At 38.0% G+C, this 122,067-nt stretch overlaps 6 protein-coding genes and 1 long non-coding RNA gene across 8 annotated transcripts; 5 read left to right on the top strand and 2 right to left on the bottom strand.

Moving 5' to 3' along the window:
- Nucleotides 1-8,732: 8,732 nt before the first annotated feature.
- LOC114350620 (uncharacterized) lies at nt 8,733-10,551 on the top strand. The gene is made up of 2 exons (XR_003655711.1): nt 8,733-8,979; nt 9,158-10,551. It is a non-coding gene; the product is annotated as an uncharacterized LOC114350620 (long non-coding RNA).
- Nucleotides 10,552-12,696: 2,145 nt separating this feature from the next.
- Nucleotides 12,697-15,153, top strand: LOC114350619 (probable splicing factor, arginine/serine-rich 7). 2 transcript variants are annotated; one of them, XM_028301485.1, is made up of 2 exons: nt 12,697-12,895; nt 14,828-15,153. In XM_028301485.1, the coding sequence occupies exons 1-2, from the start codon at nt 12,706-12,708 to the stop codon at nt 14,899-14,901; spliced, it is 264 nt and encodes an 87-aa protein (XP_028157286.1). In that variant the 5' UTR covers nt 12,697-12,705; the 3' UTR covers nt 14,902-15,153. The 2 variants fall into 2 exon arrangements, 1 of the variants encoding a protein (XP_028157286.1); XR_003655710.1 differs by lacking the exon at nt 12,697-12,895 and adding an exon at nt 13,120-13,214.
- A 305-nt stretch (nt 15,154-15,458) lies between these two features.
- Spec2 (CDC42 small effector protein Spec2) lies at nt 15,459-57,566 on the bottom strand. Its single transcript, XM_028301481.1, has 4 exons — nt 57,349-57,566; nt 29,814-30,335; nt 18,582-18,676; nt 15,459-18,165 (listed from the first exon to the last, which is right to left on the bottom strand). The coding sequence occupies exons 2-4, from the start codon at nt 29,953-29,955 to the stop codon at nt 18,157-18,159; spliced, it is 246 nt and encodes an 81-aa protein (XP_028157282.1). The 5' UTR covers nt 29,956-30,335; nt 57,349-57,566; the 3' UTR covers nt 15,459-18,156.
- Nucleotides 57,567-66,811: 9,245 nt separating this feature from the next.
- On the top strand, nt 66,812-79,071 carry LOC114350613 (uncharacterized). The gene is made up of 12 exons (XM_028301480.1): nt 66,812-66,916; nt 68,584-68,919; nt 70,011-70,367; nt 70,809-71,075; nt 72,578-72,835; nt 73,330-73,510; nt 74,691-74,863; nt 75,506-75,643; nt 76,856-77,026; nt 77,399-77,512; nt 77,942-78,166; nt 78,717-79,071. Exons 1-12 carry the CDS (start codon nt 66,871-66,873, stop codon nt 78,905-78,907), a joined length of 2,457 nt encoding a protein of 818 aa, XP_028157281.1. The 5' UTR covers nt 66,812-66,870; the 3' UTR covers nt 78,908-79,071.
- Nucleotides 79,072-82,061: 2,990 nt separating this feature from the next.
- Nucleotides 82,062-88,175, top strand: LOC114350616 (trypsin, alkaline B). Its single transcript, XM_028301483.1, has 6 exons — nt 82,062-82,173; nt 82,566-82,737; nt 84,028-84,174; nt 85,580-85,691; nt 86,178-86,333; nt 87,979-88,175. Exons 1-6 carry the CDS (start codon nt 82,125-82,127, stop codon nt 88,126-88,128), a joined length of 786 nt encoding a protein of 261 aa, XP_028157284.1. The 5' UTR covers nt 82,062-82,124; the 3' UTR covers nt 88,129-88,175.
- A 303-nt stretch (nt 88,176-88,478) lies between these two features.
- Nucleotides 88,479-93,219, top strand: LOC114350615 (uncharacterized). The gene is made up of 3 exons (XM_028301482.1): nt 88,479-89,073; nt 91,955-92,395; nt 92,831-93,219. The coding sequence occupies exons 1-3, from the start codon at nt 88,989-88,991 to the stop codon at nt 93,130-93,132; spliced, it is 828 nt and encodes a 275-aa protein (XP_028157283.1). The 5' UTR covers nt 88,479-88,988; the 3' UTR covers nt 93,133-93,219.
- A 1,849-nt stretch (nt 93,220-95,068) lies between these two features.
- Atu (Another transcription unit) lies at nt 95,069-104,457 on the bottom strand. The gene is made up of 11 exons (XM_028301484.1): nt 104,286-104,457; nt 103,831-103,927; nt 102,993-103,574; nt 102,805-102,884; nt 102,392-102,577; nt 101,914-102,083; nt 99,947-100,161; nt 99,447-99,609; nt 98,793-99,008; nt 96,637-96,808; nt 95,069-95,405 (listed from the first exon to the last, which is right to left on the bottom strand). Exons 1-11 carry the CDS (start codon nt 104,314-104,316, stop codon nt 95,206-95,208), a joined length of 2,112 nt encoding a protein of 703 aa, XP_028157285.1. The 5' UTR covers nt 104,317-104,457; the 3' UTR covers nt 95,069-95,205.
- Between the last annotated feature and the right edge of the window lie 17,610 nt (nt 104,458-122,067).

The raw sequence follows: 122,067 nt of genomic DNA, 5'->3' as shown, positions 1-122,067 counted from the left end.
TGCCTGCGACATATACATCCCAAATGTGGATCGAAATAATGGAAAAAAAAACTAAATAAGACTGCATTTAAGTCTTTTTGACAAAGTGGCGGTTACGCCGTTTGAGTCCCGAAGTAAAGGTATAAGCCCCGTAAGTAACTATAAACTAAACTGTATCACTAATTCTGTCAGAATCTATTTACAGCTCGAAAATTCTCATAACAATCAAGTACCATAGCAGTAAAGCTCTGTTAGGCCAGCTTACAGTCGTTTAAGCTTTTAATGTTTACAGGCGTTTAAACCGAGCTTAGTTAGCTTGGTTTCGTTGCCAGGTCATCTATGATTGTGCTCGCTTTGCTTTGATAGATACAACTACTGTTTGCCAATGTAACGAGATTTTGTGATACCTTATCACAAACCATCGTATAATATTACCTATTGTAGTAAAAGTCTAGATTGATTATGTATGGTAAAATTTATTCATTTATCAATCTATGAAACTTGACAATATTTGGTCTATTTATTAGTAGACCTTAAATATTTTTAGTACTCAAAAAGTATACCTCTAAGCTTTTAGGATTTTTTCTGTCTGAAACCAATAAGCAGATTTAGGCTGTGATGCACCACCTTTATTTTATTTGTGCCTATAATCTATAACCTAATCCAGTATTTATCTATGAAGATTGACAAAATTTTGACTGATGAATTTTGGCTTACTAGTCGTTTGACTGAAATGTGAATAATACTTCCAGCAACAAAACGCAAGACAGAGTAAGCTGAATTGCTGACGTACAGAACTAGCTACCGTGCCAGCTTTGTACGCGCGAAACTAGCCGTCTCAGCAACTCCACACGTGTGAATAATTATTAAACGCAGACGTTAACCAATTCAAAATATTTAACTCCAACCGAACCCATATCTTTTAGATTACATTCTTGTATTGAAACCAAAAAACAACGCGTAAAAAGACAGTGTTTACACAAACGCTTCTCGTCATTTGTTAATGTTACGATCAGTTAAGCTCGCATCCCTATGCTCCCGGAGGAGCCGTATGTTATCCCGGATGAAGCTGTAGGCACACTTAATTCCGAATCCTTGAGATGTCGAGTAAAGGAGTGTAAGTTTAAAGAAAAGAAAGACTCCCTTGTCAAACTTCGTAGAAATTTTAGGAATGACGTTGTTTTTGCCGCCCTCGGGCTATGTCCATTGGCTAGAGTTAAAGGTTCTTATAACACTTTGATTTAGCTCAACAAAACCCTTCATTACGAAGTCACAACATAAGTTACTTTATGAGTTGTCTAAACTGTCATCCATAACATCATGATCGTTCGTTTCAGCCAAATTAATGACGTCTACTGCTAGACAAAAGCCCCCAAGGATTTCCCCAACGACTGGTCCTGCGCTGCCCGCATCTAGGTACTTGCTGCCACCTTCACCAGATCGTCGGTCCAGCTAATTTAGTATAACAACCAATGACAATGGTGTCATGAGATGAATCTAACAGACTGATGTCATATCGTACCATGAGTACGGAATGGTATTTAGTTTGGGTCAATTTGGCAAATCAACAACCAAAAAAAAAACAATAAAATACGTAAAAATTAACCGTCAATTTTATGCTACTACCTACCTCTAGAATTAATTGAAGCTGATATCATTAGCTCTATTCATAATTATTTAGCTATTAATAAAGTATGTCGTTTAAGCTAACGCGCCAAACCCACTTGGCAGGCGTACCCGAAGTAGCAGTGGGATGCAAATGATATTGCTTCTCTGACACGTAATGGGATGAGGAATGGCTTAAAAACAAACTACACCATAATGAAGCAATAATAAGCTTTTGCGTTTAGATTTCAAGACAAAAGTTTTAATTTATTCAAATTTTCGAGAGAAATGGACACATTTTCAGAACACTAAAGACGACCCAAAAAATTTTGACGGAAAAATATTTATCGACTATCGGAAAGTTTCGTTAATTGCTTATCCATGAACAAATAAATAAAACCTAAAAGTGACATGATTTCAAGGTTGCTTTGAATGTGATGACTAACCTAAGTACATTATAATGGAACAAACAATCATTTTCTTTTTTCACTAGCTTCTGCCCGCGTCTGTGCTCATTGAATTCCGATAAAGAATGGGTTTCCAAAATGATAGAAAATTCGATCATGAAAGCTATTACCTTCTAAGAGATTTTGTAAATTTTCGAATTGGTTTACAAGAAATAATGGGTCCATACAAAGATTCATTATCTATTACAAAATGAGTAGGTACCTTCTTTTGCATCAGGATGAAGCTCTTAAGTTTCTCCTAACCATCAAAATGTATTGAACGGTTCTGATGTGAAACATTAAAAAGAAATTTGTACAGACAGATTAATAGAGTTACTTTGAATAATTTTATATTTAAACAAACTGGTAATGTTAACGTCGTAACAAATAAATCATAACTTACATAACAGTGGATTTTAAAGCACAGCGAAGTTGCTGAAGCCAAATGTTGGTGACGAAGCGCTGGTAGGTCAAAAAGATTATAAGACATGGGAAGGCTCATTAAAAGCAAAATTTTAAAGTTTTTTTTCTTTTATTATTTTAGAATAGAATAGAAAACTTTTTATTTGCAAGAAAGGTATACAAGCAGGTAAGACATAGATTAAAACAGTGAGAAATAAACAAGTGGACAATTAACTGCTTGTGCCCCTCTGACAAAAAGGCACCCGCTCATTTAATGTAAGCACTATTTTTAATATGCAAATAAAGTGATTTTAACTTTGTTTAGAAGAGGAGCATTGCAGAGGCGAGAGTAGATGTGTGAGATTCCGATATTAAAATTTGAGGTCGAAATAAATTTATATAAAAATTTTTTTTTTCACCTTTTATTGAGGGAGGCCTTTAAAACGCTCACTAAGGCCCAGAACACACGGTGAAACGCCACTGCAACGAAACTGCAACTTCTAGTTAGTTACTTTTGAGTTGCATCTAAGTTTCTACTTTCTGCCATAGATTCCGTTGAGAGACCACACATGACGCGACCAGTTTGAAACCGGTTTGAAACGCGTTGCAATGTGTGGTCTCTCAACGAACGTTATGGCAGAAACTTAGATGCAACTCAAAAGTAACTAGAAGTTGCAGTTTCGTTGCAGTTGCGTTTCACCGTGTGTTCTGGCACAGAATAAGTAATAGTACAGGTACAGAAGGATTACTCCGCAAGACGATTTAAATAAATGCGAGTCGTGCTACGACGCGATACAGTGGAATTCAGCTCGCACAGCACTACGTACTTACAATTTTATTCACCTACAAGTTTTGTCTCTTTCTATCGCGTGCCTCTGAACTCTTCTTACGCTGTTAGGGTTGCTGTCTAGTAGTGTCTAGTAAAAAAATAATTAATCTACTTATTTTTAATGAGGTACGATAGTAGGTAAAGTACGCATTCATTATGGAAAACCTTGGGAGAGGCCTTTGTCCAGCAGTGGACGTCATTTGGCTGAAACGAACGAACGCATTCTGAGCAGTAGTCATGGTAGGTTAGGTTCCTATACTATCCTAAGAATTATTGATTACCTACATGGCCAACATACCTTTCAGCATCTTTGGGAAGCGAAAAAAAAGATAAATCCGGTAGATTTCTTTTCGAATTTAAACACCCGAATGCCGCACAATAATATTTCTTTCTCTTTATGTCCATTTTTAAATAATACCACAGAATAATAATAAGTACTACGTACAGAAGTTTTACTTCGCGAAAGTATTTAAAAAATGTATGCTCAATGTCATTAACAATATGGTGTAATTTAGCCTGTCTCAAGAGTCAAGCACCATTTTGTTGACAAACGTCAGTGATCGGCACTGCGCCGAAGCTATAGGGCTGACTTCGGTAAAACGATGTGACGTGAGGTGCCAAACTGCGTAAAATGGCGGAGGAAATACATGATTTAGCATGAATTATCATGAATAATATTAACTACTTATTTACCTCTCAGTGTCTTGAGGCAACTTAAAAAAGTACATTCTGTGTTTTTATTATTATTTAGGCAGTTAAATACTGCACAATACACCATTTTCTTTATTTTTTCCATCATACACAATAATACGAGTGCGTGAGTCAATGTTCGCTCGTATATGAGGTCTTGTCGAATAGTATCCTGTAGGTGGGCCATCGTGCGTGTTTTGTTTTCGATGTAAACTCGCGGAGATGAATAGGCCTGATAATACTTCGATCATAAAATTAGGTACTACAACGCACGCCAGCGTCCTGACGGGCGCGCGCGTGACACTCGACTGTAATACCCGCCGGGGGCGCTTCGCTGTAGGTAATTATCGCATGGATCAATAACGGGTTCGTAGAAACTGTCCAGGCGGCTGGGCTTAAATTCTTTAGACCTCGTCGTAAAGACAAGCCGCAAAAGCTCACCGNGTGTAACGTCAACAAAAGCCGAGGTTCTGGGTGAGATCGAGAGGTTTTATGGACAGCTATATACCTCGGTCACCAAACCCGTTGATAGCTCAACTTCAGATCCAAGAGCTAAGCTAACTCGACACTATTCCGAAGATATCCCGGACATCAGCCTATACGAGATTAGGATGGCTCTCAAACAGCTAAAGAACAACAAGGCACCGGGTGATGACGGAATAACATCGGAGCTTCTGAATGCGGGTGGAACACCGATACTGAAAGTCCTTCAGAGACTCTTTAACTCCGTCCTACTCCAGGGAACTACGCCAGAGGCATGGAACAGAAGCGTGGTGGTGCTCTTCTTCAAGAAAGGTGATAAGACCTTGCTGAAGAATTACAGACCCATCTCGCTTCTGAGTCATGTCTACAAACTGTTTTCAACTAATTTTCTAGCCAAACTATCAGTTTTAGAGAAAAACTTGTTATGACATTTATTCATCAGAATAAAGTAAGCTATCGATAGGTAATTTTTAAAAATAGAAATTGTGAAAAATATCGCAAAAAATCCATACGCTCATACGATTCAATGGAACGCGGAGACGCGATTGGGGTCTCCGCGGTACCACCGCGATTTATTCATAATAAAGTGTTCATAAGTGTTGTTAGAGTCATATCTTCTTCCAAGTCGGTGAGTTAGGACACCATGGCCTCTCATGCCAAATGAGCGCTGGTCGAGTCTCCCGACACGCCTGCATCAATGACGTCATCCGCAGAGCTCTTGTCGCCGTCAATGTGCCAGCAGTTTTAGAGCCTAACGGCATATTCCGTGACGACGGCAAGAGACCTGACGGCATGACGCTGATTCCCTGGAAGCAGGGACGTCCTCTTGTGTGGGATGCAACATGAGCGGATACGCTTGCTCCGTCTCATAATTACAGGAGGTACCTCCCTTGCCGCAGGCGCGGCGGCGGCCACGGCTGAGTGCTCCAAGCGGCGCAAATATGCAGCTCTCAATGAGAGTTATATATTTGTGCCGTTTGGGGTTGAGACTATGGGACCATGGGGTCCAAGCGCTCGTTCTTTTTATAAGGAACTGGCAAAGAGGCTCACCGAGGTGACCGATGATCAAAAGGCTGGCAACTATTTCGGTCAGAGAATTAGCCTGGCCATTCAACGTGGCAATGCTGCCAGCCTACGTTTTATCGAAAGTCGTTTCATCGAAGCCGTTTCATCGATTGGTCATAATCTCGAACGTACGAAATATCGAATGCCGTATCATCGAATGGTCGAATCATCGAATGTCTTAGTGTCGAAAGGTTGTTTAATAAGTAAGTATCAAATATGGCAACATGGGAGGTGACGTTAGGCTGAGTTGCACCATGGTTGCACCATCTTACTTTAACTTTGACAAACGTCAAAAATCTGTCAAACTCTAGGTATACAATGTCCCACCAAACTCATTGACAGAGGGGCGCCACCATCGTTCAACTANTATTATTATTTAGGCAGTTAAATACTGCACAATACACCATTTTCTTTATTTTTTCCATCATACACAATAATACGAGTGCGTGAGTCAATGTTCGCTCGTATATGAGGTCTTGTCGAATAGTATCCTGTAGGTGGGCCATCGTGCGTGTTTTGTTTTCGATGTAAACTCGCGGAGATGAATAGGCCTGATAATACTTCGATCATAAAATTAGGTACTACAACGCACGCCAGCGTCCTGACGGGCGCGCGCGTGACACTCGACTGTAATACCCGCCGGGGGCGCTTCGCTGTAGGTAATTATCGCATGGATCAATAACGGGTTCGTAGAAACTGTCCAGGCGGCTGGGCTTAAATTCTTTAGACCTCGTCGTAAAGACAAGCCGCAAAAGCTCACCGACCACACCCTCAACCTCATGGCAGAACGACGTGCAATGACGCTGCAGTCCTCCGTTGACGCTACGGCATATAGGCAGCTCAATAGACAGATAAGGAAGTCCTTGCGACATGATATTCGCAACTTTAATACTAACAGTATTAAAGAGGCGATAGAGCGGAACCAAGGCTCCAAAGTGTTCGCAAGAGACAACTCTATTGGGCAAAGCCAGCTGACGAAGCTAACGACGGCGGACGGTAGTGTAACGTCAACAACAGCCGAGGTTCTGGGTGAGATCGAGAGGTTTTATGGACAGCTATATACCTCGGTCACCAAACCCGTTGATAGCTCAACTTCAGATCCAAGAGCTAAGCTAACTCGACACTATACCGAAGATATCCCGGACATCAGCCTATACGAGATTAGGATGGCTCTCAAACAGCTAAAGAACAACAAGGCACCGGGTGATGACGGAATAACATCGGAGCTTCTGAATGCGGGTGGAACACCGATACTGAAAGTCCTTCAGAGACTCTTTAACTCCGTCCTACTCCAGGGAACTACGCCAGAGGCATGGAACAGAAGCGTGGTGGTGCTCTTCTTCAAGAAAGGTGATAAGACCTTGCTGAAGAATTACAGACCCATCTCGCTTCTGAGTCATGTCTACAAACTGTTTTCGAGAGTCATCACGAACCGTCTCGCGCGTAGGTTCGATGACTTCCAGCCTCCCGAACAAGCCGGATTCCGAAAAGGTTAATAAATGTAAAAATGCGTAGTTTTGCCAATACGTTTTGTTTCATAAAGCTAAGTCAGGTACCTACTTTTGAAGATTTTTCTAAACGACAAAATTCAATGTGGTAAAAAACGTTGGAAGTAAAATGAAACACAAAAGATTTTTCTTCATAATTATATTATTATTGCACATAAGTGCAATGAATAGTATTGTGCTATAAGACAAGCCCTATAAAATAATCAAAACAAATCAAAAGGTTTGATTAAAATTGTTCTTCCGCCGTCATTTATAAAAAAGGTAATTGCAAAATTATAGAACTTCCTTAGGCAGATGCCTCTACTCTGTCTATTTCAAAAAGTCTGGCACTAGGGGTTTCCCGGGGGCCCGATACAAAACCAAAAACATCTTTATTTTTCTTTTTAAATAAATTAATTCTTACAAATCGTCAAATCTCATTATTTTTTTCACCCTACCAGCGATTCAATACAATAACTTGTCTGGTGTATGAATACACGGATCTGTGTGTGTCATAATGTTATGAGTAAGTACGGTTCCTTGCGATCGGTATGAGTGCACCACATACATTACTCATAATAGTACATCGCAGGATATGTATTAAAAACAATCCTACTTTATACTTCTTCTGCTGCTACTTTATTCTAATTAATTATTTGTTACTTGTGCTGTTAATTCAATCCGTAAATAATTTCTTCCTTCTACCGTGTTCCTACTACTGTCCTCGTAAAATCATCGTAACTGATTGTTGTAATCGGATCACATGAACATCACTCGACCATGTATGTCCATTTGGACATATCGGAATGGCACGCTTTGATGAGCAACTTGCTGCATCTACTCTAATCCATATCTGTGGGACAGTCCAGAGCCCCGATTACGGTAATTTTTAACGTCAACAATCCAGACACGTTTCTCGATTCGGCGATACGATTGGTCGTTCAACAGCGTACGTCAGCGGTTTTGACCAATCGTATCGCAGAATCAGAAACGCGTCTGGATTGTAGACGTTATAAAAGTTACTGTAATCGGGGCTCTGTATTTTGGAACTATAGTAGATCAACTGACAGACTAAAAATTCGTCAATGTCAGTTGGCCTGTGCTGTGGCCGGGTTCCCTACGTTTTATCGAAAGTCGTTTCATCGAAGGTCGTTTCATCGAAGCCGTTTCATTGATTGGTCATAATCTCGAACCTACGAAATATCGAATGCCGTATCATCGAATGGTCACATTATCGAATAGTCGAATCATCGAATATCTTAGCGTCAAAAGGTTATGTATGTATTAAAGAGTTACCTACTTACTAATAAAAGTTAGTAACTCGCTGAACACTTGTTTAGACTTTAGAGTGACGTTTAATATGGAAATGTCACTTTAAACTACTATTCAACGAGTGCGTAACTTTTTAATAGTAAGGGAGTTAGTCATGACATCGATATAAAAAATGTGTTTATAAAGTGAAAATAGCTATTAACTATAACACAAAAGCGTTCGGCCACCAGACCTGGATGTATGATGCACTCACGCCTTGTGACGTTTAGTATGGAAATGTCATTTTAAAACAGTGTTCAATAACTGTGTAACTACTCTAAGACATTCGATGATTCGACCATTCGATAATGTGACTTTTCGATGATACGGCACTCGATATTTCGTACGTTCGAGATTATGACCAATCGATGAAACGGCTTCGATGAAACGACCTTCGATGAAACGACTTTCGATAAAACGTAGGGAACCCGCTGTGGCCATATTTGACATTTGTTTACATTTAGGGAAATTTCTGAAGAACAGGTACCTATATAATATAATACATTATAATATCATTAATTAATCGCATTAGTCCGCTAACAAAAATGAGTCACAGTAGTTGTTGTGTTGTAAACTGCAAGAATACTGGCAGAAATAGTAAATGCAAGTTTTACCGATTCCCAAGAGCTACTTGGAAACTTGAACAATGCAAGAAATGGATAGCTGCCGTCAAGAGAATTGAGTAAGTAACATCATAAATAAGTAACATCTAAATAAGTAGTATTCTATGTACTGTAACTGTACCTATTAATAAATAAATAAAATAAATAAATNAAGTAACAAAATAACCACATTTAAATCCTGTATTTGATATTAATCAAAGAATCCATTTCACATATTTAAATTCAACTTTGTTTCAGTGCTGATGGATTGCCATGGTACCCAAGACCAAATGATTTAATATGCAGTGCTCATTTTATTGGTGGCAAGAAATCAGACGAGTCAGCCAGTCCCAGTTATATACCGACGATATTTCCTTCAATCTATCGTTCAAAAATACCAAATGAATCAGCAGCTATATCCCGGTACCAACGTTTAATGAAAAAGAGAAAGAAGAATGAATTATTTAACACCATACCAACCAACCAAAAATTTATTCACTCATCTGAAACATTTCATCAAGTAGACATGACTTTAAAATGTGATCAGGAATGTCAAGTTGATATATTTTCGAAATTTAACAATGCAGGAAATACATTTACATGTAATAGATATATTTATAACCAAGTATGTGATGCTGAAATACAAACAGAAATAGACAACTCTACTATTTATATTAAAAATTACAAAAAAGTGAAGGACAACGAATGTAATACCCCTCAAAAAACATATATAGATATGACAACTTCAACCGAAAAATCAGATTTTACTGGGTTTTCATCGATCTGTAATGATCTCGCAACTTATGGATCTCGCAGGAGTGACATTCAACAACTTTCGATTATTATTAAAAACATTAATAACAATCAGTCACAAATACAGTATTTCCAAAGAAGATAGACTCTTTGTTCTTTTAATAAAAGTTAAAACTGACATGACATTTTCGGCTCTAAGCGTCTTGTTTGGTGTTCACAGAACAACAATCTCAAGGATTTTCTAGACAACTTTAGAAAATGTAGCTAAATCAACAGCTAATTTTGTTTTTTGGCTAAATAAAGATACTGTTCAAGCCACAATGCCAGACTGTTTCCGTCCAAAATACAGTAATACAAGAGTGATAGATTTGCACTGAGTTCAGGATAGAAGTTCCGGCTTCAGTAGATAATCGTGTATATTGTTATTCACATTACAAGAAGGGATTTACTGCTAAGTTGCTCATAGGTATTACTCCTGGAGGCTTCATTTCTTTTAAGTCTAAAGTGGCTGGTGGAAGAAAAAGTGATTCGCAAATGACGATAGAATCCGGATTGATTGATTATTTGGATGATGGCGACATTGTTTTAGCCGCTTGGTTTTATTAATCTATAAAAAAAAACAGTTATAGATGGAAGTGGAAAAGAGGTGAAGATTGTTATGCCTCCCTTTCTCAAAAATAAGAAGGAATTTTCTACAGAAGAGACTCAAGAAACATATAATATTGCCAGTGTAAGAACTCGTGTCGAAAGGATAATGCAAAGATTAAGAGCATACCAAATTTTGAACAAAATTCCTGAAAATTTATTTTACTGCATTAATGACATTGTACATAATATCTGCTGTGTATTGGTAAATTTACAGCCCCCGATATTTAAAAAAAAGAATGTGTCTCTGTGAATATTATTTTATTAATTTTTTCCAACAAAATAATGTTCTGTTTATTCATATTATTATGCATAACAATTAAAAAATAATTAAATGATACTTATCCTTAATATCAGTCAAACTTAAATCACAACAATAAATAAATAATAAAATAACTTGTAATGACTTAGGTATTTACTTTTTTATCGAACCTACATCACATTGATTATATTTTTTCCAGTAAAATTACGTTTTGGTAACTATAAAACTGAACAAGTTTTATTATTATTACTATCATTTTTACAAATACTTTCTAAATATAATGATTTTAAATAATGTTCAAAGTAAAATCTTTCACTAACCAAAATTACATGTTTAATGAATGCTTCATCACGGTGTACCCGCACTGTGCAGCTACCATGTTTTACAGGCGAGTACACGAAAAGATCACAACGGTCATTCCAGTTACATACATCTGTACCTGAATTTGAGTATAATACGGTTTTTGTGTTTTTAACTCTAATCAGGGCCGGATTAACCATCTCGGGGCCCCTAGGCACAGCTCGTTTTGGGCCCCCCTTTTTTTGTCGCGGAGGAAATGCTTTGCGCACCGTCACCACTGCCGGGGGACAGGGTGGTGTGTGGGACTCCCGGCGCCCTAAAAAGGGAAAAGGACTGGGTATACCCACTAAAACCTCCGCGGCGTTCCGTCGTAGCCCGAGTGGGGGTGTCGCGAGTATCCGGCCGTAGCCTTAGACTTCTGCGACACCACGCTACAGCGACAGTTCGCCTACACGGCGGACCCTACACGCCCCCCTTGTGGGGGTCCGACGGGAATGCCCGAAACGCCAAGCCGTTCCCGTCAGACGAAGGTGACAAGGGTGCCCCCGCACCCCCGGCCTGCTGGCCGCCACATGGGGGCAGAGTAGAACGGTCGTATAACCGCCCTCTCCGGCCCCTTCTCCGCCTGCGGAGCGATGAGGCGAGAGGATCGTTCTCCCGCTCGCGCTCCGCTGCCTCCTTCTGAAGGATGACCTCTTCGCAAAAGGAGGCGACCACCTTCCAGCATCCTTCACTTCCCAGCAACGCGATGACCAGGCTCGGAAGCGAAAGATCCCGGCCAACGACCACAGTGAGGACACGGCGCTGCTCCTCCCAGCCTGTTCAGACCGCGAGGGTGTGCTGCACCGTGTCATCCGCCGCGCCACATTTGTGGCACACGGGGATTCCTCTCGCCCGATTCTATGCAGGTACGAACCGAAGCAGCCATGCCCGGTCAGCACCTACGCCAGACGGAACGTGAGGAACCCGTGCGGTCGTTCCAACCATTGGTCCAGAACAGGACCAATGGCGGCCAAACTGCGCGCGAGTCATATCTTCGTGATGGCGCCGCACCGCTTCGGGGCCGGGCGCTTTCCACGCGCCTTCTGGTCTGCCATCCAATAATAGATGACAGACAAGACCCCAGCTTCTAGCTCCCAAGGAGGAATACCAGCGAGGACGCACGCCGCAACGTGCCCTACCGTGCGGTAGGTCCTTGCGACCCTCTGCGCTATGGCCCGCTGGGGTCTGCGCAGAAGGGCAGCATTCTCCCTCTTGTTGAGTGCGTCCGCCCAGACTGGGGCGCTATACAGCGCCATGCTCCTCAGAACGCCGGCATAAAGTAGACGACACCTCGTTTGTGGCCCTCCCAAATTCAGGAGGAGCCAACTCAGTGCGCTGGCTGCCTTGAGGAGGCGTGGCGCTAGCCCGTTGAAGTGCGGGCTAAAATGCATAGCTGGGCATTAACTCGTTAATCCGTTAATCGTTAATTAACGAAGTTAACATTTCTGTTAACGGATTAACTTTTAAGTTAACTTTAAAAAATGTTAACGGACTCGTTAACTTCCGTTAAATTATCCTAAGTCCGTTAATCGTTAATCCAGTACCTACTATTTACCAAAAAGATACAGCAGGCACGCTGAAAAACTCTAGTAAAACGCGTTCTGANTAACAAACATAGAAAAAAAAAAAAAAAAACATACGGGTCGAATTGAGAACCTCCTCCTTTTTTTGAAGTCGGTTGAAAAGAAATAAGTTTCTCAGTAGGTCAGTAGCTACGTGCGTCGTGCACAGTGAAGTGAGGTGGTGACTCTAGCCTTGCGAATCGAACATAAATTTTATTATTTTCTCCCAGATGCCGGGGGGCATGCCCCACCTACCCGCAGGATACCCCGGCGGGGGCTCCCCGTTACGTCCCCGCGCGTCTGCCCCCCCGGCCTGGTGGTGGTGCGGCGAGGGCGCGCGAGACACCCCGCGACGCCGCTCCTCGCCTGACTCGCGGGGTTCCAGAGACCGCGACCGTGACCGCGACCGCCGTCATCGGCATAAGGATAGAGGTCAGTGATATTGCATATTTTATCTATAGACTTCTAGGAAACTAGGTAGGCTGTGCGGCACAAAGAAATTGCTGAGAAAATTGCGGCCTTCACATCTTATTTAGTCAATCAGGAGAAGAGCATACCGCGAAAGTTTTGTCGACAAACTAGGCATAGCACTGTGCAGGTCTTTGCGGTAATAGAGCGTCTAGCCACTCTGCTTGGTGGTGGTGCGGTGTGGGCGCACGAGACACCCCGCGACGCCGCTCCTCGCCTGACTCGCGTGGATCCAGAGATCGCGACCGTGACCGCGACCGCCGTCATCGGCATAAGGATAGAGGTCAGTGACATTGCATATTTCATCTGTAGACTTCTAGGAAACTAGGCAGGCTGTGCGGCACAAAGAAATTGCTGAGAAAATTGCGGCCCTCACATCTTATTTAGTCAATCAGGAGAGGCGCAGACCGTGAACGTTTTGTCGACAAACTAGGCATAGAACTGAGTAGGTCTTTGCGGTAATAGAGCGTCTACCGCCGCTGCCTAGTGGTGGTGCGGCGAGGGTGCACGAGACACTCCGCGACGCCGCTCCTCGCCTGACTCGCGTGGATCCAGAGACCGCGACCGCGACCGCGACCGCCGCCACCGGCATAAGGATAGAGGGTAGTGACATTGCATATTTCATCTATAGACTTCTAGGAAACTAGGCAGGCTGTGCGGCACTAAGAAATTGCTGAGAAAATTGCGGCCTTCACATCTTATTATTTTAGTCAATCAGGAGAAGAGCAGACCGCGAAAGTTTTGTCGACAAACTAGGCATAGTACTGAGTAGGTCTTTACGGCAATAGAGCGTCTAAAGCCTGGTCCGTGAGCACGTAGAATTTTGTCCAATGAACCCAAGCTACCCATCCTTATCGCTCGCGCGTAATTATATTGCTGTCGCGACTGTGCGACGGGCGCCCGCAGTGAGTGTGCGAGCACGACAGCAACAGAATTACGAGCGAGCGATAAGGATGGGTAGCTTGGGTTCATTGGACAAAATTCTACGTGCTCACGGACCAGGCTTTAGCCACTCTGCCTGGTGGTGGTGCGGCGAGGGTGCACGAGACACCCCGCGACGCCGCTCCTCGCCCGACTCGCGTGGATCCAGAGACCGCGACCGTGACCGCGACCGCCGCCATCGGCATAAGGATAGAGGTCAGTGACATTGCATATTTCATTTGGAGACTTCCATGTGCTAGCTAGGATACTAGGCAGACTGCAGCACAAAGAAATTACTGAGAAAATTGCGGTCAATTCTTCACATCTTATTTAGTTAATCACGAGCGAAGGGGAGGAGCAGACCGCAAAGGTGTTGTCGACAAACTAGGCATAGCACTGAGCAGGTCTTTGCGGTAATAGAGCGTCTGCCCCGCCTGCCTGGTGGTGGTGCGGCGAGGGTGCACGAGACACCCCGCGACGCCGCTCCTCGCCTGACTCGCGTGGATCCAGGGACCGTGACCGTGACCGCGGCCGCCGTCATCGGCATAAGGATAGAGGTCAGTGACATTGCATATTTCATCTATAGACTTCTAGGAAACTAGGCAGGCTGTGTGGCACAAAGAAATTGCTGAGAAAATTGCGGTCAATTCTTCACATCTTTAGTTAATCACGAGCGAAGGAGAGCAGCAGACCGCAAAGGTGTTGTCGACAAACTAGGCATAGTGATTCTGAGTAGCATCTTGCAGGAGTAGAGTGCCTCGGATATTTTCTTCGAGAGCAGTCATTTTTAAACATAGTTTAGAAACGGTTGCACTCATTGCAGTTCTTGTATCTTTTTCGTGTTTTTTACAAATGCGATGCTCTTTTAGAAGGTTATTGATATACCTACATATTTCTATCAGAAATTGTTTGTCATCAGACCCCTGAAAGTCGGCCATAAAACTTAATTTTAATTCTGGATTATCCTTGTTGTAGACGACTCGAGGTACAAAGAGAAATCTTCGAAACCCAGCGCCGCTCGTTCTGAACATAGGCACAGAAAAAGATGAAACCTACACAAGAAAACCAAACTATTGTAATTTACAACAACTAAATCATAAAATTTTGTAACGAAACAAGTAAAACACGCGAAATTCGGAAAGCATTTCGATGAAAATGAAATTTTAGTTAACACTTCGAAATGAACTTGAATGGCAAAATGGAAGCGTGCATTACTTGAAAAACATAAGCAAATAGTTTTTGTAACGAAAAACTAAATTATAAGGTTTGTAAGTAAGTTTGTTTACAAGTGTTTTTGTAAATTTTGTTTTGTAAGTTACAGAAATAAACGTCTTGAAAATTCAAATATATTTTTAATTTAGCGGTAACTCTACATTTAGGTACCACCTATAAATTAAATACAACTGTAAATTAAATAGGGTATAACGGTAAAGTAGGAGTAGATGTGTGCGAATGTAGGTTCTAAATAAAAGAAATAAGTAATTTTAAATAAAACCAGCAGATAGTTTCAATGTTTTTATACAGGGCAAAATTTGTCCATTACACCATAAATATAAATATCTAATAAATTGGAACAGTTTTAACGATAACTTTGTCGTTTTGCTCAGAAAAGGACAAAATTATGTTTTTCGAGACACATGTTCATTAAGTGCCATATATCTACATTTAACAGACTGTCATTCTTACATAGGTTGCATAATTAATATTATAAGTAAGTCCAGTTTTACATTAGGGAATAATAGGAACACTGGCCTGATGTATTTATTACCTATCTATGGCATAAAAGTAGGATACTAAAATTTAAAGAAATAAAAAGAAAGGGCATTAAAATATCCAAAGTTTTGCAAAAGTTAGAGCTATTAGGTATGTTCTGAAACCTCGTCAAAAAGAGTTAATGAGCACAGTATACGGTACTACGGTATGGTACTGTTTTACTATTACATATTATTTACCAGTGTACATAAAACATGTTTAAATCTCTACTAAATGAGACACGCTAACAAAAATTGCATTCAGAAACTATCATTGTAGAAAGTATTGCCTAACAAATATTGCATTTTGTTTATTGAATCAAACCAACTAAGCTCACGATCGTCAGAATAACAGTCTTTACACATAGTATAGTTTGTTTTACATTATAAAATACTATTTAATTTCAATCATGTAGTATTTTATAACGTAATTTTTAGCATAAATATTCCGACTTCAGTCTCTGTAGTATTTTAAGTCAATCAGTGCCCAAAACGGATCGGGCAAGAAGACCATTTTCATAAGTATTTATTATATTATACAATAGAATAATCCATACAAAAAATTCGCAAACAACAACTACTTAGGACATAATCATATGAATTTAAAAAAGATTAGAAAAAGTCGATTCATTGAAAATTGTAATAAGAATAACTATAGTTTATGCTTTATTAATCTAAGAGTTTATGAGAATAACTTATTTCAGACTAAATGTTTAAAAAATGACACCAACGGTCAACTATGTATTGAGCAGAACTGGCGAATACACTATATTCTGATATATTCATAATAAATAGTCGAAGAAATAATAATGTAAGCAAGTATAATAATATTAATATTCACGTTTATTGCTAAATATAATAAAACTATTTTATAAGTCATAAGAACATCGGTGAAAAGGTAAATAGTAATTTAGAAACATAAATAAATAGTATTTAGGCAAGGTACCTAAGGAAGACCTAAGTAAGTTCAGAGAGACACAAAAAACGGTACATACACATTTAATATTATCTAACAATTATATAAAAATACATTTAAAAAGGCAGTATCGACGGAATTCGTGCAAGGTAGAGTTGACATTATTACGAGTATATTGATATTATAAAGAAATATGTTAATTGAAGATGTATTGTGGATACATATTTCCCATACTGAAACTGTCAATGTGCCAAATTAATTCTTCAGATAAGTTAACCAACGATTGAAAAATTAGCTATTTATTTACCTAAACTTCTCGTTAAAAGTTTAGATTGTAAAATGGATCATTTATCAGCTAACATTATGTACATTCGTAAACAAGAATTTCCCTTCACTTTCAGTAACTAACAATAAATTCTAATATTCATTTAGGAAAAGGAAAGGCTAGTCTGTTGGTTCGCGGTTTATTTTATTCTTAATTCTATAAGATTACATTAAAATTACATTGGAGATAGAAACTATACTAGAACACACTTTTTACATAAGACTGTTGTCACGTTTATAAGGAGACACAGGACTAAAGTACATAAAATTGTGGTTGTGTATAAATTAAACCTTTGTCATAATAATTCGAGTATTGAAATATTCTACCCTCTTACAAATAAACGCAAATGACACAGTGTTTTGACTTCTTTTTTTACCCGACTGCGCGACGTCAAAGAGTGGTAATGTGTTTATTGCCATTTGTAAAGTGTCTCTAGAAACAAGCAAACAAAACATTATATCCTCCTTTTATAATAAGTTTATTCGTAACAGGATAAAACTTTAAATTGTCTACATCGAGTTATGGCTGTTAATAAAGTAAAAATGCACCGAAAAATCCTGAAACTTACAGGCTTTTATATGTATTTCAATAGTTTCAATAAGTACATTTATGTGCTAGAATGCGCAAGTAGGTATTCTAATTTTGCTAAATATTTCCATTACATTAAACAAAGATCATAAACAGAAACATAGTTCCTTCGTAAATCAAATAGGTAACTTGCATTAATTTCATTTGATTGTGCTTCGATCACTATAGTAAAATGTTACATCGGCCACAAAATCGCTGAAAATATTTTTTTCAGGATTGCAAGTTTGCAACGATTGCGTTCTCAGTAATAATTGCATTAAATAATTTGCAGTTTTAGCTTTTCTGTGGATAGAAAGGACTGTAGGACAGTTTTAAAATTAATTAAATAACCGACTTGTAAGAGTTAAACACAATTTGTTATTGACTCTATTATCTAGTAACTACTAGTTCTCTTAATTTTACTCTTTTTATTAAGAGTTTAATTTTAAACCAATTTTAATACCAAACCACTGGGTCAATCCGACGTAATAAATGTAACTCTACAATTTCGTTGAAAAATAAAAAACATTCCAAAGGGCTACAAGGGATCTATCACTCACTGTGGTTAACCGCATTTTGTATCTAGCAACTGATTGTTTAAAGTAGATTTTAAACTATAAGTGACCGAAGCTAACTTAACGTTTCTATGTACACTCAGCCTGCGGGCCTGCCTAGGACAATACAGTGACCACAATAAACATCACTCTGTTTTGCCACAAGCGTCCATACCGGCGCCGCTTTTCGATCAATAAACCTGGAAATAAAAGAAAACGCATTGTTAATAACTTAGAAATTTAATTTTAATAAAAAAGAAATAAATAAAAAACCACAGGCTCTACATTATTCATAAAGCGTGCGTGAAAAATTACTAAAACCATTTTTCATGATCTACTAATAACTCAATTAATTTCTATTATATTAATAGAAATTAATTGAGAACAAGACAAGCTGAATCAACTATTCGTAGCTAGAGCCAAGATAGTCAATAGAAAAGTTTCATCATCATCATCATTTCAGCCATAGGCCTCCCCCAATGATTTCCACATCGCCCGGTTCTGCCATGCACCCAGTGCCTTCCTGCTACTTTATAAGGTCGTCAGAAAAGTATATCTAACAGTATTTAGCTTGATGTGCTAGCCTCTGTAATTTAAAAGTAAGTAATGCGCTCACCTTAACACCATACGCCATCTCGTAGCCGCCTTTGCTCTGCATCTGGTTCTGGATGGAGTGGAGCAGCGATGACGGCATGTCCACGTCTGTCGACCCTGGAACGCAATGATAATACATTTTAATTTGATAGTCACTCATAAATTTTGACCTAAACTTGTACACGTATAAAAAAAAAACATGTTTTTTTACATCTTTGATGAAAAAAATATGGTTCAAAAGCTGAATTATTGGTAAAATTACAAATAGATTTAAAACACGGCTCTATCTACTAAATACTTAGATTAGAGATGTTAATCGAGTTTTGATGTGGACTAATGAACTGTAGATAAAATGTGAGTCTGTCTGGAACTATCCGGAAGTAATTGTGTCTAGTTTAGCCATAAATGAATTAGAATTAAATAAATTAGAATTAGAATTTCCTTACGCTAAAAAGGAAAAGATCTCATTTAGGCACATGTTTTAATCGGCAGCAGACATCATTAGATTAGGTTCCGATAAATCGATTAGAATATTATTATGATATTCAAATCTGCTGGTTAACAGGGCTTAGAAAACGACAAACCAAGATTAGCAGTGAAATCTGATAAATTACGGAACACGTCCATAAATTACTTCAATCGGCGAGCAGAATTGATTATAAATTGACCTGGAGACGATTAAACTTTCCATAATCGAGGCCAATCGTTGTTATCAAATTACAATCGCTTATAAATCAAATCGTTTCGTTAATGTTTACTACACGTCCAAGATATTTTATGCGAAAACGATAGAAAATATTGGTTTTAGTTGCTACTAAAACTTAATTTCTCATCGGTGTGTAAAAAAGGAGCTTATTAAAAGTAGTTTACTGTATTAATTGTGTAAAATATCCTGAAAATCATTCCAGCAATTTCAAAATTTCCGCAGAAAAGACACGTTTTGTAGCAATTTTCTTGCAATATTTTTGCACATGTAGCGTATTATTGTGTCCAAAAAGTGCGGCGTTTTCCCCTGGTTTTCCACCGAATAATAAAATTAGTGGATAGTAATTTTCTTTAAATTGCATATCAATTTTATAAAGTATCGAGTCCCATTAAGGTCGTAGTGCGGAGATAGCGATCGACGTTAATGGTCATTCAGACAATGGCTCATTAGCGATCGGAAGGGAAAGGCAGGTGACTGGTAGAGGTCGCGGATATAGGCCGATTTGAGCCACGGACTAGATGCGACGATAAAGAAGTAGGACCAGATCTCTTATTTTTTATTTTATTTATTTGGTTCACCAACAGTTAATTACACCAATACAATTGTATAAATCTTAAGAAGAATAGGTACATGTTCAATGTATTAACTTATTACAGGCAAACACAGCATGCATTTAACGTGAAGACTAATATTATACATTATATTATAATGATAGGTATAAATCAATCCAACAGACATGTGCTAAGTTTTAACAGAAACAAAGTTGTACAGATTTTTTACATTAATTAAGCAAGCTCTTTGGATTGTTCCTTTAGTACTATTACAGGAAAAATCATTGGAAAGAGAACTTTTACATTTCGTAGTTTCTTTTTGCATTTGTGATGCTCATTTTCAAAATGGGGAAACTATTTTTAAACTCTAAGAATTTTCTCTGAATTTTTTAATGAAGAGTAGCGTACTTTCTCGAATTAATCGTTCGTTAAATCGTTAAACCGTTTCAAACAAGCAACAACTATCAGAAAACCAATGGACATTTAATAACTGTACTTCATCAATTTGATTAAACTGTAATTTGCTAACTAACTAGCTAGTTCGTTCGTTCGTTTCAGCCAAATGACGTCCACTGCTGGACAAATGCCTCCCCCAAGGTTTTCCACAATGAACGGTCCCGCGCTGCCCGCATCCAGGCTCTTCCCGCGACCTTTACCAGATCGTCGGTCCACCTAGTAGGAGGCCTGCCCACGCTACGTTTTCCAGCCCGTGGTCGCCACTCGAGAACTTTCCTGCCCCAACTAACTGCTGCACTAACTAGCTAGACTGCGTTTATTTTTACGTCGTAAAACGACTAGCTAAAATATTTTTGCGCAGTTTTATGCCTACGTAGAAATTACGTCTGTAGATATCTTATCACGATCGATATCAATTCGCTGCAGATTCGCGTTTTTTCGCAATTTACGCAACAATTCGTGACGAGGAATATGTTTGTAATGCTCGGCTCGCGGACTTCCGCAGCCAAAGCCTTGAAGGAGGCTGCGCGAATATGCGCTTGCGCACTTCAAAGTCAACCACCAAAATAATAGAGGAAGCTTAAGGATCTTCAAAATCTCATTATTGTGGTTTATGGGTCTTACAAAAATTATCACTTTGTTGCTTAATCGAATTTTTAATTTGGAAAAAAACATCATAAAACACCTCCAAAAGACATTAATTAGGTAAAGAAAACGAGAAATAAAAATCACCATTTAACATAATATACAGAAAGTTAAAGCAAATGAGCAACCTCAATCAATGAAATAGAGAACTAAAACTTAATTTTAATTCAGAAACGTGCATTTAATTTTTAATACATTCATAACTTCATTAACACATAAATCTCATCTAACCCATTCACATTGGTTTAGTGACCTCAACACGGATTAATGTATTCTTCTGACCTTTCAAATAACCAAACAGTCTTATTTGTGCAGACAAACATAAAGGCTTTAGTCTATTACAAAGGCATCGGGGCCTATTACCATTATTACGTATTTGAGAGGCCTTGATTACTGGTCGTGCTGCGACACAAGTAGCGTGACTGTACTTGGGGATCTTCAATTTATTTAGGGTTGTCAATCAGCAATTTCTTCCAATAAACGAATGAAATGTACAAAATTTTTTTTTCCGAAAAAGAACATTTTGAATTGCTCTACCTGCATCTCTTCTCTAGCATTTTAATTATATTTTTTATTTTACCACATTTTTTACTAAGGTACGACGAGACGACCATGCTCACAATGAAAACTTATAAAACATTATTATAAAAGACTACTCGTATGATGGATGATATTACTATCACGCGCTTTATGGCCTATTTATTATTTCAATTTTAGTTGCAACAATTATCTACGATTTCTAATGGTGATTATATTAAGCGGCTCCTAAACTAATACCTAGTATTTTTTGAAACTACTGAGTTTTGGGATGCGGTGTCAAGTAAAATAACGAGGACTAAAGTAATTTTTAATTCACATGGTCATTGTAATAATTTGAACTCAATCTTTATGCTAATTTAAAAACAGAAGACTTAAAATACCAACTTGAATGTGGCAGCCCTAGAGGCAAGGTCACCACATTATATTTTTACAAAAAATACCGAAATCGCTTCGACCTTAACCTTTGTCGCTCAGCGGTCGTGTCGTGTCTCGTATGGCCGGTGACTGTGCAGAAGACACGGTTTTACATAGATATCATTATATTTATGTACAATTATTTTAATTGACATCCATGGAAGCGTAGGTACGAGTATACTTGTCTGTTCAATTTTTTGTCGCATGGTAAGTGCGGTATATTTGTGAACATCACTTCTTACTTAGATTACTTGATTAGATCACTCATGACCTTCAATCGTGGATGTTTTTATAACTGTCAGACTTTAGCAGCCATCAATACGACTGTTGAAGTGTTGATAGGACCAACGAATGACCAGCCAGCGATGATCAGAAGGACCAACGACATAACATGTTCTCTGAATCACGGAATCATATTTAACTTTTCGATTAATAAAATGATAGTCGTAAAACGTAAGCATACAAGACGATTTTTCGACTTTCTGTTCCACCTAAGAAGTCAAACCAGGAACAATAAAATTAGTGTTCAGCTCTTGAGGCACTGCAGGCGATAATAAATTAGTTGAGCTTGCTTTTTATAATTAAACGATATAAAGACGCTAGCTGCTAGCTGCTAGTGGTAAATTATTTAAAAATAACTACTGGTTTGTCCAGGTACCTTTGCTGATTTACAACGAAGGGCACTGGAGTTATTAATTCACTTAAACAAGGTGCAATCAACTAATCGGGTAGTCATGACTCGGTGACTGACATTTCTCGACCAGGCAGGCTATTATGAAGATTAATATCCTAAAACAATTAACTTTAATTAAATGGCATGCTTAACTATGACTAATTGTTTATACCATGATATTTCACTTTAAAACTGCACTGGTTTAGGAAGGACTGGAATCTACTAACTTTTGCTTGTCGTCCGATTCCTCTGACCTATTGGTCAGCTACTTACCTAAACCTGTCAAAGAGTGTATTTGTCAAGATCTATAGGCTAGTAGTAATAATACTAACAGTTTGAAAATAGGTAGGCAGAAGAATAGGTAATCAAAGAGATTTGAAATGAATTCTATAAAATGCAAGAATAGAAAACTTCTAGACCAGAATGTTGAATTCGAATAATATGTAGGTAACTTGAATTCTTTATTACTTACTAAACTTACGGGCTAGTGTAAATATCATGCATCCTAATAATTTCGTTACTAAGTGTTTATAGCTTAGAACTTTGAACTCTGTTTCCAAATAAGGATATTCGTTCCCATAATTCAAGTTCTATGTATGTATGTTACCAAATAAGGATATTTGTTCCCATAATTCAATTTATGACGAACCAAAGTTCCATGAACCACCAACGATAACTATAGCGGTTGTTAAGTATTATGAACAGAGATGACACAATGTTTGTAATTACTAAAACATCGCCAGAATTAGCAGCTGCCTTCATAGCCGCATGCGAGTTATGCAACGACCACATGTTAATAGTACTAATCTAAATTTTTCTGTTACACGACATGAATGGGTCATACTCATATCAAAGGGTTTGCAAATTATTACTGTGATTCTTTGATTTGGACTGTAACATTGTACTGACTGACTGTGCTTGATCATACGAGTAGAGTCTAATGCAATCTAGTGTATTTTGCGAAACTAAGCTCAAGAAAGCTAAGACAACATAAGGACGAAGTGTTATATTAAAAACATGCTATGTATTTATGTATATGTATAGGAATCTCAGTAAAAAATAAAGGGGCACGTAAAAATTACAATTCACAAAGACTTCCTATTCCTAGTATCATTGTAGAGTCGGCCATTTTCAAACGTCCTTGTCTAAGCCAATAAGTATAAAAGCTGCAGGACAATAATGATTATTGTATCCACTCTATTCAATTTCAAGCATTAGATGGCTACTCAGGCTTGTAATGTCCACAGACAGACAGCGAGTTAGTGTGCGTTGTGTTTACTTGTGCGCAAGCGCTGAGTACACAGCACATAAACAAATGGAACTTGACACTTGGGGTAGTCACAGACAAAAGTGAACAACTTTTTGAATACAGTTTCAAATCTTCTTCAAACTGGTTACTTTTGAATTTAAACTATCTTTACTTATGAGCTAAATTTCAGCAACTATGTATGTCATTTGCAAATTTCTTTACTGCCAAATCTTTAGTAGATGTAGAGGCATTGCTACTTATAGATTCCTCTCTCACTTTGTTCTGCATTTTCATTGCAAGATATCTTCATTTAGATTGTGAAAAGAGAGACAAGTCGTCATAGTTTCTTACATTTCCGCAATACTTAGCCTTTAACTCTACCGGGAAATATGTAGATGAGCACAGACGCAAGTATTAACCTCAATTTTGAAGCAAGCCTAAACTCAATTAAGTTTTAGTTTCCGCCTCTGTACGCGAATGTACTCGCCTGTTTAGAATGGAGATGAGTCATGCGTACACGTCGCTTTGCGGGCGCATAGTAGTTTATTTTCGTCGCAAACGGAACGCGTTAGCAACTGCGATGCGATGCGACTAGACGCACAGCGATTTATTTCATCTTATTCGGATCTGCTTATTAAAGCATTCATGATAAATGAAAGGCAAAGGTACCGCCTGATGTAGCAAACATTCGCTATAGAAAATACGAGTGGCGGTTCAGGAGCAAAGCAAAACTAACAAGACTGTGCATTCTTCAATGACAAGAGAGAAGTCTGACTAAGTAATGTTGTGTTATTTTATTAGGCTAGCTGAGGACGGGTTGAGAGAGTAAATAAATACATAGATTTAGTAGAAGAGCCACAGAATACAATGTAGAGCTAACATTAAAGCACTTTTCGACGATCCTACGTTGCGAGTAATGCAAACGGTTAAGTTTAAAAAGATAGATGACCTAATATCTATTAAAGCCCTGTGCGTGCATGCCCTTTGTACAGAAGATAGCACATAAGACTATACATTTTTGTTGCAAATTCGTCCCTATTACCACTACATAAGAAACTTCAGTGTTTAGCTTAATATGCAATAATCGGGCGGTCCAAAATTACGCACAGACATTCCTCGGTGCGCGCGCGCCGCTTCCGCGCCGGCACTTGATCTGTGTTAGTGTTATACCGCGAATCGCTTCAGGCAATGCTGGTTTTATTCGGCAAAATGTTAACTATAGTTTTTGGCAGTAGAATGAAGCAATTTTCTAGTTTTATTAATACGATGAAAATCTTCCGTAAGGTACATGGACGTTTCTTAGAGACGTAGGTAATCTGCTGCCATTTAGTTAGATGACACTGTGACAATAAAAGTCAGTTTTATTTATTTGCAAGACTGTAAACAGTACTCGTAATATTCTAAAGAAAGCTAAAACGTACAGGTAATTATCTACAATAATTACTAGGCCCGTAATTTCCTAGACACACCAATACGTGAGTGGCAACCACGGACATAGTAAGGAAACAAACAATAAATCAAAATAATAAGTAGATTAAACATTATTGTTTTTGATAAGCATAAGCCATAGACAAAGGGTAGCTTTGCGCCTACTCCGTTAACTGGTACGCTTAATAAATCACGTATAGATAAAATAATCGATAGGCCCATTATCGATTGATCCAGTAATCATATCGATTTACTGCCTGATCTGATTATAATTAATGCACGAAAGACCTAAAAATAAAACAGGACTATGACGAAGGAGACCTTTACAATTCTTGCTATTTTATAACTTAACACAAAATTAAAACAATAAGCGTCGTTTAAAAAGTGACTTGTTTTTATTTGATAGTCGGACTTTTATAATATCCCAATAATTAGTTAATTTATAAGTTGTAAACTCAGTTGTCCACTGCTGAACATAGGCCTCCCCCAAAGTTGTAAACTTTGATTTATTATGGCTTCTGAATTCAGCTATAGAACTTGTAACGGTGGGAAAAATTGATATTTTTAAATGCACAAGTTAACGCCAGAAGATTTTAATAAGTACATATGGGATATTCCTTCAACTGTATTTTTTGTTTTCTACCCTGATAGTAAACACAATGTTGCATTTAAGGTATTCATAATCTACACTTAAGGGCTTGTCTATTAGAGAGGAATGTAGATCTCCCATAACTTTTATCGCTAACTGGTATGAAGCTTCGAGACTAGAAAAACTTAGTAGACTAGTGTTCTCGTAATTGCTTTCGATAGAAATCGGTCTCTCTGTCCGAATAAAAAAACGAATCAAACGCTGCTGCGCAAAGACTAATACAGTATGTGCCACAAATGGGGCACAGGGTGGCGACACATAACGAATAGTTAGGAATTGACCCTAAATGAAATGGTAAAAGGCACAGCAGAAGAAGAAGAATCTTGTCATAAGAAACATGCATGATTAAATAGATTTTAATACTATTGAAATTTTGTTTCTGGGAACAATGACTGTGCGATTTGTGATGTTAAAACATTGTGATATCAGAAAGAGGTTCGACTGGTACGCAGTTTCTATCGTTGTTGATATAGAAATACATCAATCATAGTTATTTTATCTCATAATAGTTAAAACAGAGATGCCGGTGGCCATAAGTTAGGGTCTAGATAATGGGGAGCACAAAATACTTCGTTAAAAAACGTATGTTGTATTTTAATGACAAATTCGAATTGTATAAAGCAAAGCAGTTCTGTAAGAATCTAGGTAAATATTTCTTGAGGTACCAAATTAAAAGATAAATCGTGCTGTTGTAACTTGTTTCAGTGGGTAGAGCGACTAGTGGAGAAGGCACATTATTTTAAATTATGGTTCATAATACAAACGGCACAAACCATAACTTGGATCTCTTACGCTCAAAAGTAATCTTGTGTCATTTATTTATTTTGTAAAAAAAAATCTGGGAATCTATCAGACTTGTGGCCACAGCAGTTATACGACAGCCGAGCTGCGCGGGCGCCGGATTCGGAGTGCGTGTTGCTGCTCGCATACTAATGTTGCCAGCAGTTTTTATGTAACTATACGTTCCGTCGCCGACTCCCTTGCAGACTTTGAACTGCTTTTAGACCTTTATGAAGCTTTAGTTAAGTTTTTAATATCTCTACATTAATGCGGGCAACATGATTATTGTGTCGTTCTTACTCTTTGTGGGCTGTAAGACATAGCGTGGGCAGGCCTCCTACTAGGTGGACCGACGATCTAGTAAAGGTCGCGGGAAGAACCTGTATGCGGGCATCGCAGGACTGTTCATTGTGGTAAACCTTGGGGGAGGCCTTTGTCCAGCAGTGGACGTCTTTTGGCTGAAACGAACGAACTTTTTGTACCTAATCTATCTTACAAACATTTAAGAATTCAATAACCGATGATTTTGTTTTAGATTCATGCTCGTATTAAAATAAGTCTTACCTATTTCATTCATTCTTATCATCATGATTGCCTTGAAATTGGAAATCTATTTTATCGAAAATAAGTTGATTTATTACTTGACAAAAAATTTATTCGGTTGGAGACTATTTATCGCCTGGATTTTCATTTGTTTTTACTTTGATTTATTTATTAATGAATTATGAAATTTTGTAGAACTGATTTATATTTTTAAAATACAGCTATTTCTAATGAAAATAATTGTCAGTGTCAGTCCAGTTCACACATGAAATGATTCTAAAATATTTGTCTTTTCGTTAAAGCTCATTTCTGTCGCTCTAAACTATAAATGAAAATTAATGCCTTGTGTTAAGATCCAAAATTATGTAAAGTTTGGCAATGTAAAAGTTTTTCTTTTATTGATGACGATTACTTGTTTTTTCGTTACCGTGGGCATACCTACTAATGTAGAGTTTTGGGGGTTTCTAGATTGACGTCAAAGGCTCTATCTGTATGGATTATGAATATCAAATTAATGTCTACGCTAATCCTAAACGTGCTCGTGAATCCGTAGAAATGCCTGACATGAAAGCGATCGAAACAATGCTATCTGAATATCGAGTGGTGGCACTTGACAGTTCGGCGATAAGAGCTGTCAGTCAGGCCCTATCGAGATAACCTTCCAGCAATCCAAGGTGAACGACCTATCGCATACTTTTTCCATCTCCTATGGCTTGGATGACCATAGCCATGCATGAAATTTACTTTCGTTGGTGGTGTCCATGGCAGTTTTGCGAACGACTCCCTATCATCCTACAGATCCTACTATGCAAACGAGTGAGACTGATATAAGTGTTGAAACGTTTCTTTTGTTTTTTTCTAGACCTTGGTAATCGACTTTAGCAGTTTTGTAAACCTTGAACACTCAAGATGTATTTTAGTGACCGATATTTTTTTGCGCTCATCTGCAATCAGACCCAAACATAAGCAGATTTGTTCCATGCAATACCGATTTTTTATGATGGCCATTTCAGCCGAAGGATCTCTATAATTTATTCGAATGTCGTATTTATTGATTTCAGTATCTTTTAGGTCTTATAAGACAATTAGAGTGAGTATGTATTCGTAGAATTATGATGGCACTTGCAGATTAATATTTACGATAAATGCAATTGTATTAACATGAGATGCGCATTAATATTCTCGATAAATTAAATTGTATCAACATGAGATGACCACATTTTACACACGTGAACATGAAATATGTTACAGAAAGCCTCTCATCTGTTCATCTCTTTTCTTATCTCTTATCACTATCGGCATCAGCGCCGTGGATCTTATCAGAAACTGATGCACTATCAATTTCGGAGACACGAACTTCGCGTGTAACAACTTCGTGATTGTTTCGTGTTTATTTTATTAAAAAAGATAGTCCTTCTGGCGCAGTCGGGTAAAAAAACAGGCACAAGTGAGGGCACAAGTGACTTGAACATAATGTTACAAAAGCGCAATTTGCTTAATAAAGCTCTACTGCTATTTTATGTGCTAACTTTACAATTATTTTTTAAGTAACGGGGGTAACATAAGGCAAGGGGGTAACATAAGGCAAACCCACCTCACTCATTACAATACAAGTATAGTCAGATACAGATTTTCCACGTTTTTTATTTTTGTATTGTTGTAGTTTTTTTTCGTGAAACCTCTTTTTTTTACCGCTCTTAAGTTCCTCTCAAGTAATTATCTTTCCAATGTTTAGAAACAATTATTTAAGAAATCCATATCTTTCCAAAATTTACAGATCGTCGCATAAAACTTTTAAGCTTAAGTGTTATGTCGCTTGACTCTTCATTTACTTACATTTTTAAATACGCGGAAACAGTCTTATTGATGTCTTTTTAAAACTTAACATAATTTCAGTTTACATTGTGACCAAGGAAGTGTCTGAACATACTCGTCGGCCTTACGCAGATCTTGGGCATTGTCCCATGACCTTAATTTTTGACGGAACCATTAAGTTAACATAGACAATAATAAGCTGAGTAATTTGCTTGCTTGCTTGAAATCCTCTTCCTTGAAGTTACATTGTGGTGTTCTGAATACTGAATAGTATCCACTTGTTGTAGGTTATGTGTTAATAAAATAATTCAAAGTTAACAAAATAATCTGGTAGTAGGACTATGGATTAGTTTAAATTATCAGATTTTAATATGGTAGATATAAAAAGGTTATGGGATCGCAAAAAGTTAAACACCCGTTGAACATTGTTTTAAATTGTCATTTAATTTTGTCATTTAGTATAGAAATGTAATTTTAAACCAATGTTCAACGTGTGTTTAACTTTTTTTTGAATAAGGACCGTGTTTATAGACTTTACTTTTCTTTACACAGTCAAAAGAATTTCGACTTGTGAAAGGAAATATTTAACAAATAAACTGATATTTTAATTTTCAGATTACTTTCAACTTTCTTTTCCTTAACTACTAAGTATTTAGTTCGTTCACGCGATTATATCATCAAGTTTAAACCTCAACTGCTTATAATTATTACAATTTTTTAACTGTATTTGCCTTGTGTTAAGATCCAAAAACAATGATATTGGAGCTTTTTTCTCCGATTATGGGTTGACAGAAAAACGTCTTACCTATGTGTCCTGTGTGCTGGAAGTTCGTAGGCGCGCCGATCATAGACCTGTCTATTCTCCGGCGCGTGCGCTGCGCCTGCGCCGCCGGCTGGTAGCAGCACGCGAACCACTGCAGCCAGATCTCACCACCAGTGCTGGCCATCTTAGTGTCTTTCACAAATTTAGTCCACACCACACACTCACTGTACGATTACACACGCGCTGTGTAAACGAACCTTTTTGTTTTCTTCTGTTGGCACTATGTTCCTTTTTCAAATTTTAAATTTTGAATTCGGGTTTTGTTTTTTTTATAAGGCGTAGGCGTAGGTACACGAGTGTTAAGTTTCGTGTCTCGATTTATTCTTTTTTCAAAATTGAATTTTCCGAACGCAGCCAGGCGCTCGCGTCGTCTATGGTCGGAATGGCACGGAGGTGCTCGGAGATGATCCTCCGTGAGGGATGGTATCTCGAATTCAAATGGCGTCGTGTCTCTCCGCTGATCTCCGCCGTGATAGCGATGATGGCATGATTCCCCGATAAGATCTGTAAAAAATGAGACAATTTAGTAATAGCTTCGTGGAATCGGCTGTTTGTTTTACATTTGTCTCGGTCATCAAATAATGGATGTAAGCATTGGAACCTCATTAAGGAATGTAAACACAATCGCTGTGTATGCTCACACACTGTGTTGTCTTATTTAGTGGTAATTAATGCTATTTTGCAACTAAAATGTAGAGTTTGATGTGGTGTCAACTGAATAGGTAATGTTTTGTGACATAAGGATCAATTAACTAATGCTAATATTTGCTAAAAATTAGTTAAAACAAAATAAATGTTTGCTTTGTGATCATTTAAGACAGATAATGAGATTTCTTAATGATTAGATATTTCTAGAAAGATGTGTTTTTTCACTAGGAATTCGGAAACTTAAGTTAATTTTATGTGTTGGCATTATTGGCTAGTTGGCTATGTAACCGTCAATCATTTTGGATGACAACGTGTTCGCTCATAATTCATTCGCACTTTTTTAGACTTGTTCCTCATTGCTACCTCGCGATTATGTAGAATGAAGCACCGTTATATGTATTCATTTTTACTTTCGTAGGGGCTCTTCATTTCACGCACAGAATTCGATGTTTTTGCCTTCAATCATTGAATCTACCTGTGAATAACTAGGGCGATTTTCCTCTATGAAAAGTTTTCTTAAGGTTTTATAGGAGTAAATTTTCTTTCGATTTGTGCACCACCGTCTTACTAAGCGATCAATATCTGAACTTTTACATAATTAGAAATAAAAGGATGTCCAAGGAGTAACAAATGTATCGAGGCATTCATCTTCACAAACTTTCCCGTTTATTGCATTTATTGTAGATTTATTCCTACTCGTTTGTACTGCCATTTTGATTTTTATGATGAGCTATAAAATACATAGCATTGTAGTAATAAACGGCGTGCTAAAGTTGCTTCTTTATGAAAGCGTGCAGTGTTAATTAAAACGCGAAAATAATTTATTACATGATTCACTCGTAAGTCGGGTAGCTTGGTCGTTCAGTATTTTTTGATTTGGTTGATTTCTTTGACAGATTTCAGACTCGTGTAAAAGAGGTTTTTATCGTCAGACGAATGCGATGTGAAGAAATATTTCGATTACAGCAGCTCTACGTACCTACTCAATTTTCGGCTTCATCTTTTCATGTACTTACTGGTACGAGTAGTCTGATATGTGAAAAGAAGGTAGAGCTATAGAAAACGCTTTTCAGAGTGGCTTTAATATAGCTATTAATTTAAATATTTAAAAACATGGTCACATAAGAATAAAAAATAATGTGTAAAAAGCTTAACATGCTATAACAAAGACGTTTTTAACGTTATTGGGTGTGCTATAGGCTACCAAGGCATCTATGGTAAACGGTTTTGCCATAGGATTCAAGAGGTTGCTAGTTTGATTCCTGACAACTGCTAAGCTATTGTGGCATTTGTGATAAACCCTCTTTTAACACAAAACCAAGTTCTATAACAAACGTTTCGAATATTAACTGGATGGGGTTAACGGAATGTATTATCCAGTAATTTGTATATTATATCACAAATAACAAATTGGTCTTGTTTAACGCAAAAGACTGTGAAAGTGTTAACGGATCATTGCGTGCGCGGTCACTGCAGCGAAAGTTTGGCTGCTGTCACTCTAACCACACTCGTCAATTATATCAATCAGTGTATTGACTACCTACTACATTTTTAATCGCCATTTCTCCTTTAGCACCCTTGAAGGAACGTGAAATTCATGAAAACAAACCTTATCCCTATTTAGATTGCTTTTTAAAGGCGAGAAACGTCTCTGTTTAACTTGAAAATCAGGTACAATATCAAGGCAAGAGTAGGCACCACTACAATTATTTTGAAAAAGCACCTAGAAGCATTTTAATTTGTATAGTGTTCAAAGTTGTCTTTTATCATTAGGTAAATTAACCTTTCCGTACCTAAAAACCAACACAAAAACAGGAAAACTACTTCAATTAACTCTTAAGTTAATTTAGGTATTTGTCGTCATTGTGAAACCTATATTTCATGATACTAGTAATATATTACAAATAGCTTTATTTCGTCTCACTTCCGTTCTTATTACACTTCAAAAGAATTACTTGATAAAAAATAAATATAAATAACATTGATGGAAATAGAATATTAAAGATTTCTCGTAAAACCATGTTCCAGTTTTCTTATAATAACTAGTTTATAACTTATGGTATAACTATTGCTATTATGGGCGATTTCGATGTCAGATGAAATGGTAATTTCAGTTTGAATATTAATGTGTATTAAAATACACTGTTACCCTTGCATTTATGGCTCCGCCATATTGGTGCAATTTCACTGGGAAATAAGCATAAAGTTTACTGATAAGGTATATTATCTTATGAGGCACATGTTTATTTATAAATTATAGAAACGTACATAATGGTCGATTTTATTTCCTTTCCTAGTCATATAATTTCCTGTAAAGGCACTCCCTTAACTGGTATTTGCATGTAGGAAAATGTAAGTAAGGTTTGATGTAGAGTCTACATCTAGGTTATAATCTACCTTCATTGTAGAGTAAGGGTGTATGTTTTCAAATTGAATATTATTCCACGTTTTGTTATAAGTACATATAAATCAGTGTTTTAAGAATACGAGTGTGTCAAAACTTAACTATGAACCGATTAAATAACCTCCTTATAAACTCTTGAGGAGTGAGGAATCTTACTTAACCTGGATGTAAAATAAATAGACAACAATAACTTATATTGACACGCTTAAAACCAATTAAAAACCCATATCTATTCACGACCACGTATATGGCATGTTACGAACAGTAATATAGTTTAATTGCTTTGATATTTTGGCAACGATGTGCAAACATTTATCGTTTTCGGCGCGTTTGAAACGGAAAGTTTAGCAATTAAGTTCTTTTAAATCATTTCGTCAACCCTATTGCGATTCGGTGTCGTTTTCATAACCGAGTGTCGCGAGGAAATCGATTTCATTGACTACTAATCGGTTCGTTGTCACGAGCCATTGGTTCGATTAGTTGCGTTTCGCGGTAGAGATGCCCTTGGAAATGTGACTTTGTCGATCGACGTGTTACATTGGTTGATAAAACTCGTATTTTAAAGTCAAAAAAAATTCTAGATGCGTGCAATAGAATACAATAGAATAGAGTCCATCATATTCGATTTTAAACTTTCGCGTTCCATTTTAACTAAATAAAACCACGGCTGCAGCATAGCAGCCGAAACGTCAAGCCGTGAGTACATAATGTTACTCATTAATAAACGTCGCGTTAAGACCCGTGTCTTAATATTTTAGAATCCATATTTTTTTGTTAAAAGCGGTTAGCAGGTATCATTATCGAATTATGTATATTGAGTAATAGCTGCCACGGAAATTGACACGTTATCTTGACTATAATGCTTGTAAGTAAACTTAACAATCACTGTCAAATATTGGCCTTTAATAATTAATAATATTATAAGTTAATGTAATTTTATTACGCGATTAACTAGGTATACAGGTCTATCGATATATCTGAAACAAAAGATGGACTGTTATCACTATTTTTGTTTGCCTTGCGTGGCATTGCGCATGGCGAGGCCGTCGGCACAGTTCGCGGACTTCACGATGCGCTTGCGCTGGTATTTCTGTCGGGAATTCATACATAAATGCATTTATAAGATAATTGTTGCGCACTTCCGACGCCGTCCGCCGTGGGCGCAGAAATACCGTTGTTCATAAGGTTAAAAAGCCCAAAGTTTAAGAAAACATAGTGACCTATATTTTATGAGAAATCGATTACCTAGTCTGTGTAAAAAAATTAAATTACCATAAACAACATTATCTTAAGGCCTGTCAGACGTCGGCAACCTTTTAAGATGGAAGAGCAAGGAGTAACAATTTCCAAAATTTTACAGTCTTTTAAAAAGCAACTTTTTTATTTACTGACTTCCGTGATGAAGGCTGCACAGCACACAAGGTTGTCATGGTGTTGCCAGCTTTGAAGATTTTATTTTTGACTGAAGTAACTGAAGACAGCTCTACATTGATAAAGTCTGAAATAATTTGTGAATAAACAAGAATTAGCCTAAAAGTAGTCTGATCTTAGGTTACAAGAGAATGATTTTATTAAGACATATTTGAAAATAATTTAATCACACGCACAGGTGCCTAGTAACTGCGGATATGGATCCGCTACTCATTCACATAAGGTCGACAGCCTAGTGGGAAACAAGCCGTACTCGCGTCCGACGTTCGATCCCCGACGTATAATATAAATATGAATTCCAATAAAAATATTTTCTAATAGTACCTACTGGTTAGAAAAAAGTAGCTATAAAAACTAACTTTCAGATGGGAATTGATTAATCGATTTATAAAAGAACAAGGTTTAAAGTTATAAATCGTAGACATAAATATTTTATGTTTCCGCTTGTTGAGTAAAAATTTTATATTTTATCCAATCAAAATTACACAAAATCGTCCTTTCTTTTCCTTTTAATTTTAGTGGCAAGTCTCTGCCGCTAGATTAGCCCGTATTAGGTAATTCATCCGATAATTTCCTCTTGCTCAATTAATTATTTTGTTTACTGTTACTTGTTTCTACTTGGCGGATGTTATTTGTTAGCGATATTTATAAGTTCTATTCTTACACTATCTCCCGCTGCGACAGTGTATCCATATTATACTCCGTACACTCCAGTGCAAAACAAACGATCGCCTTTTTAAATATTATATTATTAACCATTTTTATTAAAAAAAAACTGTTAATCAAAAAGCTAAAATCGGTATTAAATAACAGCTGATTAATTATGGCAAATGTAGTGTTAAAAATACATTATACTAAATCAATCTAACTTAAATGCTTTTCAATATTAATTAATTTGATTGCTATTCAATATAAAAAGAGAAAACTGTAACATCTTTTCTATTGCGTTAAATAAACCTAACGCAAGTGTAATTATTTTTGTGTTCGTAATTATTGATTAATGATTTTTTTTACTTATCTGGACAGTTTTGACGTGCAAGTGTCATCAATAATCAGCTAAGTTATTTGACGATTTGCTGGTTTATTTATTTATTAATTATACATACACCACACAAAAATATGATATATTAGTTATTAAAAAAATGGTAGGTTGATTTTTTGCACTTGATTGTATATGTCAGTCCTCACGGCACTGGTTTTCTTCCTTTGAGTCATGCGATACGATGCTGTATGTATGTATGAGAGTAGTTGATAAGCGTAATAAATGGGACGTCAAGAATGAAGACCATACAAATAGATAATGCATTGGATAGGTCGTATCCACGAGATATTATAGTAAATATAACGGGTATGGAAAATGTACGTAGAGCTGCTACTTTCATATTTTAAAAAATCCGTAAATGTATGAAATACATGGCTAAGTCCTAGGGTAGATATGTAATTAAATAAAAAATAAAGTATTAAGGCTTTGGTCATTAACTTCAGAAGTTCAATAACAAGTCGTTATTTTTTTTTTCATCCATTTTAAGTCTGAAGAAGATTCTAAGGCTGGGTTGCACCACCTAATTTTAAGCGTAACTATAAAGATAACCCGTATTTTTGTATGGAGTTTGACAAATTTTTGACGTTTGTTAAAGTTAAAGTAAGATGGTACAAGTGCAACCCGTCTTTAAGAATACAAAACAATGGAAAAATTTACCAGTTATTTTACTTTTGTAAAACCGAGTAAACCCACGGGAAACAGTATAACCTCGCAATTCCTGCCGAAAGCATGTGAGAAGTAAATAAACGCACAGAATTAGAACTATCTGTAACCAAACATGTAGTCGGCGTACACGGCCGTTACCCAAACCCGTTTAGAGGCGCCTATAAACTCCTTTTTATTCGATAAGTACTTAACGTTTCTGCCGAGTAAATATTCTGTCTAAACGATTTAAAAAGAAACAATGTAACTTTATTGCATTGAGCAAAATAGCTAAAGAATCGTATTACAATAGAGTAGGTAGTAATAGTTTATTTTAGTAAATTGAATTAATTTATTCAAAAACAGGACACTTTACCCCAAATCAATCAAATAGGGTTTGGCTCGCTTTATATTTTGTTTCTGGATATAAAATTAGGTAGGCCTTTAGTTTCCAGCAAATAAATAAGATTAGCGTATCAAGTACATTACTAGGAAGTAGAGCTGTGTGTGTATTTGGAAAAAAATATAAACCCGGTTTAGCTAAAAACAGTTTTTCAATGTTACTTACCTACCTCTGTTATTTGCCTCGCAATAGTAGTACTTATTTTAAAATTAATAACTCCATTGTGATAATAAGAAAGAGCCTTGAAAGTCTAACATGAAGATTGTATCGTTGATTGCAATCATATAATGGAGGAGTACCGCGAGGGTGGCCTCTGAACCGCGAAGTTTCATTCACTTTGCAGCTTTTTTAATAACTTAAGTGCCTTTTGACCTCGTTTCACCTAGTAAGTAGACCTACAGTGGTCATTCACTTCGCTATATAGTAACAATAAAGTAGATTTTATTGTTACTAGTTTAAGCTTACATTGAAACAATCACGTTATATTTATGTAAGATGTCCATTGTATAACATATTGTGAGTGGTCGAGCGAGTTCCAAATGTTTGTCACCGCTTATGCAAACAAATTAGATATGCAGATACTTGTGTTTACTATTATCCAACGGACAACAACAGATTGTTGTCTACGAAGTTGCTGGTAACATCGAGAGTTGATTCGAATTCGTAATAGAATTCATCAGACTTCGCTACTCGCTTCAGTGTGCCAAAGAAAGTCTATCGTAGTGTGTCTCAATACTTTATCTCAATAAAACCATCATCATCATCATCGTCATTTCAGCCATAGAACGTCCACTGCTGAACATAGGCCTCCCCCAATGATTTCCATAGTGACCGGTTGGTAGCGGCCTACATCCAATAAAACCATAGGCTGAAACATTGGGACTCTATCATAGTCATAAGAATATTTGTATCTTCTTTAGAGTTTTTTGCAACAAATTCAATTCAAGTACATTCCTTCTTCCAGATAAAAAAACCTAGTCATAAGAAAAATGTTAAGCAGTTAGTGTTAAAACGTAACATAATTTCAGTTCCAACTCACACATTATTGATATTTCTGGCCACTCCTATTTAACGTTATATCTATTTCTGTGACTACTTAATAGACTATGTATTAAAATACTTATTTATATGGATTAGTCGACTGGTCGTGTTCCTCAAAGCTCAGACAAGTCATGCTTGCTGTCATTTGCGGCACTTACTCATGCATGAAGTGTATTTTTAACTTACATGAACATTTTCTCGTTTCTTTTTGTCGAACTTTATAATGTAACTATGCTTCAAATGACTAACGCCCGTATTCACAAACATTACTATGAAGTCTCACAGTGCGCGTGGACGCACAGGGTGACAAATCACAGAGTTCTATTCAATGCTATGCCTTCGATTTGCTGCTTTACTGCTGTATCCACATTTTGGCTATAGATAACGTTAAATTCGATCAATATTAGCGATGATACTGAATAAACATTTTTTCTTTCTTTCTTTCTTTCTTTCTTTCAATTTGGTAAATGAGAAATGGTCAAATATTCAAACCCGTCTTATTTCTCAATTAGTTTATACACACCACTAACCACAATGGTATTACAACTTACAACATTTTCGACTTGATTTAGGTACTTTTGGAAACAAACATTCGCTTGATATGAGGAAATGTAGCAATAAAGCAGTCGTAAAGCTAAATATTACATTCAAACGCAACGCATAAACTGAAATAGCGACACAAAACTAGAAAGCGGATTCATGTTCCGAGAATAGTATTTGGAAACAAAAAATATTGAGCTAAGTTATGTACTATTTTTAAACAAAATCAAATAAAAATGACCAAAACGGGTAGGATATTAGATCATAATCCATTATTATGCACATAATATTTTTCATTACCCATTTAATTTAATTGGAATTGAGTTATGTGATGCTATACCTGCTACCAGAGGGTACTGTGGGCCCTAAGGATGTCCTCCACTTCGAAATCTATTGGGAATTTGGTACGGACTACGGATCTCTACCTCAGATGATATGAACACAAAGATGCTAGTGAAATTTTAACTTTAGTCTTGTAGAGACGACTGCACATCAGATTATACATTTTGCTCTACAAAATAATGGCCCTAATATAAATGCATAAGATGCTGCATCTAGCTTGACGTGACGTCCTAGTCCAAAAGGTAGAAAAGAAGTGCGAAATTTTGAGCCAGCTATAAAATACATGATTCACACGTAAGTAAACTTAGAAAAGCTTCGCGAAAGCTGCGGTGGTTGAACTTCGGGAGTTGGCAGTGCCACAGCACAGGGTGAACACACCTGTCAGCTGACTCATGCGCGCGCGCCGCTCGGAAGCGTTCGGGAGCGCTCGGGGATCTTCGGCTCGGATTTGTGAGTTACTAAGAATTAGGGAACCGTGGAAAATATTGCAGCTTGTATGCACCCTCTCCTTGTCGAGGGAGAACGATAATGAGTTTTGTAGACAAGTTTTACTAAACGAAAGATAAATCGATGCTGATATAGAAATTATTAATACCCAGAGAGATAGGCTTACGTATCAGTCAGTTAATTTCATATCACCTACAGCAAGCAGCGTTGGTGCAATAAATTTAGATAAGCTTTCATTGAAATCGGTTTTTGCGTAATTTTCTAGCCAACTACTTAGGTATTAAAGAACGCTTCAATACTAGAATCCCATCCAATGTAAGTATCTTTCAATGTCGTAGCAAAGATTTCTTTTTTCTTCAGTACTAAAGTGAATCCAATTACATCACAAGAATTCGGCTTATGTAGAGAGGCCTAGAATCTCGCTCTTAGCTCTCGGAAAACTTTAATAAGCGAATTGAGCAATAGCGCCATTCATAATTATGGGAAAATGTCTTCGATTAAAGGACAGGATGCGCCTGCGCACAGAAATAGCCTCGAGTAAACGCTCGCTTCCCGCGACTGAAACAGGACATTCTGGGAAAACAGGAATGGAAGGTCATCGGGTCATCGCTTTGAAGAATTCCCGGGAAACTTTCAATTAATTAAATTGCTATTCTCAGGCTGAGTTGCACCACCTAACTTTGACCGTTACTTTAACGATAATCGGTGTTTTTGTATGGAGTTTGACAGGTTTTTGACGTTTGTCAAAGTTAAAGTAAGATGGTGCAACCCAGCCTTAGAGGTAAAAGCATTCAAAATTGAGTGGCAGATGTTACGGTCTATTTGAATTTGTCGTTTGAATAGACGTATGAATCCAGTGTGCCTACCATGAGTTTACGTTAGGTGAGCCCGCTAGCGAATACGTCAAAAAATTCTATGAAGATTTTATTTCTTGAAAGTAGCCGCTAGGGGCGCTGCACAATATGTCATACATTTAAATGTCATTTTTTTACGCAGTCGCTAGCGAGCACACCTAACGTAAACTCATGGTAGGTACACAGTTGGTTATTAGAGCGAGAGCGGTATCTCACTCTTAGAGTAGGCGCACACCGTTGATTTTTCGTCGGCCGATAGTTTAGTCGGGCAGTTGATCAGTATGGGCATGTATGGGAGTGCGCACACTACGCCGATTCGATTTGGCCGATTCTTCATACAAATCGGGCACAACTATCGGCCAACTAAAAATCAACGGTGTGCGCCTACTCTTAAAAGACATCAAACAAGATCTTTATCTTTAGTAGTAAGTAGAGTCACCGGTTTATCGATAGAATCGGTTGTTGATACAATAGGCAGAAGAAATATATCGATAATTCGAGAAGTATAGTGAACTACTGTTTACTTCATTAGTTAATAGTAATACTTTTAAATGTCGTTACAGATTACGGTTCACATAGTTTTTTGGCAGAAAAACTGTTGCGTGCTAACATTAAACTAAACCACGACTAAACGTACTAATTTGATTAATTTCTACTTTTAAGTGTAAATAGACGTAGTGATGCAGCTAGAAATCGAACGTAATGAATGACAAGCACAATGAAAGTCTCTAAATTACCTAAGTTAATGGTCATGCCAAAAAATGTACGATAAAAGAAATTGTCGTAAGCAGATGCACCTTTCCAAAGGTGGCGCGTGCCAAAGTTGCATCTGCCATCTCATTGCATTCGCAATTTCATTCGAAATGAAGGATCCGGAATAAAATGTGTAACTTCCATATTAATTTAACTCCTACTTGCCTGTAACTTCATGAACATTAACTGTCAGTGGCGTAGCTTGGGGGGGGCAGGGGGGGCCATGGCCCCGGGCGGCATATGAAAGGGGGCGGCGGATAAGAAAAAAAACATTACATGAACAAGAAAAAAAAGGTCGACTATGTCTACGTTGAGACTAACAAATAGCTATACTGGCAATTGAAAATGAGATATAATTTGATATCGACGATTGTGTAAAAGATTTTGCTTTGAAAAAAGCACGAAGAGTACATTTTTAATCTATTTTTTTAAGTAATAGTAACAAAAATATTTAAGGAGCTTACTTACCCCTCTAAAACTTGCGCCACAGATAAATCGTGTTGTGATAGGGATAGAGACATGCGATTTTTGGTTTTACAAAGATAATACGATAGAAAATAGAGATGCACCGAATGTTCGGTTGAATATTCGTATTCGGTACATTCGGCATATTTTTTTTCATGTTCGTATTCGGCCGAATGTTCGGTTGAATTGCCGAATAATTACCGAATATTAAAAGTATTGTTAACAATTAAAAAAATAATATTTAATTAAACAGTTTGGTTAACTAATTACTAAATAAGTGTGGTTTATAGCGAAAGTATTTTATAGTTTTTGAAAATGAACCAGACACTACTTGTACCAATTATTTATTGTGAAATAAAAAGATAAATTTATTTTTTGTGAAATTGAAAAATTTAAGGACACTGCCAAAACTGCTTCGAGTAACAAACAACTATTTTCAGAAAACTTTTTTTAGAATAGTTGTAATGTATTAACTAGAGATGAAACGGATATCCGGTAACTATCCGGTAGGCCGGATATCCGGCCTAAATTTACTATCCGGCCGGATACCGGATAGTAACTCACTATCCGGCCGGATACCGGATATTAAAAAACTACGAAAATTTCCTATTTTAATAAAATGAAATACATTAATCTTTGAGGTAAACATCAATAAAATGTCATATAATAATGGCGTCTTTTATTTAAAGTCCAAAAAGTTACAAAAAGCCATATTAAGGCCTTTAAAAAAACTAATTTCTTTTTCTGGCCTATTCACTCTAATGACGAATACATAAACTTTAAAAATACCTGTTAAATCGAAATATTGCCAAATAAAATAGGCGATCTTTTTTCACTGATGATGATCTGATGCAATTCAGTCAGATTATTATGCAGCAAGTAAACTAATTTAATTTTCACTATTCAATCACACACTCACGATGGCAACCGAAATCGCCCGAATTGATCTGCCCCCTAGACAAGTGGCAAAATCTGACATTCTATTCGGACTGATTCGATTTTCGAAAAGTGTGACTAGTCTAGCCTACTAATAGACCCACTGATCGCGTTCGAAGCACCTGTGCGACGCTAAACTCGTCACGATATGCAACGAGACAATGAGCCAACTATCCGGCCGCCGGATATCCGGCTATCCGGCCTAGCAGCTGGCCGGATATCCGGTATCCGGTATCCGGCCAAACAACTATCCGTTTCATCTCTAGTATTAACTACTATCTTAAGGAACCAACACAAGTATTCAAATTTATGTTTATAAAATCAAATAAGTTTTTTTAAATAAATATCTATCTAGGAATGTAGGTATGCTAGTGAATGGTGAACTAGGAATTGTTATAACTATTTGTAGTTTTAATTCAATGTAAGTCAAATAAAATTCTTTAAAATCAACAATAAACAAATTATATCATCCGTTCACAAATGAAATTTAAAAAACAAAGGAGTTGTCCCAAAATGTATGGAGCCTAGGCCCACAACCTGTACACCTACCAAAAAGAAGGGCTTTTAAATGTACAACAGTTTCTTATTATTCAATTTCTTTTAAATAGCTTAGTTTATTCGCTTAAAACAAAAGATTGTTAAGAAAATAGCAATACTCAACCACAAAAACCATCATGGTGGACGAATGTCATTTTGATGACATCTGTCTAGTGTTCCCGGGGCCTATAGGCTTTTAGGCCTAAAATTAAGCCTATTTAGTTCTTTTTTTGGCCATGATAGACTACTAGGCTTTTAAAAGGCTACTCATTATAAAAAGCCTATAGGTTTTAAAAAAAACCTGTAGGCCTAAAATAGCCATTTAGGCTTTATTTCCGACTAAAGTATTTTTCGAGTAGTAGGTTTATTATAAGGCTATAGCCATTATTCAGGCTATGGCTTCGTATGAATGAAAAAAAGTATTTTTGTATTGCATTTATTTTCTAATTAAATAAAAACGTTATGCAAAATATATAATTTCTTTTTTGATATATTTTTTTAAATAAAATTTAACTTATTTCTTGCTTTTTAGTTAACTAATTATTACCTTGATGTTACCACCGAAGGTAGGCAGTACATTGAGACCATATTCTTCATGTCTAGTGTAAAATAATATTCCCTACAAAATACAGGTTACCATATCGGCAACCTAAAAAGACCTTAAACCGTCATAGGCCAGTAGAATTAAACACAAAAATTGATTAAATCGGAAATAATTCCTACAAAAGATTTTTTGCTTTAATGGCTTCATTGGTTGCCCATTAAGACTCTCCTAAGTTTTCGACTTCGACGGAGTTGTGCTTAAGTGGTGGGAGCCCCCGAAAGGGGCGCTTTTTCGGTTTTCCGGTTATACCGCGTAAAGGACTTACCCTATCGAAAAGTGGTCTTCATGACGGTTAAAGGGCACTTAATCTTGCATTGAATAAGAACNACATTGCATGCATCAAAACAAGTTCGTACGTGTTTTTAAACGAGTGTTTTGTTTTGAATTTGTGCTTATCTTTTAAATTGTGATAGATTAGTGTTGATTTACAAGTGAACAAGTGAAAAGGACAATCCTCACGTATTTGTTTAGTATTTAGTAAGAAATCAATAGGTACCTATTTTGTATACGGTAGTTATTATCTATCTATTATCTATATATATAAAAGAAAGTCGTGTTAGTTACTCCACTTATAACTCAAGAACGGCTGAACCGATTCAGCTGAAAATTGTCAGGGAGGTAGTTTAGAGCCAGGTGAAGGACATAGGATACTTTTTATCCCGTTGGAAATTAAAAAAAAAGTCTGCTTATTTATTGCCATTCAGGCGGAACAAAGTTCGCCGGGTCAGCTAGTGAGTTAATATAAATTTTCTATTAGTAACGACTTAATGATATACATATTTAGTAAATGAATGAATTAGGATCGTTCATGTTTTTCTCATTAATGTTTTGAGTTTTTATTTTAGAACTTAATATCATTTCTAGTGTATATTAGGTTTATTACACTTAAAAACTTAGGTACTTACACACGCGATATCCTCCGTGTTTAGGGCTTTGGAGGAGCTGATATTTAACATAGGTTTGGATTTGTATGTTATACTCTCATAGGTAATTATTATAATTTCTACTAGCTTTCCGCCCACGGCTTCGCCCGCGTGGAATTTTGTCTGTCACAGAAAAACTTTATCGCGCGCGTCCCTGTTTCAAAAACCGGGATAAAAACTATCCTATGTTCTTTCCCGGGACTCAAACTATCTCTATGCCAAATTTCATCAAAATCGGTTGCGAGGTTTAAGCGGGAAAGCGTAACAGACAGACAGACAGACAGACAGACAGACAGAGTTACTTTCGCATTTATAATATTAGTTGGGAAGTTGGGATTGGATATAGTTTGTTAGGAAATGTTTATTTTGTTGTTAGAATCATTTCATAGTTCCAAATTAATAAATTGGATTTCCAATTTAAAATTAGCTGTATAAAGACTAGGTATTTACTGTTTGGTATTTAATTTTATAATTGTAGCTTGTAGACAATATTGAACAAAATAATTGACTGAGTGCTGAGAGAATATAAACCTTCGGCTTCGGCTTCGGCCGAAGGTCGTGGCGATAGCCGATTAATCGGCTTCGGCTTCGGCTTCGGCCAAAAATACACCTTCGGTCGGACACTAACTACGAAAAATCGTAGAACATACATGGGGGTGAAATCGATAGGTCTAATCCTCACCTATCACCTGCCTTCTGCTTGACACCTTACAAGAAACACCCTGTATAATTTAAGATAATATTTACTCTCAATTGACAAATAAATACTTTAATACTTGTTATTATTGTTTATTGTTATACACCTAGTGTTACATAATAAAGCTGAGCTATTTAAGAAAATCAAACTTCCTGTGGGTTTCAAGCAATTGCTTCTCTTTAATGTATTTTCCTTCTGAAGCTGTGCGTGGTAGTTTATTTTGACTTTCAACAAATAAGGTGAATAGTGTACCTGAAGTCCATTCAATATAATATTTAAACTTTAAAATATTTATAATTAAAATAAAGGGCGGCGGATTTCCGGACGGCCCCGGGCGGCGAAAAACCACGCTACGCCACTGTTAACTGTGATCAAAAATGTTAAAAAACATAGTCAGTGAATCACAAATCCCTTCCAGAAAACCTTATCTAAATCGGTACAACCGTTTTTGAGATAAATGGGTTCATTTGCTCACATTCCCTTTTTATACACACAAACCATTACCAAAAATAAACGTCATTTTTCATTTTTAAAATCAACTGCCAACCGCTGTGCCTCAAAAGGACTAAAAGAATCATTTTGCTTTATACTGTGAAATTATTTTTAGAATCGCGTCATTCCATAGAATCGAGTTTACCCCTTATGAACATAGTAGGTACTCGTATATACGGACTAACTTTACTTATTTAGGTACAATGTAAATAACAATGCACCTGACCACAGATCAGTTTTAGGTTACAGGAAATGGTAGAATATAATAACAAGCGGTAAATGATTCATTGATGTTTTCCGTATTAGTTAACTGCAATAGTATCTGAGTATGTAATTGTAATTATACGGTATATTTTGATGTTCCGATGGTTTGGTAACAAAAGAGTTCCAGGTTGGTGTCCCGGAAAGAGCAGAAGAACGTTCTTAATCGACTTTAGCTTGGATGTGCCTTGAACATTTTATTTTATGGTGCCTATTGAAAAATATCAATTAACACCGACTTGCAAACTGGCGTGTTACCTTACAGTTACAGAATTTACAAGTTTTGAGTTCACTATATCTTTTTTTTCTCTTGGCTTTCGCGGTTTGCGTTTAGCCACAACGGTGTGGGAGAAAAGGTTAGGAAACGTTTAGGTAAAAAACAAACCGGGGTGGAATACAGACAAGGATGAGGATCAGGTTGGGTTCACTAATCTTCCCATTTCAGAGTTTTCCACTTACCAAAGTGAAGTTATTTTCAAAATAAGTTCAACTATCCATTTTCTCAGTGTATGAAAATAATCTCTGTCAACTGTAATGGTTCTTACAACTCACAAAACATAAATATGAAGATCAACTTGTATTTCTACGTTCTAGTGAAGTGGTAAACCTACATGTTTACGAGCGATCATGCGGGTCATAAATCGATACACAATGTCGATGGTCTGCGCCTGCGCTTGACCCTGACTTGCGCGGGAGTTTGTCGAAGATAGAACTTTCGGCCGTTGACACTGAACTCTGGATTATGGCAATACTTGCTTTAATTTAAATACAGGGTTGATTTTAAATTAAAAGACAATAGCATTAGAAACTAGCAGCTAGACTTTCAGTAGAGGACACGTGAAGTTTACAGTTTTTATTACAGATAAATCAGTTCAGTACTTAATATTTTGATAAATAAGTAGTGTAACTGAGTACTTCAAACAACATTGATTCATTCTCAGAATATTGCGTGTTTGCCAGAAGTATTCCTATCATAAATTAGTAGAATTTCACATTCAAGATTAGATCATTAATTTTATTTTCGATCTAAAATCTAATAAACCTATAATTTTTAGCAAGATCGATCTATAAATGGCCGCCACGCCGCGGGCGCAGTCTGCTCCACATTAATTGCGAAAACTTGGGCAACTGAGGTTAGATTTCCATTCATAAACAAAAACTTTAGTAGGTCACTAAAATGTAAATAACGGCTTTTCGTAACAAGCGGATATCTGACGCATAGTGCTGCGTTTGCGCAATTTTACTATAACACCTTAAGAATGGCTGTTATTTTGGCACATAAGTAAAAGGTCAGAAGATAAAAGTTGGGAGAGTCTATTCTTAATGTCTAAATGAACGTAGAAACGATTACATGCCAGTAGGTATTGGCACACTTAATAAATGTAAAATATATTGGGATTACGGAATTCTTACTAAGTAACTTTCTATCAGTTTGCTATAATATCAAGCGTTTCTGATCGTGATGTCTTCCAAAAACTTTTTTGAATGAGCGAAATCTTCGTGAAAGAAGAAACCTATCTATTTAGTAAGGTATACCTAGGCTACGCATAAGTAGCTTTGCAGATTCCGATGTGAGCTTTATAAAAACAAGATAGCTTGTTAAATATTGTTAACATCTCGTTAACAGCTTTGATTAGTTATTGAGAAGCTGTGAACAATGCTTTATGAGGCTGTAATTTGTTCATTGAAGAACCTTTCTCATTACCTGACTAACTCTACTTAGGATAGGTAACTAGGTACCTACTTAGTTTTTTTTTCCGAACGATACCGTTACGAACTTTGTCTCTTCATTTTTGTGGATGGTTAAACCATTGTATAAGATTTTCCATTTAATAATTCACCTGGTCTTAGGATATTTATGGATCATACTTTATTTTCCAAATCCCTACTTAATAATTAACAAACTCGTAGTGTAAAATTTATAAAATGCTTAAGAGAGCGCATTTGAATCGCTCAAATAAATATTGATAGCGTTTTTGTTGATAGTTGATACAGGGCTGATTTTTCAGTCGTCGGATAGCTTTTAACTGAAAAATAAGTTTCTCACATTGTCAGTTTTTTCAGTAAGTATGGGAAATATTATCAAAATGACAAGTTTATTCTTCAGTTAAAAGTTTCAATTTGCAACAAAATATGTACCTATTCGATATTTAATAGAAGCATTCAAGCAAGTATTTTCATTACGAGTGCCACCAAGTGTACGTACACACAATGCAACCAAGTTCAGAGGTCAGCAAGTGTAGCTTATCAAATTCTCACAACTGATTTCATTCACGGCTTGTTCCATTGTCTCTGTCAGCTCCCACGAGTCTAACCTGTAATTATGTCTAGATCGGCGAGATAGGCTGTGCTAACTAATACGTGCGCTATTGAATCGAATTTGAGATAACTGATGGAAATACAAGTATGTACTGCCAGCGTCAAATAGTTCGTGACACCCAAAGTAGCCAAAAAGTTAACAACACAACCTTATTCCAATTGTAACACAAACGTATTGCGAACTTTTTGGCTGCTCGGGGTGTCTCGAACTATTTGACGCTGACTGTATGTTGAGTACCTAAGTATAGTACAGAAAACAATACGTCAGACTTTACATTTTTGTTGCAAATTAGCCTCTATTACAACAGCATAAGAAACTACAGTATTTAGCTTGATGTAGTAGTATTTAGCAAGTGCATCTTCTCAGCAGAAAAAAAAGAATGAGACAATAGGCTTCTTAAGAGCATTTGATGATTTGTAAGTACTAGTTTAATTAGTCTACACAAATAAAGATAATTTTGATTTGATTTCGATGTGCTGTCGTTTGCACTACGTCTACAATGTTATAGTAAATCAATGAAAATAGCAATGTAGAGTCTCCTTTGTGAACAACGGAAGAGTTACAATAGAGTAGTACAGTAGTACTCGTAGTAGAAGATAGTAGAGTGCAAAAAATTAAAAAAATGGCCTACGCACTTTAGGGATGATTTTTCAATCGTCAGATATCTTGTAACTGAAGAATAACCTTGTCATTTTGACATATTTCCCTTATTAAAACTGTCAATGTGCCAAACTTATTCTTCAGTTAAAAGTTATCCGACGATTGTAAAATCAGCCCTAATCGTTCGTTCGATTGTTCGTTTCCGCCGAAAGACGTCCACTGCTGGACAAAGGCTAGTAATAGACATAAATTAATTATTATTAGCGATAGTATTAGACTCGTGTATTTTTATTTAGTGCAACGAATTGCTTTTTAATAAAATTTTATTTCAAATAAAAGTGAGTTAGAATTTAGTCCCAATTAATCTTTAGTGTTAGAAAACTGTTAACATGATACGTGATGGATGATGTACAGTTTTTACTTTGGTTTATTACGTATTGTCACAATTTGTGTGAAACTGTTCGTAAAATATGAAATTTACTTATTTGTTTCAAATGTGCAACACCGTTTTATCGAAGCTTGTAGGTTTCATTGAATGAGTAGTGTGAGTTATTTATACCAACATTGTATCTCCATTGCTCCGGGGTTATCAGTAAAGGTCGTATTCTCATAGTTGATAACAAACTGTTTATTCGTCAGGTTTAAAAGAGGGAATATTAGGTACAGATTAATGCGCCAGATTGATGAAGATTAGTAAATAGTTATGAATCATAGGTCAATGTGTATCAGAGTTAAAGTAGAGTCAAACAAATGTTAGCTTAGAATTTCGGAATAACAAGACGTGTTCCTATTAGTGTTACTTTAAAAAGACCTCATCAGATTTACATCTTTGGCCTCGCTTAGTAGTTAATTAGGTTTGCTTGTTAATTGTGATTTGGTTTGGTATTCGTTTTTCTGAAATCGTAAGTTAAGATAGGTAATTGGGACGTGTAGTGTCAAAGGGTCTCCAACTCCATACTAATAAAGAATTAGAATTGGGCTACGAATATTGATAGATCACTATATTCTTGTTTTGAAATAACTTGTTTTATGTTGCGTAAAATTTGAATTGAAATAAAATTCTAAATTTAGACATAGGTACCTACTATATTTTACAGATAAACTTAACACGTATATTTGCGTAACTCGTCTGTCGCGAAAGTTGCTTTGTCCAGTTTTTGCATTAGTATGAACATTTCATCAAATATCATACAAATTACACAAGTAAATGCATACTTATGTCGAAATGCGAAGAACAGGCAAAATGATCATACGCGGAAATGTTAATGCTAGTAATTTTGTTAAACTTTTTATAACAACTTTACGAGTAACCTCGCGTTTCGATATGATGTAATGTGTAACTACATTATTGTTCTGCCCATGCTAGAAAAAAGAAAAATTTTGCTATGAGAAAAACCACTTACTTAGTAGAGCCTTCACATGAAATCGTTAACTTTTGTTGCAAAATCGCATTTACAACTAAGTTAGATAATATTGCAAAGATATAACTTTTAAAATAATGCTGTTGTTTTGAAACTGACACTAAGTAAGTGAATTTAGTTGGCTAAATGGCATAAAAACGACACATTCGATAATTCAATATGGTGTTACAAAATTACTTAAGTACGAATTCTGAATTTCACTTGTATTTGAGTCAGCGTTTGTTTACATTCAGAAATCACCCATCTTAGCGGTTTTTCCTGCCATGTGTCATTCTCGTAAATCCTTCATCTGCATTATAAATAAACACGTTTTCAGTATTCTCCTTGCAAGCTGTTTTGAATTTGCTTTCTCGGAAAATCTGCACCTACAGTACCTAAGTGTGTGGTGTGAGTCAGTAAGCAAACGAGATAGCTCACACACCGAACTACTTGCAAGGTATGTGTTGAAACCCTGATAATGGTCCTTGTGTGTTGATGACATTCTTGTGCGCCGGCGCAGTCAAATAAAGTTAGAGCTAACTCTCATTATGATTGTTTTAAAGGCTAATTGCCTTTGTTTTGGGGAAATAACTTACGGCTATTCTTTTTGTCATTTTGACAAAGGTTGCATACCCAAAACACCCGTAGTCTTAAAGATTGGAATTCTAGAAAGGCTTTTGCTTGAAAAGGGGTTAAAGGCACAGAACACCTAAAAGTCACGTTGAAGGCTCAAATTCTGGGAGGGGCAGACTAACAAGTTTAGCGTACCACAGGGGTTACACCAAACAGTTATTTTGACACACATTATGTGGCACAGATGTTTAGTCCGTTGTGTCAAATGTTCAAGTGAAAAAATTCCTATACTTAATTATTTGTTAGTAGTCAGGCTTCCTAAAAGTATAGTAAGTTTTATAACGATTATTCCAATTGAAAATATGAATCACAAACTTTCTTCTCTACATGAATAATGTAACAGAGATTCGCAATTGGATTCATCTGACAATTAGAGATGAAATATTAGCTATTATCTCGGTTCTAGCAGCTAGAAAGTGATCTGAGTAATTGAGGAATGCGTACGTATTTATTGTTGTATGCATTTGTTGCAAAAACAAACTTTTAGAAGGCGATCGATAGCAATATTCGTAATACATTTGAGACCGCAAAAAAAGTAAATGGCGATTTATTTGTGGCCGTTTGGATAACGTCTTTTACTCCTTGTGCAAAGAAAGAAATAAAAAAAATATTTCGCAGCATAGCAGGATTGCGAACAGTTTTAGAAAAAATAATTAACTCAACCGTCATTTGTAAATATATAGTATTATGCGGGGCACAATAAATGTTGTGCGGCAACCATTTTATCAGATAAATTGAGTTAAAACCCAAATTTTTTGATAAATAAATCCCGGCTTCACAGCAATTGCAGCAGTAGTGGTAACGAGAGATAGATAAATAAAAGTAAAAAAAACTGAAGCAGCAAGTAAGTCACATAAATCCCACGTAAAGTTAGATAACAAGCCACAGGATTAGGACAATGTAAAATAATTGTGAAAAGTAATGTTCTGCATCACAAACAACGTGGGCCCGGAGGAATGCGCGCGAGTTGCGAGATCAAACGGATCGCGACCGAAATAACCCTCGTCGCCATGGCAACTACCCTACTGAACCATCCAGAATCTTCCCAGATCTTCGGCTTTGTTGAAAATACCTTAGTTTTGACGTAGGCCTGAAGTATTTTGTGATACTTTCGCTGTTTAACAAAGTCCTTCTTACATACCTACAACGGCATGCAGGCGTGCTAATTAATTCTCCCGACGAAAAGGAATCATCACATTAGCATCCATAAATAAATAAAAAAGATTCATTCCAGTACACACCAAATTAGTTTGATTTAGACACAAAACTCGGTATAAGAAAATTAAGGAAGAAAATTAACATGAAAAACAAAGCCTTTTTCTTTTATAAACAAAATCGAGTAAAATACGATCACGATATTAATATATCGAAAGTAACTTCTTTTAATTCTACATTAGGCATTTGTTTTTCCTTTACTTGTGTGTTTTTTTTATTTTCTATTTATTATTTTACTTGTTTTAAACAATGCTTTTTGTGTTTACTTCCGTATGCTTATTTTTCAGTGAAAACTTCATTGAGAAAACTCCTACTGTTTTCTACTAACAAAAACATGTCTTCATTTTGAACTGTCAAGCTGTGATCTTCGTCACACAGATGTTACAGTGGGAACGAGAGATGAAAATAAGACCGTAATTGCTATATCTTTTATGCATGAAACATACATACAAGCTAGGAAAACTAGAAAATATTTCTGTAAGTTTATTAACATCTAGGTAGGTAATAGCGACATAATATAAAAGTTACACTTAACAATACTGCAGACAGTCAAAACAATATGCTGTTGGAGAAATAACAAGATATACACACACATTATAACACATGTTCGCACCTGCATAATCAAACTACGTACCTACGTGACACCAATTGAAAGACTGAAAACGAATTTAAGAAAAACTATATCAACAGTAAAAACTATAGAGTTAAACAGTAAGAAATCGACGAAATACCTAACTTAAAGGTAACGGCATAGCATTGTGTGACCACTTACTGTTACAGTTTAGTCACCAACCTTGGTGATGGCAAAATGTCGTAACAAGTGGAAAAGGTCATCGCAAAACATAGCATTGGTCAATTATTCTTAAAAGCATTAGCAATCTAAAAAGACTATCTATTTTAGATATCGCAGCTGGTCTTGCAGAACATTTCATGCTTTCAAAATGGTTTTTGTATGTCAAATGTCAATAGAATTCAAGACCTGTGCGTCGGTGTCACACTTCACAGTTTCACAGCGATGCAACGACGTGGTAACGTCATTTCCTTATTAATGTTTATCAAATAATGGACCAGAATTGAGGGCTTATATTATGACAATGATAGGATGATGTGTTAGGCAGTTACTGTTATGTATTCGTAGTCCATGTTCTTTGTAGAGACAGAGTGCCATTACTAACTTGTACGAACTCCTGAGGATGGTCAGTGTGCTTTTAATAATGAATAAATATACACATAGAGTCACAGAATGATTTAAACGAAGAAAGAAATATTAGGAACCAAAAAGCTATGGAAAAAGAAGATATTTACTAAAACATGCTACAACAATGTTCCCTATATCTAAGTGTCAAGATAACAATACTGCCAACGTAATGCAAATGACATGCGCATGCACATTGAGTGTAAAACAACTTACTAACGTTATTTGAACTGGGGTCAAGCACATGTATGTAAGCTAACTATACTTAACTATACTTCTTACGTCGACATCATTAGAAAGTGTGTGTGAAATCACATTACTGACCCGTGTTAATGCTGCTAAAATAATAATGTTTGTGTCTACGTTATTACCTAGGATAGGACGAGATTGGCGCAGTTCATTTTGCGTGCCAATTGACGCCCGGAATTAATTCATAATCGTAACATTCTAATTTTTTTAATTACTATTATAATTCGATCTATTTATTTAATAGTATCAGGCGTTACTTTGCTTTATTTCGATTCGACTTTATTTGCTTTCACAAGTTACAGTATTTACTGTGAAAAGATAAAGTAGATAATAGTAAATAATTAACTTTTTAAAAAAATAAAACCGACTTCAAATGCGTGAACACAAAAAAAAACTAAAAATTAAAAATATTGCGTATAAAAAAGTTCATCCCCAATTTTCCACCCTTGGGGGTGAAATATTTACTTCAAATTCGCATGAAACCACCCTTTTGATAATACCTATTCAACAAAAAAAGAATCGTTCAAATTGATTTATAATCGGCGGAGATATTGCGTATAAAAAAGTTCATCCCCAATTTTCCACCCTTGGGGGTTGTTTTTTCTATTATTAAATTTAAATGGGACAAAAGATTTGTTCAAATCGGTTCATAATTGGCGGAGTTATCGCGTAACAAACATAGAAAAAAAAAAACATACGGGTCGAATTGAGAACCTCCTCCTTTTTTGAAGTCGGTTGAAAACAGAATACCATTGTATTTTGTTTTGTGTCAAACTACATTTTTGTATCGTCATCAAAGTTAAGTGGAGGCAGGTCAAAGAATGAAAGTGGGTCAAAAAACAGTTGCAAGTTTTTCCATAATAATGATTTAATATTAATTAAAGATATATTTTCATCTTCTTTAATTAGCCTTTAGATGCAATTATAACCAAACAATTGAAACGAAACAAAGTATTGTACTTGTGTTCTTTTTGTTATGAACGCAGAAATCATTTGTTTTTACGTCTCGCCACTTTACTTGGACCTGTCTTGCCGCTTAATTCTGTTACATTAAGTATGAGTTAATCGATTTATCAAAGGCCTAAGTAAATTGGGGACGTGTGACTCACACTCAGAGTGCCATTTGTGGCCATGTTGTGTTGACTTAGGAAGAGTGCGGGGGGGCAAGTAGAGTCGGTGGTTGGTTTATGTAGCAATTTCGACTCTAGCAGACTTGTCATTGAGTCAACAGCTTCTTGACAGACACATTTGACGTCAATGTGTGTAGTAAGTTCATCTCGACAATGCTTGAAGCGGTATGCGCGTCACACAGTCTCCTATTGTTGCCGCCGACGGATCTGTACGTGTGGTAATTTTATAATACGCCATTGTACTCGATTGTCACTATCGTAAACATATTCTTATTCAACGAATTAATTTTGAACTAGCGTCTGCCCGCGACTTTGCCTCTTGCATGTCAGACTGTAACTGGGTTTCTTATTGGTTTTAATTTTTAGCGCGCTACCCCATACTCTCTTTTTTTTAAATAAAAGCTGCCCTTTTCAGTTCTTGTCAGTTACAAATCGGTGCAACCCTTTTGGAGATTAACCGGAACACATAGATTTATTACTTATATGTAGACTGGTAGTTAATTCTTTTTTCATTCATAAGCATTTTGTAAAAACCTGTTATCTTGACGTGACAAACAGACGCTTTTTATAGATGTGAACCGAAGTATGGGAAGATATTCTTCACACAACTTTTATACTGAAAATGACAGTAATAGAATAAGTTTACTCGTAGCACAGGTACAAGCAAAGGTGATAATCTTGAAAGCTGCAAGTGCCATTTTTATGTAAAATGATAAAATAATCAAGATATTGATGAAGATCACGAAATACGCACGCGGAAGCGAATGATGGAAGATTTTTTTAAACCGACTTCTTTGTAGAGAATATTTAGACAAACAATAACATATTTGAGTGATGCCTGTTACAACATAGTTATGGTATCAACACTGAATTAGATGATCAAGAAATATTCTTCTTTCGTGCAGCTAAATATAGCTAAGCTCTACCACCATTTAAACTCTACTAATGTAGACTGAGTAAGTTAAGTGAAACAGTCTTTGAACTTTCCACAAAATTAATCAGAAGAAGAAGATCGCGATGCACATAGGGAAATGAATGAAGATTTTGTATCTTTTTAGGAAAAAATATACATAAATAAGGCGTTTTTGAGCAGAATATAAAAATTTTTTTTAGATAATAGAATAATACGGGACTATTCCCACGTCCCACTTCCCAGTGCGGGAGGAATGGCGACGGATTGTAAGACTTGCCACTGGACCTGGTGTGACGACCACGACCATTCTGGCAAGAGTGTAGCGACGAAGAAGAAGAAGAATTCCCACCTCTCGTTCCCACTGCTGCAACTCTTGTGTGTAGACAGGATCTACAGCTTGACCGCCAATAATAACCCAATCAGTGAAGGCCAAGTCATTGAATAGTTGAATCTTTGTGTTCATAATATCCGTTTGTAGCATTGTACGGGTTTGCGTATGAGTCATTTCTAGTACCTAAGTGTCTGGTAGGACATCGAACTTAGTAAAAAGCCCCAGTCGTGAGTGGATACTTAAACTTTTGGTTAGCACTGAATGATATAAATAAGATAGCAAAAAGTTTTTAACTTATTCTGTATCCAAAACCTTGCCTTGGACTTCTCTGGCAACTCCAAGTAAGACTTGTTTTAGATCATCTTGAAATAAACACCTATGCAATTAGTATTTCAGCACCTGTTAATAACCGAATGACAAAATATATTGGGGTCAATGAAATATTTGCACGGACGGTCCTCGTTACAAAAATTTTCGTGAATTTTATTACAATTGAAGTATCAAATTTTTCCGCAAAGGAAATAATTGACACTGTTCTAAAGCAGTAAAGCTTCGAAGGTAAATTCAGTTGCATCTTGGCAATACGGGTTGGAATTGAATGAAATTGTATATCTTCACAGTTCGTACCTAAATCAAGGAACTGACAATGATGGATGTATTATCATAACATTAGATACGACAGTAGCTTTGAAATTACAATGATTGGGTCCAATCTTATTTGACATTTCTTTAGATTGTATTAAGATGTTACAAACATTATTCATCTCTAGTAGATTTCAAATTCTTATTGGAAGAATTTTGTTTCAAACACCAATCAACAATTTGGAAGACTTTTGTCGAATCCTATTGGATTAAGGAGCAATAAGAGGCTTATTAGAGAGCCTAATTAGAGGCTTTATTGTTAAACATGTTACTTAACCATTTCTGAGTCCTTTTGGGTAAACTTCAAAAAGCTTTTAAGTTAGCATTCAGCACTAAATGTCGTTGAGTCTTTTAAATATCGTTACAGGAGTTTGCACCCTGATAGCTCCAACGATTTTGATTTGCCATGGTTCTTTTTAACTTCCTTACTCTTTAACTCCATGGTTATATACTATATCATCGGAATGACCATGAATTTGGCAAACACGTCTTGGTGGTACTTAGCATGTGAGAGCGTATCCGTCTGCCACTCGTCCGGTCGCAGTCTTGGTACCGTTGTTGCGAGTTCAATGTATCGTTCAATTTTTAACACATGCGTCACTTATAATAATAGCCATCATAGATCTTGAGGTAACTTAAAACTCTTTGAAAGCATCCTTCTAAATCTTTTCATGGTAGGGAGGCAACTCCGTCAAAAAGAATGTTGTTTGGCTTGTTGTATTTAAGATGTTTTAACTCGACTCTTGATTTCTTTCGAATTCTGATCGAATGCAGACATCGTGCCAGTTAAATGTTTGCACGATACTTAATAAACTTTTCGTGGAACTTTCAGTGGTTTCGCCGAATTCATAAGCGTTCGCACACTTTCGATTCGATCACATTGTTAATTAGATGCGTAATTAGACTGTAGATACTAAAGTAACATTGAAATGAGAACAAGACGTAGACAAACATTATTTGAATAACTGGCATACAAATGATATCGGCTGCTAATAACCTACATAAGGTAAGCAAGAAACTGATAGTGTTAACCGCAGATTAGTCACGGCAGTCGCCGGTGATCCGGCTAATGAAAACATCGGAATGAATAGTCATGAAGGAGTTAAGGAAAACAAGAAACCAGAGGATATACATACATTGGAACCAATACTACCGATCTCAATACATATTCATGAAAAGTAGAAATTGAATGCTCTCACTTGAATATCGGACGGCATATGAAGAAATGGCTGACTTATAGTAGTCAGACAAGTTCAAAAGAACACATAAGTAACGGAATCGCGACCGCAACATGATTTCCCACCACTGTATAAACGCTAATTGACAAAATATAGCGAAAGACGCCAACTAGAAATCCAATTAAACTGAGACTTCATTACAAATATAAAACAGAATAGAAACCGGCCGAAAAAATCAATAATACTTACATTATAAAAATGAAATCCTCTGGAAAATGTATCGTTCACGCACTGTTTGGTACAAAACACGGTTCTGGAGATAACACAAATATTTTAACGGGTTGCACAGCAGCCTCTCAGGCAAGTGTCTTAATGATTAACGTGTTAATGGTTAATGATAATGTACCGGCGGGGCTGACACGCGCGTGCTCCTCTCGCGGAGTCCTGCAGGGTACTGTCGCGTGGAGTGCCAGCAAACTTGGTGCGCCGGTCGATCCGTTGCGAACGAAAGGTCTTCTTAGCATCGTCTGTTAACCAAAGCGGATCTCTAACTGGTGCGCTATACGGTTCGTTTTGAACTGCAGTTCCATTAACCAGTTTAGTTTCGCTCCACATGCATGTAGTGTATGCCACGGCCGTTTACGCATTTCTTTCGAGACGGGAGAAAAGGCGAAAGGACATTGCGGCTAGTGGACTGGTTGTTTGCGGTGCCACGTTGTTATCTTAATGCCGTGAAATCGGCTTGATGTAATGTATACCTCTAGTAAACTAGAACCATTATCTGGGATCGAATCTATTAGCTGTACGATGATACAACTTTTAAAAACAGGAATTAGGGTGACGGAACCAATCATGGACATGTTAAGCGCACTAAATTCGAATTTCGTTTAAAAAGGGGATGTTTTTTGACGATACAAAAGTGGTGATTTTTTTTTCGGCACTCAAATACATGAGGAACATTTAAACAAAACCAAATATCATGTATGTTTAATAGATAATTAATAAAAAAAATATAAATTGAAATTTACGAAATCACCATTGATGGACATCAAAAATCCAGTAATGAACACCCAGTCATGGACATGGACCCAATTATGAACATCCATTAATGGACACTTTTGTATTGAACACATGAATGAAACAAATAATGTCAGAAATCAACTTTTATAACTGCTATTTGAACTTTCAACATGATCAGTTTTCGATTTTCAAGTATCAGACTTTCNTTGGTGCCATCTAAGACAAAACAAAGAACCCAATTATGGACAACTAAAAATACCCAGTTATGGACATCGTCCATCATTGGAAAATAAACAGCAATTACAAAATCAACTCAACCCAAATGTTTAGTGCATCAAATTAAATCATTTAATACAATAAACTAAAAAATCAATTAAAAACTTAAGCATGGACACTTGTCCATTACTGAATTTCATAAAATATCGAATCCAGTAATGAACAAATCCCAGAAAAAACTTATGGCTGTGATAAGACATTTTTAACTTAGCTCAATTTACTTGGTATTTATTATTATTCAGTAAAAATAACATCAAATATCATTATAGCACAACACAAGATAGCACCATGCACAAATATGTACTCACTTCCTTAACGTTTTCAATAGTAAAAACGGATTTTCATGACCACCGCGCGCAACGAGATTTCACTTCGCAGCTATCTTAAAACAAAGTGGCCGATTTTGGTGACGTGTGTCAATATGATAGCCCAAACGTCTGTTGATTGTGATTTTAGTGTTGCCAGTTCAAAATGTTGCGACAGTTGCTTAATAAATTCGATCAACGAAAAAAATGTCCATAATTGGTGCCGTGTCCATTACTGGTGCCGTCACCCTACTGCTTGTTTTACTTTAGATTCGTTTAAAATGTACAAATATAATTTTATATAATTCTTAATCGTTCAAAATGATATCTCACAGAGATATTCTAAACAAGATCATTTAAGAAGATATTTATCTATAAACAAATCTTGCATCTTCACCCTTTTACTCGCAGAAGAAAGAATAAAAGTGTGATTTCTTCAAAAAAGGGTAAGTTAGGTTAGAATGGGTCAGGATTTATGATGTCAACGCTGAATTTATAACCTGATGATTTAGGAATATTTCCATTTCCTGCAGTAGGTACTGTACTCGTACATGACTCTTGTATAGCCAGGACCTATACATAGGTAGGTACATACCTCCAATTACCGCCCTGGCTCATTATTAGATTCCTTCGGACTTTAGAAACTCTTTAGAAGAATAGAGGAGAAAAAATTTAATAGATAAACTTCAATGGTAAATAAGGTCTATACGATGGGTTTTAAACAGGGTTTCGATAAATCAATTTAAGAGAGCTATGCGATATGGACATTAGACAGTTTGCGTTTACTTTGTGAGTGAGCTTTTAAGTTACCGAATGATTCTTCGAACTATACTGTTTCCGCCGACTGCTCCAAGATCGCGTTTATTATATTTCATGTATGGGATGTTTATTTTAATGTGTCAAGCTCCAGCTTGACTCCAGTCACTCAAGTGAATTGATATATGCATACCCTATCAAAATAAAATACGGTGTTTTAAATGTTTATGTATAGTATTGAATGTATAGAGTTCGTTTTAAGATGACTTTCGTTTCATGACTATTTTATAATGACTTTATAAAATTCTCTATACTTAGTTTATTCATATTTTAGGGAAAAAAGTACAAATTGTGAAATTTTTATTTATTACAAAATTGCCAGTGATTTCAATTGTAAAATATTGTCACTCCAACCCATGACCCATCCAATTGATTCGATTGATTTCTTTCTGTACACTGCAAAAAAACACCCTGAATAATTACCTCATCAAAAACGACTTGATGTTGATCAGGTAGTAAATAAATATTTATTTATATAACAGCAGATCATTATTTATTTTTTTATGTGATAGGAGGCAAACGAGCAGACGGTATTACGTAGGTACTTTCAATGTGTTATATGATTTTACATTCACCCTATATGAAAGGGCCTACTTAGCACCCCGCTCTACGCGATAGAGTCTGGTTTAAATTTACATTTAATAGTTTTACACCTGTTGTAACATTATGGAAGCAATAAACTATTGAGTATTAATAACATTCTCACAAAGTGCTCTACATTAGTGACTGAGCTACTTCTTCTCAGCACTGACCCGTTTGTTATCCCGAAGCAGTGCCCCTATTGCGCTAATTTTTAACGTCTCTAATATATTGGCACTTCTTCACCAGTTGCGCTCCGTTTTTCATTCCAGCTGTGGTGCAAATTCGGTATCGCGGTAAAGTTCACGTGCAAACAAAGACAAAACAACGGATTTAATCACTTTCCATTTAAAAAGTCCTCAAACCTTATTTGTTCACTAAAACACAGCAAATGTTCGTGAAGGCGTTTGAGAAAAAGTAGCTTTCTTTCAGCTTTTATACAAATTCAGCTTTTACACAAAGAAGCAGTTGCGTTTTGTTTTCGCCTTAGATTAATAAAACCTAGATAGATAGTCAGTGCACGAAAGGTGAGGCAATTTTTAGGAAGCCGGCACGGCTTACCCGTAAACGTCACATGAACTGTCAAAGTGAAAAATTGGTAAACACGTCCGACGAATTTTAATTATTTNAATAAGCCGATTATTTGATTCCCGAGAAGTCGTTGAAGAGGAATTACTTAATGAATGGTAAAAAAGATGGAATACGTCAGTCAAAGGGCGTCACTTATATATGTAATTTCTTCCCGAATGTACGCGAACGTCTAACTAGGCGATGGTTAGAAATCGACCATTGCTTGTCGCAGTTCCTCACGGGGAATGGCAACTTTAAACATAAACTTCACTAATTCAAACTACTTAGTTCCGTCTCCTTTTTGCGTGTTCCACTAATGAATTCAGTCATGAGCAGTCTGCCCATCATATTATCTTGTGGGAGTGTGATCTTTGGAAACATGAACGTAATTTAATGCTTAATTCAATACAACATACCTACATCTGTTTCCGTAATTTATTACACCGATCTTGTCGCGACAAGGAAAAATTTCCGTGCTTTTAAGCGATTTTGTGAAAAATATTATTGGCAGGTAGTTGCTAATTGCTCATAAGATAAATGCCCCCTTAATTGATATTTATTGTCCGTGGTGCATAGTCTTTTCTTAAAGGTTTTAAACCTTTGTTTGTCATCTGTCATCCGCTTTGCAATGAAGGGAAGTCGAACCTTAATTTCGAACTCCTCCTATGTTCTTCTGAATAATTTCGTTGCGGGTCCAATGACAGTTTAACTTTCCCCCGGGACAAACTTGACCTTCATTGGTTGGGGTTTTGTGGCGGTCAAGCCGTAGATCCTGGCTACACAGGAGTTGCAGTGGTGGGAACGAGAGTTGGGAATAGTCCCGATTTTAGTTAAAACTGGAAACGAGAAGACAGTGATCTCACTCGATTACTTCTAAACTATCTATACAAGATATCGAAAAACTGATTATTGATCCTGAAAGTGCTTCACGAGCTCTTTCAAACGGTATCAGTAATAGGTTACAGAATTAACTGGATCTATCCGAAAATTCAATGTTTTCACCAATTGTTCGCCGTACAAATACACTTCCTTTTTTATGAAATCGAGACTTTTAAGTCGATTTATCTTATTGTTATTAGGTCGGTACTTTGAATTCAATAAATAAGTAAGTACATGATGCGTTTTGTTTTTGTTAATTATAAAATAATTAAAAACGTATTAAAAATTTCCCTACTTTCGGGAAAATCGCTTTCACTGTCTACACTCCCCAACAAAATTGACACTAATGACATAAGTTTTTTGCCTCACTCTTGACGAAGCGTTTGTATGAAGACTATCCATCTAGGTTTTATTAATCTAAGGTTTTCGCTTTAACTAGCTGTCAAAGCGACACCGCGATACGAATTTGTGATTTTTCGATCGTCGTCTAGTCGCGTTGTAGTTGAAAATTTTTAGCGGGGCCCAGGGTAGTACTGGGACGTGTAAAAGTGCTTTTTAAAAGCCCACTTGCAAAAATAAAACGAATTTAATGAGTTGAGTTTTTGAGTTTGAGTTTTACATTAACCAAATCTCTGCTTATTATATTCGAACTATCAAGTTAAACTGTGGATTTTGCATTTTTTTAAATAACTTTTAAGCGATGCTAAGACTCTACGGTAAAGAGTGATTGTGACCTTTTATCTAACCTTTCTATCATGTTGACCCCTGAAAAGAGGTAATTTTAACTATGCATTGAACACATGCTTGGCCAACGCCGTGGGCAAAATATTTTTCTACACGAATGGACTGTGAGCGCGCATGCGCGGCATAATGTGCACTCGACTGGATTATTACTTCAGTGACTACACTTTTGGTAAGAGTTTGGGACAAAATAATATGTTTACCTTGGAAATTATACAAATTAATTTAATACAAACAAACATATTATACAAGGTGGAAACGATTAGTGATCTCACTCGATTATTTCGAAACTATGCAAAATATCGAAAAACTAGTTACTGATCCTGGAAGTGCTTCACGAGCTCTTTCAAATGGTACCAATAATAGGTTACAGAATAAACTGGAACTATCCGAAAATTCAATGTTTCCAGCTTCCATACTTTTGGAAAAGCCACATAATATTTATCGGAAAATCGCATCTATTACAATTACATAAGATGATTCAGTATTAAGCTTGATACTGTCGTGTGGACTTACACATAATTAAAAACACAAAAAATCAAAAGTTTCCACAAAAAACGCACCTAAGAATTTCAAGAGCGACTGGTAAGTATGTATGTATATGTAAGTAACGAGCAACCTAACCCAATAGAAGGAAATTCCAATGCAGACCCAAAAGTGTGGCGACCGCGTATTTTCTCCTGGGAGGTACCCTGGGAGGTCTGAAGTACACGCTAACGAGCTGTGTTGCGCTAATAAGGCTTCGAGATTATAGACGCGTACGCATCTTATAATAATTGATCAGTGGCTCTAGCACGAAAAGCTTTCGACTTACAATCGTTTCCGTATTCGAAATGCCATCAAAAGATTTAGTATGAAAACTTAAACAGAGCCCCGAGAGTGACATAAAGTGAACTCAGTATGGGAAATGGTAGCACGAAAATAATTTTGACTAAAAATTGTTACGTTATCGTTGAATTCGAAGGCTGAGTATCGAATTATATTGAATACGAGGTACTGTGAGCTTACATCAAACGTCACTAGTGAGCGCGTAAAAAAATGACATTAAATGTATGACGGATTGTACAGTAGACACTTTCAAGAACTAAAATCTTCATATATTTTAGTTCTTGAAAGTATGAAGATTTTAGTTCTTAAAAGTTACCGCTAGGGGCGCTGTACAATCCGTCATATATTTAATGTCACTTTTTTACACAGTCGACATCGAATGTGTTTGACGTAAACTCACACTACGCCCCCAGGAGGCCAGCCGTTTACCTGAAAAAACTAGCGTAGTGGCACCAATGATCGACACTTTAAGGAGATATTGGGCTTCTTATTAAGATTAAAGGTCATTTAGTCATATTTAAACCAAAAGTAACGATTGAGCATGATAAGGTATATTCTTGAGATAAGAATAGGATGTATTATTTTTATTAACTATACACGGACTAGAAAAAAATCCCAAAAAATGAANAACAGCTTTTACAGCTTTTTCTAACTGCTCGGGAGAATATTTTTTTCTCGAACCAATCATCGACATATATTATTCCCCAATAATCGACACTTGTCGATTACTGGTAGCTCGACTATGAATAGTTTACTTCAAACATCTACTAAATGCGCAAAAAAATAAGAACTATATTCGGTTGTCAAATGAAAAATGTTCCAAAAAATTACTATCGACACGTGTCGATTATTGGAAAAGTCAGTTTGTGAAAACCAGTGATCGACACCAACATTTTACTAATATCAAAATAACATTTTAAATTCGTTATAACAAAAATGGATTCTATAGTTCTTAAAGTAACCCGTGAAAAAGATAAAATTCAAATAAGTTACAATACAGTCGTGAAATTAACAAAAAATGTACTCACTTCCCTAAGTATTTTACTAAGAAATGTTGTTATTTTCACCGGTACTCCAGTCGCAATCAGTTGTTATACTGCCATTTTCAAAATAAATTGGCGGATTTTGCTTAAATGTCAATGGGAGGCAGTCAAAAGTGTGCTTTCTATGGTACAGTGTTGACATATTAAGAAATCGATTTTATACTCTTATTTTATTGAATCAAAAAATAAAGTGTCGGTCATTGGTTCTTGTCGGTCATTGGTGCCACTACGTTATGTTGACAAATAATAATAATGTGTTGTTCGTTGGACGTATATATATTTAAAAAATACTTTAGTAAAGGGCTCTGGGGGGTCTTTGGGGTTGACGATGCTTGAGGGTAAGTTTTTTTCATGATTGGAGGCGTAGATAGTTTAGGAACTTCGAAACGAACCTTAGCTTCGTGAAAAGTAAATAAGCGAAAAAAGATTTAGGAAACCAAGCAGATATACTAACTGCCTAACGCACAATATGAGACCTAAATATTTTACACTCGACTGAAACCATGGAACCCTCGTTATAAACCTGATTTTCAGTGGAAAACCATGTTGCATGATCTTAACAGGCAACATTGACACATAGTACAAACAAACTCTACATGATGAAAAAACATTAAACTTAATTCACAGCAAAGTCATAGGATATTGATAAGTTATTATCTTTTAAATGTATGTAGAAGCTAGATTTAATAAGTTTCTGGCAGTGCAATATAGTTAGTAAGTAAGTCTTACTCATAATATTTTTTCTGTATTGACTCTACTCCTACGAACTCGTCCATCTGAAAAACACAAAACAGCTAAAGTTGCTGTTGCTTACCAAGTTGTGTAGGCGTTAGTTAGTGAAGCTGAATACAAAGTAAGTATTTTTGTGTGTTAGTTATATGTTTTTATCTATTGACTAGCTTTCCGCCCGCGGCTTCTCCTGCGTTAAAAAAAAGGCTGTTTTTGGGGTTTTCCCGGAAATTATTCGATTTTTTCTCGCCGTTTAAACCATACTTGGACTTCAACGAACATTAAAAAAAAAGAATTATACTGTTGGCAGTGTGTATAGGTACGAATCCAGAATCAAGCAGTCAGTAAGCAACTAGCTTACATTTTCAGGTTTATTGGATAAAAAAAATACTTATAGCATTTTTATTTCAACAAATAAATAAGTAAGAGATTCCAACTGATGAAGATAAAAAGGCGTTAAGTTTTAACATAGAAAATACTCTGGTTTTAATTAGCATTTGAATTCATATTCATTAAGGACATTCAGGGGTGTTTTGTCTAATATCTGGTAATCCAATGTCTGGAAGTTTACCCTACTTAGGTACCTAAAATGCTACAGATCCCCGATCACATCCCCAAAACAGGCTCTGGATTGGAAACCCCAAGGAAAACGTAAACGTAGTCGCCCCAAACTTGGCGGCGCACTGTAGCAGACGAGGCGAAGAAGATCGGCAAGACCTGGAACGAGATCAAACGCGAAGCTCAAGACCGAACGCAATGGAGGACTGTTGTGGACGCCCTCTGCCCCATCTAGGGGACATAGGACATTAAGTCAAGTAAGTCAAAATGCTACAGTGTTTAGTTTGTTGTACTATCGTCTGTACTTTGATGCCTTAGTCACCCCGACCTTCAGATAACTTTTATTGTTTGTGAGGAAATTATTTTGCCTAAGCTAATTATAGAACTAATCCTACCTAACAAATTTGATCCGTCTAGAATTTTAGTATTAAGTAGGTAGGTACTTTAACTTAAAATAGTGCAAGGTTTATTGCTTGTAAATTGGCTTTAAAGAGTTCAGATTTATGGAGAAGATTTTGCCCTCCATTAAGTCACGAAATCATGTCTTATTGTAAAATTTCTAGATGTCATTTCCCTAATAATGTCGACCAAATGGAAAACATTCTAATATGACTGCATCACCTTCTGTATGAAGCTTGAAAATGCATAACGTATCATTATTTAAATATAGTCGAGAAAATAAGAGTAAGCAACAACAATAAATCTAAGATTAGTCAATATGTCAAAGCATAGATTAGATTAGTCGTCTCGAACTACAGGATGTGTGAACTAATTTAAAATAAATAATTACATAAAAACATTATAATAAGTTCATAGAACAGTCAGATTATCATTTATCTTTAGATTAGATACTGTGACAGAGGCAGTTAAATCCATTTTTGAGTCAGTTTTGTCTGACTTTTGCCTGCGGCTTCTCTCGCGTTAATATTAGAAGCCCTCCCCACCCTTTAGGGGTTCAATTTTTAAAAATCCTTTCTTAGCTAAAGAAAGTCTACGTCATAATAACTGCGCAATCTACTCAGTGTCCAGCTGCATGTTGATTACAAAGTAACAGCTGTTCAGCCGGTTTCCATGGACTTTTATAAAAATACTAGCTGTGCCCGGGACTTCGTACGCGTGAAAACGTTTGACTAAAATTTCCCGTTTATGCAAAAATTTTCTGTACTGCCCCGCCCCTATTAGCTGTAGGGTGCTGTTAAATAGCCTGTCTTTTGTATAACATTACTAAAAACAAAGGTTGACTCAAAATAAAAACAGAATAGCGGTCAATACCTTGCCTTGTCTTGCATAAAAAAAAGATATCTACAAAATTGAGTTTATATTAGCGCATACAAGAATACATTTAAAGGCCCACCCTGTATCTTTATTATCACATTAGTTTATCCGAGTCTTTGTCGTGGTAAACCAGTCGTCACAGCGTCGGCAAAATGAAGGCATGTGTGTGGATCGGCGCCTGCGCACTGCTCCTTGCAGGTAAATATAGTGCGATTTAAACAAAGCTAGTGCATTCCACGAGTGTAATATTATTGCAATTTCATGGATAACTATACCGTGAACACAATATAAAGATAACTCAATAGAATAGTGACGGTATGTTTGTGTGTGTGAAAAAAAAACTAACCGGAAAATGTGAGTAGGTACCGATTTAAAGTGCATTAACACTAACTTGTTTTACTTATAATTCACTTGCATTTTAGAATTTGAGTCAATGATCAAGAAAAATACTTTAACGAGCAAAATGCCACACGAATTCACACGATGGGGCAAAATTTATTTAAATGTCTTTGGCTGGGTTCTTTTTCTTTGGTTTATGGCGTATGGCGATGAACTTGCGTTATTTCGCCACTGAGGGCACACTATTCCGCCAATGTCACGTGCGCAGCTTTTACACAGTGGTTGTTAAAAAAATAAAACCATCTTACTTTAACTTTGACAAACGTCAAAAATCTGTCAAACTCCATACAAAAAACACCGGATAACGTTAAAGTTACGGTCAAAGTTAGGTGGTGCAACTCTGCCTTTATTGAAATTCGTAGGTATTTCAATGTTTGTAATTGTAGCATTTTTATATAGCAATCTGTCTTTGTTCCTTGGATCTCCTCTATGGACATATACTTTTCACTATTTTACTTTAATGAGTCATGCTAGTAAATACTGTTTTGCTGCATTAAAACATTTATTACCACTACCTAGGTACATAAGATATTTAGCTTCATATGCCGTGGTTGTATACTTCAGTGGCAAGCTGTATAACGATGCATTATTATTGTTTCTTAGTTAGCTATACATATGTATTGTTACTCTTTGTACCTAAGTAGGTAATACATAGGTACCTACTGGCTGTGCACGGACAAAGTCGCAAGTAAATACTGATTGCAAATAACTCTTGATTGCAATCTTAACCATCTACTCTGGTGCTTATTATCAGTAAATACACCATAAAGGGGTCAGGACATTTAAACACATGCTATAGCATCTGATTTTGAAATACGTGTGCTTTTGCAATAAGATTGTAGAGTCCGTGATATTTTTATAATGCATATTACAACAGTCAACATTACAGGACCTCTCTCTACCTCCTTCCATCATCAGAAACTTTCTTTTAGACTAAGTTGAGCATCTCTTGGACTAGTAGGTACAGACTGGACTGGTCCAGAATCCAGACTAGTTAGTTAGATTATTGATGTGATCAGTAGGTACCCCGAGCACGAACAACCCTCGTGCACAACCGTAGTGACGCTGTTTTGTTTTTTCGGATTTATGCACTTTTCATTAAAAGTCCGAACACCTTATTTTTAAACTAAAACACAGCAAATATTCGCTCATAATCGTCGTATTCCTTGCACAACCGTAGCAGCGCTTTTTGTGTTTCATACAAAAACAATGGATACTTACCTTACCATAACTGGAACGATATTTATACGTGGTCAGGATACAGTGGAACAACTAAATTAATTATTTTACTCCCTTAGCGTGCGTATAATATTAAAAATTGACATTCAATCCATTAAGCAATCTCTTGACTATTATCTAACATTTGTTATGGATTACGATTCAATTTAAAATCGTAGCGAGAGGCGAACTTTTGAACAAAATATATTAGGAATTCTCTAGAAAACCTAATGTCATTTTTGTTACAGGCAACGCATTGGCAACTGACGTGACCGTCGTCAATCTCTCACCTGGAGAAACTTTAAACACTAGAATTGTGGCGTCATGGACTAGTGGTCAAGAAAATATCAACTGCTACCTGGATACTCCCACGGGAGAAACCATCCCATTCAGCAGGGATCAAGATAAACTCGACCAAACGTACGATACAGACAAGTTTGCGTTACTAGAATTTAACCCATTGAGCCCTTGCGCCGTAGATGTCAAAATCATTGATACCAAAGATGAAGGACTCTGGACGCTGCATTACAAAACAAACACTGAGCAAACTGGCAGCAAATCCTACCAAGTTAATTTGGAAACAAGTGAGTACCTAGAAAATAGAATAAGAATAAGAAAGTCTTTATTCAGCACAATATGGTAGACAAAGCAAGAGTAAACATAAAAAAATGGTGAATAGGCGCCCGCTCAGCAAAAATCGCGACATGACACAAACGTCATGCCACAGATAATATAATACATGCTAAGAAGCTGGTTTTCAGCGGGAACCAATGCGTGATGAGGATTGCGCGCCTTTCTGGTCGAGACCTGGGGTACCTAAACGATTCTCATGCAATCGAAAAAAGTCACATTCAAAAAATAATTCGAAGATTGTTCAGAGGGTTCTGTTAGGTTTTTTCGACTATTTACTTCAGATTGCTTAATTTTTCATCATCATTAACCATGGTAAAGGAGAATGGGCATAGTGGTTAAAAAGGCTAATAACTATGGGTATTGATCGTTTATTACTGCACTTTTTAACCTTCTTTTAGTTATATTGGGTAGTTTGGAGTACATTTTCTAATACCACAGATAAGTAAGCTAATTCCTACTTAGGCCTGATTCGAACAAACTTTTATCCGAGAATAACTCCTAGTATAACTGGCATATTGAGAGTTTCAGTATGGGAAATATGTCGAAATGTCGAATAATTTTTACTCTTGTTTGGTCGAATCCACCCTTAGTGAAATTACTGCTTTCAAACCTGAATTACCTATTATAATTTTCACTATAGTTTTTCCTACATCTAAATAAACGTCTTTTCAAATATAATTGGTTATGGCTATTTTAGCGCCTATCGCGATCCATTTTGCCCATTCTCAGAAAAACAGGTGTTTTTTTACTTCAATTTATGTGTGCAATGCGATATTCAGTACCGTAATCTCTAATTCCTATTAGAAAAGCTAATAGAGGTCGTTTGATTGGTTATTAGTATCATAATATAGCATACTGTCCGTATGACTATAATGTATACTGATGGAATCTGTTTAAGGATTAAAATAATTAATCATCACGACATAAAACCACTTTATTCAAGTCACGCTTAATAAATGTGCAATAACAAAAATGTCTTAAGACTCAGATTTCATACACATAGAAACCTTATGCTCATGCATGTGATTATTTACTATCAAAGGTACACCTGAAACCGAAACTGAAGAGGCTATCGAAGACAGACAAGTCGAATATTTGAATGGGCAAATTTTCAATACTGCTATTGGAAGCAGCCACGAAGTCAGAATAAATTACAACGATTTCATTAACACCGAGAGCTGTCACATTGTTGCACCGAATGAAAAGGAATATAATTTCGATGATACTGCTTCGATGGCTGCCCTTGGAATTAAAGCTTTTAGAGACCTTCATACAGCGTGTGGCGTAGAAATTAACGTAGAGACCGAACAGTCTGTCGGCCGGTGGACTCTCCTTTCCAGGGACTCCAGATTTTCCCAACGCATTGAGAGAAGATTAAACATCACTATCAACGTCGAAGGTAATATTTGTCAATGTACATTAATTATCGATTTAAATTCACATATTATTATCATGTCACGTACAATCGATAAGATCAAAACAACGCAGATAAATTCATAATTAATTCCTTGATACCTATTCGTGAGCTGGAACTTTTACTTTGCAGAAAATGTAGGGGCATTGCCGGCAGAGGTCACTTTCTGAAGGATTTCACTCTACGTCCGTTTAGCAGTTCGTTCGTTTCAGTCGAAAGACGTCCAGTGCTGGAAAAAGGCCTCCCCCAAGGTTTTCCACAAAGACCGGTCCTGCGCCGCCCGCATCCAGGCACCTCCCGCGACCTTCAGCAGATAGTCGGTCCACCTAGTAGTAGGCCTGCCGGCTCGTGGTCGCCACTCGAGAAATTTTCAGCCATCAGCTCTTTCCTTGACACCTGTTCGTGACTTTTAATTTTACTTTGCAGAAAATGTAGGGGCATTGCCGGCAGAGGTCACTTTAACTAATGGCAGCGACTTCTACGTCCGTTTAGCAGTACCCACGCATAACCATGGCACCTGCAAACTGCTCGGACCTAACGGGAGAACTGATATCCCCCACCATGTCGATGGGAACCACATATCTGCCTGTGGGTTCATAGTTCCAGACGTCCAAATGGACTACGCAGGGACATGGGAAATTGTGTACGGAGATGCGATAATCTATAGAGCGGCTACTCAAGTAACTGTAAATGGTAAATATGTTTATGCAAGTCATTTAATAGCTTTAATTATTAAATAGTAAAGATTAGAACTGCACACTTCACTTAAGAACTAGTTGAAGTCGTTACAAAATAAGAAGGTAGGCACTTGCTTTAAATTATCACTAAGTATAATATAGAAATTAATTAAATTGATAACGTATAACATGGGATTAAGATTTAGGTAAGTTAGGTATTATAGTCTTATCAGTGTAAACTTCATTGACTGTAGGTACAGTCAGTCAACTTTTCAGTTGTAATATGGCACTTACTGCAACTGTATAAGATGCCACAATGTTTAGATATGTGCGTCATCGACTGTACTCAAACTTTCATTGCTTACAATGTTAGCGAACTTATGCCTAAGTACATCACAAAAGAAAATATCATATCCGTAAGTAAGTTAGTTATCAACGTAATCACAATAGTACATGATTAGCTTGATTTATTTGATAGGTTGGTAAAAAGATCTGAATTATTTTATGAATCACAATAAATTATAAGTACACAGAGTTTTAGGTGCCAGATCACAATGATTTTGCTAATATTGACTTACTTGACTTATGGTCCTATGTCCCCTAGATGGGGCAGAGGGCGTCCACAACAGTCCTCCATCGCGTTCGGTCTTGAGCTTCTCGCTTGATCTCGCTCCAGGTCTTCCCGATCTTCTTCGCCTCGTCCGCTACAGTGCGCCGCCAATTTTGCCTGGGGCGACCACGTTTGCGTTTTCCTTTTGGATTCCAATCCAGAGCCTGCTTAGGGATGTGATCGGGGTCCCTTCGGAGAGTGTGGCCAATCCAGTTCCACTTGCGGCGCTTGATCTGCTGGTCGATCGGAATTTCGTGGCAGCGTTCCAATAGCTCGACGTTGGAGATTTTTTGCTAATATTACCTACGCCTAAAAAGAGAATAACTAAACCTGCGGAAAAAGCAGACATTCGATATTTTAATGATATGGTGCAACCTTTCTAATAAATAGGGATATGTATTGTCATTGCTGAAATTCAAAATAACCTCTTTAAATTAAAATATCTAAGTCTATCTATGGTATAGTGGTAAGTAGCCCATTTCTTTCAAATCCCCTCTGGATCCTGGGTTCGATACCAATTATGGGCAAATTTTTTTCTGCTCGGGGGGGCTTGTTCAGAGACCTCCACCAATGTTGTTATGTGGATTATCCCTTTCACCTTAGACCTGATCATTACTTTTCTTTCATAGGCAAAATGCAGACCAATGCGGTGTATTTTTTTATATTTTTTTAAAGATTATTAGCAATTTGTATTGCACTTACTAATAGTCCCGTTAGCCCCTCTTGCTAATCTAAATATGCTTGTGTTGCGAGTGGGCTCACCACAATAGTCAAACGGCGGTGGGATTCGATCCCGCGATCCCCGGATCTCGAGTCGGCCAGTCCGACCCCTTCACCGTTCGACTATCGTGGCTATAAAATAAATTAAAATTAAAAACAAACAATAATAATTTGTGAATTTCGAACAGCTGCATGGGAAGGAGCGGTGACGAAACTCGAATGGGTGAAAGACCGTCCAGTAGACGTGGAGGTGGGCCCAGAAGACGCGGTCTACTGCAGCATCACAGCGCCTGAAGAGGTCGCAGTCTTCGAGACCTTCGGCCGGTGCCGCATCACGCTGGATAGGGCCACGGATCAGCATAGCGGCACCTGGACCATGGTAGTCGGCGCTCCTGGCAGAGTGCTGACTGAACAGCACACTCTTACCGTTCATGTGAACAGCGCTGGTGAGTCATCAGACTGTCATCTATTCTATTGCTGTTACTTTACTTGAGGCAAATGGAGGGTTTATTCTACGCTCCTACGATGCATGATATTAGCATAATATTTCACGCGAAGTCACCACCCACAAGTGTTAGTGTGGTCCTATTCTACTCTGCTGCATCCAAAATGGAGAATTCAGGTTAAATCCTCTTTGCTTCTGTTAAAATACAAAGGTTTGTGTTCCTGCAGTGAAAACTAATATCCTGATGATAACCGCAATTGATGCATAAAAAAATGTAGTATAACATTTTATTTAATCAAAAATATTTCTTTCTACTTCCTTCTTTAAATGAGTTTTTAAACTAGTGACTAAGCAAGTCGTTGCCCTATAAGTATGTTAGACAAGTACTTATTCACGCACGAGAGCCTTTATCATTCGAGTATAACGCGATAAACTAAGAAGAAAACAAACGAATGCATCACGAATGCTCAAAAATTTTCCACCATTGGTTTCCAGAACCTCGTCCTGAAGTGGTCACTCATGTGGAAATGAACCAGCCCGCAATCCTGCTCAAATGTGCCATCGAAGGAGACCACACAGTCCGCATGTGCAAATTCAGGGAGCCCTCTGGACGCGTGCTCATGGCTTCTCAGGGTGTTGGCGAAGACCGGTACAGCTTCCATGGAGCTGGCGTCAGGTATAACTTATTTATTTGCACACTAAAAACACATACAACACAATAAGTACTAAAGCCTGGTCCGTGAGCACGTAGAATCCCGTCCAATGACCCCAAGTTACTTTTTTATGCTTAACAAGCTACCTGTCCTGCCTTTGACCGCAATCGCACCTGAGATGCAGTCTTGGTACATATTTGCCCTGTAAGTGCCTATTCACTCTCGCATTGAAAAGTTTCTGATAGTTACTGCAACTCTGTAGATAAACATAGGGTACGATCACTGGCAGAAGCTGGATATAACAAGCCGAAGACAGGGTAACATGGAGTGTATTGATAAAGGCCTATGACCAGCAGTGGACTACTGTAGACTGTTAATGATGCATACTGCATAGGACAGTTTTGAAGGGACGTGTCTCCAGTTGTCTATAGCATCACTCTTTCATAAGTAGTGTCACGGAACGCAAAGTGTTTCTTAAAGATATAAATAGGTACTTTATTTGTTCTTATAAAATATTTTTAAACCACCTGCTAATTGCTTGGTTGTGCAAATCGTAATTTTCCTATAATTAAAAGATAACAGTCGCACGCCACGTTAAATAAAACATGGAATAATTCAGTAATGAATAAAAATATCAGATTCCTACAATAGTTTTTATGTAATCGCATTATCCTTATCCAATTATTTAGATAGCAACAATTAATGCGTTATCGACGACTTGGTCATCAAGGTACAGAAGTTACGACATCAAATAATATGTAGTTAGTTACTAGCGTTTCCTCGTGACTTTGACTGCAAACGTTACAAATTCACATACAACAATAACATCAAAACCTGGAACACTTTTAGCACTTCAGACATTTTTGAGCAGATTTATAATTTGACAGAATGCGCCTTTTCCCTACCCTCACCAACCCTGGTTGTCTATGTATCAATTTCAACTAAATTTTTGGAGTAAGTATTGTTTATTAATAGTTGAGGTAATAGATCAAGCATAATACGAGTATGTTCCATATTGACTCTCATCTCCTATTTCGCCCCCTTAAGATTGGGGACATTCTGGGGCAAAGCTCACGTTCACGTACCGGAAAGCGTAGCGTGAGACGACAGACGTAACAGACACAAACATTTGTACTTAAAATAATTACGAGTTACCTGTAATTCTAGAACGATTAGTAAGATCTCTTACGTTAATTCTTTCAGCCTAGCTTCCAACGTGACGACAAACGACTGTGGTCTCCGCATCACGAACCCTGAGGCCGCAGATCTGGGCATGTGGCGCTGTTCCATGGTCACCAGCGATGACGAGGCCTACCACGGCTTCCTGCGAGTGGTCTGGCCGTGGGCCACCGCCGATGACCACACTGTATCCACAGGTAACGATTGCTAATAATTTAGGGGTTACATTGACCAAGGGAGCAGTTTATAGTATAGGAACAACTTATCTACTTATATTCTATAAAAAGTCACTTACTGACTGACTCACTCATCACGAAATCTCAGTAACTAGAGTCTCAAATTTTGCATGGGGTTCCTTTTAGAACGTAGGTTCTCACTAAGACGGGAATATAATATTAATAATTCCCCAAGCGGGTAAAGCGGGATCCACGCGTACGAAGTCGCGGGTGGTCGCTAGTTATAGTTACTTATATTATAACTAGGTAATTCCCATTTAAAAGTCGAACTAAAAAAGAACAAAGCAGAATAAAATAAGAAATTCATAAAGAACTTAAAAAGTATTAATTATGTTATCAATTGATTGGCAGTGGGAATGCATCTTAATCCAATATTTTAAAAGTTATTGCACATTGATAAGAAAACCGTCACGTAATTACTTTTAGATAGGTATGTGGTTTTTTGTTAATATGGCATCTTACAGCGTGCTTGGAGAACAAGAATTTTGTTTTTCCTTAGACGGTCTTTATACCAATAATACTCGTAATCGGGTTCTTCTGTCTCCTTGAATGCACCTTTAACTTATCGAACTGCATCTATAATCAAGTTATTTATATTTTCAGAACCCACCCTGGCCACTTCTCACAACCAGATTTCAGCGGTAGAAGGTGACGAGGTTACGATGAGCTGCTCAGTCCAGTCCGTAATCCGGTACTGCTACTTCAGGGCACGCAATGGAACTGTCTTCAGCATTTCTCCCAGTAAGTTGGATTTTGTAAAAATTGCATTTACATTAAAATTAGGATTTAATATCAATGTCCCAGGAGTTTAATTACAGTGTCTTAGGATGTTCTTGAATTCGCCGATTCCAACCGGGCGATGTGGAAATAATGNAAAGTTTCAAAGGATTCAATTTACTTTTTAAGTAACCCATCTGCGTGCGTGCCTCGTGTTTTGTTTCTCTATTTTTTGTCTACTGTTTCAAATAAAATGTCACTAAAATACTTTATAAAAAAATTGTAATGAAAAATATACAATGGTAGGTGTTTTGTCTTTAGGTAGGTACTCGCATTAAAATGATCTTTGCAATAATATCGACTGGTTTTTGTAGATAACGCTTTCTCCCTTTTCGTTAACTTACACTATTTATGTATTTATCAGCTTTTCTTAGCTTTAAAAGTAATTTTCTGGGGCACTAACCATTGTATTAGTATAAAAGGGTTACTATACAATATCTGCATGGTATTTTTTACTCCATAATTCTATAAAACTCGAAATGACTGTACGAGTCTATGAGCGCGCGAAGGAGCAATGCCATCCCGGCGGAGGTAACGGGCGGTGTGACGTCACGCGCTAAACGGTCAAGTGCGAGTTGATTTTTAAAACATCCAACTTTGAATGCCCATAGAAAATTCAGTTTTTGAGATATCGAAAAAATTCTTTCACTAATATTTTTTATATTTTATGTTTCACCTTTTTACATTATAAAATAATTACACTCATCTTCCTCATTGGGAAGCCCGTGTTCAGCAGTGGACGGCCTGTGGCTGTAATGATGATGATGAATTCCAACTTGTAAAAAATCAGTTAGCGATAGCTCAGTGACCAATAGAAATGAAGCTTGGGGATGCTCGCTAAGGGATAAAATCTGGTAAATCTAAATAAAACCAAAGTAATTTTCGAAAATTGTAGCAAGCCAAAATACTACATACGGGTTTTAGTGGAGACTTGTGGTGACCTTCGTTCATTTCAGCCAAATGGCGTCCAGTGCTGGACGAAGGCTTCCCCTAAGGCTTTCTATAACGACCGGCCCTGCGGTCCGGCCACCCGCATCCATTTTCGTCCCGCGACCTAGTAGGAGGCCTGCCCACGCTACGTCTTCCGGCCCGTAGTTGCCACTCGAGAACTTTTCTGCCCCAACGGCCATCGTCTCTACTTGCTATGAAATTTAAATCATTTTAATGTATTTCCAGGTACACAATCTGACGTAATGGAATACGTAGGCGCGGGCTTCGACGCGGGAGAGTGCGGCATCAGGTTCAGGAACCTCCAGGAAAGAGACTCTGGAGCCTGGAGCTGTCATGTCGGATTCACTGACGCGACTGCTGAAGAGCAAAGGGCTTCCTTTAGTGTTAATGTTCAACGTAAGTTTTTATAATGGAATTCTATCAAGTAAAAAACATAACTAGGTAGGTACTCGTACGTAAGTAGGCACGTCAGAAAAAGATTTTTGGATTTTTCGGTTAATCTTATCATCCGAACTCTGACTGGTATGTACTCGTATATTTATATTTCCCATGTAGGAAAACCAATAATGATCAATGATTTAATTAATGCTGCTGACAACGCCACTCTTGTAGCGAAGTTTTGGGCTAACACTGTAGGTTTGTTGTCGACATGATAAGAAGAAGAATAATGATAAAAAAAATGTGAATTATGTTTTACCATGTAGGTGTAGGTAACACTAATCGCGTCACATCATATAAAATCTAAACTAAATGTCTTATCATTTTCAGCTCAAATTGCTGTACAGCAGCTTCTTATAAGCCCACAGCAGTTGATCGTACAAGGCAGAGTCCACGATGAACGCGCTTTGGAGTACTGCCGTTTTGTCCGCATCGACGGATCTGGTAAGATCAAGAGGCTAGACAAAAGATGAACATAAAATTTCATATTTTCCGCAAAATTTATGCAGTATAGATCGTTTCATCCACGAAAACGCGCCTCACCAATCTTCCGCTAATGTTTGAGTGTTATCGGTACACGCTAAATCATCCATGAGTGCACACGCACACTGCAATAATGACGCTCGGATTGCTCAGATCAAACTCCCCGCACCCCGCGCTTCTCTTGACCAAAAATTTATGGGGCGCGTCTTCGTGAATGAAACAATCTATAAGTGCAAACATATTATTATGCAGTGCTTCTGTTTCATGCATCATTGCTTCTCACTCTTATTTGCCAGGAGCAAATATTATTTTATTATTAATATTAACAACCATTAATTCAAACCATTCTTATTTCCCAACCTGCATTTCATAAGCTAAACAATCTTCCAGGGTTCAACTCCCAAACTTTGCCTGCGCGCTACACCAGCCACGACGACCTGAGCAGAGGTCTCTGCAGCATTACCATCGCCGACCCCACCATGCTGGACAACCACCCCTGGACCGTGGCCGCCAAGATCCTCGGCCAGGAGGTCGAGGTGTACGGCTCGTCTGACCACACTATTGAGATGCCTATAGACGAAACGACTCCATCGCCCCAACCGCCGCATATCATTTGTAAGTAGCCCTTTCTTCCTACATATTTTTACCAGAATCACTCCGTTCACTTGCTCCTCCTATGTTCTTCTGATTAATTTTGTTGCGGGTCCAATGACAGTGTAACTTTCCCCCGGGACAAACTTGACCTTCACTGGTTGGATTTTTATTGGCGGTCAAGCTGTAGATCCTGGCTATACAGGAATTGCAGCGGTGGGAACGAGAGGTGGGAATAGTCCCGTATCTCACCAGCTTAATGGACCGACAAGCTGGAGATAAAATGCTTTACTATTATACCAAATACTGAACCCCAAAGTATGTAGAGTGTACTATGAGTATCATCATCATTTCGGCGACAGGACGTCCACTACTCAACGTAGGCATCCCCCAATGATTTCCATATTGCTCGGTTCGTAACAGCCTACATCCAGCATTATTTCGCTACCTATTACAAGTATAACAAGAACTAGAGTGATGCTCAAGACATAGCATTTGTTACCGGCAGGATTCGAATCCACAACCGCCGCTAGCATTGATGTCAGTGAATTATACATACGTATATTACTTTCAGTGGTCCAACGAAACTACACCTGGCTGTTATTCTTCTTGCTGAGCATGTCTCTCATGATAATTGTTCTTTCGCTGACGTCCAAGAAAAGCCGCGGCTGGGTCCACCGCAGGGCCACCACCATTCGCAACAGCTTCCGAAAGCAACCACCGCCGCCCATGGCGCCTGTCAACCACACTCCTATGGCTGCATAAATAAAAAAGTGTGCAGAAGAATGTTGGCAAAAACTTAATCTGGGCACTCTATAATTATACTTGGACGCTACTTAATGTGAGTCACATGTATGTGGAAAATTAAATGTGAGGATTTGAAGAAAATTCGGATGGAAAATTTCATTGTTGTGAAACATTGTCTGAAATGAATTACTTAGGTTTTTGCCAACATTACTCGTACATTTGTTTATTATTACATTTTGTGTAAAGAAATATATGTTATGTTATGAATTTCTGTTTTATTTGGCACTTAACATTTACTATTTTTGTCAGTGCGTAAGTCATTTGCCCCATATTTTTTTTCAGATTATACTATGCGTTCATTTATTGCCTACCTACGTCCTATAAAGTACCATACATGCCTAATTATTCCAGAAATGTACCTATCTTAGAATGAGAGGTTGGAAAGATAAATTAAGATTAAAATTAAATATCATAGAGTTAGTTCAAACAGAAACATTCAGTGTTGATAGCGGTAAAAATACATTTTACCGAATTGATGAGCACCGCAGGCAGATGTAGCTTCATCGCAATTTTTATTGAAAAGATTTCGTCTCAGCCAAATGACGTCCACTGCTGGACAAAGGCCTCCCCCAAGGTTTTCCACAATGAACGGTCCTGCGCTGCCCGCATCCAGGCTCCTCCCGCGACCTTTACCAGTTTGAAAAGATTTACAACGATTTGAATTTCATCGTAACATTGTCTTAGATGAGAATAACACTCACACCTTGAATCTCACTTAACACCAGGTGCGATTGCGGTCAAATACCTGCCTTGGCTAGCATAAAAAAAAAAAAGTGATGTAGGAATTTAAAAGAGTTAAGAGTGGAATACTTCAAGAATTAGTACCTTTCTAAAGCCTATCACAAAAAAGAAACTAATGCGTAGTAAAGAATGTGATCTGAATATATGCATGGACGTACCCTCAAGTATGTTTTACTTTAAATTTAGACAGGTAGGTACTTACCCGTCCGTAATCTATAGGTACTAATATTATAAATGCGAAAGTAACTCTGTCTGTCTGTCTTGCTTTCACGCCTAAATCACTGAACCGATTTTGATGAAAGGACAATGTTCGTTCTCCATACATTGTTCGCCGTTAGATCAACAGTGCCGAAAAAATACTTTCTAGGTTCTAAATGACACAAATCTTTATGTAAGAACAATTATTCCTGGCGGACCAATTCTATAAACTTATTGATAGCAATATTGTTATCATAACCTCTTACTTACTAGTATTGTATTATATTATTTTATGCACATCGATTTGGGAGATGTTCTGTATTGTAGTTGTCGCAGCCAAATTGTATTATAATATTGGACGGGTTTTGGAAATAGCTCGGCGTTCCACTTTTATGATTTACTTACTTACATTTTGCACGTAAATAAATAACATGAATCCTATGTTTACTTTCCACTCTTGANATGGATATGGTATTAAAAGGACTGGATGTTTTCGTTTTCGTCGACGATATCTTATTACCATCATGCAGCGAGAACCAGAATAAGATCCTGTTGAGACAAGTTCTAGAGAGACTTGACAAATACGGTATCGCACTAAATGTAGACAAATGCGAATTCGGCAAAGCCGAGATAGAATTTCTGGGGTATCACATATCCAAAGATGGAATACGACCCCTAGAAGAGAAGACCAAGGCCATCACAAGTTTCCCCCTACCCACTACCGTACAAGACTTGCGTCGCTTCCTGGGCATGATGAACTTTTATCGTCAATCGATACCACACGCTGCCCAGATACAAGCTGAGCTTAATCAGTACCTGCACAATTCTAAGAAAAACGACAAGACCAAGATCCAGTGGACCTCTAAATCCAAAGAAGCGTTCGAGAAATGCAAGGAAAGCATTAACAGCGCCGTTGCACTATCGCATCCAACCACTTCCGCTCGCCTCGCCTTGATGACGGATTGCTCATCCACATGTGCAGGAGCTGTTCTTCAGCAACGGTTAAATGGAAAATGGGAACCCTTATCATTCTTCTCCAAAACTCTCAGTGCTACACAGAAAAGGTACAGCACGTATGATCGGGAACTCCTTGCTATCTACATGGCTATCAAGCACTTTCGCCATATGATCGAAGGCAGGGAATTTACGGTTTATACAGACCACAAACCGCTAACGTTTGCCCTAAATAAACCACCCAGTTCATGCGACACCGAAAGAAGACTGCGGCAGCTCGACTTTATCTCACAATTCAGCTCTGATACGTGGGACACTATTTAAGTTGTGAGCCTAACTATGAAAACAAAGTAGTTTATTATTAAAATGGTATTGATTGCGTTTATTGGTATTGTCTTTCATGATTTATGTACTTTTTTATGTGTCCGAAATACTTTTCATAGCATTTTTTCCACTCAGCTTGAGGCACCTCTAAAGCATGGTTTTTGACCGCACCGTCTGTTGCTTCTGGCTACATAAATCGCTGTTCACGCATTTAATTTTAATATATGGGTACCAAAAGAAGTGTTTAGATTCCAAGCAAGAATTTTGTGCAATATATTTTTAACTTTTAATTAAAATCTAGTCATACTGTAGCAATATGGACGATTTATTTTATTTACAAGATCGTTATCTTATTGTCTATGATGACCGCAGTCAACATCACTATTACATGGATTCCTAACAATGAAGTACGGCATTGCCTTGTGCCGATTTTACATAGATTTTATCGACACAAATTATGGAACTTCATAGGATATGGAGCAGGCCACGCCCTAAAATGTCCGGATGTCGTCATAGTATTATGGAATACATATAAAAGACTTTTATTATTTCATTTTCTAATCCTCAAGTGTCCGTTACAATCTAATTAATATTTAAGTATTCAAAAAGTAAGAGATTAATTTTGATACTTTACTGCTGTGCCCAGGAATCTAAGGCGGTTTCTGACAATGTCCTTTGGCATAGAGATAGTTTGAGTCCCGTGAAAGGGCATACGATAGTTTTTATCCCAGTTTTTGAAACAGGGACGCGAGCGATAAAGTTTTTCTGTGACAGACAAAATTCCGCGCGGGCGAAGCCGCGGGCGGAAAGCTAGTATTTTAGTAAGTGCAGAATCTTATCTACAAAAACAGTAGGTATGCTTCGTAAATGATTAAGATTAAATTTATTAATTATGATAAGTGATAACATAGTTTTGATACCATAGGCGACCGTAAGCCAGAGTTCCTCTATCGACAAAATGAAGCTCTCTATTTTATTTATTGGATTTTTCATTTCTCTATGTAAAGGTAAGATTTTCTTCTTCTTTTTTACCCTTGTATGGAAAACGTGTAAGAAAATTGATCCTCATTTTAGTTCTTATGGTGTTAGTTAGTGTCCATAAGTTTATAAAATTGCTATAGGTTACTCGTGCCTAATGCAATTCAACAGTACCTAGGTATTATTATTTTAGTCATCTCTTCCAATTTTTACTATCTTTTCACTGGAAACATCATTAAAATCCTGATTGTCACAGTCGTGGAGACTGTGGAAGAAATCATTAAGTATTTGCCCATCACGAAAGTTTCTGTAGGTATTCTACCTACCTACCGTTACATACTTAGGTACGCGGTCCTGTTTTAGAATTTCAGTAGTAAGTAGTTTACCATACTAATTACGATTTAAATTGGTCCTATGGCAGGAGATGGAAGAATAGCAGGAGGACAACCGACCTCCATAAGCCAGTACCCCTTCGTGGTCCCTCTGCTGACCAACTCAGGCGCAGGCAACGTGTTCACGCATGCGTGTGGAGGCACCATCCTCACTAACAACGCAGTGCTGTCCTCTGCTTCGTGTTTCTTTACTGGAACTGTGTAAGTAAAATCTTCTTTTGTATAAGTGCAAATTGGGCAAGTGATCGTCACACGCTATCGGTTAAAAATAAGACTTTTTTTACCGGCGATCTGGTGAAGGTCGCAGAAGGAAGGTCGTTGTGGATATCCTTGGGGGAGGCCTTTGTCCAGCTGTGGACGTCATTTGGCTGAAACTAACAAACGAACTATGAACTCTTTCGTAAGAGGTCACTAAGGGAGGAATATGAGAACATCAGCTCTCCCCATCCTGTTTAGCCAGTGTGGAGAATGTAGGCTAAATGCTTTCTTTTACCTCAGGTAAAACTAGAGAAGATTGTCCTTCTGTAGTGAAAACAAAATAGAGGGTCGTCGATTTACTATATTATTTAAAAAATCCAAAACTCATTTCATTTTTGCAAGTAGGCTTTTAAAAAGCACTTCACACACACGTCTCGGTCCCAGCATTAACTCTACCACCGCTTCGAGACAATAATGGGCCAGTGCTGAGAAGCAGCGCAAGAAACTCAGTCACTATTGTCAGCCTCTTTTTCAAGGGTTTCTCCTTTTCAGCCGAAAGACGTCCACTGCTGGACAAAGGCCTCCCCAAGGATTTCCACAAATACCTCCCGCGACCTTTACCAGATCATTCGTCCACCTAGTGAGAGGCCTGCCCACGCTCCTCTTCCGGCTCGTGGTCGCCATACACTCAACATCAAATAAACCGCACCTAGAAAAAAATCTTTAAAGTTCGCGTCGCGGAACGCGAACTTTAAAGATTTTTTTCTGACACAATCATGGTACCCCAACAATATTGGTGTTACATATTTGAAAGCCCAATAAATATCCTTAAAGAAAAATACATTTCATTTCTAAATAAATGATTATTCATTAACATATACCATAAAAGTGAATTGAAAATAGACCTCACTTTGGGCTCACCTCTGGGATCAATTAGACCAATTTTTATGGTTATAAAACCAAATAAAGATCTCACGTGTCCTCTTTAACAGATGGATAGCGATTAATCCCAACTTAACAGTTTTATAATCATAAAAATGGCTATAGCGTAACTACCTATTTTTTGAAGAAGTGACTCTGGATCCTTATAAAGACACATTTTTGGGGTAAAAATCTTTCCTTTAATGAAATGAAGTTTAAAACTAGGCTTTCAAATGGTACCAATGTTGGTGGGAAGTGCAAGCACTTATCAAACGTATGCCCGCATACGTTTGATAAGTGGTTGTCGCGGGAGGTGCGATTTATTTGATGCCGAGTGTATGTACATTTATAAGATTATGGTTTTCTTTTCAGTGCTGACCCAGTGAGCCAATGGCGGGTTCGAGTGGGGTCTTCCTTCAGGAACGGCGGCGGAGTGATCTTTGTGGTGAACCGCATCACACCGAACCCGAACTTCAATACGGGGACGCTTAACAACGACATTGCTGTTATAAGAACCAGGTGAAGTGGCTACTTTTGTTTTTCAACATTTTAAAATCCTGCTTTTAGGCTTTAAGTTCAAATAAGATACAAACAACAGCACATCAGGGTATTTGCTGAAAAAACTTCCTTATCACTTAACCACGACTTAACAAATGCCAGTCAAAAGAGGCCAAGTGTTAGTAATTATGTTAAAATAAAATTTTCTTGTAACTAAAACTATGGCGAATAATAAAAAAAGCCAGTATACTTTACTTTAACCACGTTCCTAATTTTACGAAGTGCGCTGTTAGCCGCAATCAAATTTGTAGCGTCAGCGTATACTGCATTTGTTTATTAGACAAAACACAGTAGGTCGCGCGTCACGACTGACGCACATCTTATTAGTATATAAGCAGTTAATAATTAATAAACTAAGCTCTTGATTATCGCACACGCNCAAGAAGACCCGTTACGGACGAACTTCAAAACCCGTCGTTCGATTTAATTCATCATAATAATTTTATTGTTCTATTTATAGCATGCCTTCTTAAATTACATAACAATGCACTTGACTGGTATTTTTGCTTATACGGCAAATACCAGTATCAGTTTACATATCGCACCTGTAGTGACAATACTTGTTTTTTTTTTTTTTTTTTTTTTAAGTTATGATACACTATTATTTTGTTTTTATTTTTGCACCCCCATTACATTGTATTTTTTTAAGGGGGGAGTGATGTAGCGTCAGCGTATACTGCATTTGTTTATTAGACAAAACACAGTAGGTCGCGCGTCACGACTGACGCACATCTTATTAGTATATAAGCAGTTAATAATTAATAAACTACGCTCTTGATTATCGCACACGCATCCAGCTGTTTCATTTGTCGTCTCCCTGCTCAGGAGCCAAAAATTAAATCAAAACTTTTTAGTTTATACTTAATTATATTATTTGCCGCATAATGAATCTGCATACGACCTAACTCCTTGGCCTCACTCCCCTGGCCACCAAAACTTTTTTCTTTTGTTCGTTTTTCAATTATTGTTTTCTCTACAAACTTTATTGAATTGTATTTCCCGCCAATCACAGAGTAGTTTATTGTTCACTAGCTTTCCCCTCGCGGCTTCACCCGCGTGGCATTTTGTCTGTCACAAAAAAACTTTATCGTACGCGTCCGTGTTTCAAAAACCGGGATAAAAACTATCCTATTTCCTTTCCCGGGACTCAAACTATCTCTATGCCAAATTTCATCAAAATCGGTTCAGTGGTTTAGGCGTGAAAGAGAGACAGACAGACAGAGTTACTTTCGCATTAATAATATTAGTATAGATTGAGTGCTTGCTCGAAATGTGCTCAAGTTTCTCTACAGAATGATCATTATTTTGTTCACAAATGCGTGAAATATGTACGAACTAAGTACTTAAATATATAATTATCTTTCAGGTTTAACATGAACCTTCAGCCGGGGGTGGCGGAAGCGGCAACCATCGCCGGGGCTGGCTATACGTTCGTCCAAAACGCTGTTGTTTATGGCGTTGGATGGGGAAAGACTTCGGTAAGCTTAGACAAGCTATTCAGTGTAGACCATAATGCGAATAAAAGCAAGTAATTATGCTGCTATCTACAAGTATAAGGTAAAAAACCTATAAGTATCATTATTATTGATGAAATGAAAGGATCTACCTCTACAAATCAGGACTCTTTTATTCTACCTCTTGATCCACTGAAAATCACACTCGAATTCTTAAAATATTTCCACAAATTTAATAAACTATTTATTTGGCTAAATCGAAAAATACTTTTTTTTGCCACCTATGGCTATAAGGCGATAGTGTTTCTAAGTTTGCCTATGCCACGTGAACAAGGCATATTATACCTAGTCAGTGCAAGATTGATTAATTTGTTAAAAAACTTATTAAAACTTCAGATAGAGTTTGAGACATTAATAGCTTCGTAAATCTCCTCGCTACGTCAAAATATTTTTGGAGATCTCCATTTTATTACCAATTTAGGTAATTGTAAACTTTCGTCGCTCTTCCAGCCCACAGGCGACTGGTCGGACGAGATCCGCCACGTGGAGATCTTCGTGGTGAACCAGCAGACGTGCGCGGGCCGCTACAGCGAGCTCGGGTTCTCGGTCACCAACAACATGGTCTGCGCTGGGTGGCTTGACGTCGGCGTTAGGGGACAGTGCGAGGTTTGGATACCTTTTATTGTGAAAATTCTTGACCACCAGCCGAGGGGGCAGCTAACGGGTTATGCGGTACTCTCCCTAGCAGAAGAGTAGGCCCTATTCCTATTTTGTGCTTATACACACTAAATCCTGACAGTGTCTTCTACATGAGTCATATGGTAAGCCTACATAGGATATTATAACGACTTCATACGAGTATGATGCCATAACATGCGGGCCGGTATTACAGCGAGCTCGGGTTGTCTGCGCTGGGTGGATCGAGTACAGTGCGAGGTAGGGTACCTACTAGTCGGACGAGATGCGCCACGTGGACATCTTCGTGGTGAACCAGCAGACGTGCGCGGGCCGCTACAGCGAGCTTGGGTTCTCGGTCACCAACAACATGGTCTGCGCTGGGTGGCTTGACGTCGGCGTAAGGGGACAGTGCGAGGTTTGGATACCTTTTATTGTTGAAACTCTTAGCCACCAGTCGAGGGGGTTATGTTATGTGGTACTCTCCCTAGCAAAAGGGCAGCTAGGTCCTATCAGGGTCACTAAATCCTGACGGTGTCCTCGAACATGAGCCATTTTATGGTAAGCCTACATAGGATGCCTCAAAGTTTGAGCGGCTACAGCGAGCTTGTGTTCTCGGTCACCAACAACATGGTCTGCGCTGGGTGGCTTGACGTCGGCGTAAGGAGACAGTGCGAGGTTTGTTATACTTTGGAAAATGCATCAAATTGCATATCCACCAGTCTAGATGGCACCTAACTACCCCCATCTTCCTACCAGAGAGCAAGGTCTACCCAGTAAAACCGGACGGTGTCCTATTTGAGCCATATGGTAAGCCTAAATTTTGTTGCAAAATTACAACTACATTACATCATGGTCGGCGTAAGAGGACAGTGCAAGGTAGGGTTACCTATGTATAGTGAAAATTCTTAGCCACCAACCGAGGGGGCTGCTAGCGGGTTGTATTCTTGTATTCAAGCAGAAGGGCAGGTCCTTAACACACCAAATCCTGACGATGTCCTCTACATGAGTCTTATAGTAAGCCTACATGGGATACCACAACACGCAAGTGGTACACCAAGCTCGGGTTCTCGGTCACCAACAACATGGTGTGCGCTGGGTGGCTTTACGTCGTCGTAAGGGGACAGTGCGAGGTTTGTTATACCTTTAAATTTTCATGGACCTGAAGGGAAAAGAAGAACAATGTAGTTGTGGACCTTTGGAAATAAGCCAAGTTGCGGCTATACCCGGATGGCCACTCAGGTAATAGCTCACTAGGGGGCTAGTGAGCTATATGTGGCTCTACTTACAAGAAGGGTGAAGTGTGCCCACTAAAAATCTGACGGCGTCATCCATGAGCCCTGGTTTCCACCAAAGCGGAAAGGTGATGTGTTTGAATAAGTTAACCAATCAGATTTCGACCACGACCTTTCGCTTGCCGGCCGACTGTTCTCACCGTCTGAACCACTTAGACATTGGGTGAACCCCCCGAAATTATCAAGTAGTAATAGCATTAACTAGACAATGTCTAACCAAATATCAATAATCCAAAACACATCCTACTATGTGGCCTTTTCCATGACAAAGGTTTGTCGAATCACACCCACAACTCATGACGAAAGTAGGTACCTATTCTTTAACGTTTATTTTCCGCTAGGGCGACAACGGCGGCCCACTGGTGGACAACGGGATGGTGGTAGGAGTATTCTCTTGGACAAGGAGCTGTGCGGACTACTGGTATCCCGCCATCAACACAAGAGTGGGCAGCTACACTGGCTGGATCGTTGCCACTGCGATCGCATCGTGAACAGTTTAGGATAATAGTTCTAATAAACTTCGCTTTTGAGTCGAAAATTGATTATCATTCAATGCTTGTTGGTGCAGTGTTAAGAGAAAGGAAATCCACTTCTTTCGTTCGTTCGTTTCAGCCAAATGACGTCCTCTGCTAGAAAAAGGCCTCTCCCAAAGATTTCCACAACGAACGGCCTTGCACTTCCCCGCGACCTTCACCAGAATCGACTAATATCCTACCAAGTAGAACCCACAAAGCAAAATCACCTTGAGATACATATGTATTATATTATTATTCCCAGTTTGGCTACTAGGCCATTAAATCCACGAAACTTCATCAATCAGTATTTTTGTTTGCTAAAATTGAAGTGAGTGATTAACTTATTTCTGCATTAAGTACCTCAAGGTGCGCTGGTAGAGAATGCTGTAAGGTAAAAAGTCCACCAATTTTACATTCTGGGTGCAATACCTGTTTAATTAAATAACACATATCACATAAACACACGTCTCTTACTGAACACGGCTCTAGATAGAGCGTCGACAAATTAATGCAATTCGATAAATTATGTGCAGTATAGATAGGTCTATACTAATGCATATTATGTGTTATACATATTTATAACGATTATAAAACACACTACTAAGTTCGTGCCGTATCAACGTGGTTGATAATCAGCTTAAATGGTTTAATAAAGCGTTGTTTTTAAAAATTACACGTTCTGTATTGCGAGTGTTGAAACAAGTGTCCATCCGAGAGTTCAATTTAAACACGTTTTAATCGATTCTTCCTTGCCAATGTGGTTTTTATTCCTTTCTGATAAGAGTGATGACATGTAGGCAAGTGTATTCGACCAGTCGATTCCCACGTGTGGAGATATGCACGCGTGTGTAATATTTTCAACGCTTATTGTGTTTTCGAGTTCTGTGACACTGCGGACGGAACCAAGTACGAGCAGAACAAGTGAGTACAAGTGCTTCTTTCTAGTTATAATTAGTATCTATGTTGTATAGTTGGACGCCGGAAACAATGTAATAGGGCTAATTTATTATATTAATTATTTAATTTTATTCTTTTTCTACTCACTGAAAGGCGTTTGCCAAGTTTTTGTAGTGGTTGACAATAACATGTCAAAATTTATACATGCAGCTGTGCATGAATAGTTCCATATTCATTCAATAAATTGAATATGTAATAATTGAATCATCATTAATTATTATTATAATACAGACAGTCTCTCAGTCCTGGTTTCTTAAAAGTTGAAGAAGTTTTACATTGTTGAATGTTCTCATAGTTTACGATAGTCACGCTCGATAGCTTCTTCTAATCGAACACCTTTCATTTACTATGTTTACATGTTGAAAACATAAGAATAGAGTAGTTACGATATTTATGGTAACCGGAAAAGAAAAAATAAGAAATAGGAGCTACAATCATAACGAAAGGAGTCTATTAATGAATCAAATCTTTCGAAGATATTTGGTCTTAATTTCTACACTAATTCGGTTAAAATAACCGATGAAAATAGTATGTCGCGATCTAAATAAGAGCGAATTGTTAGAACTTTTTATCAGATAAACAGCAAACACGATAACACAGACAAAAAATATAATTCATGTATTTACACGGCCAACGCAACCTTGAGGATTGGTGACACACACGGGAAATGTTGAATTCAGATGTGTTACAAAACTAAATAAATTAAGATAAATGTTAACTGTTTACCATGCTGTGTGTTACACGTCTTTGGGTACCTAATGACATAGCTGGGCATTAACTCGTTAATCCGTTAATCGTTAATTAACGAAGTTAACATTTCTATTAACGGATTAACTTTTAAGTTAACTTTAAAAAATGTTAACGGACTCGTTAACTTCCGTTAAATTATCCTAAGTCCGTTAATCGTTAATCCAGTACCTACTATTTACCGAAAGCACACTGGAAAACGCTAGAAAAACGCGTTCTGACAAGTAGGTACTTTCGGGCTTTCAGAACTTCCAGAACACAAAATAACAGTTTTTGTAACCAGATCACTAACGACACTTGTTAGTATGTGTGGGACAACTCTTGCAACTGAATTTAAGACCAGTTTTCCTGAACCGATTGAGCTGAAATTTGGTATACTTATGTAAGTACGATGACAATGCAATGTTATGGTACCATTGAGCTGGTCTGATGATGAAGTCATGAGGTGGCCATAGGAACTCCTAAATGAAACGGCGGCATCGCATCGAATTTGGGTTCGTTGGATTTGCCTTTTCGAGCACTTTAGTACTAGATGATGTCCAGGGTCCTGATGATGGAGTCAGGAGGTGGCCATAGGAATTCCTAAACGAAACGGTGGAAACTTATCGAGTTTGGTTTTGCTGGATTTGTCTTTTCGAGCACTTTGGTGCTAAATTGTATTGTAATTGAAACAAGGCTCTGAGCCCAATCTCAGATACTACTAAAAAGTGTAAAATAAAATTATAATAATTAGCGTGTCGTGCCACGCGCAGTGTAGGGTTCCGTAGTGGTCCGTCGTTACCACAGTATATTTCAGAAGCAAGCAATTACTTCATATACAGTCACTTTTCATATTTTCTTCTAAGGAATTTTCACTAGTTAAGAAATTTTGTAATACATGAGTTAAATGACTATTACTCTCAAACTAATTGATGTATCTTAACCGCTATAGCTTTCCTTGAAAGTTTATGAATAGCAGTATTATCATGAATTTTTCCAGATTTTTCAAGCCAACAGTTTAGTTTTTAGAGGGGGGGGACGCCCTACTCGAACAAAAATTAGCACTTTAAAATTTAATAATTTGCAAACAGATCCCTAAATGGAAAAAAGTCTTAGGAACCCCTAAGCCATTTTTAAAGACCTATCCAACGATACCCTACACGATGGGGTCGAAGACGAAAAATAAATCATCCCCACTTTACATGTAGGGGAGCTACCCTAAAAAAATTTTTTTTTTTTTTCAAAATTTTAGTCTCCCGTTTTGTCGGCGTAATTAATATACATATCTCTACAAAATTACAGCTCCCTAGTGCCAATAGTTTCCAAGCAAAACCTCGGGACAGACAGACATATCGAAACTATAAGGGTTCCTTGTCAGGACCCCTGAACGGGAACCCTGAAAAAGAGGAATAAATTCCATGCGCGATACAAGCTTTTGAAATTATTTGAACCTTGCATACAATTATTTTTTTCGTTTTATTATCATGTGTTAACGGATTAACGATTAACGTTAACTTACGTTAAGTCTTGTGAAAAGTAACGTTTTAACGTTTAACGAAATTAATTTTTTTATTAACGGTTTAACGATTAACGAAGTTAACTATTTGATTAACGGTGCCCAGCTATGCCTAATGATCTATTAGTTCTAGGCATTGTTACTTTCTTTATACAGGGTGTCCCGTAATGAGCGTGCCAAAGTTAAAGAGATGATAGACTAATGGATGAACAACTATAAAAAAAATTGCTTTAGAAAAGTATCATCATTTCAGAGATACATGATTTTTTTTTTCATGTTTTTTTTAGATCCCCAATTTTGAACAATCTCTTGTTGCCTTGTTGAGTTTAAATGGGCAAATAATTTTCAAGATGAATAAGCATAAGAGAGAAATGTCTGCTCATTTGTATACACAGCAACAAGAGAAAGAAAAAAATATCGTGTCTAAAAGTGAAATGGTGATAGGTAGTTACCTACATTTCCAAAAAAAATTGTTGAGACGCTCTTCAGTTTGGCACGCTCTTTAATGGGACATCCTGTAATTTGTGATTGTTACTTGTTGTGAATGCCTAATAAATGAATGCTTTTGATGTTTAATATTACCCAATCTAATTTTTTTTTCAGGTAAAACTAAGATCGAGTTGAAGCCCATTCGCATCTCCTGCTCCTTGACAGACATAGTCGTGATTTCAGCACCAGTCATACAAAATGCTATCTACTACCTATACAAGCCTAGCGGAGAATGCACCAAATTGAACGTTACACGTCCGAAATACTACCACAAAAAACTATTTTTCAACGATATTTACGACAATATCGTTATACAGAACAGAAGGAACTATGAGGGAATCGTTCCCGTCAGCAATTTCAGGGTCTTCAATCTCAATGATGATGTCGAAGGCACGGAAACATTTGAGGACAATACGAAGAAGTTGAATTCGAACGATTTTATCATCGGACCTCTGTTGAGAGAAGACCACGGCAACTGGGTGCTGAGTGCGTACTACCAGGATATAGATGGCGATTGGGTGGAGACGTTTCAAGTCATCACGATAGAAATTACAGGTAAATATTTTGTCAGAAAAATCAACAATGAGATCTCAAAACTTAGACAAAGCTACGTTTTGGGACATGTAAATGTCTGTCCCTTCAACAAGCTAGCTAACTTCCCTTCTATGATCTGAGTAGCTAACACATGCTTAGATTTTTTACTAATACCACAGTTATAGGAATCTACTCAAATCCGCTGACCAGCCGACATGAGTCGACTTTTGATACGTTGTCAAAAGCCATAGAAAGTACAAGTCGTCGACATGATTGTTTTAAAATAAAGCCGCCGGCACCAAGCTGCCGGGCAGTCGACGAGCTTAGTGTAGAGTCCTTAATACCATCCTTCGGCCGTTATCGACGGTACAATAGAATCTTTTTTTTTTCAGCATCTTTACCATGGAAGACATCCATAACTAGAATCTTACATAATGTGATTACCATTGATTTCAGACTACGTGCCCCCCAGTCCGACCGTGGCTCACTTGAAGCAAGGAGACACTTTCGCATTCAGCTTCGCCTACCCAATCCAGAACCTGACCAGTTGCGAGCTGATCGCTCCAAGATCCACCTTTGACAGGTTCTACGAGAGGAGTACCATCGACATGGATACCTGTGGATACGTCATCAGGAACTTGACGAGCGAAGACCAAGGGCTGTGGAGGATCACAGGTGTGGGAGACATAGTGTATGGGACCCAAGTGTATTTGGAAGTGCTGCAGCCGAATCAGAAAAGTTTGTTTGACATACATTAAACGGCTCTGTCCATGAAGACCATAGTGCAACCTCTCGATTAACAATAGTCAGATTTGATATGGTTGCACTCACAGAATAGAATGTCTGTTATTAGATGCACTGCAGTAGTTTTCATAAGTAGTTATTTATTTTTCTTATCGTAAAATTCTGTACGTCGTGCGTGAGGTCCTTTGAAGAAAAGAACACGCATGCGTTCCTCACTGTATTAGAATTAAAAATTGTTAATAGATGCAAGAGTAAATTAGGAATTGATATAATTATTTAGTGTGATTACTATAAGTTATTTAAGAATAAAACCTATAAGTCACTTAATTCAACTCTTTAATATAAACAAAAGACCTGCTGAAAATTTAAACTCTTTTATTACAAAGTTAGTTAGGCTTACTTAGTTTCGGTGTAAACCAAACGCGTGACACACCAAACCCGTTTGTGCTGTGGAAACAACAATGAGCATTATGACCGCCTATTTCGATAACTGAGCTGATATCAAGTGTGTCAAATTCCTCCTTCAGATAAACGATGCATACAGTGTAAATATGCCCGGGCCCGTCACCATAGGGTTATAAAGTGGGACATACAAGTCAAAATATGTTTACACGTCCATAAATTTCAAGAATTCTGAATAATAAAATGTAATACAACTAATACAACATACCAATCGAGCAAAAGCAGGGCACGTTACGAAGTAAAAATTTTCAGGAACGTATTTGAAAATGTGTAAAATCGTGAAAATTGCCATAAAAACGTGCTCGTTCTGACAATATCTTATCATAAATACTTCTTTTTATTGATATTTCATGTCCTGCAGTAATTTTTAAGTACTAACATACAAAAGGAGACATTTAGAAAGTTATGTGATAATTACCAGCGACAAATAAAATACAAAATATGAATACTTAATTTATTTACAATCCTTACACTAAAATCAGATTTAAAGTGTGCCAGCATGGCACACTTCTAAGTCATTAATTAATTTTATACATAGTGTCTATGTATCTAAAACGGAATACTTTCATAACAAATTATTTGCGAAATATTTATCCACAATCATTTTTCGTAAACAAAGCAACATCGAACCGAAGCAATAATTCGCTTGCTTTTAATTCAGTTACCAAAACATAGATGGCGTTATTTATCCGTCCGAGTCTGTTTTGCAGCATTTTTGACGGGTCCAGGCTCAATTTATATTAACCGGCAGACAGTGGTGACTGAGTTTGTTGCGGCGTTTCTTCTCAGCACTTGCCAAATGTTGGTCTCGAAGCGCTGGTAGGGTAAAAAGATTATGAGACATGTAGAGGCTCCTTAAGAGCAAAATGACGATTTGTAAGAACTATTTATTAGTCCAAACAATTAAAGAAATTTTGACTTTGACTTTTGACTTTGACATTGAATAGCGCAGTACAAAAACTACCACAAATGGAACTTAAACCTTGTCTAGAGGGTGGAGGGGTCAAAGTGGCTCTACAATGTAGAGTTCAATACTATTGTCACTATCATCAGGTAATTTAGTATCCACTGGAGGAGCACGTCACGAATGATAATTATGTACAGTCACGGAATGAAAAGGTTCGTCAGTTTTCAAATTGATTCCTTCAATGAATCGCGAGCACATATTACCTTTTGAAACTATGTTACAGAATAATCTCGAGTTAGAGAAAATAATCTTTAACAGTTCGTCAGTAAAGTTCAAAATTATTCAGATCAAAGTTGTTTGACGATTTATCATGTCAAGAAGATTATATGATTGATAAACTAAAACCTTCTTATTGATTCAACCTGCCATTATTATTTCTATTAAATAAAAAAAAACTATTGTCAATTGGTCAATGTCATCATTGCATTGCACTGATGAGATAGAAAAATAAACAAGCAAAACCTTATTCGTTAGCAAACGTCATATTTATTTAAATGTTAGCAGCACTGTTTCTTGCACTTCTATGTTGGCAGGTTTGACTCTTACAGTACCTAGTGCAAGCGAAAACCGACACTAAGGTGACGAACCTTTTCATTCCGCGACTGTACTTGTTTGTATAGATATTTTCCTTGCTCTCAGTACATTATAGATCGCTCTGCTACTCGCTCCCGCTACCGCTTCCGCTGCCGCTACCGCTCCCGCTTCTCCCTGGCGAGCGCTGCGGCGAGTCTTGCCGTGCATCACTGCCGTCCGAATCAGAATCCTTGAGTGTCTTGACGCGGTCCAAGCGTCTCGCACGTCGCGTTTCCACGTCCGAACCCTCAGACTCTGATGAGTATATCGCCGCACCGGCTGACGCTGCAACAAGAGAATACGCATGATTTTTTGCTAACAATTACTCCTTATCCCAACTAATATTATAAATGCGAAAGTAACTCTGTCTGTCTGTCTGTCTGTCTGTTACTCTTTCCCGCTTAAACCTCGCAACCGATTTTGATGAAATTTGGCATAGAGATAGTTTGAGTCCCGGGAAAGAACATAGGATAGTTTTTATCCCGGTTTTTGAAACAGGGACGCGCGCGATAAAGTTTTTCTGTGACAGACAAAATTCCACGCGGGCGAAGCCGCGGGCGGAAAGCTAGTTAACCTATAATTTATTTTTTAAAAAGTCACATAACGCACCGCGCTGTAAATGTAAGTGTATCGTCTATTCTGATCAAGATGTTTATGATGACCTCCAGCGTTACAGCGCTCTCGTCCTTCAATTCGCGCCATTTTGATGCCTTATCTGGGGTCATTGACCTTATGCCCGCGCGCAGGTCTGTCCCCCTTTCATTTTCAAAACTGACCTGCTACGTGCACGCTGCTGCACATCAAGTTTATTTTTTAACGGCGACATCCAGTTGTTTTTAGTCGTTGACATTGTGACGTCATTTGCGTTAAATGGATGGGCAGATCACCAATGTGTACTCTTGCATAGAAAACTCACCTTCCTGTGCTGACTTTAAAGCATAACCAAATCACACGTCACTCACTCTTCTGGTCCTGTTTATATTTTATTCTTGATGACCTGCAGTGACACGGCTTCATATGCCATGCCTTATTCTCAAGGTCTTTGACCCCACGCAGTGCGCACGTCAGGTCCCCTTCATGTTCGATACTTATCTACTATGGATTTTCCAGACACGTCACTGTATTCTCCTGCAAAGATAAAACACTCGTCACGTACCCTTCTGGCCTTGCTTGTACTTGTTCTTGATGGCCTGCAGCGACACGCCGCCCTCGTCCTCGGAGTCGTCGCCCTGCCGGCCCTGTGACGTCACACACGCTGCGAGCACACGTCACGTACCCTTCTGGCCTTGCTTGTACTTGTTCTTGATGGCCTGCAGCGACACGCCGCCTTCGTCCTCGGAGTCGTCGCTCTGCCGGCCCTGTGACGTCACACACGCTGCGAGCACACGTCACCTACCCTTCTGGCCTTGTTTGTACTTGTTCTTGATGGCCTGCAGCGACACGCCGCCCTCGTCCTCGGAGTCGTCGCCCTGCCGGCCCTGTGACGTCACACACGCTGCGAGCACACGTCACGTACCCTTCTGGCCCTGCTTGTACTTGTTCTTGATGGCCTGCAGCGACACGCCGCCTTCGTCCTCGGAGTCGTCGCCCTGTCGCGCGGCGCCGCCTGCCCGGGCCGCGCCGGCGCGCCGCTTGGGCCTGGTCGAGACTCGCGAACGCATGGCTGCACGGAGCTCCATTTCTTCTTTCTGTGATGTGAAGGAGAGATTAGACATGTTCGTCATCATTAACCCGGCGAGGATGTGGTACAAAAAGTATCAGTCGGGAATGTGGAGGGTCTTTATGACCCTGTATTTGGTTTGTAGATTTTTCCCTACTAAGCGGTAATTTAAAAAATATTTATCAAGAAACTTAAGTAATAGTTAGTAATTAAAGGATTTAAATTGAAAAATTCACCAATAGCCATATACATGTTTAGATAATAGAGCTATTCTAAAAGTCTAGAAAATTGTGAAATTTGCGTTATCTTGGAACAAAAAAGCAATTTTATCATATCTCATAATATTAATTAGTATTTTCTGGTAATCAATGTCGTATATCATTATTTATTCATAATGAGTCTTCTAAGGTACAAATCAGCTCATTGTTAACAAAACAGAGCAATGTGATTTTGGCAAAATTTCGTGATTTTTACGTTTACGCTCGTCTATTTTCTTTCACCGACGACGGTCGACTCACAAGTGGCGTGCAAAGGGGAGCAGAGTTCAATTACTCCAGCTACTGAGACATTCAACAGCACACGGCTACAGGATAAATAACTGTACACAAAAATATGTAGCACGGGGTAAAATTGACCCCTCCACATCCTCGCCGGGTTAAGAAGGGAGAAAAAAATATTTGACACAAATGACAGTACCACCCGGTCGAGTTAACTGTGCACCTGACAGCCGTGAGGCCACATCGACGGTGTGGTACGGACGGGGCGAACGCGGGGAAGTGTGCGGGTGAGTGCGAGGGAGAGTCGCATTCAGCGAAGTGAGCAGTACCTCTAGTAGGAAAAACTTTCGAGTTCGTTTCGTTGCGTATTCAAAGTGTCATCGAAAAATTTTGTATGAAAAATTGAACAGCGCCCCCTAGGGCGGCTATAATATAGGGGGCGCTGTTTAATTTTTCATACAAAATTTTTCGATGACACTTTGAATACGCAACGAAACGAACTCGAAAGTTTTTCCTACTAGAGGTACAGTTAGCTCGATCGAGTTGTAGACACAAAAAGACACCGCAGGAGGACCTTTCTAATTCAAAGGCAAAAGGACGGTGTGACTGGAGGTTTCAGCAGAGTAGTATTACTATACTTCACCCCTACTTATCGTTGGATGTTTTCAGAGGGACAAGCGAACAACACGCCTCCGCATACCGCCAATAGATGTTTATTTTATTAGTTGCATTTGTTGTATATTTTTACAAGCTAGGGGTTAACCATAATAATTAATTAGAGTGTTGTGGTATGATATTGTTGTTTTGTATGGGGAATTTAAAGAAAACTATTTTTTTTGCAAACATTTTTGCGATCTTTTAGTGAACCTTGCTTCGATTTTTAGATACCGATTTTATAATTTTTTGGGCAGACTGAAACAACATGAATCACCTATTATAATAAAAATTTAGAAAATTGCTACCTGTAAATTAAAACAAATGAAAATTTTCAACCAGTGACCGTTCGCTTTTATAGATATAGATTAAGTAGTTCTTAAAATTAAAATAAAATAGAAAGAATAATGAACATAGCCTACTGTAATAAACTAATACCTACCTAGGGAAAATCGGCGGCTTCACACTGTACCCCATATTGCAACATGTTTGTACCTACTCCTCAATAATTACTAGATAATGTTTGTACTCATTTACAATATAATGTTTAGCTACAACTGATAATTTTCCTAATGATATAAGGCAGTGTACTGTATACTTTTTACTGAAATAAAATATTCTTATATTCTAATTAGCAAGGCCATCATGGGGTGAAGATTATAAGTCGAAGGGCTAAAGGCATACTCCCTTAGGTAACTTAAACACCGCGAAAATTATTATACCTATAAAATAGCTGATGTCAGTGTAAAACTATCATACGTAAGCTCATGATAAAACTGTATTTTGGTCCAAAATTTGTGTTCACTGGCCAATCTGCGACCGTCGAAATTCCTGTAACTAAACAAACCAGCATCAAAATACCTTCAACTGATATTTCCTGTCAGCATCAGGGTCAGCGCCGACTTGCGACAGGATCTTGATGGCCGACGTCTTGGTCGAACGGTCAGCAAGAGACAAGGTCATCTTCCTGTGAGTGAACGATTCGGTGGAATGCGGTCGGAAGGACAGCTTGGTACGGAACACCGCCTGCCCCTGCAGACCGGTGCCTTGACGCACGAATAAGTGGTTGTGGTCGCCCTGGAAGAGAATTTTCTTACATTTAAAAGCAGCATCTTACAAATTAAAAAAATACGGAGGGAGTTAGAATGTAAGGTGAGGATAACTCACCTATACAATGCGCCTCGAGGGCAAGGAATAAGAAACCGCGTTCTTATTATGAGATTTTCTTTATTTATTTAGGGATAGTACACAGCACAATATCAGTTGAGGTTACATTATGTTTTTGTAAGATTTTGTAGGCCAATTATGACTATCCAACATTTAAAATTTCTACTTTACCTGCCTACCTACCATCTCGTTTACACCTAAGTGATAATATAAGGATTTTAGGCAAAGGTCTAGTTTAGGCGCCCCAGTAAAACGTTTCCTGTGATGGCTAAGTTTGTCCTCAGGATGATTTTAACTGTGATTAGCCGGAATTTGAAGACTTGCCGAACATACGGTCAAAAAACTTACGTGTAGCGGCTGCTTATAAACGTCGAATATTTCAGAGCCCAGATGCAGCGACATGGAGCCGTCGGACCACTTGACCATCCGCGCGTTGGATTCTTTGATAGCGTTGCCTTCTTTGTCGAAGTTCGTCCGCCATCGGATTGTGTTCTCCACTTTCAGTTTTAGCCTGGAAATATTATTTTCATTTTCCTTAAAATCCATGTCATGACAAGATCACAGATGTACCAAGTGGAACACAAATCGAAATATTCTTGAACATTTTACCCATTCGCATTTTTTGTAATGTGAGTTAAATAACATAATATACTCTTTACCGGGATGTTATGGATATCCGTAACCGTAACCGAAACCGGTATAATATTATTCCTATATCCGTAACCGTATCCGTAACCGAAACTACACATCCGTAACATCCCTACTCTTTACATAATAGGCAGGGAGGCTACTTCCAGGTATGTTATTTTTGGGAACATTCTAGGAAAAATTAATTTAAAGTAACAAACCTCGCTCGACCTTCCTCATCCAACGTTTCCTCCTCATCAATTTCGTCCTCATACGTGTTGGGGTCATAAGGTCGCGTCTCCACAGACAAAAAGTTGGGCAGTTTCACAAAGTGCAGCTCTTTGCCTAATTCCGTCCATATCTTAGGCATGTCCACGTCGATTCGAGTTTCGGGAATTTCTACTTCTTCTTCCTCTTCTGGTTTTTCGCGGTTGGCCTGTAATGTAATGGAAAATAAGTATGCATTAATAGAAAACAGGTACAAGTATTTAGTTATTATTTTATTTTAATCACCATCAATCCCTAATCCAGGTATTTTGTTTTCATATGGGTCACTTGAAAATTAGGGATTGATAGTGAAAAAGAGCATAAGAATCGCAAGAAAATTACGGCGTATTTTTTTTTTCACGAAATGGTGGAAAGACAGATGTTGGATAAGAGATTTCCAGATGTCTTTCGTTTATTTTTTACTGATTTTTTCAAGGATCTTCGTCTTGCCAATAAAAATAGCTAGTAAAAGTTATAGAAAGTAAGACAGCGTACGCGACCGCTTGCATCCTCATTCATCCTTATCTCAACTTACGCCGCTTTTTCTCAGCACTGGCCCATTTATTATCCCAAAGCATGATAGGGTTAAAGTTAAAGTATAACTGGGATGTGTAAAAGCGTCTTTTAAAGCCTACTTGCAGATAGTGAATGACTTTTACCTCATCCCCACTACCCCTAGATTCATCCCCCGACCGCCGGCCATCTGTAGCTCTAGCACGAAAAACTTTCGACTTCGAATCGTTTGCGTATTTGACAAAATTCGATACCAGCCTTCGAATTCAATGCTAACGTGACGATCTCTATTGTCAAAATTAGTTCATACTAATTTCACTTTACGTTATGTTCACAGAGGCGCTGTTTAAGTTTTCATACTAACGCCCGTATTCACAAACTTTACAATGAGGTCTAACAGTGCGTGTGGACCAAGGTGACACACGAACCAATCACAGAGCTCTATTCATCGCTGTGCGTTCAATTTGCTGCTTCACTTATGCAAGCATCGTTTGTGAATACTGGTGTAAGTCTTTTGACGGCGATTCGAATACGTAAACGATTTGAAGTCGAAAGTTTTTCATGCTAGAGGTACTGACCACGCGGCTTTGCGGCTTCGTGATTGCGACCGCGTGTGTGACCGCAACCGCTTGCCTTCCCTTTCGTATTTAATAGGAGGTAAGTGACCTCATCCCCGCTACCTCTAGCTTCATCCCCCGACCGCCTGCCGTCTTCAGACCGCGCGGCGCTACGGCTTCGTGACCGCGACCGCAACCGTGAGCGAGACCGCAAGCGTTACCGCGACCGCGACCGCTTGCCTTCCCCTTAAAGGTAGCATTCGGATCAAGACGACCGCGACGCGCGACCGCGACTCGAGACCGCGACCGGCGACCGCGACCCACTGCTTTATATGAATTAACTAGCGGCCGCCCGCGACTTCGTACGCGTGGATCCTGTTTTACCCCCTTTTCCCGAATTTTCTTTGCTATAAACCTCACGGAGCCCGAGACCTTTCCAACGAATGCAAAACCGTGGAAATCGGTTCGTGCGTTCTGGAGTTATAGCGTCAGGGAGGAAAACCCGACTTATTTTTATATAGTAGATAGGAAGTGCTGACGGATGCAAGCAACCGAGTCGCGCGACGTGTGGGCGTGGCCTGCCGGCTACTTGCGTCGCGCGACTCGGTCGCTCACAAGGCAGTGCCGTGACGCGACAGATGCAAAATGGCCGTGTTTTCTTCGCACGAAGACGAAATTAGTAAGTCTCGTATGGGTCGCACGACTCGTGTCGCGAAGATTCGTAAGTAGCTGTCGCCCTGCGACCTGCGACCGGTTGCCTGTCGCGGTCTCGGGTCGTGGTCTCTCGTCGCGGTCGTCTTGATCCGAATGCTATCTTTATATCCACTTACCTCATCCCCGCTACCTCTGGCTTCATCCCCCGACCGCCTGCCGTCTTCAGACCGCGCGGCGCTACGGCTTCGTGACCGCGACCGCGATCTCGAACGCGACCGTGAGCGTGATCGCGACCGCGACCGCTTGCCTTCCGCCTCGTCTTCCGTGCTTATATCCGACGCGTCGCCGAATAGGGCGTCCGCGGTAACTGTAAATGAAATAAATAAAAATCATTTGTTTTAGACTTTCATCCATAGTTTGTTAGTAAGAATTACATTATTGCAATAAGTTTGCTTTTAAAAAAAAGAACTCTAAGCATTTGACATTGGCCAAAGCACAAGATAGCAGCCATTAAAACGAATTGAATTGAAAACGAAAGAAACATATACAAAATCAAGACAGAAAGCAATGTGACACAAAGTGGTGGAAATTTTTATACATAAAGCACATAATAAAGACCAAAAAATTATAAGTACCTTTACAACCACTAAATAAGTAAAGCATTTGATTACATACCAGTATCTTTCTCTTGATTCTCTTCATTTTCTTCATCAGAATCTACGATTTTCTTGGTCTTCTTTTTTGGTTTGCCACTAGTGTCTGAGCCACTGTCGGAGCCTTCTTTCTTGCGTTTGGAGGAGGCCTTCTGTGCGTCCGCGTCGCTTTCAGAGTCGGAAAGTACGGCGCGTTTTTTCTTATCCACTGAAAAGATATAATGCATTCGCACATTTAGGATTTCATAATAAATAAGGAAGTAGCGATGATAAAAGACATGATAAAATCAACGATTTTAGACAATAAATGTATGAGCTTATCGTGCAAAGTCGATAAAATTCCCTCGATAAAAGTTTATCGTGTCTCGCATACATCCTTGGCCTGCAAAAGACTATTTGAGTGAAATATACAGCAAATTATGTATGTTTCCTTACCAACACCAGGCTCAGCACTATGCGACCTTGATCTTGAACGACTCTTTGATTTGGATTTGCTACGCGATTTTGAACGTGATCTGGAAATACAACAGTAATATAAAAAGGTTACTAAATGTTTGAGTTATAACCAAAAAATTAAAATCTCAAAATTAAATAACATCTATTTAATTTTGAGATATTATTACCTGGATCTGCTCTTAGGTTTGTCATTCGCTTGTTCATCGTCAATCATTAGATTCGGTGAATTAGATCTGCTATCTTGAACGTCTTGTCTGGGAACTGGGCTGCTCTTAGGACTGCCACTACGAGACCTACTTTTGGCCACTGGTCCTTGTGGACTGTGGGGTCGTGATTTAGGACTCTGTGACCTGGATTTAGGACTGTGAGACCCAGACTTTGGGCTATGAGATCTCGACTTGGGACTGTGTGATCTAGACTTCGAACTACGGTTAGGACTGTGTGCGGCGGACTTAGGGCTCGCTGATCGGGATTTAGCACTGCCTGAGCGAGACCTCGCACTGCCAGACCTACTACGAGATCGTGACGCTCTTTTAGGACTCCCAGAGGCATGAGACTTGGCACTGGATGAACCAGACTTGTTGCTGTGTGCCGAGCCTGAACGTGATCTGTTCGATCGTGCCGGAGAGTTCGATTTGCTGCGAGAGTTGCGAGAGACGTTGGAAGCATGAGAAGACTTGCGGGAACGGCTGGTGCGGTTCGACTTTGGAGATCCACTGCCAGACCGAGCTGGACTGCGAGAGACTGATCTGAAAGTAAATGGCAAGTACAAAGTTAATTTAGTTGAAAGCATCAAGTAAATCAGGACGCAGTTTACAGACTTTTCTTATGATTTTTCTATCAGTTTGTTGGGGATTTTTACTATCACTTTATACTTTTGCACATAAAACTGTACAGTGGCGGACTTAATGCCAAGTGGCATTCTCTGCCAGTCAACCACAGGTCTAGTAGAGAGACTAAGGCGGCACTTTTGTTAATTAGTTATAAATAAGACAAGTTTCTTACCGAGACTGACTGCCTTCTTTCCCAGAGGGGGCAGGGCTAGGGCTCTTGCTGTGACTTGAGCTAGACCCACTGTCAGATTCTGAGCCCGAATCTGCATCTGAAATTGTAAATTTAAACTAATTTACAAATTAAAATACAAAGAAGCTCTAATGAAATTCATTTTTATTTTACTGTAACTTGCGGTTTATTTATACACGTAAGATTAGTTTTCTATACATCTATTTCTGTAAGACTTTTCTAATTTGTAAACGTAAGCTAACAACAGCTATAATTTTTACTGTAAAATGTCTGCCATTCTAATCAAAATTCTAAATCAAGTTTAAATAATTTTTATTCAGAAATATGTTAGTTTTTATATAATTAAAAAAAACAGTGTCCTTTTAATCAGTAGCCAGAGAAAAATAGGAAAATAATATATGCAAACATCGAAATGAGGTTATGTTGTTTTAACTTACCATCTGGCGAATGTTTAGTGCTAGGAGCCATGTTTTATGAAAAATCGACACGAGTAGTCACTAAACTCACAAATAAATTAGATACCATCAACTAAATCTGAAAATATTGCGAGAAAATACCGTAAACTTTGCAAAAGCTTTTCTGTCAACAAATTCAACGCCACAGCAGCGAAATGTCAATGTCATGTCATACTTTGCGTTCCGTTTCAATAATAAGTCGTTCGTTGATAAAGGTAATAAACAAATTAAATATCTCCACATACCTATTTTATTATAATATTAATTTCACTGTGTAAAATAAAACAAAAATATAATATGTGTATTAAACTTACTATTTAATTTCATTTGTTCGCAAAATACTTTTTTTTTGAGACAACAACATCACTTCCCTTTCCACAGGAAGTGACATCATTTTATCCTTGTTGTCCAGTGGTTTATTTGCTGAACTACCTACTTGCAGAACTAAGATTCAATGCTTTTGAATTTCTATTAAGTAGGTAGCTAGTTAAAATAATGAGTACTTTCAGATTTGGACTTTGTCGCATTTAAAAATACCTACTTCTTAAAATAATATTTCCTGTACTATGAGATTATCATCACTCGACACTCCCAATAAGTGTAATACCGCGATTAAACTTATTACTCAATTATTTGTTGCATCCTTAATGTTACAAAGGCGGTATATGCTACTTTAATCATCCCTCAAAATAATAATGATGAACAAGACCCTATCTCGACGGAATTCTCCACATTCAGTAGACTCGTTCGTGACCGTGACTCATCCAATCCTGTTTTTGTTGACAAAAAAAAGGTCCCGACCTCAAGTCAAATCCAAAGTAAGGGATCTGTTGATCCTATCAGAACTTGTGTTTCTTTAATGAAAAGACCGATAGTTAGCGAGATAAGCATTTATTATTCGGGTTCTTACACAGACACATCTTGTTCGTACATAGCCGGAAGAGGGAAGAGCGTTCTACCGGAATTGTGCTGTTTCATTATACTGTGTTCTTGTAGTACCTCTATATCTGCGGCCTCTGCCTCGTCCTCGGCTTTTGCACTCGAAGGATTTATGCCCTTTTTTATGGCATGTATAGCATTTGATGACAAATGAAGATTGTGGTTCTGTGCTACTATATTCCCTCTTTATCTCATTGTCAAGCAATCTAGACTTTACGAAGTCGAGCCTTAGCTCTTGGTTTACCGTTTCCATTGCTGTTATTATTGCGTTGAATTCCTCTCCCAATCCAGTTAAGAGGTAGCTGATTTTTTCATTTTCTGCAATTTTCTCTCCTGACACTTCTAATTCTCTTATAAGATTGTCGAAATTGGCGAAATATTCTTCTAATTTTCCTGTATGTTTCAAAGTCAATAACTTTCTTCTTAGGCATATTTTTGATATGACCGTGTTTCGTTGGAATGTGTTTTTCAAAACTTCTAACATTTCTTTCGCGCTTGTGCTTTCTTTTATCAGGTTTAAGTGTTGGTCTGTCACGCTTTGGACGATGATACTTCTCGCTTTTGCATCCATGAGTTTCATCTTCTCATCACAGTCTACTATTTTCTTTATATCCAAAACTTCTGTTAGACCTTTTTCTGCGAGTATGCATTTTATCCTGAAAACCCAGTTGTCGTATGCCCCTGCACTCAATTGCGGTAGCGGCGTGTTACTACTTGACATCGCCATTTTTATATTTCACAAATCCGCTTTTTCCCGAATAATCTACAATTAAAACTTTCCCTAACTCTAACTAACGGGCGTCTGGGCCCATAACCTATCAGAACTTGTGTTTCTTTAATGAAAAGACCGATAGTTAGCGAGATAAGCATTTATTATTCGGGTTCTTACACAGACACATCTTGTTCGTACATAGCCGGAAGAGGGAAGAGCGTTCTACCGGAAACAGTTAACTTTTTAATATTTTATACACTTCCAAAGATAATATAATCCTAACAGATCCCGATCCCGAAAGCAATGTGTTTGTTGTCAGTCAGCCCTATAGCTGCGTTTCCCGCGCGTACGCGGCATCTGTCTGTGCCCACTTGAATGGGCCAACTCAATGGCCGTTTTTTTCTCAGTCGAACGATGGCAACCGCCAGCGACGTGTGTGCCGGTCTCATTCGCCACAAAACGATATTATTACGAGAACTATCAGACACAAATGTACTCGACGTGCTAGTGAAAAAAGGCTTGTTCAGTGTAAGCGATCTAGAGTTGATAACCAGTGCTGGTAATAATGATAAGTGCAACTACTTCATAGAAGTTGTTAGTAAACACAGCGGTGGGAAGTTGGGTGAGGTGTGCTCAGTGTTGGAAAAAGAGTGTCCTAAGTTGGCCAAAGAGCTGAAGAATGATAAGCATCGATTCATAGTCAACGGTGAGTTCTTAATTTTTTTTTGTTAAGTTACCTACTTACTTACCTACTTGGAATGTGTGGTATCACTTGGTGAGTTACTTTTATGCTTGCTTACTACGATGTTATTCTAACTGAATAAGTAATGTTCTTGGATTATTTAATTATGGTATGATTTAATATTGACATAAAAATATTACAGTGCAAGTTATTTCCTTGTTTCTTGAGCATGAGCGTAACATACCTACCTTTAAGTTAATTGTTTATTTAATGGCTGTAGGTGAGTAATAAACATAACATTACCTACCTCCTAACTGACGTAACCTCAAGCTAATGTAGGTAGGTAGGTAGGTACCTCTAAAAATAAGTTACGTCTACTGAAGTAGGTAAAAGAACAAACAACAACAAGATAAGTAAGGTAGGTAATGTAAACAACAACTTAGGTGGATAGGTGATGTTCCATCATGTAGGTACCTACACGTTGATCTTATAGGGACTTACTTATAGCGTCAATTATTAAAATTGTGGAGGTTCGCAATTTGTATGCCGGTTTTAGGCATAGATTTTAGGTAGGTTAGGTAGATTCTAAAACTGAATTTATTCATTACCGTGAATTAAGTCCATCAAACTTTTGGTGTCACTAGTTCATTTAAAAATAACTTGCTCGCGAATGCGATTAATTAATGCCTAGACAACGATCGTTCACTAAAAAGCCATTACTAAAAATTGCCTCAACGAATCTTTCGAAACGCTTCTAATAGTCATAACACACGAAAAGTAACCGACTTGATTGAAAAATTGCATGACCACCGATAGGGGAGCTGGACATTGGAGACAATATCGAACCCCCAGTGACCTGGGAATTATATTTGCAACTCTACTACTAGCCGATAAAGATGGGTATTGAGTGAGAGATGCAGAGGAACCAATTCCGGAGAAGGTCATAAAATAATAAATCTATGCGGGTGTTGGAGAATTGACCCTGTCGCGTTCACAATCAATCGTGTTGCTTTGCTACTGTTAAAGTACAGTTAAACTGTAAATAAAACTAACTAGTTTACTTGCCTATTGTAATTTGTACTCACGTCTGCAGCCTAAGCTACTATGACGAAATCCTACTCTGCAGAACTTTTAATTTTTTATTCAAGCACGCCATTATTACGAAATACCTACCTACTTAAAATTACTTTACTTTTCGAGATTTGAACCTGTAAAGAACTACTACAATGCCTGTCAAAAACTTTCGATAAACTTGAAAGTTCCGATTAGATCCTACAGCGATCTATGTATTGTAATCGGTCATCAACCTCCTCCGTCACGTGACTTCCTCAAGGTTATTGAAACAAAGAACGAATGGCATTAAATAGGTACTGTAGACTGTACCAAATGGTACTGGGCCTGTATGAGTCATGCTGCTGATTGATCTGTGGCAGATAAATTGGTTTAGCTTCGGGCGACATTCGACATTGTTGTGATCGTGAAACTAACTTGAATGGAATGGACAAAGAGGTCGAATCAGCCGAAAGATTTTTATGGATAACGATTACCTTAGGTTTTATACATAGAGTAGGGTTTATCATAGAAAGCACGGGAGCCCGTGTATTAGTTTGGTTAAAGTTTCAATCTAGAGACGGAGGACGAAAGTAGGTAGGTACGACACATCAAGAAAGCACGCGGAATTTGTAAATTATTTAGGTGTCAATTTGATGACTTTGTGCCATTCCTTCGCAGTATTCCAAAATCATTGATGCATTCCGCGATTCTTGCACACTTATTAATTAGGTATGTACCTCCCTACTTAAATTTTCCATTATCTATCATATTGAATATCAATCTAAACTGAATATTGAGAAACGTATTGTAAAGTATTCTCAATCAAACCATTAAGTACCTACATTTAACACTTCAATTATTTATTAACATAGCTAGAGGTCATCGTGTATTATGTTTATATTCCATACAACATGCACTATGCTATGATGATGTAATAGGCAATAAGTTAATGATTATGGTAATGTCGACAAGTTTTTACTGTTGCATCCATAATGCTTCTTAATTGGTTGAAGTTTGTTAATTAAATGAAATGTAAGTAAGTAGTAGTAACCTATCTGGGGGCACAGCAGTGCCCCCACCAAGTCGAGCAAAAAAGCGGCACGGCCGTACCATCCTTTTCTCGAAGCAATTCAGGCCATTTTTGACTGCCTGTAACTTCGTTGTGGATAAAACTAGAAGGCTGAATTTTCATTAGCTATGCAGGCATTGTAAAGACACGGTATATTTAAAATTTCATTCAATTTGAACCAGTAGTTTAAGAATTATAACGGGTCAAAGTTACTTAATTTTGTCACTCACTGACTCACTGACTGACTCACCGATCATCAAAATTCTAAGGCACTTCTAGCAGACCTAGAAGCTTCAAATCCCATCAAAAACAATACTTGTCAAAAAAACCAAGTCTCGCAACTCAGTTGTTCTACGGTAAAAAGTTGTGAGATCCATGTAATACCAAGTCCAGGCCAGGAAATCTTTAACGTTTTACATAAATATATTGACTTGGCCATCGCATGAAAACACGTGTAAATTAAATTATTTAGTGCGATGGCCAAGTCAATAATTTATGTAAAACGTTAAAGATTTCCTGGCCTGGACTTGGTATTACATGGATCTCACAACTTTTTACCGTAGAACAACTGAGTTGCGAGACTTGGTTTTTTTGACAAGTATTGTTTTTGATGGGATCGATAGTTCGGTATAACGATTCACGTCTCAATAATATTATTACAAATTAATTGCTAAATTATCCATAGCACATTATGACATTACTGAGTATGTTCTTGCATTAGTGTAAGCACTATTAAGCTTAGGGTGTTTTTGTTACGTTTTTCTTACAAAGCAAAATTATCTCATCGCAAAGCTGCGAGACTTCAAAATTTTCTTCAGACATGACCACTATGACCAGATATTATGATATTATGCCAAGGCTTTCTCCTGTAAGACCGCTCCACAACGGCAGGAACCTACTCATCATACCTACTAGGTATGCTATAGCTGTAATTTCATAATCGTAAACGTAGTTACGTAGTCACATATTATACGTCATGGTTAGGCAGTAACTTATTTTATTGACAACAGCTTATGCTGACTGACACACCCTGTCCCTTGACCTTACTATACAGAGGCACCTTTGTCTTTACAAACGATTAAAGAACGACATCCGAGTTTGTATTCAATCGATAACAACAGTAGGTTCAAAATTTATCGATATGACTTTACTGAGTAGGTCTTACAACTTGTGTGCTTTGTTAGCTTCTAAGAATAATGAATACAATATGATAAATACTAAGAGTTAAAATAATGTGGCTAGGTGTCACTTTTGAGAAACGATACTGCACGTCAAAGAAAAGTACCTAAACAAATAATGAAGAGAAGAATTATTTGAAAACGAATGAATTGATAGAATACAACGTTGAAAATAATATTGATTTCTGTGAATTTCCAAGAAATTAAAAGTTATGTGTCGGCCAATAAAGTAATACCTAAATTAATAAGACAGTAGGTATCTATGATCTCAAATAACGCACCGACTCTATGATCAAATTATGGCAGACATCTGCAAATCAAAGAAATCTGTTATTCGAACGTTAAGGAGTGTGGGAATCAATAAATGATACCCATTTCTATACTAACTTTTACTTAATTATACCTACAGGCTTGCTGCACTCGTACGTCATCATCATCATTTGAGTAACAGGACGTCCACAGCTGAACATAGGCCTCCCTCAATGATTTCCATATCGCGCGGTTCATAGCGTTCACACTCGTACTTATCTAGGTTCATAATCTACACTTCACATTCCATCTTTTCCTTATCCGAATTCTTACCTAAATATCCTATAAAAAAATTCTGCAACTACTAGAAGAGCTAGTTCATCTATCTTTAAACCTACCTCACCCAAATAGCCGTGAATCGATTATGCCGCCTGTGACCTATAAAATAATCTAGTTGGGAATCCATTTAGGTGCAAAATGGACAGAACTAGTCCAAATGACTTTTCCATTTTTGTATTTAAAATTTATTGAATGTTTTGGAAAATAATCACCTGTCATGTTGAGTCAAATATGGGATGAAATAGGCTATTAAGTTTTGTTTGTGTCCTCACTCAATATTTCAATGCTATTATGACCTTATTTCGTTTCGATATCGAATTAAAGAATAATGAAAATACAAACGGCCTTTTTAGGCTAGTGGGTACCATTTGCAGCATTTTAATTTAACTTTAACAAACATCAAAAGTTTGTTAAATCTCATACAAAAACACCGCTTATCGTAGATGTTTAAAAAAGTTAGGTGGTGCAACTCAGCCTTAGTGATCGAAATTGTGCTTCAGAACAGATATAGAGCAAAACATTTATGTATAATATGCGAAACATGTGTTCCCAGACACCTGCACCAATATTAAAAATGCTAACGGCGCTAAGTTACAGCTGTCGGAGACCAATTCATATGCCTGTCGGGCACGTGTCGATTGTTAGCGGTATCCAATATCCACAGCATCTGCGGGTTTTTGAGTCTTTCAAAGGTCATGATGGTTATTATGCTGGATGTTTGAGTTAAACTGGGGAGGAAAATTAACGTCGCGTGCTTGTATTTTGCTTTTGTCTTTTTGTTTTGCTGATTGTAATTGGAACCTTTCTTCATCACGTGTGTTGTTGTGACATGGTCCGATTTTGTCTCTTACTTCAAACGCATTTCCTACCTACTCTAATCAATGACCGACATACAGTACGACTTATTGGAGGTAGCTAGACAAATTTTGAACTGTATTGTACCTACCTACTGTATATTTCAGAATCAACTATACGAATACGACTACACTTTACTACGAATCCGTACCTAGTTTAATATTACAACAGCTCTATCTCCAGTTACCGACCCATTTTAAGGTAATTGGTTAAAAAGTTAATTTTCTTAAACAATCTGAGTAAGTTTCAAACTGTTGCTGTAATTTCCTAATAGGACTACAATGTCTACAATCATAGACAACTATCAGTGTCGGGGTCAAAGGCCGCCCAACCCCGTCTGTGGCCATTTAAGAAGCTATTACTCTATGCTCACGGGGTGTGACGGTTCGTGTGAACAGCCCATGGGAACGGCCCGAGGTATTCACCAGAGGTTTTTGTTACCTGCACAGACTAGGATGTATGTGTGGAACGCTTTGTGGCGTGCGCGCTTTAAAAAAGTAAGTGACATACCACAGATACTGCTCGCTTCCTTGGCAAAGCACAGATTATAGAGTATCTCTACAATCAGTTTAACAGCGAGCAAAGGAAATTGAGACCATTTCCTTTGTCTCGATTGATAGAAATCCAAAAAGGTCTAGGAATGAAAATCATCAATCAACATAAGCCTTCAGCCACAGAGCATGGATTCCATGCTCTGTGCCTTCAGCAAATATAATAGAGCAGTCACCCTGTCCTGTATAGTCGAAAAAAAAAATTAAAAAAAATACCTGCCTACCAAATCTGACGCACTGAATGCCCGCACGAACTAAGTAGGTAATTATTTCGTTTCACTGGCACCAGGCTGAATCGATTCGAGATGGGTGACCGCCAGCAAAAACCGAAGCCTAACTTTCCCAGCCTCTGAAATAAGCAAGGTCAACCAGATCAGAAAGAACTTATTCATGTTTCTTTGTAACATTGTCAACATTCTAGCGACACTGAAAAACAATTACTTAAGTCTAGCAACATTGGATTTATGACTTGGCTACTTTTGCTCCTATTGTTATGTGAGGTGCAACAACATTATCATCATAAAAAACCCTCATAAAATTAGGGAAAGCCCCAAACAAATGACCATTTATATTCCACACGAGAGCTTTTAAGTAATTTAATAACCAAGCGTAATTAACATGTTACGTACATTTAGAAATTAGATACCTACTTGATAAGGACTAATTAATTTAGTAGTAGGTATTTCAATCGAAGACTGTTATGATATTTTGTGTGACTGTGTGCAACATTCATTTGAAGGACATACTAGAGGGATTCTTTACTTGTAGTCTTCAAATCACCCTGTATAAAGTTTAATCAGGTATGGAATCTAATTCCTGACTCCAGTTGAAATGTTTATTTGCTAATTTTACGCCCCATTCCTTTTGCCTAATAGCCGCCATTATTGTTAAATTAACTGTTAACTTAGTGGTAGGACTTGTAAAGGTGTTCGAACATAAATTCCTTGGCCACTTGCCAGCCAGTGCTGCTAGCCATTTACATTAGAAAAAATAATGTAAAGTTACAAGAGGTATTCGAAATTTGAAAAGATAATTTAACACAGGAATTTAGAAACCAATAATAGCAACTCACAGATTAGGTAGAGATGCTAATAGCAGTTCTGTGTGCTTACCATGAGTTTACGTTAGGTGTGCTCGCTAGCGACTGCTTAAAAAAATGACATTTAAATGTATGACATATTGTGCAGCGCCCCTAACGGCTACTTTCAAGAAATAAAATCTTCATAGAATTTTTTGACGTGTTCGCTAGCGAGCTCACCTAACGTAAACTCATGGTAAGCACACTGTTATTTGTTAGTACTTGTGTCTATGAGATCGTATGCATATGAAATATATTCTGGAATGGTTATTTTAACAGTAGGATACTATTTATTACCATTATTAATTGCAGTGTCGTCTGTCACTATCGACATGTCAAATTAAATATCCAAATTAACGAGCCGTGCTTTATGGCGCGGCTGACCAAAAATGTCGGGACGCTCCACATTGCATTTCCACCAGTCAATTAAAACCAACGGCGTTAATTGGCAATCAAAGTAGAACGACCATTTTAAACTCATTCAGACTAAAATAATGTGCAAAATTAACTCTGTTTATCCGCTTTGAACATAGGTCTATACTGCTGAACCGATTTCGGTAATTTAGTAGTAGGTACAACCACCAAGAACTAAGGCTTACTACTACTTTGATAAACGTCAAAGATGTGTCAAACTCCATACAAAATACACCGGTTATCGTTATAGTTACGGTCAAAGTTAGGTGGTGCAACTCAGCCTTCTTAGGCTGGGTTGCACCATCTTACTTTAACTTTGACAAACGTCAAAAATCTGTCAAACTTCATATAAAAAGCACCGGTTATCGTTATAGTTAGGGTCAAAGTTAGGTGGTGCAACTAGAAAAAAGATCCGTTTGGGGCCTTAGCTAGTATTATTTTTTGTTTAAAAACGGTGCAGTTTAAAATTATTTCTAATTTTAGAGAAGGAATTATACTCATGCCCATGGAACAGAAGCCATGACAGAAGTCTGTCAATTCATAAAAATTAATCATCATTTGTTTTTGATTTGGCTTCCCAAATTCTATTGTTTCGTTTACCCCAGTCTCATCATTCAAGTATTTCTCTTATCAGCTCCGTACAAAGTGGCGGGGCTTTTGTCAGCGAGTTCTTGGAAGCTGTTATCACTGTTATCTCTTGGTGGGAACTTCTAACATTCGCGTGATTTACAAGTAACAGAGTGGTCATTAGGGTAGTAATTGACCGAGGAAATGATTGCGGATAGATTAATTAATGTGGAAAGTTGGATTGATATCTGACTATCAAGATTGTTTAGGCAGTAGGCACATTTATGCAAAGATAATAGATTGGTGTCGAAGGATTAGCCAAAGTTTAAGCACTCAAGGACCTTCATGCGAGGCTCTAGTGGGCGAGGGTCCACATCGCCCACGGTATATGCTACGCCAAACAAATTTATGTCTAATATCCACCTGTGTAGGTTTAGAATAGTAGAGACAACATTTAATTACACCAACAATTGGTACCAAACACACTTTCAATAAAAAATATGTTCCAAGTGTTCGGTCGTTAATCGTAATCCACAGCATAGAGTGCAACAAACCACACCACCACCATCAATACCGCAACCATCAATACAGCATTGGTTTCCAGTTTAGCCTTACCATACGCCAATCTATGTACCTATATCTTTGATTCAATCTTCGTTCGTTCGTTCGTTTCAGCCGAAAGACGTCCACTGCTGGACAAATGCCTCCCCCAAGGATTTCCACAAAGACCGGTCCTGCGCCGCTCGCATCCAGGCACCTCGCGCGACCTTCACCAGATCTTTTGACAACTAAACCGTACCTCGAGTAAATGTAAATGTTGTTTTAGGATGTAGAGTCATGACACGCGGCATGTAAGGTCTATTCTAATCGTGAGATGTTATCTATTAATAGGTTACACAACTCCTATCTACTCTCAAAACTTAGATAATTGGGTCATTACCGTGGTTATCGTTCGTTGATTGGGTGCAACAGTGTGAAGGTTCCTCATGATTAGTCCAATGGAGAGCGGCCATTATGTTACTCACCGCTTGCAAGCTAATCAAATTAGCGCTGCTCAGATCACGCATTCCTTGCAATTAGTATGAAGTAACGCAGCGAGAATAATGCAGAATTGCGAACTATTGTAAAACAGAAAGAGAGATTATACTAATACTAGCGGCCGCCCGCGACTTCGTACGCGTGGATCCTGTTTTACCCCCTTTTCCCGAATTTTCTTTGCTATAAACCTCACGGAGCCCGAGACCTTTCCAACGAATGCAAAACCGTGGAAATCGGTTCGTGCGTTCTGGAGTTATAGCGTCAGGGAGGAAAACCCGACTTATTTTTATATAGTAGAATATAAATGCGATAGTAACTCTGTCTGTCTTGCTTTCACGCCTAAACCACTAGGTAACCGATTTGATGAAATTTGGCATAGAGATAGGTTGAGTCTCGGGAAAGGACATAGGATAGTTTTTATCCCGGTTTTTGAAACAGGGATGCGCGCGATAAAGTTTTTCTGTGACAGACAAAATTCCACGCGGGCGAAGCCGCGGGCGGAAAGCTAGTATTAAATAATCAATTATCTAGGTTGCCTGCCTCCAATTCGTTGAGAATTTCAAAACGATTGTCAACTTAATCATCAACTAGACTTTAATAAACTGTGTCATAACAATATTATAAAGTTAAAGAGGTATTTCTTTGTTATTCTAGGAGTCGCGGCTCAATATTAATAAACTTCATTTAATTAATTCCACATTCTTCTGAAATTTCTTTTGATGCAGAGGAATTAATTTTCTAAAAAATAATGGATCAATCAACTAAATTACGACCTGGGGAGTCTTATAATTAGTTTCTAATTACTATCTATTTGTCGAATATCAGTACGGCTTTAATCTCATGGGATCTCCGCATTGTCCCCTGTTTCCCAGGGAACCGATCTCACGATCCAGGGAACTATTGTCTATGAGTTTTTGTAGCTTAATCAAACACATAATCTTCTGTCGATAGAGATAAAGTTCAAAATGTTTGTTTTACAATGAATAGATTGAGTGCAATGTTAGTAATCTAACGATTTTATAGGCCATTGTCAGGCGAAAAATTGACTATTAAAGCGCAATATGTTGCAGGTGCATTAGGGTCCTGAATTCCTGATAGGTACTTGGCTTGAACCAGTATTGAAAAAATCCTAATAAAATCAATCTCGTGTCTGTCTGATAGGTATGTGAATTTCTTGGAAAATAGTCGAATAAAAGTAGGCAGTTTCTTTCTTTCTTCATTTACAAAATCATAAGTTTTTACAAAATGCCTGCACTTCCTGCTGTCTGACCTATGGCCATCGATAAATTAATTAAAAAGTAATCTATGCAATGCATTTGCATAGATATAAATGCAGACGGCCCAACACGTTGCTATTGGCACGAAGTGATTTGTTGCCGCATTTGCAAGTCAAAATGGTAAACGGATTGATTTTATTGACGGCTACAGCAGTAAATATAATTTGGTAAAATATTGCTCTTTTATTCAACCATACTTAAGTAGGTAGGCAAACGTTATCCCACCCAATGTTAAGTCTAGATGCAGTTTATGTGTGTGGTACGAAGAATACGAGGAAATGCTGTACGAACAAGGAGCACTGATCATAGGCGACCAGAACCTGCAAATGNGACTACGGGGTAGTGCCGCTGCTACCGTTGTTCAGTCGAACCAACCTACTCACGCTCGAGCGCCAACACCGAATGGCTCTTAAGGCAGCTGCCCAATTCAGTCGTAGACTGGAGACTGAAACCCTCTACGACATGCTTCAACAAGACCCGTGGCATATACGAATTCACGACCTGAACAAGGACCTCATAGACACCGTGAAACGCCTCGACATCCCGGATCTTCGAGACCCTGGCGAGCGCTACACTCGACACAACAAATACAACCCCCTCCTCTACGCAGATAGAATTGGCACGGTTGAATTTGTGAACAAGCGCGAGCGCAGCAAACCACTTGACAAGCGAAAGGCTCCCACCCGCCCAGGCCTACTAGGGTCCTGCATTCACACCACCACGCCTGACACGTAAATGCTCACTTACGGAATGTGCGAGCACATTGTCCTCATTGCCCCTGATAGGGGAACTAAAACTGCGCAATCTGCGAGAAAAATATCACAGAAACAGTTCCACCAACCAAATGATCCCTCTCCCAAGGACCGGTACTCGGATATGAACTATACCCCTAGTGTAATTACTTGCAAACTGTAATAATTTATAAGTAGCTTGTAAGTACACACTCATGAACATGTACCATTAATTAGACGAATAAAAATAATTCTATTCTATTCTATTCTATTCTATTCTATTGTGTGGTACTTACACAGACACTCCTTCTTAGTAGATGTCAGGGAAGACAGCAGAAGACAGCAAGCTCCAATCCCTAGCTGCTCTTAAAAGAAAACAGAGAAAACATTTAAATACGGGCATGACTAACCTGCGTTGAATCAGTGAAGGCTTAATCATCAATTAGTCCACCACTGTAGAATGGTAAATCACAGTGCTAGTTGCCTGTTACCAATTACCGTCTTGGGACTTTAGGAGGCTACTCCTCTCGTCTCTAGTTCGCCGTTACCATGAGAGTGGTGGGAGATCCTGAAAATGTTAGAGACTAGAGATAGCTTCGCTATTGTACATATTTAAGCCATAATCACCTCATAATCATTTCATTTTTTTTCAAAAAAAGAATCGATCATAGTTATTTAATTTTTAGCGTTAAGAGTCGCATCTCAAACTAATTTGAAAATTATAAATAACTTGAAAAAATCGAACTGCCTTGCCTTGAAAAAAAAAAAGAATCGATCAGTTAAGAAGATGTTCCAAAAGTGGTTGTTCAACCAACCGTTTGGCAAATGGATATGCTCGTGGTTTATTTGTACGTCTGAACTGAAATAATCCGGAAGTGGTGGTGGTGAGCGAGATTACGTTACTAATGGCAACTCGATACACTTCAAAGGACGGTAGCACTTCATTCGAGAGTAAATAAACTGAGATATTAACAGCTTGAGCCGTTTCAAAACAAGGAAGTTATAGGATGGTTAAACTTTCTTCCAAAAAAGTTACTTACTTTTTCGGGCAACCAAATCTCTCTAAGACCTACCTGAATTGAATCCTAGTTGTTTTAGGAATGTCACAGAGTAATTTGGAGTTTACCTAGAATTTAAAAGGTTTCTTCTATGGGTGGGCAATGTACGGCTCAGTTTCAGCTGATGGTGGTGCCAGTGGACCTTAAAGCAACTTGTTTATATTTTACTTACATACATACTTACCAGCTCGTAGAGACGATGGCCGTTGAGACAGAAAAGTTCTCGAGTGGCAACCACGGGCCAGAAGACTTAGCGTGGGCCAGGCCTCCTACTAGGTGGACCGACGATCTGGTGAAGGTCACGAGAAAAACCTGGATGCGTGCATCGCAGGACCGACCGTTATGGAAAGCCTTGGGGGAGGCCTTTGTCCAGCAGTGGACGTCATTTGGCTGAAACGACATCACATTACTTTAGGTTAAAATAGTACCTAGTTAAGTATGTAAATTCTCCTTACTGAAACGAATTATGAAGTGCGTTATTGATCGTATAACAATTAACAAGTTATGATCCTAAACGGCATCAAACCAACAGTTTATGTAATTACCTAATCCACGTAACAGACACCTGATGCAAAGTTCGTTGAAGTCGACAAGCCACAACGTAAACAAACAAAGACAGAACACACTAACGAGTTAAATTTTGTGTTTAACTAGATGTTCAAACAGGGCATTAAATTAAATGACAAAACTATAACATCGCCTTAGAGTGAAAACCTCGGAAATGCATTTTTCTCATTATTAATTGTGCATTTTGTGCATTTCGGTCAATCTTACAGAATATAACAGTTCTGGATATTATAAAAGCGGGTTACATAATTAACAAAAAACAAAAGACGTCGCACAATAATTTTACAGCCTACCTACCTACTTACATAGGATGGTCCAATTCTAGAAATCACTAAGTCCATTTTCATAGTTTTCGAACTGACAGCACTAAACAACGTAGCTTTTTTTTCTCTATGGACTGGCGCAATTAATTTTTAACTTAAAAATCCCTTTCCGTGTATTTTGTGAATTACTTTAAGGCGATTAGTGTCCTCAANATTAGAGGAAGAATACGAGGAAATGCTGTACGAACAAGGAGCACTGATCATAGGCGACCAGAACCTGCAAATGAAAGCTCTGAACCATCCAAGAAACTCGGGACTGGGCACATGGGTAAGTAAAGAACTTGCCGCTGAAAACATACGCCTAATACATGCCAATGCCCCCTCGCGACCCTGTCATCAGGGGGATGGTATTCTTGACGTGGCCATCCTCACTGGCGACCACAAATCGCTCGCCATAGAGAAAATTAGACAACTAGAAGACATAGGCTCAGACCACCTGCCTTGGCTGCTTACCTTACACCTACCTCACGTATACCAGCCGCCTAAATATCGCGAAATGCGAGCACTCTGCTCCGATAAGAATACTAGGCTAGAGTACCGTATGAAGATTGCATCTCTCACAAGGGACATGAAATATCCTGAGTCGGAAGAAGACTGCGATAAACAAGTCCATCTTCTCACGAACGCCATACAGCAGGCTCTGGACCACGTGGCACCGCTCAAATTACTTGACCGCAAAGAGTTCCTGCCGCAAGGGCTGCAGGAGATGATCAAACATCGATCAGACACACGCCGCAAAGCATGGAATGCTCGCAGCCAACCGAACGCCATGCAAAAGAAAGCCCAATACAATCGGGCCAAACATGATCTAGCAAAGGCGCTGGCTCTCTATCGCGAGGAAGTCTGGACCAAGCTGGTTGACAACGGAGCAAATAATTTCTCGAAAATGTGGCGAATCCAACGGGCCATGAAACAGCCACCACAACTTCTGCCAACTCTAGTGGGATGCCGAACAGAGTTAGAAACCATCGACCGCCTGGTGGAAACTGCCATAGTTACCGATGCCCATATCTCGCCAGAAGACGAGGGGCATGAAAAATTCACCCCCTTTCAACCGCTCCGTCCTACCTCACTGAGTGAAATACGTCGAGCACTTATGATGTTCAAGAACAAGAAGAAAGAAGGACCTGACGGGATACGAGCCGACCACCTGAAACTGGGCGGCCAGGTTGTCGTTCACAAATTCCACTTGATAATGGATTATGTCCTTAAAACAGGCTACTTCCCTACCGCCTGGAAAGAGAGTATTTGTATCTTCTTACACAAGAGCGGAAAAGATCATACCAAACCCGAATCATACCGCCCCATCTCGCTACTTAACATCATGGGCAAATGGGCCGAGAGACTTATACAACAACGCATATTGGAAGAATGCTCTAACCTCATTCCCGACCACCAACACGGGTTTGTCAAATATCGAGGCACCCACACGCAGATCCTTCGCACTGCAAAGAAGATCACCGACTCGCTTGAGAAAGGCCAGAGTGTAGCCATGATATCAACGGACTTGTCGAAAGCCTTCGACTCCATCAACCATAAAGGACTCGTGAAGAAACTGCAAAACGCCGGAACGCCAAATAATATAATAAAGATTATCGAAAACTACCTAGATGGGCGCACTACCCAGGGTAGCTTCAGAACAACGCGAGGCACCGCTAAAGAAATACCGCACGGCGTGCCACAGGGATCCATATTGGGCCCCCTAATCTTTAACTTATATGTTTCAGATATACCTCGCAATGGATACCGCGGGCAACTTCTCTCGCAGTATGCCGACGACCTGTGCATCCTAAATGCTGCCCACAAACCAGACGACGCTACCATCCGCGCTGAATGGATGGCCACCGAAGTCGTGGATTACTACCACCGGTGGGGACTCAAATGCAACGTCGCAAAGACGGAATGCGTGATGTTCACACACAAGAGACCGGCGAGCGATGCGCCCAACAGTCGTGGCTACCGCAATTATGTCAAACTAAAAGACGAAAAAATTGTCTACAAGAATCACACCAAGTACCTGGGTGTGATCTTCGATAAACAACTCTCCATGAACTTACATACCAAACTGAACGTTGATAAAATAGTAGGGAATTTAGTGCAAGAACCCCTCCACTTTGGTATAGAAGGCTCATTTTTGCACCAGTTGTTCTTTGGGTGCTCCTGAGTAGATTTCCGTCGGTAGACATCGGGAGCCCCCCCTGTGGTAGCAGGGGGAGGGGGGGCAAGTTTCCTTCTGCCGCGCTTCACTTTAAGGCCCATATCTTCAAAACTATGGGTATTAGGGCAAGTGTGGTGTCATTTTCAGATAATTAAAGGATGGCGAATTCATTTCTAGAACAAACTTTTTGCCTTTTCATACAAAAAAATAGAAATACTGAGCAAAATTCACAAAAGCGAAAAAGTATTTTTTTAAATAAACGTCGTTTACTTTTAAACCACTGGAGATAAACTAATAAAAAAAATATATCCTGAAAGCTACATTTATCAGGATTATAAATATATACCATTGTATGGTACGTTTTTCGAAAAAAGTAGGTGAAAAAAATTTTTTCTTCAGGACACAGCGGGCGAAATTTACTGCGCGTCGGAAAAAAATATTTATTTTATCCATGAATTCATACTATTTGATTCATAAGCAAGTAAAGATTATTATTTTAGAATGTATTTAGAGTTCCTGGCACATCAATCTACCATGATTTGTATTTTTTATTCAATTAATTTTGAACTCTATGTGTAAGACATAAGGTTGAAAATAGCTTAAATACATTTTAATGTTGAAAATATCATAAGAAGAAAGCACTAAATAAAGAATTTGAATTTGTCTAAACGTCTAATGATTTTATTATTTTAATTAACACTTATTTCTACATACTATTGTACCAGTGATTTAACGATAAAGTAAGTGTGAGGAAAGTGAGGATTGACATAGTACGGGAGATTATTTTTAACATAAAGACTACGGCTGTGATCATTATAGTTTTTTTTTCAGACAGCACCAGCTTCTGCACTACTTCTTGCACTTAAATCTCACCATTTCCAGGCAAGCTTTGGCAGCTACGGGCAAATCGGTCCATGTAGGCTCCA

This window comes from Ostrinia furnacalis, unplaced genomic scaffold (genome assembly GCF_004193835.3).
Source record: "Ostrinia furnacalis isolate ACB-3 unplaced genomic scaffold, ASM419383v2 OfSCF0924, whole genome shotgun sequence".
Classification (NCBI taxonomy): Eukaryota; Metazoa; Arthropoda; class Insecta; order Lepidoptera; family Crambidae; genus Ostrinia; species Ostrinia furnacalis.
The sequence above is the reverse complement of the archived record's forward strand: the minus strand, read 5'-3'. Positions and strand labels throughout refer to the sequence as shown.

Excerpts from the sequence above, each read along its gene's own strand:
- LOC114350613 (XM_028301480.1), top strand. The coding sequence starts at position 66,871 with ATGAAGGCATGTGTGTGGATCGGCGCCTGCGCACTGCTCCTTGCAG. Across the intron at positions 74,864-75,505 it reads TGACCACACTGTATCCACAG|AACCCACCCTGGCCACTTCT; the intron begins GTAACGATTGCT and ends TTATATTTTCAG. Across the intron at positions 77,513-77,941 it reads TGTCCGCATCGACGGATCTG|GGTTCAACTCCCAAACTTTG; the intron begins GTAAGATCAAGA and ends ACAATCTTCCAG.
- LOC114350615 (XM_028301482.1), top strand. The coding sequence starts at position 88,989 with ATGCACGCGTGTGTAATATTTTCAACGCTTATTGTGTTTTCGAGTTCT. Across the intron at positions 89,074-91,954 it reads ACCAAGTACGAGCAGAACAA|GTAAAACTAAGATCGAGTTG; the intron begins GTGAGTACAAGT and ends TTTTTTTTTCAG. Across the intron at positions 92,396-92,830 it reads CATCACGATAGAAATTACAG|ACTACGTGCCCCCCAGTCCG; the intron begins GTAAATATTTTG and ends CATTGATTTCAG.
- Atu (XM_028301484.1), bottom strand. The coding sequence starts at position 104,316 with ATGGCTCCTAGCACTAAACATTCGCCAGATG. Across the intron at positions 103,575-103,830 it reads AAAGAAGGCAGTCAGTCTCG|ATCAGTCTCTCGCAGTCCAG; the intron begins GTAAGAAACTTG and ends ATTTACTTTCAG. Across the intron at positions 99,009-99,446 it reads TTTATAAGCAGCCGCTACAC|GGCGACCACAACCACTTATT; the intron begins GTAAGTTTTTTG and ends ATTCTCTTCCAG.
- Spec2 (XM_028301481.1), bottom strand. The coding sequence starts at position 29,955 with ATGGCCAGCACTGGTGGTGAGATCTGGCTGCAGTGGTTCGCGTGCTGC. Across the intron at positions 18,677-29,813 it reads CCAGCACACAGGACACATAG|GGTCGACAGACGTGGACATG; the intron begins GTAAGACGTTTT and ends ATTGCGTTCCAG.
- LOC114350619 (XM_028301485.1), top strand. The coding sequence starts at position 12,706 with ATGCCCCACCTACCCGCAGGATACCCCGGCGGGGGCTCCCCGTTACGT. Across the intron at positions 12,896-14,827 it reads TCATCGGCATAAGGATAGAG|ACGACTCGAGGTACAAAGAG; the intron begins GTCAGTGATATT and ends TCCTTGTTGTAG.
- LOC114350616 (XM_028301483.1), top strand. The coding sequence starts at position 82,125 with ATGAAGCTCTCTATTTTATTTATTGGATTTTTCATTTCTCTATGTAAA. Across the intron at positions 82,174-82,565 it reads TTTCATTTCTCTATGTAAAG|GAGATGGAAGAATAGCAGGA; the intron begins GTAAGATTTTCT and ends GTCCTATGGCAG. Across the intron at positions 82,738-84,027 it reads TGTTTCTTTACTGGAACTGT|TGCTGACCCAGTGAGCCAAT; the intron begins GTAAGTAAAATC and ends TTTTCTTTTCAG.